The sequence below is a fragment of the Sorex fumeus genome, unplaced genomic scaffold, assembly GCF_029834395.1.
Source record: "Sorex fumeus unplaced genomic scaffold, SorFum_2.1 ptg000014l, whole genome shotgun sequence".
NCBI classification, from domain to species: domain Eukaryota; kingdom Metazoa; phylum Chordata; class Mammalia; order Eulipotyphla; family Soricidae; genus Sorex; species Sorex fumeus.
Window position 1 is genome coordinate 18545292 of NW_026606071.1, and position 108383 is coordinate 18653674.

The following is a 108383-nucleotide window of genomic DNA, read 5'->3' on the forward strand; positions in this document are numbered from 1 at the left end:
CAAGAAGAGAGGGCTTATGGTGTTTATGGTGTTCAGGCTAAATCCCTCCATTTCAGGAAAAAGCAGGAAGAGGTAGGAGCTGGGTGGAAAAGGAGCCTGAAAGCCAGGATTGGTGGGAAGCAGAGGGAGGCAGAAGGAAGAGGCTGGATGCACAGGTGCCCTGGACTTAAAAGGCCAGCAAGTGAGGCAGTCTCCACCCCCAGCCCTGCTCACTATCCCTTCAAGCTGCTGCTCTGCACAGGGAGGGATTGCAGTGGCTTGGATCTAAAGCCCTTCTACTCATTTCTGTGCCTGTTGCCAAAGAGCAGTCCCACCTGGAGTCTTGAGGTGAAAGCAATTTCCAGAGACAATGCCTTGTTCATGGAGATCCGATGAGTTGGTTTTCTTTGTGAATGGGAAGAAGGTGAGTGCTGGGGGGTGTGTCATGATTTGTGGAGACAGTTACTTGAGGGGAACTTTTGTGTATCTTTTGGACTAAATTCCTCTAGTCAGGAACTAGAAAACTATACCTTTCCTCCCGCAGACAGAGCTCAGCCACTGGGAATGTGGGTATGCAGTAAAGTGGGAGTCTGGGGAGCTCGTCATCCATTCTTTGGTACCAGACAGTCATGGCTGCCATTCAGCCTGCCACTTGCTATATAACCTTCTGTGAGTTATTTTGCCTCCCAGAGCATCAGAGTACCCATCTTTAGATTCTTACTTCCTATGCTATTATAAAGATCGAAGGAGAAATGCTTCTTCATTAAGCTGTCCCAGCCCCTGATGCTTATAAAGCCTTAGCTCTGCACCTGACCCAGACCCATGAGAAGCACTTTATCTATAATGCATCTCTTGACCCTCAGACTCCAAAGAATAAAAATTTGAGCGTTCTTTATTTTTCCATTTATCAACTTAACTTTTCTGTTGGCTCTCGGGCCTATAGTCATGGTTGAAATGTGATTGCTCTTTTATTTTCAATCCGCCCTCATTTGCAGCTAAGTTCTAAGGGAAAAATATATAAGATGGAAAGAGGGTTCTCCAGTGGCTACTTTTGCAAGGCAAGTCCCCCTTCAGTCCTCAATCATTTTCACTTTAACTCCCCAGACAAGCCTTCTCTGACTTGCCTCCGACAGGGCCCCTTAGTCCTCTGCTCCCACAAACCAAAATGGGATTCGCCATATCCACCCTCCAGCATCCACACTGAAGTCTGGTCCAGGACAAGAGTCAACACAAAGCCTCTAAGTTTTCCTCATTTACCCGTCACCTGTATCCACTCTCCAACAACCATCATCTTCTCTTCCAAAACCATCATTCGTGAGCTGTGTTCTTCTTTTCTTGCTTCCTTGACATTGCCTTTTCAGATTTTTCAACACTTCTGAATATCTACATGATATTTTCCATGTAGTACCACTTGTGTGTAGAATAAAGTCACCGTTGTAAGCATAAAGATAAATCAAGGGCTAGACAAAATTCACATATGTGGAGTAGGAGAGTGAAGTAGATAATAGAACTCTTAGTTTTTATTTATTATTTATTAGTTATTTATTAGTTATTTATTAGTTATTATTTATTATTAATAGAATTCTTAGTTTTTATTTTTATTTATTTTATTTTTATTTTTTCTTTCATTTTATTTTATTTTTTTCTTTCATTTTATTATTTGTTAGTGAAACACCATGAGGTACAGTTGTAGACTTACAAGTTGTTGTGTTTGGGTTTCAGTTATACAATGATCGAGTACCCATCCCACCACCAGTGCCCATTCTCCACCCCCACCAAACCCAGTATCCCTCCCACCCACCCCCCATCCCCCATCCCACCCTGCCTCTGTGGCAGGGCACTCCCTTTTGTTCTCTCTCTCCTTTTGGGTGCTGTGGTTTACAGAAGAGGCATTGGGTGGCAATCATGTTCGGTCTATAGTCTACTTTCAGCATGCATCTCCCATCATGGGCGGATCTTCCAGCACCCTTTATTTGGTGCTACCTTCTCTATCTGAGCTGCCTTTACCCCTAAAGTGTGCGGCTGGCCTCAAAGACATGGAGTGAACAACCTAGTATTTATCACAGCTGTTCTTGGGTGTTAGTCTCTTATTTTGTTACTTTATGTTACCCAGATTAATGCAATCGTTCTATGTCTGACCCTCTCTTTCTGACTCATTTCACTTAGCATGATACTTTCCATGTAGTACCACTTGTATGTAAATTTCATGACTTCATTTTTTCTAACAGCTACCTAGTACTCCATTGTGTAGATGTACCAAATTTTCTTTAACCAGTCATCTGTCCTCGGGCACTCAGATTTTTTCCATATTCTAGCTATTGTAAACAGTGCTGTAATGAACAAACAAGTGCAGATGTCACTTCGACTATACTTTTTTGTCTCTCTGGGGTATATTCCCAGGAGTGGCATATTCTTAGTTTTTAAAGAGGCCAGAGGAAGCTACTATTCTTATTGACCAGGAGCCTATTGAGGCCCTGAAAGCAACTAAATTTTATTGATTTACCTTTTTCTGGTTTTAGTTTTGGTGCATATGGCTTACTCCTGATTCTGCCCAGGGTTCACTTCTGGCAGGGCCTGGGGAACTATATGAGATTCTGGGAATAGAACCTGGATTGGCTAGGTACATGGTAAGCCCTACCCGCTGTACTATCTCTCCGGGCCCATGCATTTTAGTATATTAACTTGGAGGTATCCTCTCTGCATTTTTTACTGTTTATAGTCTATACAAGTTTGTTTCTTCTCTGAGCACCAAAGGAAGAACCCAGCATGACTAATCCACCTTCCTCTGAATCTGAGTGAGAGAATGGGTAGAGGTGTTTGCTGAATATCCCAAGACAAAGTCAAAGAAAATATCAGCAAATCAAATAGAAAAAAAAAGCACCTGAAAAGGTCCCCTATAAGTGCCAAACCCCCTATTTTTCACAGAGAGAGAGAGAGTGTGTGTTTAATGTTTTGAGCAGCTCTAGGTCTGTTGGTACATCAGGACTCTGCATAAGGGGACTGGTATACCCAGGGTCCCCTCCAAGGTAGCAGCCTCTCCTTCTTCCTACCTCCACTCTGCCCTGCCATCAATATCTAATCCCTCCCCTCTAGTATCCTTCTCTAAAGAACCCATCATACACACACACACACACACACACACACACACAGTCCTTCTCCAATTCAAAATAATAATTCAACATTACAAAAGAGTGAAGACTCATTTGGAAAAATAGCCTGCCTCCATAAGAACAGTGGAGTAAGAGCCGAAGAGATAGTTCAACACTCTAGTAAAATCCCCAGCAGTGCATATCCCAGGAGCACCCAGGGATTCCACCCCCACCCCACCCCCCACACCTGCACACACATATCCACCCCTTGCTAACACAGTCTGGAGTCTCCCCAGAGCACCACTGGTGTGGCCCCAAAACAAATAAAATAAAGCGAAACAAAACAAAGTAGACTAAAAACATGACAAGTACTGCTTCCAGTGGTGGAGGTGGTGGGTGGGTTGGGGAGTCTAGGAACCATCCCTTATACAGCAGGGATTCCCTCCTCTGGTCACATAATTGTTGCTGTACTTGCTTGTGGAGTCATCTGCTCCCTAAATATGTGTGAACTTGCTTGGCCTTAGAGAACAACAAACAGGCAGATTGAGTTGGGTGAATATTGAGCCCCAGCCTATAGTCAACAGACCTTGAACCCCAGTCCTTAAGTCAGGCTGGCTGTGAGTCACCAATTTCACACCCCCAAATCATCTCTTTCCTGTTTCTCATGCAGGTAATAGAAAGGAATGTGGACCCAGAAGTCACGCTGCTGACCTTCCTACGAATGAACTGGACCCTTTTGTTTAAATACTGGCTGGGGTTATGTTTGTTTTAAAACTTAGCAGTGTGTGCTAATGAGTGCTAATCCAGCAGCCATTCTTAACCTAGGATCTCTATTTGCTATTAGCAATTATTTTAAGGGAATTAAGTGAATCGGGTTATTTGGAAAGGATGAAGTTTCCAAGAGCTGCTCTATCTTGATTAAATAGCAGTGAAATAGAAACTAAGCTCTTTATTTCAGCATGAATTACTCCTTTAAGGACTTTCCACATCCCCAAGAGGGTGATTATATAATGGAGACCCAGGTTACAAATTCCCTGTGCTTGAGAATGAAACCAAATTCTCTAGAATCAGAGCATGCATGTGTCACAGGAAAGACTGCTTTCCTTACATCAATTTTCTGATGACAGATTCCCCCGCATTCCCACAACACCACCATTTTATATTTTGAAATAGATTTTCAGAGCAGGAAACATTTTTTTAAGTTGTTTTTTGGTAAGCAGATTTTTATTGGTAAGTCTAGATAGCCTCTCAAAGTAAGTAAATAAGTTTAATTAATAAATGACAAATAACGAATGGATGGATAGAGAGCCCTTGGACCCATTTTAGCTAAGAGTCCACACATTTTTAATTAGTTGTCAGTGTTTAAAATTTTAGAAATTTCAGATAGACACATGACTCAGCATTTGAATAATCTTGGGCACCACACACACACACACACACACACACACACACACACACACACACACACGTTATGAAATATTATTTCGTTTATGTTTTAGAAAATTGAACCAAGGGGTTTTCCCCCCACCCACTTCCCATAAAAATGAGGGGCCAGTCACTCCTATATGGCCTGTCTCACCAAGAGCTGAGTAAGGACCAGTCTTTAGTCCTCTACCTAAATGAGGTTCCCTCTCTTCTTACACAGGCCCGATACAGGCACACTCACATATAACCACTCTGAGAAGCATTTGAAGTCATGACTTAATTTAGATGAACAAGCAGTGTTAAGTAAAAGGGGTAGAACAACAACAACAACAGATAGGCAGATTCTAAAATCTTCTTAGCCTGGCCAGTGAGTTACATCCAGTCCTAGAAACCAGAAATGGACCGCAAAAGGGAGAAGTTTGACTACAGAGCAGGGCCAGAGGCTGATCTTGACTTGGGACGGGATCAGAATAGAGACAGAGTCAGGAGGGATCTGCCAGTGAGATCTGAAAAGCACGGGAATTTTCTGCAAAGCCCCACCCCTGCCACCACACTCACTTTCAAACACAAAACAAATCAGAGGACAAAATCAGTAAGCCATCAGACGCTAAAAAGTAAGTTCTCTTCTAATTATGTTCTGGAAACCCAAAAGAACGCCTATCCAAATACTCTATAATGAAAGAGAAGTTTTATGTCCATTATGTTTTAAGATGCTTATAACCTATCTGTGAAGAAATAGCAGATAGTGCTTTTTCCTTTTTGCAAATAAAAAGCCAGGAAGGCAGAAGTTAATCTGGGCAAGGTTATGAACATAGCTCACTGGGCAGGGAATGAACTTTACTAAGATTTGGTAAAGACTAGACGAATTGCTTCTGAGCCCTGCACCTCAGGTCCCAGAGGGAAGCTTCCTGCTGGCACCCCTGTTGAGGTGGGGTCATGGGGCAGCTCTAATGAAGGTGCAATGCCCTCTTTTCCTTTTCCTTGACTGCCACCTCCAGTACGCCTCACAGGGACTAAGTATGCCTGCGGAGGAGGAGGCTGCGGTGCCTGCACTGTGATGGTGTCTGAGCATGACCCAGAATCCAAGAAAATCAGGTGAGTGCCCAGGACCTAGAATAGAACTTGGCATCTTTGCCAGGCTTGTATTCTCCCCTCATAGCTAAGAATTTCTAAGAATCTCTCACCTGGTGATTTTCACCATGTCTGGCTCTTACACTCCCTCTGAAGATGTGATAAAATCTTAAATTTATAACCTCAAGAATGTATCAGGGCTGGAGTGATAGCACAGTGGGTAGGGCATTTGCCTTGCACACGGCCGACCTGGGTTCAATTCCTAGCATCCCATATGGTCCACTGAACACCTCCAGGAGTAAATCCTGAGTGCAGAGCCAGGAGTAACCCCTGTGCACCGCTGTGTGTGACCCAAGAAGAAAAAAAAAAAGAATGTATCAACAGGGGCCAGGAGATAGTGAAGCAATTAGGGTGCATGCCCAGCATGCATCTGATCTGGGTTTGATTCCCTGAACTGCACCTGAGCAACTCTAGGTGAAGCCCTCAGGCCCCCAGCAATGCTGGGATGGCCCAAATATTCCCCAACACTGTAGAGTCTAAGTAGCTTCACATTTCAGGCCATTTAGTTTGATGAAAATTATGGTTGGTAAAGAATCACTGTGGGGGACCATCATCCTGAGCATTGCCTGGGAACTTCCCAAAAAGACAATAAATAAATAAATAAAATGCATCAACTAACTATAGTTTGCAGTGGGTTCAGGGGGACATTGGACCTTTGAAGTCTCTTTATATATTCCAGGATAAAAAGCCCCAATTTTTAGCTCAAAAAGGCAGAGTACATTGCATGTGGGACTCCTGGGTTTGATCCCTGGCACTTGGCCCCCTATGCAACACTGGTAGTGTCCCTTAGAAATAGTAGAGTGTCTGCCTCACACGCATGAAACCTTGGATTCAATTCCTCCCCCCCAACCTGCCCCCCCCACACACTTCCCTCTACTCTTTCCTCAGATCCTCTTAATCAATTTTTTAATTAAAAAATGAAATAAAGATGGTCAGACTGATAGTACAGTTGGGTAGGTATTTGCCTTGCATGCGACCAACCTGGGTTCGATCCTCCCATATGGTCACCCCCAGCACCACCAGGAATAATTCCTGAGTGCAGAGCCAGGAGTAACCCCTGAGCATGGCTGGGTGTAGCCGAAAAACAAAAACAAAAAAATAAATTTTTAAAAAGGAAGGAAATGAAATAAAATTAAAAAGGGAAATTGAATTTAGGACAGTGATTTATTTTACATGGAAGGATGTTGAAGTACAAGTTGATGAAGTGATTTGTTCAGTCATACAAGTAAATTGTAGAATGGGACTTGAGCCCACATTCCCTGGCTCTAAAGCGGATGTTCTTTCTACCCTGCAGAGCAGGCCCTGTGCCATGAATCTATCATCTCATTAAGGACCATATTTCAGGACCTGGCTTTCCCCAAATTCACTGACGTACAATATCAAAATGTCCTTCAAACATATGCCATCGACACTATTGACCTCATTCAGAGTGCTTAAAATTAATAAGCAAAAAGCAAACAAACAAAACCTCCAAATATGTAGATGTGGGTAAAAGACACAGGTGTGCCCTTTGTCAGTCATAGGGTCAATCGCCCCACAAACCCTGCCTGAAATCCAACCACACTCCAGATAACCCAGGAATGATGCAGGAGCAGTGACGGCAGGTCTCTGTGTTGGTCCACGGTTCCCAGTTTCTTCAATATTTTCCAGAATGAAAATATTGAGCTGTAAAAATGCTCAAACTCAGAGTTGGAAAGGAGAAATGTTTACTGGAAAGTAGAAGAAGATGGAAAAGAAACTTCCTTTTCCAGGGGAGGAACTTAGTATTAAACTAAGGTAACTATGGCTCTTTTTGTGGGCTCTTTATAAGAAAACTGGATGCCATGTTACAGAGAATGCAGGAAAGTTCAAGATAGGGATTTTTGTGTAGGCTGTTTTAAATGAAAAATGGGCTTTTTGCATTTCTTATCTATTGACAAGAATGTTACAGAGAATGAAGGACCAAACAAATCCTTGTCTGACCATTTGCCTTAGGTATTCTCCATTATTTTAACCTAAACTCTGAGGCAGAATTTTATGTTGGACAATTGTTAACTTTCTGTTTATCAGAAAGAGCCCAGGAATTCACAGGAAGTCAGAAATTGTAGGATGGGGACAGTCAAAAATGGGATTGCTCATAGCATCTGGTGAGGGAAAACCCAGGTCCATGACAATGCCCAGGTGTGGGCCTGTTCCGGGCTTAGAAGTTCCTCCCAAATAATGCTCAGGAGACCAGGGGTCACTCGCAGCCATTCCCAGTCCAGAGGTTCTCAGACTCTGCACTGCTGGGGGCCACCAAAGCCATTCCAGTGTGCAGTTCCAGTAATGAAACCCAGGATCTCTTCATGCCAGGCAGCCCAAAGCTATCCCATTATTACAGATACACTAAGTCTGAATCAAAGACTCAAAATCCTTCCCTCTTCTCACCTTCCAATTCCCCATCTCTCATTGTGAAGTCAGTGGGCTTCCACAGATGGCTTATGTGAGGCAGAGAAGAGAGAGAGAGATGGCCACTTCTCCTCATCCACCTCTGCCACCCTGGGACCAGCTGGGAAGGCTAGGACTGATAAAGTCTATGGATGAGCCCCTGCATGGCATGGGCCAGAGCCCCACCAGTTCTGCTAGGTGATCATCAAGCCTGATATCCACTTGGTGGTTTTGGCACGGGAGTTGATTCCTGTCACCAGATTTCTTAGGTAGTCGCAAGCTCGAGCAAGGAATTGCTCTTTGTAGGAAAGGAAAGCCAGTCCTAAGCCTTATCCAGGTTTCCAGGTCTTGGTCCTATATCACAGAAAAGAATTTTAGGAGGAGACAAGCAGTAATGTAAAAACATATGTTATTGGGAGGCTTTTAAGAAGGGGAAGATGGTAAAGCAAGAGGGGAGAGGGTAACGTGCCCAAGAAAGGACAAGGGCTTCTCCAAAGGTGGAGCGAACCCCAAGAGGGGAGATGTGGAAGACACATGTGCTCAGACACCATACGTGCTCAGCCACATGGACACAAGCAGCATATGGGCTCCAGTAGCATATACTGCACTTTCTTTGTTCAAGGTGGCTTTTATAGGATTTCTCCCAAGCTGTCCCCAAACGGGGCTTCTAGCTATTTAAGAGTCAGTAGCTAGGGTCATTGCCAATGGGGTATAATTGGGAGTAGTTAATGGTCCCCTTTGAAAGTCCTTTCCTTGGCCTTTGTTCCTGCTAGAGCTTCTCTGGGGGGGGGGGGGGGGGGGGGAGAGGAGGGTCCAGCCTCCTTGAGTCTTTAGGCTCCAGGTAAAGTAATCAGGCTCCTGAACTCACAAGGTGGGCTTTTTGTAGCCTTGGGGCTATTGGTTTTATTAATTCCTAGGAATTCCATTGCCATGGGGGCCCTTTCCTATCTCCCTGCCTACATCAATGATGGACTTTGGTGAGGAGATATTTTGCTGCTCTTCTTGGTTTCCAAGTTGCCCACTAGGAAGGATTCAATTACTCTCCTTCTTTCCCTTGTGCTTCTCATAAAAGACACTTCTCTGTCACTGCATGCTTGGTACCCATCTGCTCTCTGTATGGAGTGGCCGTCACCACTGTGGAAGGTGTAGGAAGTATCAAAACCAGGCTTCACCCTGTGCAGGTAAGCACACATTCTAGTTTTCTCATTCTTCACTTCATCTTTTCAACCAGTGTAGTGCTCTCTGTGCTACCTGCAGCTTCTAAATTGTAGTCATGTAAATAGAACCTTTTGGTATATATTGACTAGGGCAATAGCTTTAGTTACATGATTTTATGAGGAGCTGGAAATCCATCCATATTTGATTAGATGATAATTGCTTTTCCTACTTGAATGTCAAACAAAATTAACAAAATACTGATGAATGTCTATTGGACTACAGTCTAGAATAAATATTGTTAAGAGGATATTATTCAAAAAATTTCTCTGGCTAGTAAAATTTGGATTTATTCCCTGTAGTATGGAGGTCTTGAAAGTAAAATGAGAATTGAGGGGAACTGGATAATTGCACAAGGACAATCACTTCCCCCCATGGTTGACTCAATGCTGGAAGACAGGAACTGATTCTAAGAGAACTGTGACTCACATTAGCAGGAAACATATCATCCATTTGTTATTATCATAAGAGCTTGGAGACTCATAGGCCAGATCCACCAAGCCCATAAGCCCTTCCATGCAAGAGGAGCTCAATTAACCATATGATAACTGATTACAGAAAATTCATCAAAGGCAACGTATCCAGCAGAATTTGCTAGAGTCTTTGAGGAAGTCAGAGAGACTGTTCACAGCTATGTTACCAAAAATGAACCCTGGAATTGCATTATGTTCTAAAACCAAGGCTTCATAAACTTCAATGTGCCTGAGATTCAGCTGAGAGCTTGAAAATAATAACAATAACAACAACAATAATAATAATAGAGCAAATTCTAAGTCAAGAGGTTTGAAGCAGAGACCACAGGTCTCTTGCAAGTCCGGCAAGCTCTCAACTAAAACCAACCCAGTTGTCCTAGTGGACTACACGTCAATAGCAAGGATCTGGAAAACAGAGCAAAATCTTGAACCTTTGAAAGCAGAGTTCCTTTGGGAGCAGCAGAAAGAAAAAAGTTAATATTATGTCAACCATAGATAGTTTCTGCATTTATGCAAAGAGGTGACATCGTAGTCATGGTTCTTACTGCCCAAGTGATGGAGGTGTTGGAGAAAACTATGAAATTTTCACACACTTTCTTTCATTGCTGACTTTTGGAGATGTCTCACTCTGAAAAGGAATTCCCAGTTGGGAGGAGTTGGGCATTTGCATTGGGAAAAGTGATGTTAGTGATGGAATATGGCTCTGAGTCTCCTCAGAAATGCCAGGAAGCTCTGATGGAGAAGGCAGGGTCCTACCTCAGGGAGATACAGCACAGGATTCCTGGCAGCAGGAATACCATACCAGTGACCATGCCTTTGTTCTTCCAGGAAAGGATTGCCAAGAGCCATGGCACCCAGTGTGGGTTCTGTACCCCTGGGATGGTGATGTCCATGTACACACTGCTCAGGAACTATCCTCAACCCTCGGAGGAGCAGCTCATGGAAGCCCTGGGGGGTAGGTCTGACCTGTCACCCACTGAAGCTGCAGCCTTGCTACTTTCCCAACCTCCACCAGGGTTGCTTTTTAAATAACTACACCCTCTTCTGCAGGAGCAGAGAAGATCAAACATCACCTTGATTTTCAGATCTCTGGCTGGAACATGTGAACAAACACAGGGATCATACCTTCATTTTGACACCCTATTTCCCTATGCAGTGACTAAGTGACTTAGGACTGTCTCCATAGAGTAGCTTAAAGTGGGCAATTTCAAGCCAAAGAAGTATCTCTCTTAGAGCTCTAAGGGCTAGAAGGCTAAGTCAAGCTGTCCACAAAGCATCTGATAGTCCCAGAAGGAAATTGCCCTGGCCTCTTCCTGCTGCTGCTACTTTCAGCTGGACAGTAGCTGCTCATTCCTGACCTATAGTGTTAGCACACTTTTCTCTTCCTCCAGCATCTTCTATCCTTCCCTGAGTATCTGTGTGCTCACTTTATTGCCTTATTTGAATATCAATCACTGAATAGGGATCTCCCCAATGCAGTATGGCCTAATTTCGACTTGATTGCATCTGTAGAGATCCTGTTTACAAATCTGGTCATGTTAGTAGGTTCTGGGACTAGATTTTGTTGTTGTTGTTGCTGTTGTTTTGTTTGTTTGTTTGTTTGTTTTTGAGACACAGTACAGCCCCAAACAGAGTACTTTACATGTCAAAAATTCTATTGTTTTTCGGGGACAACATAGAGCAGTGCTCCAGAGCTACTTCCAGCTCCATGCTCAGAAATAACTTCTGCAGTCCTTGGGGGACAAGGTTGTGCTGAGAATAAACCCAGAGCCTCACACATACAAGGCAAGTGTTTTCCACTGAACTGTATCCCAGGTCCCTCCAGGAGGACTTTTTAAAAAATTTAACTTACTAATGTGAACTTCATAAACTTATCCTTTGGGTCCTGGGATATGACTCAAATGACTGGAGCACATGCTTTGCATGTAGAAGCTCTGTGTTTGATTCTCACCGATTTAAGATTTCCATGCACCACCAGGAGTTCCCCTCAAGTACAGAGCCACGAATAAGACCTAAGCATCACTAGGTGTGGCCCAAAAAACAAAGGAAAACAAAAATAAATTTCTAAAAGCAAAAAGATAATTTTTTTACGGGATCAATTCACATCATTTCAGGTGTCAATCATCCTTAGACAGGTTTAGATGGGACCTTCTGAAGGATAAGCACAGAGACACTCGGCTAATCAACCAGCATGGGTGGGCATCCTTTACACTGCTCCATTCCAGAAACACAGACCAAGACATCTAAAACCCTCCCTTCCTTAGTCCTCCCACGGAGAGGCTATTCAGCAGCTCCTCACTTCCAAAGGCGACCCAAGCTACCATCTTCCAGCAGCACTAACTCAAATTTCCTCCTCCCCTACCTCACCCGAGCAGCCTTTCTCTTCTCATTGCCTAAATGCTCTTTACATTTCAATCTCTGAGTTGGTTACGCCAGGAGCTGTGAACACCTCTCTCTCTTCTGCTCTCCACAAACACACAGCTTTTCTTCCTTCCTTCCTTCCTTCCTTCCTTCCTTCCTTCCTTCCTTCCTTCCTTCCTTCCTTCCTTCCTTTTTGGGAGGGACCACACCCTGTGATGCTCAGGCATCTGCACTCAGGAATCACTCCTGTCAGTACTCAGGGGACCATATGGAATGTCAGGGGTTGAACCCAGGTGAGCGGCTTGCAAGGCAAGCACCATCCCTGTTGTACTATTGCTCCATCCCCACAGCTTCTCATTCAAGCTTGCTCTTTGCATAGCCGTCTTGGATGAACACTATACCACACTGAACCTCCACTCCCATTCCCATCCCCACTTCTTTACAAATCTGACGTTCTTGATCTCTGACAGTGCAGACTCACACACAAACCACTTGTTTACAGCTTTATAGGGCTTTCCCGGTGCCCACTCTGATGCTCTGGTTCTGCATTATGAACAAATTTCGCTAGGAAATTCTGATCCAGCCAGTAATCAGCTCTTCAAGGCATGATGCTTTGTTTATAAAGTGTCATAGAAAGAACATACATTATCCATGTTTTATGGGACCCCATGTCTTACTTTAAGTGCCTAAAATGTAGTTGCTATAAATGGACACATGTTGAATAAAAGTGACCTTACCAAATAGACTATATTGAGGTGGTAAGAAGGATAATGTTCTAAGAAGAGTTTGAGAGAAGTGTATTGTGATCTAGAAAATGTCTCCAATCTCACCCCTTTTTAAAATTTTAGATGTTTTTGTTTGGGGGAAATGAGTAAAGACAAAACAATACAAGTATCTCCACATTATCTCTCACAATTGCATGTGAACTAAGAATTATTCCATGATAAAAAATTTAATTAGTAGCCTAATAGTTCAGTAGACAAAACCAATAAAAAAAATCAATGACTTATTATTTTAGAAATAACTATTCAACCTCACCTTTACCCCCAAAAGTCTGATTTGTTTTAACCTAAGATTAAAACAGTGAAACTAAGACCTACTGACAAGCATCTTCTTCTCTGCTTAGGAAACTTATGTCGCTGCACTGGCTATCGACCAATTCTCGACAGTGGGAAGACCTTCTGTGCGGTGAGTAGGAAGCTGTGGGGGACACTTATAATGCAAAAATGACAGTGATGATAGTGACAACTGGTCAATTACAATGATTGGAGTTTTTAGCCAACCTATTGGGTCTACAAGGGAGACCAAGCACCAGTTGATTTGTAGTTCTAGATTTTTGTTAAGGAGTAGGTGAATATCTTTCCACTTGGTATTCCACATTGAACCTGTTATTCGTCGATTGCCTCGAGCAGGCCCCAGTAATGTCTCCTACATCCTAGCCCTGATATTATATACAAGGTTCTTTAGGAGAATGAGACCCATCATTGAACCACAGAGGAAAATTCAGTGACCAAAGTCATCAGGACATCTTTCATGCCCAGTCATGCTAGCCAGCGCGACTGGCAAGAGAGCCCTGACAAACACAAAGAAACAAGATGTGGGGGTTGCTTTAGGGAAGCAAAGTTAGTTATCAGAGTCCAGAGCAGCGGTGAAGTGTGATAAAACTTGTAAATGCCAGTGGAATCCAAAATTCATCCCAACTACAAGAGTACAGGAAGTTTCCCTTGGTGCTACTGAACCAGAGATAGTATAGTAGGTAGGGCACTTGCCCTGTACATGGGTGACCTGTCACCCCATATGGTGCCCTGAACCTCACCAAAAGTGATCCCTGACCCAGTAGAAAGCTCTGAACACTACCAGGCATGGTCCCGAAACAAACAAAAAAGCTGGGAATACCTCACTAGGCTATTGCAGAGATCAAATGAGATGTCATAGGTAAAGCCTGTAGAAGTTTTGCCTGACACTTACTAAGAGATCAACAAGAGTTACTACTGTCACCCAGTATATTGCTAAAACTATGACTAGCCCTTAATGTGAGAGCAGTCCACCACCAATAGCAGGTTGGACAGGGGCAATACTACCCTAGAGGGCCTTTAACTTTTCCTCCTCCAGCCAGTCTCAAGAGGCCTCTTCTTTTTTTTTTTTTTAATAATTTATTTCTTTATTGAATCACTGTGGGAAAAGTTACAGAGCTTTCGGGTTTAGGTCTCAGTCATGTAAGTATCAAACACATTTCCCTTTACCAATACTTATTTTTAACCGTGAACCCCAATAGAACCCCACCTCCCACCCCTCCCAATTCCTGTGTGGCAGATGAGTTCTAGTTAATACTCTATCTACTTTGACTAGATACATTGTTTCGATAGAAGATGCACAATTATTGTTTAGAGTTTATGACCCCCCCCCCCCCCGCCCCAATCAGATATGCTGAAACAGCGTTGTGAAATGATTTGCTTTCTACAGCTTGGTTTAAGAATAAAATGATGTCACGCGGCCGCTATTGCGGCCTCGCGGTTTTAGATTTCTGCTGTTTTACTTATTAACCCTGGAAGTATTTCTATTAAAAGTTAGATAGTTAAGAGATTGGTTTCTGTGCTCTGGAGTCGTGGCCGTGCCGGAGAGCCGCTCGTGGGGGGCAGCTGGTGACCTCGGTCGGGCGTGAAGGATGGCCCAGAACGCCCCCCTTCCCATGAGGCCCCTGAAGAGGCCTCTTCTTGAGAAATGCCAGGCAAACACCTTTCTTTCCCTTTCTTTCTTTCTTTCTTTCTTTCTTTCTTTCTTTCTTTCTTCCTTCCTTCCTTCCTTCCTTCCTTCCTTCCTTCCTTCCTTCCTTCTTTCTTTCTTTCTTTCTTTCTTTCTTTCTTTCTTTCTTTCTTTCTTTCTTTCTTTCTTAAATTGTCTTTGGGCCACAACTGGAAATGCTCAGGGGATACTCCTGACTCTGCACTCAGGACTCCTGGCAGTGCTCAGGGGACCATATCAGATGTCAAGGATCAAATCTGGGTCAGCAGTGTGCAAGACAGGCACCCCACCAACTGTATTATCTCTCAGTCCCAGGGCAAACACCTTAACTCTTGTACTATATCTCTAGCTGATAAGGATTTTGTAATGATATAGAAAAATTATTTTATATATGTAATTTTACTATGCATATTCTTTTCACTTAATCATAAAAAAGAAGAAAAAGCTTGTGATTATTTCTGTTCTATTAAAACCACCAAAAATGACGAAAAAAATGTCTGAAATCTTTTTCAAATTGTCAAACCTGGGTCATATCAAGCAGGTTCTTATCTTCTATGTGGTCGACCCTGATTTGACCCCAGGTATCCCATATGGACCCCAAACCAGCCAGAAGTGATGCCTGTGTACAGACCCAAGAGTAAGCCCAACGTAGTAAGCTCTGAGCAGTGCCAGGTGTGGCGCAAAAACCAAAAATAAAGCTAAAAAAATTAATTGCCAAACTTTCCAAGGCACACACCCACTTTGTTTATCTTTTACAAAGGTTTGGGTTTTTTTTTTTAATCTCATGACATTTTTCCTTCTTAGGAGTCCAGTGGCTGTCCACAGAAAGGAACAGGAAAATGCTGCTTGGACCGGGGAGAACATGATTCTTCCTCACTCAACAAGGAAAGTGACGTGAGTGCCTTGGTTTGTTTTGTTTTCTTCCTGAGAGCATTGTTTCATACTGGTCCAGAAACTGCCTGCTTTGATGGTTATCCTGTCTTTACTTACAAATACCGAAAGGGCATGCTTGACTAAAGCACTTTCATTTGGGAGCTGGGCAAAGTGTAATTCAACACCCATGGTTTGATTTTCCTCTGTACTCTCCGGATGTCTAAAGCAAAAAAAAACAAGACTCATTCAGACCAGGAAATGACACACCCCTGCTATGATGAGACTCATGGTGGGGTGGGAATGGGTTTCTGAGCTGGTCTTAGGGGGCGCTGCAACCTCAGGAAGACTAAGGAGCCTGTTCAAAGTCACTTGGGAAGTTCATGGTCACTTTGCTTGGAAGTTCAGCCAGAAACATTCCAGTCCCTGGCTTTACTCTCTCAGGGATACTTTTTAAAAATAGACCCTCTGCCAAACACTTAAAGGAATTACTTAGACAAGCTGAAATACTGGATAAATGGACTTGCTTCCTGTACACAAGGAAATCTGAGAGAAAAGAATTGACCTTAGAAGATGTTCATCCCATCCCTGCACCTCTGCATATCTATCTGTGTATTTTTGTCCCTGGGACCCATTTTGCTCCCTTTTGTCCGAAGGTCTCCACAGAATGGAAGAGGGTTGTGGGTGGACAGGAGGTGTCAGCGACCACTACACAGAAGATCAGTACATTTTAAAGTTTGTTCTGTGATTTTATTATCTCTTTGGGAATTCAATCAGGGCTATGCTTTGGGACCACCAGACTCTACTCAAACCAACAGAACTTTGTTTTAACTGGAAGGTGTCCTGGATGCATATTTCCAGAGAGAAACACAGTTGTAAAGTGGGTCTCATGAATCTCCAATGTCTCCACGTTAAAATGAGAAATAAATAAGTCTTGGTCTGGTTTTTGTTAGGAGGACTTTTAATTCCTCACCCATGATTTATTGTTTATTTTACATTTTAGTTTTTAGGCATAACCTTATTTCTGGTTTTTTAAGTAGATCACTTTATTGCTCCCAGATACTGCCCACACTTCTTATGCCAACTAATGCGAAAACTGTTAAGTCTAACATTGACCTTGGCCCAACTAAGAGTCTTACAAGGAAGAGTTGCAAATTTTTTCTTCAAAGAACTGAAAGATTTTAGACAAATAGAAAAAGAGGTGGAATGTTGGTAAAATATCAGGTGATTTCACTAATTATCCCAAAGACCCTTCAAAATATGCACTATTCCCATTTAATGTTTAGAGAGGTTGAGTTCTTTTCTACTTAATGCGTCAAAGGGTAGAATCCTGGCACCTTAGAATAAGCCCAGACCCACCTTCTCATTCCATAGGACTTCAAACTCTGCTTCTCACGCATTTCTCCCAGTTCCCTTAACCCCTCAGAAATGTTGTCTGGGAGTAACTTTCTCCAGATGAAAAAAATCTGATTCAGGCAATACCATACTTTGGGTAACTCTTCACTGTATTTTTGTTTCCTGATTAGTAAAAATTAGTAAAAATTGTAGATAAAAATTTTACTATGTAATTGATATGAGGATTATATAAATTATTATTTACATAATTATTATTTTAATAATAAAATTATTATTTATATTGTAGCACTGTCCTCCTGTTGTTCATTAATTTACTCGAGCAGGCACCAGTAACATCTCCATTGTGAGACTTGTTGTTACTGTTTTTGGCATACCCTCCCCATCCCTCTCGGAGAGCCCAGCAAGCTACAGGAGTATCTCGCCCCCACAGCAGAGCCTGGCAAGCTCCCCATGGCATATTATTTATATAACTATATAAATTATTGATACAAATAAAAATGCTTAGAAAGAAAGCACTCAATGTTTTCTTATTATTATAAAAGTTAAAGTGTGCATATATATGTGTGTGTTAATACATTCAAATGTATGTTTAGAACCATTTTTACTAAAACTAAGAGATTTCTCAGAGAACTGAGTATTTTAGATCCCAGTGTGATAGGATAGATTTAGGAGAATGGGGCATGGTTGAGAGAGTTTCCCAAATTTATTTAATCTCTGACAGTTTTTCACAGACTAAGTGTATCCCAAGATACTTTTTTTCATTTCAGAAAATGCTTTTTCTTTAGTTTTCTATTAGTGATAAATAAGCATTTCTCTTACTCTTTTTTTCTTTCTTTCTTTCTTTTTTCTTTCTTTCTTTCTTTGGTTTTGGCGCCATACCCAGTGATGCTCAGGGGTTACTTTTGGTTCTGTATTCAGGGATCACTCCTGGCTGTGCTCAGGGAACCATATGGGATGCCAGGGATCAAACCCAAATAGGTTGCATGTGTGAGAAAAGCCCTGCCCATTGTACTATCACTCCAGTCCCAAATATTCTTATATGAAATTATTTGCTTAATTTTTTTCTTACACAAGAAGAACAAGCAAATTATTACCATGTTCATTTTGCCTAATGATTATAAAGAATTGCAATGCCGTTTTCAATTGATTTGGGCTGTCTTCTTTGCCCTTTCTAAGATTTGCACAGAATTATATGTGAAAGAAGAGTTCCAGCCCTTGGATCCTACTCAGGAGCTCATATTTCCTCCAGAACTCTTGGTAAGATGTATTAGCTATTTTCTGTGCTTGTTTAAATATCACTGGTTATAAACTCCATTTTATAAGACCACCCTTTCCTTCCTGTGAAATAGTCAGATTATGAAAATGATTCATCAGATCAAGATAACTGTCCCCACCCTAGTTAGGCTGATACTCTAGACACATTGCCTAAAGCCACTACTCAGGCCACTTTTTGGGGGGGGAGAAATTGGGGATTTTTGATTTGGGGGGGTAACACCTGGAAATGCTCATGGGTTACTCCTGGCTCTGACTCAGGAATTTTATTACTGGCAGTGCCCAGGAGATCATATGGAATGCCGATATAGAACCCCAGGTCAGCCTGGGGTGGCTGCATGAAAAACAAACACCCTAACCATTGGACTATCACTCTGCTTAGTCCACTTTTTAAATGACTTTACTCTTACCACTGCCATTGGACACATGTCCTTGTTGGCTACGCCAAGTGATCCAGCCTTGCTGGGCTTCTAATTTGGTCTTTCTAGCCTATCTAAGTATAGTGACCCAAGAAGTATATTAGGAGGGATACACCTGGTGGTGCTCAGGGGTTACTCCTCACTTTGAATTTGTGAATCACTCCTGGCAGGCTTGAGGGACCATTTGGGATCAAACCCAGGTTGGCCGCAGAGAAGGCAATGCCCTACCCACTGTATTATCTCTCTGGCCAACACTGAAGAAGCATTTTTAGGGGACTCTCTGTTCTTCTGCCTTCCCTCTGTCAATGTCTCTATCATCTGAGGCATTGAGTTGTCCCATGTGATAAAATATACAATTATGAGGGAGTGCTGTGTGCTAATACATCATTCAACTAAGGTATTCATTCTGCAAAGTGCCAGTTACCACTTAGCTCTTTCAGACACTGAATATACAACAGGGCAAGAAACTAGCCCAGAAACTTCACTCTAGGAGCTTGTAATCTACTGGAAAAGACAATCAGAAAGAAAATTAGATAAGAAATATAGTGTGTTAGGGAGTGAGAAGAACAAAATTAAGTAAGAGAGTGGGATGCAAGGGGTGATGATTTATATATCCTGGCTGAGGATGATCCTCTGAGAAGATGACATTTGAATAAAGTCCTGATGAGATGAGAAAGTCGGCCTCAGAGAGATATTCAGGGAAGAGCAGTCTGGGGCATGGGGCAGCATGTGGGGAGGTGTAAAGGGGGGAGACCATGGGCCTGATTTAGAGAACAAACTGGGAATGTCAGTCTACTCGAGCACAGTGAAGCAGGGGAGATCAGAGAGTGGGCAGGTCACCTTGGTCTTAAGTCACTTGGCTTTCCTCTTCCTGAGAAGCTCTCTGGGAGGCTGGGCAGAGGAAGGGACATGCATCTATGAAAAGAAGAGATATGGAATTGGGGTGCAGCTGCCCCCTATGAAGGGACTAGCTTGTGGAGAGGTGAGGGAGCGAATAGGGAATCTACCATGAGCACAGCCAGATCGATGGTGGCACAAGATCTGGCAGACAGCAGGTCACTGCTGCAGAGCTGGTGGAGCCTAGAATTCTTTTCAAAGAACCAAGGGGCCTGACTGATAGTTCAGCATGTAGTGTCTATAATTTGCATGCTATAAACCCGGATTCAATATGGTCCCTCAAACCTGCCAAGAGTGACCTCTGAGTGCAGGGCCAGGAGTAAGCTCTGAGCATCACTATGTGTGGCCCTGACAAAAATAAAATAAAATAAAATGTTTTTAAGTTTAAATTATGTTCAGTGAATCAATACTGTTGGGTGAGTGTCAGGTTGTAGTTTAAATGGTCATTTCTCTTCAAAGAGCCGCATGCTTGCATCTTACTCTGAAGGATTAAACTGTGGAAATTCAGATATATTTAAAGGCTGTCTTTGAATCAAATGGGCCCCAGGACTTCAGAAATCTCTCCAGAAGAATATGCCTCTGCCACGTATGTTGTATAATCCTCACAGTTGTCATTTGTCCTTAGAGAATGGCTGAGAGGCCAGAAAAAGAAACCCTGACCTTTCATGGAGAAAGGGTTACTTGGATCTCCCCTGGGACCCTCAAGGATCTCTTGGCACTGAAAGTGAAGTACCCTAATGCTCCTCTTATCTTGGGGAACACCTCCCTGGGTGAGTAAGAACAACAATTGTCAGACTGCCATGAAGACCAAGCTGGAATTCCAGTCACCTGCTCTGTGTTCAGCCTAGAAAACCATTTCATCACCATGAAAGCCTCATTGTTTATAATTATAATATAATAATATATGTGTTAACACTATATATAATATAATAATTATCTATTTATATTATTTGTATAATATTAGATCTAATATAATTTATACAAAATAGAACTAGTAATAATTTGTATAATATTAGATCTAATATAAATTATACAAAATAGAACTAGTAATAAGGTATAACACAAATATAATATTTTATGTCATGTTATATGAAAATGTTCTCTAAAGTTGTATGTCCATTGTCCAGGTATTGCAGAACTTGACCTCTTTTTTTTTTTTATTAGTGAAACACCATGAGGTACAGTTGTAGACTTACAAGTTGTTTTGCTTGGGTTTCAGTTATGCAACGATCGAGTACCCATCCCACCACCAGTGCCCATTCTCCACTCCCACCAATCCCAGTATTCCTCCCACCCCCCCACACCCATCCCAACCTGCCTCTGTGTCAGGGCATTCCCTTTTGAGAACTTGACCTCTTGAGGAGTGAGGAAAAGCATTAATAAATTTTCTATTTAATCAGAATAAAGAATGTTATAAAATACAGATTGACTTACTGCTGACAATTCATGACAACTTATCACCCACATCCAATTTAAGATTGAGCATATTATCAAAAACTTTGGAGATTAGACGTGAGAGATGCCTCAAAGGCCTAAAGCACAGAGTCTCAGCACTTCATGACCCCAGCCTGGTGTGGAAAATAGAAAAGAAAAACTTTGGAGGCCTGTGGCCCCTCTTCTCTTCCTTCCCTTCCTTTGTCTCAGAAATTTCATTAGCCAATTTAAATCTTTTTATTTTTACAACTTAACCACATATATTTGATTCCCTAAGCAAATAAGTTATTTCACTTTGCCTATTTTTGATCATTATATAAATAGACTGTTCTGATGTTATTCTTCTAAAATGTTCCATGCTCACTCACCATTTTTTGTCTATTTTTGGGTCACACCCAGCAATGCTCAGGGGTTACTCCTGGCTCTGCACTCAGGAATTACTCCTGGCCATGCTTGAGGGACCATATGGGATGCTGGAGATTGAACCCCGGTAGGCCGTGTACAAGGCAAATGCCCTACCCACTGTACTATCACTCAGGCCCTCACTCAACATTTTTGACCTTGTGTTCACCCTTACTCCTGCACAGAACTGTGCTAAGAGTTCACTCTATGAGCCTGGCATGTTTTGCTGGTCCCATCTTCTCTTGCAGGACATGGAACTCAAATATTTTTTAGTATCTCCTGTTGTCTACATGCAAACATTGTTTTTAAGAACCTCTCATCCATTTTCTTTTCCACCTTTTGTCCATGGTATGGGTATATAAATAAATACACTGGAAGGCATGCTCTATCACTTTATCTGGTAGGGTAGGTGGTTGTTTGGTAAGGGAATTTCATGAAACACAAATGAGCACCAGAGGGGCCAAATTGGGAATCTTTATTAAAGCCAGCAACCATAAGTGAACTAGCATCCCAAAGAACTCAAGTGCCAAGAACAGTCAGGGATGAGTTTATAAAGGCAAACATCACATCCGAGTCAGACAATGCATACAACGGGTTAGGGCTATAGGAGCTGTGATCAGCAAAGTCAGTTACAGAAGCAATATAAGGTAGTTAATAGTTACACTGGATTATGGTCATGAAGAACAATTGACTTGCAGTTACGGGAGATAATCAGGATTGTGATAATCAGAATTGTGATAAATATATTGCTTATGGGTTGTATTTGTTAAAGGGTTTCACCTGACCCTAAAAACAATAGAGAGAAATTCCCTCCCTGTTGACAGGCTAGAATAAGAATAAAGATGAAGTTTCTTATGTCGGGAGCTCCGAGCTCACTCACTGAGTTTATTTATCACAATGGGGGTGCTTCCAAACAGTGCTCAGGGGGCTCCGGGGACACTTAAAGCAATGCTCAGGCAACCAGGCCAGTGGTTCAATGCTGGGGCCTGAGAATACAATGCTGCTCAGATTCCACAGTGCCAGGGACCATCCACTGTGCTCCGGGTCTACAGGATAAACCCAGCAATGTACAGGAGTTCATGTGGTCCTGGGGATCAAACCCATGTGGGGCACATACTAGGCATATACCCTAATCACTAAAGTATCTGCAGCCCTAATTATAAATTTTTAATTAGCATCTGAATATTTTATTAAAATATTTTAATGTCAATGAAAGCCATTTCCTTACTCTAAACTTTTTTTTTCCTTTAAGGACCTGCGATGAAATCTCGAGGACATTTTCACCCAATTCTCCTTTCCCCTTCAAGGATTTCTGAGCTACGCATGGTGTCTGAAACAAGTGATGGTAAGTTCCTGGTATCTTTATAAAATATCAAAGAACTTATCCTACATTTACAATAAACTTATGCTGGCCCAGTTATGTGGAACCTCCTCCCACATTGGCCTATATGCAATTCACTGTCACTTCTGATGTACCATTTATCTCCACCATGAAACTATACAATCAAAAGCTTTGCACAGACTTTGAGATATTCAGATGATGTCAATCCTCACAGCCACCTGCAGGATTGTTGCCTATCAACAGACAATTCATTTGCAGTGGAATCTTGAGGTAAAGAGAGTGAGAGAGTTGAGATGCTATTCATCAGATGAATGATCAAGTCCATGGAGGTGGGTGTTTGAGGGGGAAGGTAGGAGAGATGTGATCTTGTACTCAAATGCTAGTTGTCTCTTGGGGCAATGGCAAGGGACCAAGAGGGATAAGTATTCAGCCATTAAAGCCCATCCAGCCTCTGAAAAGATCCTTAAGAGTAGATAATGTAAAAACACTATATTATAGACAATTGACACTAACAAGATAGGAAGGATTCACAAAAGACTTTGACTATAAGGGTTTGAAAGGTGCACACTTAACAAAAAGAACCTTACTTTACTCCTCTCATCCCACAGAGCTCTCAGCACTGTGAATGTATTCAGGCTCAGTTGGTGGCTGACACATGAATTAAAACCATAAATGAATAAATGAGTGGGTCAGAAATGTAAGAGGGTCAGGAACTTGGGTTTGGGATGCAGTGATAATAATGACTTCTCAGGGAATGGAAAACTTGGCTGAGCTTTAGACAGTTTTAGTCAAGACTTGGTTGGACTTGTGGCTGGAGTGCTAGTACAGCAGCTAAGGCATTTGCCTTGCATGTGGCAGATGTGAGTTCAATTCCCATCATCCTATACGGTCCCCCAAGTACCACCAAGAGTGATTCCTATGTGAAGAGCCAGGGGTGACCCTGAGCATTGCATGCTGTGGCCCCAAAACAACAATAACAACAAAAACAACAACAAAATTTCAGAGACCACTGTGTGTCTGTGGGGGTGTGGTGAGAGGCACATGAAGGGACCTGCTATGGAGCTTTCACTGCCATAGGGGAGCCCAAACTTCCAGTCTCGATCCAGCAGCAGCAGACCAGAAAGCCATCCTTTCCCTGACCATATGACACTGATGTGGAAAGATTGGGACCCTTGCATTGGGACCCTCAGCCAGTTCAGCGCTTCACAGCTTCAGCTCATGTAGCATACCTAAAAGCCTCTCATAAAAAGTAGGTGGCAGTGTGGGGTGAGGGTAGTGAGATATGTACAGGATTAAGGTACTTGCCTTCCATGCAGACGACTCTGGTACAATCCCTAACCCAACTAGGTACAATCCCTAGTACTGCCAGCACCACTGCTAGTAACTCATGGGCACCTCCATGGATGGTCCCAAAACCCAAAATACCCCCCAGGATAAAAGGATATAAGTGGAAGGTGCCTAGATATAGCTTAAATCTTGTTGTTGGCAGAAGGAAGAGGATAAGAGAGGAGGCAGATGGATAGATCAGGAGTGTAGCCAGCTGGTTTATGCAGAAGGTAAAGACAGAGAAACCTTGTCCTAGTAGCGGTAGGGCGTTCGCCTTACAAGCGGCCAACATGGCCGACCCGAGTTCGATTCCTCCGCCCCTCTCGGAGAGCCCGGCAAGCTAACGAGAGTATTCGATATGCCAGACACAGTAACAACAAAGTCTCCAATGGAGACGTTACTGGGCCCGCTCGAGCAAATCGACGATCAACGGGAGGGCCTTCACTTCACTTCACTTCCTTAGCACCACAATCCATTCTCAGACAGCTCTAAAATAAAATAAAAATTAGCAGCTCTATTTGAAAGAAAGGAATTGCTTTCAGCCAAAATCCCATCTATGAGACCCCTAAAAGGGTCCTTCAGGCACAACTCTAATTTTACCTTTCACAGTCAACAAAGTCAAGATATAAAGATATAAGAACAAAGTGGGCTCTCCCAAGGTCCCTGCATGGCCCCAAATCTTGAGACTTCCAGTTCAGAACTCCTTGGGTCAGTGTTCTCCCTGCGGCTGGTCCCACAGGTACTGAAATGGACACTCAGTTTGGAATCTGCAGGCAAAGCAGAGTCAAATTCAGATCCAAGAAAAGAACACGCCTTCCTCTGGTCTCTTACAATTAAAGTGTGAGTACCCTCTAGTGGCCTCCAGAAAGGTTTTCCGTAATTCTCAAACCTTCTCTGAGACCTTGAAGAGTGAAAGGTTCTAGTGAGAAAGGACACCCCCAAGTTATATGTGCCCACCACCTCCAGGACTCCCCAAGGAACTGATTTCTACTGCAGCTTTGTTTAATTTTTGTATGCTGATCCATATCAGATCCATATTTGAGCTTAATATTCCTTTTTTCCCTCATGATCTTTAGTACAGTTAGTGTTCCAGAATGTCCACTGCATCTTTATCTCGTAGTCATGAGCCCTGAGAAGTTTGGAGCAAAAACAAAACCCATATTCTGAACATCTGTTTTTCCACTCTATTGGAATTCTGCTCAGGAATAATTCCTGGCAATACTCAGGAGACCATATGCCAATACCATGATCAAGCCAGGGTCAGTTGTGTGCAAAGCAAGCACCTTACCTCTGTCTAAATTATCTCCTCCACCTCTCTATTGGAATTCTTAGCTACTGGAACTCTTCTGAACTCTACTGGGATACAAGCTAAGTTTTCATTGCCAAAAATGGAATAACATAGAAATAGAAGTGCATAATTAGAATTCTCTCAGTTCAGCAACAATAGGCCATCTCAGGCCAACTATGAGTTTGAAATCTGTATCTGTGAAGACTCAGGGATCTGGCATTTCACTCTGCCTGTGGCTAGACAGCCCTTAATAATCAATATCAAATAAGATATAATTCAGCATGCTGACCAATGGGATGCTTCTAACCTTTAATAGGCAATAATAACAAGAATAAAAATTATCTTTTTTTAAAAAAAGTTATTATTGCTTCTTAAAAAATTTTCTTTATGTAAAAAACAACCCTACACTTTAGACTCACTCACTATTAACGTTCTGGGCACATAATTGCTTTCTCTACATAAGCATCGTCATCATCATCATTGCTTTGTGGAACCAATTGTGAAGATCTAACACTTAACCTTAGATATTTAGCACATCTCATCTAAAAGGAGAGATGTTTTATTTTATTTTTTGTAAATTTAAGAATTTTATTTTGCCTAAAGGTCTATGTAATTTTTTTTAATTTTATTGAATCACCATGAGATAGTTACAAGCTTTCATCTTTGGGTTACAATCACACAATGATCAAACACCTATCCCAAGGGGGTGGAGCAATAGTACAGTGGGTAGGGCATTTGCCTCGCATGCAGCCGACCTAGGTTCGATTCCCAGCATTCCATATGGTCCCCCAAGCACCGCCAGGAGTAATTCCTGAGTGCATGAACCAGGAGTAACTCCTGTGCATCGCCAGGTGTGACCCAAAAAGCAAAAAAAAAAAAAAAAGAAAAACCATCCCTCCACCAGTACACATTACCCACCACCAATATCCCCGGTATACCCCCCACTTTCCCACCCTCCCCCTGCCTCCATGGCAGACAAAGAAGAGACATTTTAGATAGTACAAGTGTTATGGTATATAACCTTATCCTTTCTCTCTCTCTCTCTCTCTCTTTCTCTCTCTCTCTTTCTCTCTCTCTCTTTCTCTCTCTCTCTCTCCCCTTTTGTTCATTATGATTTGCAATACAGGTATTGAAAGGCTGTCTTCATGTATATTCTTTTACATGAATATTCAGCACTCAATTTTTTTTTCTTTTTGGGTCACACCTGTCAATACTCAGGGCTCTGCACTCAGGAATTACTTCTGGAGGTATTCAGGGGACTATATGGGATGCTGGGAATTGAACCCGGGTTGGCTGTGTGCAAGGTAAATACCTACCCACTATACTATCCCCCTCAGCATTCAATTCTTGACCAGAGTGATCATTTCCAACTATCATTACTATAGTGATCCTTTCTCTGTCCTAACTTCCCTTCCTCTGGCCCCACCTATAGCAAGTTTCCAACCATGGACCAGTTCTCCTGGCCCTGGTTTCATTAGTCTCATGTTATGTTTTGTTTTTTTATATCATGCAAATGAGTGCATCATTCTAAATCTGTCCCTCTCCCTCTGACTCATTTCACTCAGCATGATACTTTTCATGTCATCCATTTATAAGCAAATTTCATTACTTTATTTTTTTCTTGAAGGCTGAGTAGTATTCTCTTTTCATTTTTTTCTTTTTTTTCTTTTTTTTTTTTTTTTTTTGCTTTTTTGGGGAGGTGGACCATATGCTCAGGAGTTACTCCTGGCTCTGCTCTCAGGAATCATTTTTGGTGATGCCAGGAAGGCCATGTGAGTTTCCAAGGATCGAATCCAGGTCAGCTGCATGAAAGGCAAGCACCCTACCTGCTGTGCTATCATTTCAGCCCCCAAGAGAGTGGAATTTTCTAATATGTTCGCCTTACACACGGCCAACATGGCCGACCCGAGTTCGATTCCTCCGCCCCTCTCGGAGAGCCCGGCAAGCTACCGAGAGTATTGATATGCCAGACACAGTAACAACAAAGTCTCCAATGGAGACGTTACTGGGCCTGCTCGAGCAAATCGACGATCAACGGGAGGGCCTTTACCTTTACCTTTTAGAAATTCGATTTTAATATAGTCTAGTAGTAGATTTATTTTTGGTGTGTTTGTTTTCTAGTTTCTTTCCATTAAGAAGGCTCGGAGTAAGTAGGAAAAAATAAGAGTCTGATAGGAAACAGATTGGTCTGCCCTGCTCTCCCACAGAATATTAAAGACAAACAGAAATTAAAGACAAGCTTCAAAGTAACCAAAGCAATAGACCATGCTGATGGGTCTGGGATGGAATCCCAGTATCTTCTCTAAGACCCTGAAAGAGTCAGGACTCCATGTCTGAACCATTTCTGTAAGAAGAAGCAGTTGATTGCTTTCAAGTGAGAGTTGCTTGGTATCAGGATAATAAGGAGCAACTGGTATTTTTTTTTCTTTTTTTAAAAAAAATTTTATTGAATCACCATGAGATAGTAACAAGCTTTCATGTTTGGATTACAAACACACAATGATCAAACACCCATTCCTCCAGCAGTGCACATTCCCCACCACCAATATCCCTGGTATAACCCCCGCTTCCCACCCTCCCTGCCTCCATGGCAGACAATATTCCCCATACTCTCTCTCTACTTTGGGGCCTTATGGTTTGCAATACGGACACTGAGCGGTTATCATGTTTGGTCCTTCATCTACTTTTTGCACACATCATCTCGAATGGTTCCTCAAGTCACCATTTTCTTAGTTATCCCTTCTCTATTCCAGCTGCCTTCTTCCCTTTGCTCATGAGGCAGGCTTCCAGCTATGGAATAATCTGCAACTGGTATTTTTTTCTCCTCAATTAGGAGAGCGAAGACTATTCAGGATATTATGTGGGTCTTTTGGCAGCAGAGGGAGAGTTATTGTACAGAACCCAAAATGTAGATAAATCACCCTATACTTGAAGATTAATCCACAAAAGTCGCATCAATGCCCACCTGCAAGCTAGTAAAAACAAACGAACTGCAGTTGACCTCAGTTGACCTCTCATTCAATCTAAGTATTAGTGATTTATCTACAAACCCTGGAGAAATGAAGCATTAATTCTAAACGACCAAGTCATCCCTTAATTGTCTGAGTGAACTCTTCACTTCCAGAGATTGATCTGAATTCTTTATATCCTTATGAGAGATAAAGTCCAAAGCCTGCACTAACAGTACACAGGCAAGGCTGCAATACTTGTGAACATTGTGAGTTACTTCTTGCCAGCTAACAGAGAGCCTTGCCAGGGTTAGAGTGATAGTACAATTGACTGGCACTTGCCTTGCACACAGCTGGCCTGAATTCAGTTTCTGGCACCCCGTAGGGTTCCCTGAGTTCCACCAGGAGTGATCCCTGAGTGCAGAGCCAGGACTAAGCACTGAGAACTGCTGAGTGTGACCCAAAACAAAAACAGAGAGAGAGAGAGAGAGAGAGAGAGAATTCAGTTATCCTGAATTTTCTCCCATTGTTCCTGTTTCTCTGGTCCCTCCCTGAAGATCCAACCCCTGGCAAATCCCCATGTAGGGACTAGAGCAGCTACCAGCATGGGCTGTGTAGATTCTAATTTCCCTCTTGGCACTGACTGCTAAGGATTTTCAGTATCAAGACAATCAGTAGAGGTGCAAGATCTATAGTCAAAGTATTATTAACATAATTATTTTATTTCCTCTCATTTAATCTGTTTAATAAACTTTTTGCAGTTACATTAACATGCCAAACACTGCAATAGATTTTATGCTTTTAAAACAGTTTTCTTTCTCAGTCACACCCAGTGTTGCTGGTGGGTGAAGGGGAATACTCCCAGCGAGGGCTTCAGGAGACCAGATAGTGCCAGGAGTGAAACCATGCATGGAAAGTATGGCTCAGCCCTTTGATTTATCTCTCTGGCCTGTTCTGGTCAGGTAGGGGTCATGAAAAGTTCTAATAGGGTCTGCCACCTGTTTGTTACTATCACTTTTTCTATCTAATCTCTATGAATTGTCTAAATAAGAGGGGATATCTAACCCTGGCTGGAGAGTGGCTTGTAAAATAACTTTATGCCCAGATATTCTGCTTTAGTGTTCTGGGAATGGTTGTGCTGTTTTAGAGTTCATGGTGGTCCTCTGTGAAGACAAGAAAAGCCACTGCACCAACCAAGCACTAACACCCTGGGCACCATGACCACAATTTTTGTCACCTATTAGAGCAATTGCTTTCCAGGTCTCACAATAGGTGCTGGCTGCAGTCTGGCCCAAGTGAAGGACATCTTGACTGAGAAGATTTCCAAGCTCCCAGAGGAGAAGACTCAGACATACCGAGCCCTACTGAAACATCTGAAGACTCTGGCAGGCCAACAGATCCGGAATATGGCAGTATGTTCTCCAGACCAATAACCAGGCATCCCCCATCCTCATAACTTCATCAAAATTTGAACTAGGCATTGGAAAAATCATTAGGCAGAGAGGTCTCAGTAGCCAGGAGATAGTACATTCTTCACCTCCTTTACCTTTTCCCCTGAATGATGTTACACATCATGTTACACATCACATGTAACACATCAGTTATACATCATGTTAACACATGTTACTCATCAGTTACACATCATGTTAGGGCAAGGATAGTTGGAAGGGAGTCTTCCAACCTCTCATTTTCCTCCTCCCAGCTCCTTGCCAAGCTCCAGGATACCATAGTTCTCAAGAGGAAAGAGAACATACTGGAATCATCTGAAGAACTTTTCCAAAGGCAACATGTGCTTCATCAACCCTCCATATCCCGAACATCTTTAGTAAACCTTTTGGGGTTTGTAGGGAAGGGATCACATATATTTTGAGAACCTCATTATGCTCTAAAATTTTTTTAAATTGAATAACTGTGAAATACACAGTTACACAATCATGACTGGGTTTCAGTCATACAGTGTTCCGACACCCATCCCACCACCAATGTCCCCAATTTCCCTCCTGCCACCTCCTCTCCTCCCCCCCCCACCAGACTGTCTCTATGACAGTCAATTTCCTTCTTTCTCTCTCTCTCTATCTCTCTCCCCTTTAGGGCATTATGATTTGCAATATTGATACTGAAAGGTTATTATGTTTGTTCCTTTACCTAATTTCAGCACACAGGTCTTATCCAGAGTGATCATTTCCAACTATCTTTGTCATAGTGGACCCTTCTTTATTCCACTATCTTCTCCCCCAGCACCCCTTCCACTTTCTTCTGAGATAAAAACAACCAGATCTGAAAGTGTGCCTACTACATCTGAGTATCATTCTCTAGCTGTGGCCCAAAGAGGTTGTGTTAGAGAACACTACTAATATCTCCTTGTTTCAGATATTAGTTCCTCTGTTAATGAAGTCTAGTCTAAATTAGTTTCTTTGAGGTGGCTCAGAGTTAGATGCAGAATTCTTGTCTGGTTCCTTCCTAGTTGGGAGACAAAGGTCAAGTTTCAACCAAACTTGAATGCAGACATCATTCTCCCTGGGTGGTGGCAGGCATTAAAAGGGGATTGAGGTTCGGGGCAGTGTAGGGTTAAATAAAGGAGAGGCTTGTGGAACAGACCAATGCCTCAGAGTCACCAGCACGCCCTCTCCCACCAGACAAGCAGCCACGAGTCTCCTCTGCAAATGTGCCCCCAGACTCTTTTGCTGACAGATGGGATCATAAGCAGATGTCTGTCTGGGGGCACAGGATTTGAGGGACAGGATGACCGAGACTTTTAACTCTCTCCTTAGTCCTTAGGGGGACATATTATAAGTCGGCATGGCTACTCGGATCTGAATCCAATTCTGACTGTGGGCAATGCTACCCTGAACCTGATATCAGAAGGTAAGCCCCTCAAACACTTGGAACAGCAGCGAGAGGGTTGTTTATGGTTTGGTTTTGTGTTTTGAAGAAGCTCTTCAAGCCTGAGTCATTTTATAATGTGGGGATTCCAGTGGAGGAAGCAGGATGAGACAGGGAGGTGGGAAGCTTGGTACCATCAGGGGTGACCTCCCACTCCACTTGGATCAAGATTCTGGAACTCATGTGGTACCGGAGTGGTGAGCAGAGGCCCTGGGAGGGTGCAGTGGTTGGTGTGAGCACCCACCCTCAGGTAAGGCCAGCCTGAGGCCTGACTCCTTCCCCTCATGCCTCACCTTGGCTGTGGGAGAAGACACAGGAGGGAGCACCAGTGCAGAGGACGCGCCTCCTGGGCCAGGAGGAAGGCACTGACTGAATTGAATTTTTGCCTTAGAGGGTCGTACCCCATGACTGCAGCTGCTCCAAGGATGTCAATATTTTCTTCCCTGGACACTAACTGTGTGCCAGGCAATTCCCTCCATTGACACACAGTATATAGTCTACCATCCCTTCCTCTACCTCCCGCCCCCCCCCACACACATACACATGCACATGCACACACACTCTGCCACTGAACCCATTAACAGAGGAGGCATGTGATGGGGGATCTCCTGTCTGTCTTATTCTCTTTCCACCAGCACCTACAGCCCCCATCCTCCCCCACAACCCATGAGCCTCCCTCCTTCTATACTTCCTCTCAGTGACACCCACCTCCTCTGTGGGTTGGCACCCTCCTGGTCACCTGGAGCATGGGGAGCAGTCACACTGCCCACTGAACTGCCCAGAGTGTTTGACCAGAACCACACCACCAGCATTAGGGTGACCCAGCCCCTTCCTGATTGGTGGCAGGCCAGAGGGTTGAGGAGAAACTAGCAGAAGGAGAAAAGCTTTCAGACCCCTAGTGACCTTTGCATAGGGCCCATCCACAAAGGAGCAAAGGGACATCCTCCCCTAGCCTAGCTCGTCAGCCCGTCTGCATCGGCCAGTCTGCTGAGTCTTCCAGGCCTGTGATCCAAGACGGCCCCAGCCCAACCTCAAAAGACCAAGAGAGAAGAAGCCAAACCTCTTGGCACAGGGCAGCAAGGACAGAGTGACCTCTATGCAAGGTCCTTTTGGCACTAGCAGTAGAGGGAGAAGCAGCAGTAACATAGTGCAGTTGTAGTAGCAGCAGTAGCAACAGTAGTCGTTGTAGTAGCAGCAATAATAGAGCAGTAGAGGAAGCAGCAACAGCAGTAGTAGTAATAGAAGTAGTAGCAGCAGTAGCTATAGCAATAGTCATAGTAAGTAGCAGAGGTAGTACCAGGAGCAGCTATAGCAGTAACCAATAGTAATAGTAGCAGCAGGAGTATTAGCAGCAACAATAGTACGGTAACAGTAGTAACATCAGCAGTGGTAGCAGCAGCAGTAGGAGTAGTAGCAGTAACAGTAGTAGTGTACTGGGGTGTTGGTTTCTACCTTGGCTTAAGATCTCTCTTTCCCCAATTTTGCCAAAGGCAAATCTGATCAGACTCCCGGTCATCTTGAATCCAAGTCAAACGTGCCTGACTATGGTTTAACCTCCTCACACCACCTTTTGCAAATGCCACATACCATTCTTTACAGTCAGAGCTACTATTCTGGATGCTAAGTGATAGTGACAGGGCTGAGAGGAAATTGTGTGAATTGTTCACTTTGCTTAAACAGTGCAAACATCCAGCTTGAGAGGAAATATGGCTGCAAAAACAAAAAAGCAAAGCCAATGATTTGAGTTGTTAGGAGTAGCCACAGTCCTGTATTTGCTTCAGTCACACCTTGACCCTGGTCATTGGCTGAGCTAGTTAGTGAGATTTAGTCCATGAACCTGCACTGTACCATAAGAAACACTGCCACCCCAACCATGGGGCTGGCAGACCTTGGAGGTGACAAGACCAGCCTTCCTTAGCAGATGTGCTGCAGAGAGAAAAGTAAGTGCCCTCAGCTGTCCCCACCTCACTCTGGGGACATCCAGGAGCCAAACTGACACACTCAGACCTCCACATTGCTCTGCGCCAAGGAGAGTGCCCTTTTCTTCCTGACGGTTGACATTTAAAGGATATAATATCTCGCATTACTTATGTCCACTGTACAGAAATGTCCTTTCCTTCCACAGAGGGCACACGGCAGATTCCTCTGAATGAACATTTCCTTGAGGGTTTAGCAAGTGCAGACCTTAAGCCAGAAGAAATTCTGGAATCCGTGTTCATCCCTCATTCTCAAAAGGTAAGCAGCTGCTGGGCACTTTCAAAAATTGTTTTTCCCTTTTCATAACTGAGTCCTATCAACTTTAGAAACCTGAAAACAGATGGAAGGAAAACAACTGCTTTGGAAACCTGTTTCCTGGCCTTTGTGGCTGGCCCAGCACTGAAGCCCTCAGTCCCCTCGGAGCAGGCCGCCTCAGGGCGTGGACTTAGCTTTGTTGTTTCAGCTGATGGGTGGGATCAGATGAGGGCCTGTAGTCCTGATTCCAAGGCTGACTATGCCCTGAAATGGCAGACATGAACGCTTAAACTGGGAATAGAGCTTCCCTGCCAAACCCACAGGAGCCACAGCTGAGCCCAGACTCCCCAGTCTCACTTGAGTTTAGCCTGTTCGTCCTCCAGAGGGTTGCTAGGAGGATCTCAGGGTGCTTGGGGCCCCCACCTGGCTACAGAGATGCACTCTTCCCTCATTTGCTCCCTATGTCTATGTCCCCAAATGACACCTGAAAGAGAGAGAGAAGATTAAAAGCCAGGAGCCACCTCAGTTATTCGGGAGACTTCTGTTTAGTCATACTTCGAGCACCTGTAATCCACTTATTCCCTTGGCAATGGAAACTCTGAAGCAAGTTCTCCATCAAGTCAATGTGTATCTGTGTCAAAACTCCAAGCCAAATAACAGGCAGACACAGACCCAAACACCCTCAGCCGCCACATATATGGCAGCAGGCAGGAACACAGGCCCTCTTCATTGGCAGCCCCTGCAATGATCAGCACGGCAGCCATCTCTCTTCTGACTGGCTATCAGTAGGTGAATCCTTCGTTCCTTCTCACCAGCAGAGCAAAATGGAAAAGTGGTGGTTTCTACAAGCCCAGAAGAAGTGTGGAGCATCTCTTTTGCCCTTTCAGCACCTGGCATTTGAAAACACCTGTGTTCGGAGGGCTCTGTCACGCTCCTGGGGGAGAAAGAAGGTGTAACTCTTGGAAATTAGAGTGCCTGGGATGGCTCCAGTCCAGGTGGCCACAGGGAGGTTTGCATGCAGGCATCTTGGCTTCAAATGTAAAATGCAGGGAGCTAGAGAGGTTGTACAGGAGGGAATGCACTCACCTCTCAGCCAGTCCAGCTTCCATCCCCGCCCTGTATGTGGTTCCCTGAGCGTCACCGGGGGGAGGGGGGACACTCGTGAGCACAGAGCCAGGAATAGCCCCCATGCACCACTGACTGTGTCCTCCCCCCAAAAAAAATAGGAAAACTGCATGCTGATCCATGATCTTTGATAGCATCAAGGCATTGAGGATGGGCGTGGAAGAGAATTCCATCTCTGTGAACAAGAAGGCAGCCAATACCAAAAAAAAAGGGGGGGGAGACCAAACGTGATAGCCTCTCAGTATCTATATTGCAAACCATAATGTTCCAAAGTAGAGAGAGAATATAGGGAAATTGTCTGCCATAAAGGCAGGGGAAGGTTTGGGAAGGGGTGGGATACTGAGGACATTAGTGGTGGAAAATATGCACTGGTGGAGGGATGGGTGTTCGAACATTGTACGACTAAAACTCATACATGAAAGCTTTGTAATTGTTTCTAACAATGATTCAATAAAAAAGAATTTAAAAAAAAGAAGGCAGCCAAGTTCTCTAAGTCTGCAGTTAAAAGGATGCAAAGTGTCCTTTGTGTCCTTCTGGAGTGAGTCTACGTGATTTATTAGTGGCACCGAGAAGCAGAAAGCACACCCTCAGTTCGGGTGCTATCTGATAACCCCAAACGGTTTTTGTTTCCACAGTGGGAATTTGTGTCAGCCTTCCGACAGGCTCCGTGTCAACAAAATGCTGTGGCCGATGTGAATGCTGGCATGCGAGTCCTGTTCAAAGAAGGCACAGATGCCATTGAGGACCTGAGCATAGCCTACGGAGGGTTGGGGACAGCCACAGCCAGTGCACCGAAGACCTGCGAGCAGCTCCTAGGAAGGTGAGCCACACCGCGGTGGAGGCGTGACCACAGGATAACTCATGAACCTTTACTCAGGCAAACGTAGGTGAGGCCCTAGGAAGTTGGAGACGCCTCTAAGTATTGTAGAGTCTCTGCTCTTTCTGAGCGGTTGCCACGTGAATCAAGTCTGGTTCGGTAGTGATTGAGTAGATGCCTCTGTGAAAGAGATGACACTTATGGCCCAGGTGTGGCTTCATCCCAGTCCTCTTGCACACATCAGCACCCCAGCAAGCTCACATTTGGTGCTGTTTCTGCCTCTGGAAAAGACTTTGTACATGGCGCCATGGAACAGGGGAACCCCACCCTCACTTGCCATGACCCCAGGGCTACTCTCCCAGGATTTAGTTTCTTGGGGCTTGAATAGGTGATTTCTAAGTTCCTTTCCAGATCATATGGGAAACTCCAGGGTCTCTAAGTCACCGTCATCCAATATCTGGAAAGGGCCGTAGGATTGAGACCACCCTTTAGCTGGTTCCTACCTGCCTCTAACCATGCCCACCCTCTAGGCGATGGAACAAACTGATGCTGGATGAGGCTTGCAGGCTGCTTCTGGACGAAGTCTCCCTCCCTGGCTGGGCTCCCGGGGGAAAGGTGGAGTTCAAGAGGACCCTGCTGGTCAGCTTCTTCTTCAAGTTCTACCTAGAGGTTCTACAAGAGCTGAAGAGGCTAGAGAAGCTGCCCTTCGCGATTGTGAGTGCTCTGGCTGTTGGGTGCTCCTTCCACCCTTGGCTCCCAGATGTCCTGCAACCTTTGTGAACTGTCCTGTCACCTTAGCTGTCACCTTACCTTACTGTCACTGTTCTGGGGCAAGACTTTCCAGTGCCCAGTTATCCCCACCTGAAGGGACCACCTGAGACTCAGGATGTGAACTCACCTGAAATCACAGCTCAGCGCTGAGCACTGTATTGGGAAATCTATATGGGGACTCAGTTCCCATAGGCAATTTTTTCCCTTTAAAATCTAACTTTATAGTGCCAGGGAGATAGTACAGGGGTTAAGGCATTTGTTTTGTGCATAGACAAACCTGATTTAATCCCCAGCACCTAATATGGTCCCCCATGCACCAATCAGGAATCATTCCTGAGCACAGAGTAAGGAATAAGCCCTGAGCACAGCCAGCAGTGGCCCAAAAACAAACAAACAAACAACTTTATTCACATACAGTCTTATAAACCAATGGTACCTCTGTAAGTGAAAATAAAGGGCCAGAAAAATTGTACAGCATGTATGCCTGGCACTGATCAAGACTGACAATCCCCTGTACATAGGTTCCTCTGAGCACTGTCAGAATTAACCCCTGAGCACAGAGCCAGGAGTAAGATCTGAGCACCGTCAGGTATAGCCCCCAAAACTAAGTGACTAAATAAATAATATTAAAATCCACGTTGCTGAAGAGAAACAACATATTAAAAGCACCTGTTTCCATTCAGCATGTTCTGATAAATATGCAGACCTCTGAAACTTTCCCTCAACCAGTGAGTATTTCCATCCTGTTAAAAATTCCTCCTTCAGCAGACCTCTCTCTCCTGCTCCAGACAAACACAGATGTGCCTCCTGGAGCAATCCATTTGCTGGAGCCAGTCTAGAATTTTATATTCAATTTGAAATGTAAGATAAAAATTTTATTTTTCAAAACCACAGAAATGTACGTACTTAAGTAGCTTCTAGATTTTCTGAGTAAGAATTTCTGGAATAAGTTTAACCAAACCAAATCTCTCACCTTTCTGCTTCCCTTTTCATCCTCCTCCTCCTTCTTCTCTCCTTCTCTCCCCCTTCCCTCTCTTCTCCCTGACAGTGCCTGCAATTCACCCAGCGATGTGCTCCTTGGCCCTCCGTCACAACACTTCCTCAACAGATGTTCTTAAAGTGCCACATTTTCATTTGCTCAGAAGAAGCAACCACTGGGACAATCCTCACTGACATTTAATTTCTGAATCAAGACCCTTGATGTGTTTTGTTTCAGTGACTCCCTAGTGAACTGTCCCTGTTTCACTGCCCTCCCAAAAAACACTAAGTCACTGAGAAAATCCCTCAGGTTCTTTCCTGTCCCAGGAACTACAGGTTCTTCTGCGAGGGCTTATTTAACCATCATTTTCTTGCTTCTCCTCCAGCTTCTGCCTGCCACTCGGAACAACCCTTTCCTCCTCAGGGTGATTAAAGATCAGACTCAAACCAGTCAGTCCAGTTCCTGTATGAAAGGGAAAGCCAGAAATACTAGGAAAGTGGGCCAGAGAGGTAGTAACAGGGGTTAAGGCATTATTTTTGCAGTGCTACAATGGCAGTTTGATCACACCTGGGAATAGGCAGGAAAAGCCCCTGAGCACTGCTGGGTGTAAAACAACTCCTCACACTCCTCCCGGGGCACCCCTCCACTCCCCCCAACCCCTCTTTTTCAGAGACTGAACCCCCTGGGAGAAAATGTGAAAGATCCCCTGACATTTTAGCTTTATAGATACATTAGCCAAATCATTTTCACAGAAATCAAAGGCTTAATCAAAGGCTAACAAACTTCTCTTTTGTTGTTTTGACTCATCTCTCAGGACAGCTGCCGTTATTCTGATATATCAGAGAAGTTTCTGAGTGCTCTAGAAGATTTCCCCATAACAGTGCCCGAGGGAGTCCAAAGGTACCAGGTCAGTGAGCTTAATTAAACAGCGACCTCAAAACTCTCAAATAAGCTTGTGAATAGCAAGAGCTTTGGATTTTGGTTTTTCCTTCTGAATTTCTAGTTATTACTCTCAGATTAGTTCTTTGTTTAGGTTTAGTTATGGAGATGCTGAGATCTCATATCTGCCCTGAGCTGGTTGATCAATCTACAAACCAATCATGGATTGTTTTTTTGACCTTTGTTTGGAAAGTAGCTAGGCAGGAGCGGGCAAGAGGAGCAGAGAGTAGCAAGGTTCAACCTGCTGGCTTCAGATTCAAGGTTCAGATTGCTGATGTTTGATCTCCAGTGACAAAACCAGAGTCCTGTAAGTCACTAAATTCACCCTTTTTGCAGGACAACTTAGAAAATATTAGAGATAATACAGGGGTTATGGCTCTTGGTATCCATGCCTCCAACCCTGGTTCAAATCACTGGGACCACATATGCTTCCCGAAGTACCGCCAGAAGTCATTTTAAGCACAGTCAGGAATAGTCCCTGAGTACTGTAACTCTAAACAAACAAATAAACAAAAATTATCATTATTAGAGCACAACCCCTTCCCCACACTACATACCTCTATGCTGAAAAGTCCCCGCATCAACACATTCTCCATCTCCTGATACTCCCAGTGATGTTCCTGAGCCCGTTTAAAAGGCAGAGCTAGATGGACTCCCCCACCCCCACCTCATGTATGTGTCAATATTCAAGTTCATTTTCAGGCTTTTGGCTTAGTTTTTGGTCTCCCAACATTAGTAATTGGTTCATGTCATACTTCATCATTCACAAACTCATATATGAATAGATTAATCATTGCAAAGGTGGAAAAGCAGGACCAGGAGAACCTTGAAATCTAAAAGAAAGAGGTACAGGGGTCTCTTTCTTTTAGATTTCTTTTAGAGCGATAATACAGCAATTAGACTGCTTGCCTTGCACAAAACTCACCCGGGTTTTATCCCTAGCCCCTCCTATGTTCACCTAAGTGCAGAGCCAGGAGTAACTCCTGAGCATCACCAGATGTGCCCCTCCCCCAACATGCACACATAAATACACACACAAAAGAAAGAGGTATAAGAAAGAAGATGCCAAAAAGATAAGCTTGGAAGCCCTCACTCACTAGCTACTTTTGCCAAAAGTTTGGCCATAAGTCATTGCCACGTGACTGAAATGACAAGTCCCTGTTCTGGTTACATCAGTGAGTTTCATGCTCTTCATGTGCCCAGCTCCAAGATTTGTTACTCCAGAGTGAAGATTTGATTTCTCAGTCTTGAATCAGGAGTGCTAGTCATCAGCCAGGCCACTTCCGAAGAGTAAAGGGCAAGTCTTCCAACTAGCAACAAACAGCTCAGGAAATTCTCAGATAATGGCTTTAATAATTTTATTGTAAGATAGAGCAATTTGCACAAATTTTCTCTTACTAACGTACTTTTTGATGATTGCATTTTCCATTTTGTGGTAACAAACAATATAAAATAAATTGTTTTGTGCCTGCTAAAGGGGCAAGCATGGTTGGGGGGAGGATAGGGAACAATGGTGATGGGAAAGTCACTCTGTTGGTGGGATTGGTGTTGGAACAGTGAAGGCTCGAAACAACCGTGTTATGAACAACTTTTTAAATCATGGTGTTTAAATAAAGTTAAGGGAGTAGAGAATAGCGATTCTTGCTTTCCTCTGCAGAGTGTGGATTCTCAGCAACCTCTCCAAGATCCAGTTGGACGCCCTGTCATGCACCTCTCAGGTCTTAAACATGCCACTGGTGAAGCTGTATTTTGTGATGACCTCCCCAAGGTGGATAAAGAACTTTTCATGGTTTTGGTGACCAGTACCAGAGCCCATGCCAAAATCATGTAAGTAAATACAAAGTTTTTTAAAAGCCCTTTAAATGCACTCTGGGAATTCCCTCAGAAGAATGCACCCCCATTTTCCTACAATGTTCTGGTCTTCAAAAATCTAAAATGAAGAATTAGAAGAAGAGTCACGAGATAGAAGAGCACTAAGGATGGGCATCTGGAACTGGCCATCGTGAGAGCAAAAGAAAACAAGAGCTGTAGTTATAAGGTCCCTTGCTTCCATACAAATCATGCAAAATCTGCTGCTACAGCCTTAGGGGTGGCTTTCAGAGTAATCCTGAGTAGAACTGAGGATCAGCTGGCGATAAAACACTAGGATATCCTAACTTGATAAGTGGTCAGCATTTTAAGCTTCCTAAAGATACCCCTTGCCACACTGCCCCCAACCCAAGCATCCTTCTGAGCAGCGGGAGACTCCTTAGCCCTCTCCATGGCAGGGCAGCTCTGAGAAGTCAGGGCATAATCTGGACCATTGTTACATATTTTAATTTTCAACCATTCTCTATCCTTGCCTCAGATTTGGTGCTCTCAAGACCAGCTGGTCGGGGGCTGGAGCAATAGTACAGTGGGAAGGGCGTTTGCCTTGCATGTGGCTGACCCTGGTTCGATTCCCAGCATCCCATATGCCCCCCCCCCAAGCACGACCAGGAGTAATTCCTGAGTACATGAGTCAGGAGTAACCCCTGTGCTTTGCCAGGTGTGACCCAAAAAGCAAATAAATAAATAAATAAATAAATAAGACCGGCTGGTCTCTACTTCTTAAATATTTCTTTTTTATTCTTTTTTTTTTTTTTCAGATCAATTGATTTTTCTGAGGCCCTTGAACTACCAGGGGTGGCTGATGTAGTAACAGCTGAGGACATTCCAGGCACTAACGGCGTTGAAGGTGACAAATTATTGGCTGTAAATGAGGTACAGAACAACATGCTTTCCAGATGATTATCTGTGCAGAATACACCAGAGCACCACCTTCAATCAATTTTCATTGCACTCAGCATCCTGCCATCAGCTGATAGAAGCACCAATTTTTCCAGCTTCTCTTTAGCTCTAACACCTTGAATGAGGTGGTCTCCTTTTTTGGATCAAAAATAATAGAGTGAAATGAAAAATTTGTCCTCCAAAAATAAGTCCCAGTTTTACCAGTAGGCTCTCTAGAGTTGTTTATCCTCACCTGCAGAACAAATACAGGGGGGCTGGAGTGATAGCACAGTGGATAGAGCTTTTGCCTTGTACTCGGCTGACCCGGGTTCAATTCCCAGCATCCCATATGCTCCCCCTGAACATCATCAGGAGTAATTCCTGAGTGCTGAAGCCAGGAGTAACCCCTGAACATTGCTGGGTGTGACCCAAAAAAGTGATTGCTGAGTGCTGAGCCAGAAGTAATTACTGAGAATTGCCAAGTGTGGACAAACAAAATAAAACAAAACAAAACAAAAAAACAATCTAAAAATGAAAGTACAAAAACAATCACTATTATTTACATTAAACCTTCTACCTTCCTGGAGCACTACCACCACCCTATAAATCCCAATTTATCTTCAGATTTTTAATAAAGTTTCTCCTGCTCTCTTTGACCTTTAATTTATCCCTTAGTCATTCATTAACTATTTGTTACAGGAGCCAGACAACCAGGTTCGTGTTCCAGCTCTGCAGCTCACCAGCTGTGTGCTGTGGTCTATCTGTAAAACGGAAATAATCACAGCTCCCTACCTCATGTGATTCTATAGAGACTTATATTAAGAGATATATGAAAGGCGCATATGACAGTGTCTAATGTGCAAAGGGCTGTGTTCACTTTAATTGCCTCATCTCCATGAGTCCAGCACAGGCTCTTTTACCACTGGCCATGGAACTATCAGTCACTGTTTTGCTGTTGTTGTTTAGTTTGTTTTTTTTTTTTTTTTTTTGGCTCTACTCCAGATCTGGAGGTTGGCTTTCATTTAGGAGCTGTGTTATCTGCTTGAACTCGCATCTCAAAATTCCACAAACTGGGCAGCTTCAAAAATAAAGATATGAGCTGGGAAGATATCATGCATTGCTTTGCTTGTGTGAGACCCCATTTTGATCCACAACACAACATACCTCCCCCAAAGCCATGGCCAGAAGCAGACTTGGAGACCCTTAAGCATCACTGAGTGTGACCTTAGTGACCCTAACCACTGCTGAGGTAACCCAGGTGATCCCCAGCATAGAAGTTCTGCATCCTCAGGCCCTAGCATTCAACCATTGGGCCTAATTGGCTAAGTGTCACCAGGAGTCACCTCGAAGCCCCATGACTATTACATCCCCAAAATTAGAAATTTATTTTCTTACTTCTCTAGAGGCAGGAAAGTACAAGATTGTGATATTGGCAGGTTTGCTTTCTCTCAAAGCTTTTCTTTCTGACAATTGTCCTCCTATTCTCAGGTGACCTTTCCTCTGTGCATGAACCTCCCTACCTCTCTGTTCCCTTCTTTTTGTAATGACAACAGTGACATTAAATTAGAATCCAATCTCTTTTTTTTGCAGGGGTGGGGAATTGGTGGGGTGCATATCAATGCTCCTGGCTCTGCACTCAGGGGTCTGCCCTCCTGGTGTGCTTTGTCTGTCAGGAGACAGCTGCATGCAAGGCATATCGGATGTACTCTGTACTACCTGCTATACTATGTCTCCAGTTCAATCTTTAACTCCTCCTTTATCTCCAAATAATAGTCATATTATGGATCAGGACCTTAGCCTGGGAATTAAGGTGAGGAGATGGGATGGTGGAGGTAAAGAAAACATAATTCAGTCCATTATAACTCCTGTTATATCCTTTAAATGATACCATGTGATCCAAGTATGCAAAAGGATACAGCAGTTTCAGATCACAGTCAGTGCCCACATCCATGCTTGGACTTATATTTGTTGAGTAAATATCCAGTGGAACCTCTATGCTCTTTAAATTCTTTTTAATTAAAATTCAAAAATAAGTTTTAGCCACGCATATGTAAAAGTATACCATTATTATCATTCAATGATGCAAGTTTCTATCTAAAAATAGAAGGCTGCATTTGTTATGGTTTTGTAAGCAGTTGGGCCTGGAAATTCTCACAATATTTTCCATTAAATTAGTTGTAATAGCATTCCCTAAAAGATAGCCTACTAAAGCAAACAAAACCTGAACTCTCAAATATCAAAGAGAGGATGAATAGGATGGTACCTATAAGATACCATCATTGGGGACCAGAGTGATAGCACAGGGGGGTAAGGTATTTGCCTTGAACACAGCTAACCCAGGTTCGGTCTCCAGTATCCCATACGATCCATTCATGCACCACCAGGAGTAATTCCTGAGTACAGAATCAGGAGTACCAGGAGTAACCCCTGAGCATCGCTGGTTATGACCGCTCCCCCCAACACACACACACACACACACACACATACACACACACACACACACACAAGTTTAAAAGTTAAAAAAAAAAAAGATACATTCTGCTGGTAAGGTTGATGTAAACCAAGAATTTTCTCTCTGCTCCATGAATGTTCTTCCTATAGGTGTTTTGTGTGGGCCAGATCATCTGTGCTGTTATTGCAGAGACAGAGATGCAGGCAAAGAGAGCAATTGAGAAGATAAAAGTTACGTATGAAGATCTGGAACCAGTTATCTTCAGCATTGAGGTGAGAAGGATTGGTTTCTCCTGAAAGGCTGAAGTATCATAAGCATCCTCCCAATGCAAGACTAAACTGATTCTCTAATTTTCTTGTGTGGAAATATCAAACTTGTCTAGAAAAAATAAGTTTTCTCTGGATGCTATTGCTTATATGAATTGCAACTAATTTTAGCTCCAAGAAACAATAGGAGAAAATAATTGACATTTCTTTCTTTATAAATTAGAAAGTCAAGAAAAGGTCGGTCTAAGGTTTATGTGTGAAGTATCTAAGCACCCTCTATGCAGTTGTTCCATGAGTTTTTATTTTCCAGGTCACTTTGGTTCACAGTAACCACTGAAACTCTGCCTCTAAGTTCACTTCCAGATAGCAGAGAGGATTAGGTGACTAATGAAGGGTACATCACTTCCCTTTAAGGTCACATCCCAGAAGTTACACTTGCCTTTCCACATCTCATTGTTATAAACTGGTCATTTGCTATAGCTAACAACAGCAAGGGGACCCAGGAAATACAGATTCTAGTTTCCCACTAACATTTAGATGATCTGTTGCTTGTGGAAGATAATGAAAATGGCGAGTGAGAGCAATAACCTTTTTAAGAATGGTGCCCTGCAGCAAAGGGATTTCCATGAGAGAATTCTACAGACATTTTGCATCTAAATGTTGGAATGTCAATGATATTTCTCATTAAAAATTATGAAGTTAGAGTAGAAAATTCAAGCGTGAATGGATCTTCAGGTTCTAACTCAATGTTAAAAGTTTATTTAAATAATTTGTGATAAAAATACAAAAATTTAAAAGATATTAGAAGGGCTGGAGCAATAAATAGTACAGCAGATAGGGCTCTTGCCTTGCACATGGCCCAGGTGGTTGTAATTCCTTGTACCTCAGATGGTCCTTGAGTCCTGCCAGGAGGAAATCCTGAGCACAAAGCCTGAGGTAAGCCCCCGACTAAGCCCTAAGCACCATCAATTGTGGCTCCCAAAAACAAAAACAAAAAATTAAATTAAAATAAAAGATACTAGAAATTCATGTGAATATTTGGCTTGTTTTATTTGGGCCTTCCAAGCAATATTCTGACTGCCTGGGAAACACTCCCACTTGGTGGGCTACTCTGGGTGATGCTACACTGGGAGCCATGTGATGCTGATCAAACTTGAATTTAAAATATACCTAAAATGTATAACTTGCTCAATTTTCAAAGAATTTAGACAGTTATATTCCTTAATACTTCTAAGTCCAATCAACTCTGTTCCAAATCCCCATTTTCCCAAGATTGCAAACCTTGGCATTTGTCTTGTCTCACTTCCTGTCCTTGAATTGTGCTATGATCCTCATGTGGATGTTTAAACCCATTATTTCAAACCTCTCCTATTTCCTCAAAGGGGAAATGGAATATAAAGGACACCCCCATTAAATATCCTGGGACTTAGAATATTTAGAGACATAGCACTCCCTCAAAGTACAACTGTCCAGAATCGACAAAAATTAGATAACAACGTAGTCATGCATACTGACTTATTCATCCATTCATTAATTCATTTATGTGACTCTCTCTCTCTTCCTCTCTCTGTATGTGTGTGTTTGTGTGTGTGTGAGGTTATAAATAAAGGCACAGTTAAGTTACCTAACGTCTGTTATGAGGAAGAAATACTACTTTTTCTTCATATGTAAAATGCGGGTAATAATAATGCCTATCTTACTGGGTTGTTGTAAGACCAAGAATTAATACATGTAAAGAACTTGGAGAAGTGCCTGGCACATAGTTAGTACTCACTAAATAGCACATATTATAATATTATTATACTATTGTGACACATTTATAAATGGTAATAAACATACTGCTACATGTACTAGGGTAGATTATTAGGATCTTACAGTAGCATAAAATTTAAAATTCAACTGTATTAATGACTTTTTGCTAATCTCTAAGTAAGATGTTTCTGAAAACCAACTTTAAACCTCAAAGCTACCTCCATCACTTAATTACCGGATGACTTTGAGAGAGTTATTTTCATCTCTCTTAACCCAGTGTCTTCAGCTAGAAAATGGAGATTATAGTAGAATGTAGAAAATGTGTAAATATAGTGTATTTTGGTCAGTGCAAGACACAAATCAAGCACTCATTAAATATTAGCTGCTCTCATTATTATCATTATCATCAATTGCAGGGTGATAAACCTTAACACTATCAGGGTGTGGGGCCAGAGAGATACAGTACAATAGGTAGGGCATTTACCTTGCACATGGTTGAGCTGGTTTGATCCCATGCACCCATATGGTCCCTAGGCACTGCCAGGAGTGATCCCTGAGAAGTCAGCCCTGAATACTACTGGGTGTGATCCCATTCCCCACTCCTCTCCCCAAAAAAGTGGAGGGGGGAGTGTATTGTATTGGAATGTACGAATGCAGAGACAAATGCTTTTTTTCTTTCTTTTTTTTTCTTTTTTCTTTTTTTTTAAGAGAGGAGAAACCAGGCCTGATGGTGCTTGGATCTCTAGACAAGTGCAGTTGTGTGGGTTTGTTTTGTTTTGGCTTGGTTTTGGGACCACACGTGGCAATGCTCTGAACCGAGCTGAGGTTCTGATCTCAGGGATCACTACCAGAGACCATAAGGCATACCAGGGATTGAACCCGGGACAGGTGTATTGCTCCAGCCAGAACAAGTGCAATTTTGAAGTATAGAAACACCTTGAGTCTAGAAACTCTGCAAGAATTAGATGTCATGGGGCTGGAGCGATAGCACAACAGGTAGGGCGTTTGCCTTGCAAGTGGCCAACCCGGGTTCAATTCCCAGCATCCCGTATGGTCCCCCAAGCACCGCCAGGAGTAATTCCTGAGTGCAGAGCCAGGAGTAACCCCTGTGCATTGCCGGGTGTGACCCAAAAAGCAAAAAAAAAAAAAAAAAAAAAAAAAGAATTAGATGGTATAGGTCAAGCCACAGAACTTCAAGATAGAGTGGTTTCCAATGTTCACATATAAGTTTATTAAATTGTCAGAAAAATAAAGATCAGAACTAAAAGCTAGAAATCCCTCATAGGTAGTTCAAAAACTCAAATAGAACAGTCTTCCTGTGATGTGTTTCAGGCCCTATTCTCCTGGAGATGACTATGGATTTGAGCCTTCTCTCTTAACACCACCTCAAGGCTTTCAGACCACTGAACACGATTTTTGCAGTCCCTTTCTTCTCCATCACCTACTCCCACCTCTAAGTGGCATGCTTCCTATTGAAGACCAGTAGGAATTATTGTTTCTCTAATTCTGTTGTTTTCCTCTGTGACTTGTAAGATATTCCCCCTCTATCTCTTTGTTATAAGCTAGCCATTCTACTGCTGCCCTATCTGCATTATTTCTTCTGTGGGCTGAAAGAGATTGTTTACAGTGTTTATAGTGCTTTCAATAGTTTACTGGCTTTTGATGGGGAAAAAATTGGCTGTGGGAGAAAAAAATGAAGAAATTGGCTTTTGTGGTTTTCCTCTGTCATTCAGGATGCCATCAAACACAACTCATTCCTATGCCCTGAGAAAAAGCTTGAACAAGGAAACATTGAGGAGGCATTTAAAAATGTTGATCAAATTGTTGACGGTAAGAAACTCAAGACATTTAAGAGAATCTTTATGTCCTTTTTTTCTGAATCAGACGTCAAGAACATTGGATTTCCTCTCAGTAAAACCAGGCTTTAGAGTCTTGACACTTTGCCAAATTTTCCTTACCTTTTTTTCCTCTCAAAGTATGTGTGTGTCTTGTGTTATTTCTGTGGTGAGGGTGGGGGTTAGTAGTAATAAAATAAATGCAATAAACATTCCCAAGAGCCTGATTAGTAAAGGAAGATCAAAGAATGGACTCTGGCATTTTTAACTTATCCAGAACTGTGGTCTCTGAGACAAATTGTCCTCAAGTGCCCCCAAACAAATGCCTGACACATCAGTTCTTTGGTCAGGACATAACCAAACTGGCCAATCCATCAATTATTCTTGCTTTTGAATTCCCAAGATGGCAGTTTTTAACCCAAGCATGCCTTTTGGGATTTCTCTGTGTTTGATCTGAACAGGAGAAGTTCATGTGGGAGGACAAGAACACTTCTACATGGAAACACAAAGGGTGCTTGTGGTTCCAAAGACAGAGGACAAAGAACTGGACGTTTATGTGTCGACACAGGATGCAGCCCATGTGCAGGTAAATTTATTCCCTGGTTCCATCATGGCATTCCATCCTCAGAATTGTGAACTCAGCTGCCATTGTACCACAAGAAGCTTAGCATCAAGTAGAGCAAATAAAACTCTGAAACTTTTCTCAAATTTTTAAAGCTTTTTAAATTTTTTTCTGGTCTTGACAAGAAGAAACCACCCTCTCAGTTTATAGGGTACATTCACTTGCATCATGCTAAAAATCACAAGCATCAAGCTAAAATAAGCTCTATGATTGAATGACAACTCTAATTATTTCTGTATTTAATTTTTTAAATATGACAACCATTAGAATAGCACATTTTAATATGCTTTTTATTTCCTGGCACAAATTTATCTTAGTTCAACTAAAAGCCTATCATTTTCTTTAGTAGATTGTCAGGAGTTTGGCATATTTTCACCTCCTTGAGACTTCGTGGACTTTATTTACTTTTTCACTGACTATAGATGTGGATTGATTTTGTTGTTGTTGTGATGTGTTTCTGAACATAAGGGTTTCTTTGCAATTTCTCGTTTCTAAAACCCTCTTGTGATCTCACATTTACAGAAAATAGTGTCCTCCACTTTAAACATCCCCCTCAACAGGGTCACATGCCATGTGAAGCGCGTAGGTGGTGGCTTTGGTGGGAAGGTGGTAAGACCAGCCGTTTTTGGAGCTATTGCAGCTGTTGGTGCTTTCAAGTAAGTGTCCTGGAAGAATAGCAGCTGGGGTGGGATGCAAAAGACACAAAACTCAGGGTCCTTCATTGGACTGAGGAGGTCTTGAGTGGCTGTCACAAACATCCAGGTGTCCTTGGGCCACTCAGGCTCAGTCCCTTCCTTATAAAATATCTGTAATGATGCCCATACTTCTGGAAAAATTCAGTGTACACAGAATTTTGAATCAACTAATGTATTATAAAAAGGGAACATCCCTGAGCCACAGGGAAGGTGACGGGACAAGGGTGGGGTCAGTCACCCGCCCAAGTGCAGTGCCAGAGAGGAAGCTGCTCCCCCACTTTTCCTTCCTGTTCTCAGCCACAGACAGGGAGGGGTGAGGAAAGAAAGGCTCCCATTCTCTGCCTCCCTGCACTCGGAAGAGCTGGCTCTTGAGTGTGTGCTCAGTGGGTGGATGACGTTGGAAGGCTTGCTCCTTTGCTATTTATGCCGGGCACTGGCTTCTCTGATCCTTGTTTATTTCCTATGGCTCAAAGGTCCTGCTTCCTTTGACAGCTTCTGTGGCATTCAGAGCTCGGGCCTAAAGCATTCACATATGTACCTCTTCTATAATAAGAGGTGGAAAAACACAGAACTTGAATCCAATCTCCACTCTTTCCAGAATGAAGCTTTCTATGTATACTCATCAGGGACTCTGCAAGGAGTCATCAGTTCATTACACTCCTGCCTGCCTTAGTGCCTCTCAGATGTGATTGCACCTTAAATTCATCTTCAGGGTGCTTAAATCCCAGAGCCAAGGCTACCCCCTACTGACCCAGTTATCAATTGATTAAAGCTTCCCCTCTGGCTCCAAAACACAGCCAGGTGTGGCGCCAGTGCCTTAAGCTGTGTATGACTGTACTACACACTTGTCATCCAGAGTAGTGTTCACAGACCTTCTGATTTTTAAGGATCTCCTGAGCTCATGGAGACTCCTGCCCTCATTGCATACCTCCCCCATCAGAATCACCCAGGGAGGGCCTCAAACTGCAATTTTACTGAGGCTGCAGATGATCCCCATCATTAAAGACCAATGTTAGAATTATGATTTTCATTGTGTACCTGATAGGGAGCATCAGAATCACTGAGAAAAATGCAGATTCTACTGCCCACCCCATACCTATGGAATTTAAATCATAATGCTAAGGCCAAGGAATATGTATTTTCACCAGCTTTCCAGGTGATACTTGTACATTCCTAAATCTGGAAACCTCTGCCCTATAGATAAAGAAGTACAGAGCTCCTAGGGCCCAAATCAAAGATACAAGTATGGGTGAAATTGAAGATGTTAATACAGACATCCTAGCACAGGAGCTTCACTTTTATTTTCAACTGTTATGAAGTTTGCATCTATCTTTTCAAATCCTTTGTCCTTTGTAGCTACTAGTGAGGAATGCAAATGGCTCAGTCTGGGTGAGCGTCAAATTTGAATTATATGAACCCAACTGATGAGTGATAGTCTCTTTAACTAGATATCCAACCAGGAATCTTTAGGCCACAGAGACATACACAAATTCAGATCAGTGCCTATAACACTATAAAAGTAAAGTAAAGTAAAGGCCCTCCCGTTGATCGTCGATTTGCTCGAGCGGGCCCAGTAACGTCTCCATTGGAGACTTTGTTGTTACTGTGTCTGGCATATCTAATACTCTCGGTAGCTTGCCGGGCTCTCCGAGAGGGGCGGAGGAATCGAACTCGGGTCGGCCATGTTGGCCGCTTGTAAGGCGAACGCCCTACCCGCTGTGCTATCGCTCCAGCCCATATACACTATGAACTCAGTAAATATATGTAGGATGAATGAATGATTAAAAAAAAATGAATGCTTGGATAAATGAGCAGAAGGGTGGAGGGTAGAGAACTGAGTAGAAAGGTGAGTAGAAATGGGTGGGTAAGCAGTTAAATTAACAGATGGATAAATCAGTGAGTGGTAGGTGGGTGGATGGATGGATATGTGGTTGAATGGATGGGTGATGAGAAAGACAAGAATCTGACTAAAATTTGTCTTCTTGAGAACTGGTCATCCCATTCGGCTTGTTCTTGATCGTGAAGATGATATGCTAATAACTGGGGGAAGACACCCATTGTTTGCAAAATATAAAGTGAGTATTAAAGGAAAGTTATTTACATATGTCATTTGTTTGAATTTTTTTAATTTATTTTTTATTTTTAGTGAAACACCATGAGGTACAGTTGTAGATTTACAATTTTTTGTGCTTGGGTTTCGATTATACAATGATCAAATACCCATCCCTCCACCAGTGCCCATTTTCCACCACCACGGATCCCAGTATCCCTCCCACCCCCATCCCTCCCATCTCACCCTGCCTCTGTGGCAGGGCAATCCCTTGTGTTCTCTCTCTCTTTTTGAGTGTTGTGGTCTGCAAAAGAGGCTTTGAGTGGCAAACATGTTCAGTCCATAGTCTACTTTCAACATGCATCTCCCCTCCTGGGAGGATTCTCCAAACACCCTTTATTTGGTGCTCCCTTCTCTAACCGAGCTGCCCTTTCCCCTAGAATGCCTGGCTGGCCTCTAAGCTATGGAGTAATCCTCCTGGTGTTGATCTCAGCTATTCTTGGGTATTAATCTCATATTTGAATTTTTATTATTTTGTATTATTTTGATTTTGCTGAATTCTGAAAACAAATAACCTTAACATATACATTAAATGAGACATATTCTTTTTTTTTTCTTCCTATGGTGGAGATTAAACCCATCAATTTCTTTTTTTTTTCCCCCTTTATTTTATTTTATTTTTTTTAAAGTTGTAGATTTACAATTTTTTGTGCTTTGGTTTCAATTATACAATGATCAGATACCCATCCCTCCACCAGTGCCCATTTTCCACCACCATGGATAATATCCCTCCCACCCCCATCCCCCCATCCCCCCTGTCTCTGTGGCAGGGCAATCCCCTGTGTTCTCTCTTTCCTTTTGTAAACCCATCAATTTCTATTGAACTTAAAATTGAACACATAAATTTTAAGTTATTCAAGGAAAATATTTACCTAGTGCTTTCTCAAAGCCATTGACTATTAATTCTGCATTTTGGGGTTTTCCTGCATATCTGGTTTATTATGAAATAGTTCCCTTGGAATAGGTGATCTCATCAAATAATTGTACAATTCATACATGTTTTCAGAAAAACAAGGACTAATCCTTTTCAGTTGAACTACAATAGAGTGTGAAGTTTTCGTCTCAATCTGAGATATGTAGAATACTTCCTTCTAAGTGGGTAGAAAGGGAGTTGTAAGCAGAAAATTCAAGTTGCCTTCCATGAGTCCTATTAGTAATATTTCCATCTGTTATATTTTTAATCCTTTACAGAGCTGTCCCAGCTCAGGAAAAATGAGGACAGTCACTCCCATGTCTACACCCCAACCCAACAACATGGACTCCCCACCCCCTACATTCATTTCAACACACTCTGGACTTTCAGAAGTTTTTCCATAAGGGAGAAACCACAGACTAAAAAGAAAACCCAGTAATAAGTCACAGAAGAATCTTCCAAAGGAAGAATAGTCACAGTTCTAGACCAGCAGACAAGCAAAGGTGTTACAATTCCCTGTTGAATGTGAAGCCAGAAAGTTATACACTGGAAGGAAAGGAAGCCACAAAATTCTGGTCAGAGTAGATTTTTGAAACAAGCTCTGAACAACAAAGTTGCAGACAAGCATGTACCAACCTAACCAACCCAAGCAGGATCTGTCCTCAGTCCCACCCAGCAGAGGAGCTGGGCTGTGACTTTCATGTAGTGTGTCTGTGTTAAGCATATCAAAAACTGTCTGTTGTTTGTGACAGGTGGGATTCATGAACAGTGGGAGAATCAAAGCCCTAGACATTGAGTGCTTCGTTAATGGAGGGTGCTCTCTCGATGAGTCGGAGCTGGTATGTACTTCAACAACCCAACCATCCTTGATCATGGATGCAATGCAGGATTTCTAGATGAGTCTTTGTGGATGGAGTTGGTTTCCCAAATACTTCCCAAGAACCACAGGATGTTCTATTTGTTCTTGACTTATAGAGGGAAAAAATGTCCAGGAGTCAGAAATAGTGCAGAAAGTTTGATCCCTAGAACCATGTGGTCCCGCAAGGACCTCTGGGTGCATCCCTGGAGGCTCCCACAACCACCAGGATAGCCCTGTAATCCCTGGCAGAACAGAGGCCCATGCAGCATCACAGTTTTAGGCCCTTTCATTGAACCACAGGACAGAGATTTGCCTGTAGCTCCTGAGCACTCACTATTGGTAGGCCACCCCCTCCCCACCCCCCAAAGTTGTCCAATATATGTGAATCTCTTTTGTTTTAGTTAATAGAATTTCTTGTACTGAAGCTTGAAAATGCATATAAAATCCGCAACATCCGTTTGAGGGGCCGTGCCTGTTTGACAAACTTACCATCCAATACAGCCTTTCGAGGATTTGGATTCCCTCAAGGAACCCTGGTAACAGAATCCTGCATCACAGCTGTGGCAGCCAAATGTGGCCTTCTCCCTGAAAAGGTGAGATTGGAATTAAACTTGTAACCAAAGTTCTATTTGGACCCGAAGAGGTGAGAAACCAGGCCAGGGAGGGAACTCAGTGGCAGAGCATGTACATAGGAAGTAAGAGGTCCTGATCCCCAGAACTGTAGCATGATTGTCCTTTCAGGAGAATCCCCTGGTGGCTTCCAAGTCCCATCAGACCCATATCAGGGTCCCCATCACTGCTGGATGTGGCTGCTATAATTATTTTTTTATGGTGGAAAACCAGCTACCCAATAAAACAATCTTAGAAGAACTGGGCAAAAAAAGCCTTGTCTTAGGGCTGGAGCAACAGCACAGCAGGTAGGGCGTTTGCCTTGCACGTAGCCAACCCAGGTTCAATTCCCAGTATCCCATATGGTCCCCTGAGCACCTCCATGAGTAATTCCTGAGTGCAAAGCCAGGAGTAACCCCTGTGCATTGCCAGGTGAGATCCAAAAAGAAAAAAAAAGCCTTGTCTCATGGGGCCAGAGAGATAGTACAATGGATAGTACTGTACAAAGTATAGTTTCCTTTGTACAGAGCCAACCTTGGTTTGATTCCCAGCATGACCAATGACCAGATAGGGGCCCAAGCAAACAACAACAACAAAAAAAGGAGGCTCGTCTTTGAAGTAAAAATAAATTAAGTAATAAAGTAATAAAAGTAATAATAAAACTCACTGCCCTCCCCTTCTATTGCAAATACCTTCTATTGCAAATATTCTTCTTGCTTTCTATTTCTAATTTGTACAATAATTTGTACAATTTATATAAAAATGAACAACTCCTTTCCATTTCTTTCACAGAAGTCAGTGCTGTTAATAGGTAGGTGTTTATTGCTATAGATCTCTATATATGTTTATTTACCCACCTGATCTCACACATATACCTGAATGTTGGTATGTATTGTATATATTCACCTACATAGTTAAACAAGACCATAAAAAGACATTATTCTGCACCTTACTTTTTATACTTAACAGTTTACCATGACCATCTTCCCATATCAAAAAAAAATCTACTTCATTTATTTTGGGGGAGAAAGCCTGGTTCTGCCCAGGCTTACCCTGACTCTGAGCACAGAGATCACTCCTTGTAGGGCTCGGGGACCCTGATTGAAGAAGAGATGACAAACCCCCACCCCCACCTCATAAATTTTGAAAAAAAAAGCACATGGTGTTCAAAGAAGAGAGACCTTGTCTTCTCCTGACCAATTTGTGCTTTAAAGGAGGTTTTTTCCGTATCTATGTGCAATCTATATTATCTTACCATAAATTTTCACTAAATTTCCAACCCTTTACAGATTAGAGAGAAAAATATGTACAAAACTGTTGATAAAACCATCTACAAGCAAGCATTCAACCCTGAGAACCTGATAAGATGTTGGAATGATTGTCTGGACAAGTCTTCCTTTCAAAGCAGAAGAAAGGAAGTGGAAGAGTTCAACAAGAAGAACTATTGGAAGAAGAAAGGCATTGCTATTGTCCCCATGAAATTTTCAGTTGGTTTTGCCGCAACAAGTTATCATCAGGTAAGTCTCATCTTGTGGAGAGGACCCTCATGTCAGACACATTCCCAAACCATCCATTTGTCATGACTTTGGTGAGTCCCATTTCCCTTAGCACTCCCTCTCAGCACATGGCAGAAATGTATAGAACTCTCCTGAGCAGCCCCCTGACACCTGCAAGCACATATATCACAGTCCACCTGCAATCACATATATCACATGTATCAGTGGAGTAAAACGCCATCAGCAAGTATAAGCTGCACAGCAGCTCAACTCCAAGATAGAGCATTGTACCTCATACCCCACTGATTCCCTAGTTCTCATGCTTAAAAAAATGGGGGCCAGAATGCACCTCACTGGTAAAACACAGGCCTCTCAGAGGCTGTGGGTGGGTTCAATCCCTAGTCCCAAAACAATAAAATAAAAGGGGAAAGGGACTAGAGAAATAGAACAGCAAAGGTGTTTGCCTTGCAAGCAGTCGATCTGGGTTCATTCCCTGGTGTCCCATAGATCCAGGTTCTGGATCTGCACTCAGAAATCACCAGGGATGATTTCTGAGTGCAGATACAGGACTAATCCCTGAACATTGCCAGGTGTGGTCCAAAAACAGAACAAAACAAAAACCACGTTAGAGGCTCACCAGCCCAAGCTGCTATGCTATCTCACAGTTTGGGCAGTAGTGGAGCCTTCCATCTGTCCGAGTACTACTATGCAAAGAAGTCACTCCACTGTGCCCTGATCAGCAGGTTGAGCTGAGCCACCACCTCAGGAATATGTGTCATTTCTAATGGGAAAAGGGAAGAATTGAAGCTCCACAAATCTTCCCAGGGAGATTTTCAAAAAGAAGAGGCAAGTCTTTCAGATGTTCTAACCATAGGAGAGGAGAGAAACCTGCATAGAGATGAGTTCAGTAATGAGCACAAGAACAGATATTTCTGGCACTCCCCAGGGGCCCTGGACAGGAAAGCTGTTTAGAATGCAAGAAGGTTTATTGCCTCCCCATTCCTATCCATTCAAAGCAGAAAATTCAGTGACTACAGAAAGCTTACGTATTCGATCTAAAACAGCATTAGATTTCCCTGTGTGCACACAAATAACAGCATTCTTCCTTTTATACCCAGCTACTAGTTACTAGTGGGTCACACACACACACACACACACACACACACACACACACACACACACACAATCCTTTTCAGGAGTAAAGCAGTTGACCCAAATCCCTTTTGAACTGAAGTCAGATGAACCTGAAGAATGCTCGGCCCTGCCACTTTAGTAGCTATGTGACCTTAACTTCCTTAATTATAAAATGAAAATATTAATCCTCCCTCTTAGGAGTTATATGAATTGGATGAGATCATGAATTAGAAGCCCCTAGCAGAGTTCCTACTGTGTGGTTATCCAGACTGCCCAAGCTCCTTCGGTGTGGTCTCAAGCCCACCTCTCAGGGCATGCTTATTCAGGTGGGAGGTCTCCTACCTACTGGGTCACACTCCTCATCAGATCCGGTATGCTCGTTCCATAAAGAGGTTCAGGATTACATCTATAATCCTGACTGAGGCTTCTGGCTAAACAGTAGAGCACTTGCCTTGCATATGGGAAGTCCTGGCATCCAAAAAATAATGATATAGATACAAGCCTGACTGAATCAACTATAGGATCAAAGGAGCTCCTGGAGAACTACCTATTTGATATTTTTCCCTGCCTCTGACAGTTAATGCTGTCTTTTCTATACTGATTCTGTAGCACCAATTGGGTATCTAACAACTCAATTTAGTTGCTAGCCATTCAGAATTAGTGGATATCTTACAAAAACTGTGACCTGCAAGGCGATCCTCATTTCAGATACCTGTCCTAATTGGGCATCCAAGTGATCTACTCTTCTGTCTAGTTTACTAAAAAATTGGAGGTTGGGGCTGGAGCGATAGCACAGGGGGTAGGGCATTTGCCTTGCACACGGCCAACCAGGGTTCTATTTCCACCATCCCATATGATCCCCTGAGCATCACCAGGAGTAATTCCTGAGTGCAAAGCCAGGAGTAACCCCTGAGCATCGCAGGGTGTGACCCAAAAAGCAAAAAAAAAAAATGGAGGTTTTGGTTTTTATGCTCCTCAAGGCTAACAGTTTGCTAAAATAACTCACATAATTCAGGAAAGCACTGTTTCTATAAATTATTATAATACAAAGAATCTATGCAAGAAAAATCCAATGGAACAGATGCATATAAGGTATTAGAAAGGGGACACAGGCTCTCACAGCTCTCCTCTAATCAAGCATTCCACTCACCAGCTAGTGAATTTGTTCACCATCCTGGAAATTTCCTAAAGGTTTCCCATAGTTTGGGGGAACATGTATGGAGGTTTTTCCCCATACGCATGTTTGATAAACCATTAATCATTGATTCAACTTCCAACCTCTCTCCCTTCCCTAGAGGCTGAGGAGTAGGACTAAAATGTGTAACCCATTAACTACATGATTGGTTTTTCTGACCATAATTCCCCTTCTCTGGAGCTCTCAGGTCACCCTTGAGTTATCTAGAGTATAAAGAGAGCAAATCATAAAAATTTCAAAAAACTGTGTGCCAAGAACAGAAACAAAGATAACATTTTTTGTATGTTTTACTATCCCACACCTGTCTTCACCTTTATGGCTTCTCCTCATTCTTATGGCTATTTCTCAACCAAATCAGAGAAAATTTCCAAGATCTGTGGTAGCCAACTTCCTGTCTCCATTAAAGACCTCTAACTTCCGAGTATATTTCCAAGTGGTTACACCCAAGAACCATCTGGCTGGTAGTTGGAAAGTGTTATTCCAGGTCAGCATATGACTCACAAAGCCAGAACAGCTACTTTTTAAACTAGGTGTGACACAAATTGTCCTCAGAGGGAGTCAAAGACCCATAGTAAATAAATACTATTATTAGAACTCACACACCTTAATGCACCCAAGACATCTTGGGACACACAGTGGCTCTAGACATGAATAACTGAGGCCCAATGCCTCCCTCTCTTTCCCCTCTTCCTGAAAGAAAAATGACTCACTTCCATTCATCCAGCATAATAAATATTTATTTAGTGTTTCTTTGAGTCAAACCGGCTCAAAGTTTTCTACAGGACACAAAGATGAGCAGGACCTGGTGCCCTTCCTCCGAGAGGCTCCCACAGAATATCTATCTATCTAAGATTTATCTATCTTCTTTTCCTGTGGCTGTCAGAGCAAAGTGCCACAAAAGGCTTAAAATGACAAATCTATGGTCTTGTACCCTCGAGCCTGTAAGTTCAAAATCAAGGCGTTAATAGGATCATGTGCCTGGTGCAGACTCCAAGAACGGTTCCTTCTTGCTTCTGTTGCCTCCTTGTCTTTGGCTTGTGCCACATGCCTTGACCATGACCTCCATTGTCATCTGTCCTTCCTGTAAGGCTACTGCTTTGTTGGACCTAGAACCTACTGTAATCCTCTGTTAAATGACAAAAACCCAAATGAGATCATTTAAAATATCTAGCTGATAAATGATCATTTAAAAGATCTAGTTAACAAGCACAAAAAATTGTAAGTCTACAACTGTACTCATGGTGTTTCACTAATAAAATTTTTTTAAAAAAAGATCTAGTTAAAAGAGCTATTAACCAACTCAGAAATTGAGAAATTGAGCAGTATCCACTCAAACAAGTAGAAGAGTGTTCCAAAAATCTATATGAAATGAGAGGTGCTTAGAGGCAGGAAAACAGAAAGATTAGGGAAGATGGAATAACTTTCAGTTCAGGTAACCTACCTAAGGCAATGGGAATTTTTGAGGCCTCTATCTTTGGGGGACAAATACCTCATGGGTGCTGACCAGAAAAATCCCTTACCTGACCTGTTAAGACTATATTCCTGGGGCTTGAGAGATAGCACAGAGGGTAGGGCATTTTCCTTGCACGCGGCCGACCCGGGTTCGATTCTCAGCATACCATATGGTCCCCTGAGCACTGCCAGGAGTAATTCCTGAGCGAAAAGCCAGGAGTCACCCCTGTGCAACGCTGGGTGTGACCCAAAAAGCAAAAAAAAAAGAAGAAGAAGACTATATTCCTGGGGCTGGAGAAATGGCACAGAGGCTAGGGTTTTTTCCTTGCATGCAGTCAACCCTGGTTTGATTCCCAGCAACCCATGTGGTTCCCCAAGCACCACCAGGAGTGATCCCTGAATGCAGAGTCCAGAGCAACACCAGGTGTGGCACAAAAACAAACAAAAGACTATATTCCTGAGAAGGTTGGAAATGCAGTTTGGTGAGATATCAATCAAATCTTGGTGGGTTTAGCACAGCAGCCTCTTTTGGGAAACTATTTTTTTCTTTTTTACACCAGTGTGGCTGTATCATACCAATACAATTCTATTTCTCATTAAAGTCACATTATGAGTTGATACGTTGACATGAACTAAAGGAGAACACTCCTCTACCTAGAATTTCTTGGGAAGAGGAAGTGCAGAGAATGGGGCAATTGCTCTTTCCCAGATAGTAATGTTTTAACTGAATGGAGTCTGTGAGGAGTGGCTCTGCTATTGCAAAACAGGTGGAAAGAGAGAACAGTGTAAGCCAGAATGCAGTTCAGGAAGGAACAGCAGTTAGGCCAGATTTGGAAGAGAGGTGGAAACAAACAAGGATGAAACTGGAAAAGGGGGTCTGGAGCGATAGTCCAGTGGGTAGGGCGCTTGCCCTGCATGCAATCGACCCATGTTCTATTCCTGGCATCCCATGTGGTCCCCTGAGAACCAACAGGAGTAATTCCTGAGTGCAGAGTCAGGAATAATGCCTGAGCCTTTCTAGGTATGACTCTAAAAATAAAAAAAATAATTTGTATATAGGGGGTTGGGGTGATGGGAGGGAACCTGGGGACAGTGGTGCTAGGAAATGTACCCTGGTGGAGGGATGGTGTTTGAATACTGTATGACTCAAATCCAATCATGAACAGCTTTGTAAGGGTCTATCTCACAGTGGTTCAATTAAAAAAATTTTAATTAAAAGAGAAAAAACTGGAAAAGGAAGAGACCAAATCCCACAAGGTGTCATTTTATATAAAAAGGAACCAGACTTTTCCTTCCAGGCTATGAAGAATTTTGGCCCAGCTACTTGACCAAGAGGCAAGCTCTTCACCATTTATGATTCTATCCAGTTGTCACTTTGGGGAGTCCTTCTCCCAGCCAGGCCTACCTTTATGCAGCCCCCATTTCTCAGGAATCTCTCAGCACTAAAATGACTTGCTTTCCATTCCTTCCCCTCACCCCGCTGCACTGGCAGCTACTTACAGAGAACCACGTTATATTCATCTTTATGTATCTAGAGCGGCGCCTAGGCTGCACGCCACATGTATATATACATGTACAAATACTTAGAATTGTTTAATGAGCTAGAGTAGGTCAGCCAGAGATTTTAAGCAGGAGGTTGACTTTCTCATTGGAAACAATTCCTGAGTACTCAAGGAGGCTCCTAGTAAAGTTGTCTACAAGCAACTTTTGCACAAAAGATAACAAGGCTTCAGAATCCTGCTAGGAAATTTTGCCTCTTTGACCATCCCCACCCATCACACTTAGGTCTATCTCATTTTTTCATAGTGAGCCTCACTAAACATCAATTTCGGTTGCATCACTAGGCAGCTGCCCTCGTTCACATCTACACGGATGGGTCCGTCCTGGTCACACATGGAGGCAATGAATTGGGACAAGGAATTCACACCAAAATGCTACAGGTAAAAAATAATTTTTAAAGGTGGGGAGGGTGAGCAGAGCAATAGTACAGTGGGAAGGATATTTGCCTTGCATGCAGCCGAATAGGGTTCCATTCCTGGCATTCCATATGGTCCCCTAGCACTGACAGGAATAATTCCTGAGTGCAGAGCCAGGAGTAACCCCTGAGCATCACTGGATGTGACCTAAGGAAAAGAAAAGAAAAGAAAAGAAAAGAAAAGAAAAGAAAAGAAAAGAAAAGAAAAGAAAAGAAAAGAAAAAAGAAAAGAAAAAAAAAGAAAAGAAAAGAAAAAGCATTTATTATCATCTTCCTGTACACTTTCATGTGACTGACATTTGGAACTCATTTTAAGGTAAATAACCACTTCAGGAATGTCAGCCCAAAGAACTTGACTGTGTAGATAAAAATCTCATCAACCAGAGTGGCTAAGGTGGAAGAAATCCTACATATTTACAAATGCTCCTGGAACCTGGCCAGGGTTATTCATCATTAATAAACTCCTGGAGTACGGTAGTGGGTACACAAAGCACCTAGAGGAGAGTCTCAGCTTTCTACCTGGAGACCAGCATGTATCACTTAAAATTTCAACAGCAAAATCAATTTGCTTGCAATTTTATTTTGACAAGAAAGACTACTAGTTTGCTATTATCATCTTACCACTTTTAAAGGGCACTTTAACATGCACTTACAAACAAAGATCCCATCTCAGGAGAAAAATGAATAATCCTTCAACATTTAACTAGGTAGCTAAAGGTAGCATCTTTAGGGATGACTGTTTCATATCTGCTGCTTTTGACTAGGCAGTCTTTCAGCTTTTTTGGGAATACATCTCCTTTATTCAGTATAGCTTTAAGGAACACCTCAGTGCTGGCACGTTTTTTTCCTCATCCCTTTCTTTGGCCCAGTGTTTGCCACAGAACCCCTTAATGGTCATTCATGGTCCATGAACCCCAGTGGCTGCAGGAATTGGCTCAGGAAGAAGGTGCATTACCAAGCAGATAATCTGAGTAATCAAAAAAGACCAATCAGAATGTTTTCCAGAAAGATGGGGATTATTTTTCCCTTGTATGCTTTAGGTCAAGAATTGTCAACAACCAGTCTCCTGTATAATGAACCAAGTCTACTCACTGTCAGAAATAATACAACTATCATTGGGGGAAAAAAGCAAATGTGGTGGGTAGGGGATGATGGAAGGGAACCTGGAGACACTGGTGCTGGGAAATACCGTATGACTGAAATCCAATCATGAACAGCTTTGTAAGAGTCTATCTCTCAGTGACTCAATTTAAAAAAAAAAAAGTTTAAAAAAAAAGAAAGAAAAAATCAAATGTGAGGGGACCCCATTAAGACTGTAAAGCCCTTCCTTACTGACATCCACAACATGAGCTCCAGTTTATTACTCCTGAGATCTTAGGCAGGAGAACTAACAAATTCCCTTTTGACTTTTATCACCAAGAAACATTGTTGCTCTCTATATGTGTATGTGTATCTGTGTCTGTGTGTCTTTGTGTCTGTGTGTGTACGTATAGTTTTGCTTCTTGCTAGGGAAATATCTGCCATTGCTGAAATAGCATTACTGTATCCTGGCATTGGGATTATATACACCCCTGTGGACTTCTGGAGAAAGTGTTTTAGCAAAAAATCAAAGAGACAAGGGCTGGAGTGATGGTGTACAGCGGGTAGGGTGTTTGCCTTGCATGCAGCCGACTCGGGTTCAATCCCTGGCATCATATAGTCCCCCCAAGCACTGCCAGCAGTAATTCCTGCGTACATATCCAGGAGTGTTACCCAAAAAGAAATAACATAGAAAGAGATAGAAGAAGGGAATGGTGAGGGAGAGGGAGGGTACAAAGAGACAGTAGCAGCCTGAATAATGCTTTGCTTTCTTCCTTTTCTTGCTTTTTCATTTCTTCTTGGTTACTTATCTTAATTTCTGCAGATGTTTGCTAGACAAACTAAAAGGAAATGAACAGAAAAGAAAAAAGTGAATAGCAAATTCTAGAGAGATACAAGCAACTGAAATAGAGAGAAGGGGTAAGGGTGGTTAATGTTAAAATGGGGTGAAGGTTCCCTTTCTAAGGGAACAAACTGTTAGGGCCACATTCCTCATGATACTGGTGCCAACAGATTTAAGATCAAACTCAGTCAGCCTAATTTCTGTCTGTCTCTCTGTCTCTCTGTCTCCATCTCTCTCTTTCTCATCACTAAATAAACTTGAAAATCCCATTTAGGCCTACTCACTTACTAGGTAAAATTTAGAGGAACAGAAACTCTTAACATCCTAAATGCACTAAATTGAAATAGAAAAATCACAGTGTAATATTACAAAGAAAACACTTTCAAAATCAGCAAGAAACCCTACAAGATACATTATTTTAGACTTTATAGGCAATCAAGGATATAATAAAAGTTACGAATTTTAATTAGAAAAAAAATGACTCACACTTTCATAGAAGCCTTTGCAAGACTTGAAAATATGTTTGTTTTTCTTCTAGGTGGCCAGCCGTGAGTTAAAAATCCCCATGTCTCATATGCACATCTGTGAGACCAGCACTTCCACGGTGCCCAACACAATTGCCACTGCAGCATCTGTCGGCGCAGACGTCAATGGCAGGGCCGTCCAGGTGCTTCCTCCTGGGGATCTGTTCCATGGGAAAGCCCTTTCCATAAGTTGGGTTTTCTTAGCCCAAAACAAGCACAAGTGGTTGGTTTCAGAGATGTCATCTATATCACTAAGCATAGGCCTGGGATGACTAAATGTTGGGAAAATGTTTTAAGCCGAGGTGATAAATAGATACAGAGTATTCTGGCTCAAATACAGCCAGTATTTGCACCTGGAATGTTCCAGAGTGTTCAGAGTGTTCAGTCATTCGAGCATCCAGATCCAGGTTCCTTTATCTTCAAAAGGCAGCTTTGACAGTTGCCCTTCAAATCATCATCACAGTCAACTAGAGAAGGTGAAGAGCAAGGAGACCAAACATAGAAATAAAGCATTTCCACTCCTCATTCATTAGCAGAACCACATATAATTACCAGAGCCAAGCTTCAGTGCAGGGGATGGTCGGGAAATGCCAAGTAACAGGAAACCTTAGCACTAGCTACTCTGGAACAAAAGGAGAATGAATCTCGATGAGCAGACAGTCTCTGTCCCCAAAAGAAACTGAAGAATGTGGGTGTCCAGTAATGAAAAGCTGTGCAAGATTCCTCTGTCACAAACAAGTTCCTACAGGCAAGTCAGCAAGCAAAAGTCCAATCAGGTAGATAGGGTACAATTAAAGCATCTGTACCTGTGAAATCATATCAACCTAGTAGTGCCTTGTACTTATGTTTTGAGTGAGAAAAAAATTGTTAAATCTTCACATTTTTTAGAATAAAACCATAATGTTATAGTCCTTCATTGAAATAATTGGTTGACTATACTTTTGAAGTAATATTGTTTGTCATGTTCCTGTTATGACCATTCCACTTTTTGAATGAGAGGAATTGTAGAGAGGAACACTCCTCATGCCCAAGACACTGAATTTGTGTTACCACTTTCAAATCATCTTACCTTTATGGGTATACCTCTTTGAGGCTAAGATACTAAGGGTTATTTTTGCTCAGGACAAATAAATGGGAAACCACAAATTCTTTATACCCAATTTGAAGTAGGATCAAATACAAGATAGGAATAATTCAGTATTATGGAAGTTGTCAGCCTAAACTGGTTATTCATGTTTTAGGGTATTGAGATTTAGGTTTCTGTTTCAAGTGTCAGAAATTCTGTATGTCTATGTTATTATAACATATTTAAATATTTTCTCACTTTATACCCCAAGCTAAAACTCTTATTGCAGCAGTGTATGAATGAACAGTTGATTAAACAGTAGAAAACTTAATAATGTTTCAGACATAGAGGCAGATTGGCATATCACTGTTGCAGATTAGAAAGCACATTTTTAAGAATGAAAACAAGAGATGGGTTGGGGACAATGAAGTAGTTCAATGGGCCAAATTCAGGCTTTGCATGAGGAGACCTATCCCCAGCACCATATGATCCCCAAGCACTGCTAGGAGTGAGCCCCACCCCCCAGCACAGAGGTGGAAATAAACCCCAGCACTTGTTGGTGTGTACCCCCCAAAAAGAAGATGTTCTATTTTGTTTATTTTCATGACTAGGGAATGAAAAATATAATAAAAGATATAAAAAGAAAAGTAATTAACAGTATAAATATTCCTAAGAAGGGAACATGAAATCAGAAATTCAACCTAGGGGCTAGAGAGATAGCACAGTGGGTAGGGCGTTTGCCTTGCACGTGGCCGACCCGGGTTCGATTCCCAGCATCTCATATGGTCCCCTGAGCACTGCCAGGAGTAACTCCCTGTGCATCGCCAGGTGTGACCCAAAAAGCAAAAAAAAAAAAAGAAAGAAAGAAAGAAATTCAGTCTAACACATATTTTAACTGGAAGTGAATCAAAAAGGGACACTCTTCCTCAACTGATTCTCTACTCCTGTGTATTTACTGTTTCCAAGTTCTCATCATATCAGTATTCGTCATTCCCTAAGAATTTACTGACCCAATCAATTATCCATTGGCATTCCTTCAATATACCCTAAGAAACCAACCATCTCTAATGGGGATGTCATTTCTTTGCTCCTTCAAGAATGCTTGTCAAATCCTTCTGAAACGCCTTGAACCCATCATTAAGAAAAATCCAGAGGGCACATGGGAAGATTGGGTAAGTTCCACTGTCTGTATTATAGATGAGAAAAAAATCAAACCAATGCAGAGAGAGTCCTGGCAGACCCATACCACATAGGGACACTTCTAAGAAGGCAAAAGAGAACAGTCTCACCAGAGCTGAGAACGTTGATTCCTAAGATATGTAACAACAAAAAAAAGATATGTATGGAAAAAGCACACAAACAGTATGCCTGAGGAAAGGAATAGGCATATCTGGAGGGTTCCAAAAGGCCTCACCCACCTTGTTGAAATAAGAAAAAAGAAAAAACTGAGCCTTCTGGTTACAGAAAAATATTGATGTTTTACATTTAGAGCAATAGCACAGAGGGTAGGGCGTTTGCCTTGCATGTGGCCGAGCCAGGTTCGATTCCTCTGCCCCTCTTGGAAAGCCCAGCAAGCTACCAAGAGTATCTCGCTCTGACAGTAAAGCCTGGCAAGCTACCCGTGGCATATTCAATATGCCAAAAACAGTAATAAGTCTCACATCAATGGAGATGTTACTGGGCCTGCTCGAACAAATAGATGAATAACGGGAGGACAGTGACAGTGACAGTGGCAGTGACATTTAAAGAGGACAATTAAAAGACTGATTCTAATGACTATGTCCCAAGGAAGAAAACTGATTTTAATTCAAGTTCACACATCCCATAATCCAACAATAGTATAGGCTTATCCTTTTTAACAGTTAACTGACAGTTACAAACACACTTCCTAGAATTTAACATTCAGAAGGGAACTTCCAAACACCGTGTAAGCTAAGCCTCCAGCTTCGTGGGTATGCAGCAAAGATTCTGTTGGGTTTGCTTCATCCAGACTTCTGAAACTTGTTCAGTAAAGAATATTATGATTTTTATTACTTCTAACTTGGGACCAATGATTAATTTCAGGTTTGGGATATAGAATCATTTTTACTTTCACCTAACAGATTACTTTATTTTGACTAAATATACCCAATCTGCAGATAGAAGCTGCCTTTGAACAAAGAATTAGTCTTTCAGCCACTGGATACTACAGGTAAAAATTACAATAAGGTCTTGACTTTTCTTGTGATAAAATATGGGTGTTTTAATTGCTCTGGACTCCACTTTCCTTGTTTGTAAAATAAACTTTGATTATGTTATTGCAAAAGTCCTTCCTAGGGTCCAAATTCTACATTTCACATAAAATCTTTGAGCTCTGTCCAAAAAAAAAACTAATAAAAATATTGTGTTGGGTAAAAAATAGTAATAAACAGGACTTGCAGGAACTGATCATTATTTACTATTCTTTATAATGAATAATAAAAGAGATCATTAGGCCCAGAGAGATAGTACAGCACATAGGGCACTTGAATTTCATGCAGCTGGCTCAGGTTCAACCCTAGGCACCCCATATGGTCCCCGAGCCTGCCAGGAGTGATTCATGAGTGCAGAGCTAGGAGTAAGTCCTGAACACTGCCAAGTGTGTCCCCAAAACCAAAATAAATAAGCAAAAATTATTAGAAATTAATTTCAGCTCAGTTTTACAAATCTCTTTATCATGAAATTGTTCTGGTTTGAAACCCTGTGTTATGTGGGTAGATGATCATCACCATCATCAATCATGGTTATGCAGCACTCAGCAGTGGGGTTGCTCAGTAAGGCCTGTTGAGTAAAATACAGCAAGGAGAGCTGGTTGTTAAATATTAGAAAATCTATGACATCAGTGTTACAATCTAATGAAACAAACCACCGAACGAGGGCCTTGAGATGGAGAGAGAATAAGTAATGTAGGTACTCATAAAGGAAGAATAAAATTGTAAAAGAATGAAAGCAACCAGTGCTGGCATGGATGTGGGGGAAAAGGGACACTCTTTCACTGTTGATGGGAATGCCCACTAGTCCAGTCTTTCTGGAAAACAATATGGACAGTCCTTCAAAAACTAGAAATTGAGCTTCCATATGACCCTGCAATACCACTTCTCGGAATATATTCTGAGGATGCAAAAAATCACAGTAGAAATGACATCTGTACCTCTATGATCATTGCAGCACTGTTCACAATAGCCAAAATCTGGAAAGTGCCCTAGAACAGATGACTGGTTAAAGAAACTTTGGTATATCTATACAACGGAATACTGTATAGCTATCTGGAGAGATGAAGTCATGAACTTTGCTTATAAATGGATAGACATGGAGAGTATCATGCTAAGTGAAATGAGTCAGAAAGACAGGGACAAACATAGAAGGACTGCACTCTTTTGTGGAGTATAAAACAACATAACATGAGACTGACACCTAAGGACAGTAAATACATAGGACAGATAGATTGCTCCATAGCTGGAAATCTGCCTCATAGGCATAGGAGAGAAGGCAGCTGGAATAGAGAAGGGATCACTAAGAAAAAGATGGCTGGAGGAATCGGTCAGGATGGGAGATGTGTGCAGAAAGTAGATAAAGGAACAAATATGATAACCTCTCAGGGTCTGTATTGCAAACCATAATTCCCAAAAGTAGAGAGAGATTATGGGGAATTATGTCTGCCATGGAGACAGAGGGAAGGTGGGAAAGGGGATATTGGTGGTGGGGAATGTATGTGCACTGGTGGAGAGACAGGTATTTGATCATTGTGTGATTGTAACCCAAACATGAAAGCTTATAACTATCTCATGGTGATTCAATAAATTTTTTTAATTTAAAACAAAAAGGAAGAAGAAAATGAGGTAACAGTCTAACCCAGTGCCCTACATATAATGAGTTCTAAATTCCTAAGTTCAGTTACCCAAAAGCAAATAAACCCTCTAGATTGGTATATCTTCCACTATGAAGTAAAGCATTGAACTATTAACCCCTCCCCTTTTTTCCTTTTTTTTGGGGGGGTCACACCCAATATTCTACAGGTCACACTCCTGGCTCATGCACTCAGGAATTATTCCTGGCAGTGCTAGGGGCACCATATCAGATACTGGGAATTGAACCCAGGTCAGCCACATGCAAGGCAAAATCCCTACCCGCTGTGCTATTGCTCCAGTGCCCCCCCTTTTTTTAACCAATCTTCACTCTATGTATAGTTAACCAAGTGTAAGGGGTCTCTCTGGGAATATTTTTAAAAAGCAGCTGAAGTCTTCCATGTGCAGAAGTAAAGCTCCAACCTAAACCATCACCACATCAAGGTACACTGTGAAGCCTGGAACCAAATGGTCTCTTACTATCTCTCCTGTTAACATGCTGACTGCAGTATAAAAGTATCCTCTTTAAAGCACCAGCAAATCATAGTGTTGCTTTAACTAGCTATATTATAAGTACAGGGAGCAGTTTAAATTAGTATAAAGAGCAGTTCGAGTAAGCATCAATCTAAGGAAATGCTATTATAAATCTTTAGTAAATTTTTTTTTGATGTATCAACTTTGCACACAGAACCCCCACTACCTCACACTGAGTGACTTTGTTTCTTCCATCAGGGGTTACAAGGCCTTCATGGACTGGGAGAAGGGTGAAGGAGACCCTTTTCCGTACTATGTCTACGGAGCTGCCTGTTCTGAGGTTGAAATTGACTGCCTCACAGGAGCTCACAAGGTAAGTCAAATGCAGTTTTTCTCTTGGCTAAAACAATAATCAAATTTCCTGGTTCATTAAGTAGTCCAATATCCATGTATCATACTTGTATAACAAAAACAATATTCTTTCCATTCCATGGAAAATTCTAGACATCTAGCCTTATCCTGAAATTCTACTTGAAAATAAGTACTCAAGAAAGGATCGAGACTGACAACAATGCATTGCATTTTATATTCTATTTCAGAACAGCAATAACAATAACAACAACAACAAAAACCTTTATAAAGTTCTTTTTCAAAGGGGTAGGGGTTTTCCTAATGAAAGGTCATCATCATATTTGTTGGTCGAATCGTTCTTCATATAAATACTGCATGAATTAGATTTTTATTTTTATGGGATAGGGGGTTGTTGAGGCCATGCCAAGCAGTGTTTAGGGCCTACTCCTAGTTCTATGTTTGGGATCACTCTAGGCAGTGCTCAGAGTCCATATGCTGTGCCTGAATTTAAACCAAGATAAGCAGGAGCAAGATAGATGCCCTAACTCATACACTATCTCTCCAGTCCATTATGATAGCACAGCGGGTAGGGCGTTCGCCTTACAAGTGGCCAACATGGCCGACCCGAGTTCGATTCCTCTGCCCCTCTCGGAGAACCCGGCAAGCTACTGAGAGTATTTGATATGCCAGACACAGTAACAACAAAGTCTCCAATGGAGACGTTACTGGGCCCGCTCGAGCAAATCGACGATCAACGGGAGGGCCTTTACCTTATAGTAAATGAAAAATATTTGAGAGCTTCTACCCTCACATTCCCCTAAAATTTATCCTTGGTATACCTTAATATTATGTTTCCATTTTTATTCTCTAGTACTATTAAGAAATAAATTCATGAAATTAGGATCCTTGATTGCTTATAATAGAAAACATACTCTTTTTTAAAGTGTTTCCTAAGGCTGGATAGTACAGAGTGTAGGGTGCTTGCCTTATACACATTCAACCTGGGACTGAGCTTCGCACCACATGTGGTCCCCTGAGCCCTACCAGGAGTGATCTCTGAGCTCAGTGTCATGTGTAAGCCCTGAGTACAGTCAAGTATGACCCCAAAACAAACACCCCCCCAAAAAAGTGCTTTCTAATGCTTTCCACATTACAGCACGTACAATATTTGTCAGCCTCACAAATATTGCAGACAGGAATCCAATGTTGCCAATGACCAATCTAGGTGTCCTATCCAAGATTGTCCTACCCAAAATTGTCATATTTGTGACATACTTATTTCCCATTTGAGACTCCACATTGGTAGAGAAATGTTTTTAGATATCTCCTTATTGTCTGAATCTTCCCCACAAAGATAATATTGCCAGATTTAGCTAGTCAAAATAAAGAATGCTGTATAAATTTGAATTTCAGGGAAAAACTAATGTTTTTCTGATACAAATATGTTCTGTCAAATTTTGTTTGTCTGCTTGGGGGCCATACCTGGAAAAGCTCAGTGCTGACTCCTGGTTTAGTACTCAGGGGTTACTCCTGGTGGGTTCTGGGGACCATATGGGATGCCAAGGATCCAATCTAAGACAAACTCCCTACCTCTTGTACGATCATTCTAGTTCCTCTGGAACATAGTATTTTTAGCTGACAATTCCAGTTGAGGGCCTCAGTATTGACCTCTGAAGAAACAAACCTCATGGGGTTCTTCCAGAAGTTATGGTGCCAAAAAAATTAAAATTTGATCTACCAGACTGTAGAGATAGTACAGGGGCTAGGGGTATTTGCTTTGCACAGGATAGCCCAGGTTGGAACCTCAGTATCACATAGAGTCCTTAAGCCCCACCAGTAGTGATCCCTGTGCACAGAATCAGGAGTAAGCCCTGTGCACAGGAGGTGTTCACACCCATATCTTCAAAGATGCCACGCCACTGGCCGAGCAAGTGAAAACAGAGATAGATAAATGGGACTATCTTAAACTAAGAAGCTTCTGCACCTCCAAAGAAACAGTGACCAAAATACAAAGACAGTCTACAGAATGGGAAAGGATATTCGCCGAATACACATCTGACAAGGGGTTGATATCCAGGATATACAAAATACTGGCTAAACTCCACAAGAAGAAAACATCCAACCCCATCAAAAAATGGGGCAATGAAATGAACAGAAACTTTCTCAAAGAAGAAATCCGAATGGCAAAAAAGCACATGAGAAAATGCTCTACATCATTAATCATCAGGGAGATGCAGATCAAAACCACAATGAGATACCATCTCACACCACAGAGACTGGCCCACATTCAAAAGAACTAAAGCAACCGATGTTGGTGCAGATGTGGTGAGAAAGGGACACTCCTTCACTGTTGGTGGGAATGTCGACTGGTTCAGCCCTTCTGGAAAACAGTATGGACAATTCTCAAAAAATTAGAAATTGAGCTCCCATTTGACCCAGCAATACCAATCCTGGGAATATATCCCAGAGAGGCAAAAATGTATAGTCGAAGTGACATCTGCACTTGTTTGTTCATTGCAGCACTCTTTACAATAGCCAGAAACTGGAAGAAACCTGAATGCCCAAGAACAGATGACTGGTTAAAGAAACTTTGGTACATTACACAATGGAGTACTATGTAGCTCTTAGAAAAGATGAAGTCATGAAATTTACATACAAGTGGTACAATATGGAAAGTATCATGCTAAGCGAAATGAGTCAGAAAGAGAGGGATAGACATAGAAAGATTGCATTCATCTGGGGGATATAAAGTAACAAAATATGAGATTAATACCCAAGAATAGCTGAGATCAGCACCAGGAGGATTACTCCATAACTTAGAGGTCAGCTGGGTATTCTAGGGGAAAGGGCAGTTCAGATAGAGAAGGTAGCACCAAATAAAGGGTGTTTGGAGGATCCTCCCAGGAGGGGAGATGCATGTTGAAAGTAGACTATGAACTGAACATGTTTGCCACTCAATGCCTCTTTTGCAGACCACAACACCCAAAAGGAGAGAGAGAACACAGGGGATTGCCCTGCCACAGAGGCAGGGGGGGATGGGGGTGGGGTGGATATTATCCATGGTGGTGGAAAATGGGCACTGGTGGAGGGATGGGTATCTGATCATTGTATAATCAAACCCAAGCACAAAAAATTGTAAATCTACAACTGTACCTCACGGTGTTTCACTAATAAAAAAAAAATTTTTTTTTCTTTTTAAACTATTTAAATTTTTTAAAAATCTTCCCTGTGCTTTCCTGTTACAGCTAAAAGGTCTGTCTTTTCAGTATCCTTGACATAGTGTTTTTCTTGAAGTGGCAAACTTTAATAAAATTAATTAGAGAGTGATTTTAAGGACAGGTCTTGTTGTTTACTATGGTTGGTGATCTAAAATATTTGGTTATTCACTTACAGCCAGCCCTTTCCTCCTGTTGTTCAGCACCCATATTGCAAAGTATATCAAGGAAGTGAATTTAAGGCCCACTTGGAGTTATGTCCAGTCTCCTATGTGTGCAGCTTGAGAATAGGTGAAAGCTGGGCCCAGTACCCATAGTAGATCGTCTAGAAGTACGAGTCCAGGTATTGAGTCTAGGTGCTTAGAAGAACCATATGGAAAGCTCAGGATTGAAGATAAGCAAGCAGCACCTTACCTACTGTACTCTTTACAGCCCTTGAGAGGTTTTCTGTGACTCCTAGCAGCCTATACCAGAAAAAAAAAAGGGCTAAGGACTGAAGCAATAGCACAACAGGTAAGGTGCTTGCCTTGCACACAGCTGACCTTGGTTCAACCCCTGGCATCCCATATGGTTCTCTGAGCACTGGCAGAAATAATTCCTAAGAACACAGCCAGAAGTAAGCATCACTGGTTATGGCCCAAAACAAACAAACAAACAAACAAACAACCCAAAGAAAGGGCCAGATAAATGTGATGTTTCTCCGGGAAAGAAGATTAATAAAGTGGAAAATGGAATAAATACTTCCATCTCATATGTTTCAATGTCTTATAAATACCTAAAATTCATATAAGTCACTCTGGTTTTAAGATTTCCTCAGTGAAATAGCAAACAACATGACTTACATCAAACTACCATGAGACCGGATAAACCCATGAACTATGCTAATGCAGACAATCCCAAGCTAAATTAAAACAGTTGGGAAAGAGCCAAAATAAACAGGCTCAATTATTTACTAAGTGACATTTAAATCCACCAACAAGACATGGACTTTGGAGGTACTTCACAGGAGTCAAAATCAGGAACATAAAAGACTTCCTGGGCCTGTCAGCAGTCCTAGCATTGAATTTGAAGTTTGGCAGATGGTTTACCACCTCTCATGTTGATAAGGCGCAATAAAATATTCATTAACCAGCAGGAATTCCGGAATAACTGAACACCGTTTTAATTTCTTTTTTTTTAAAAAATGACATCTGAGAAAACTTGAAGATTAAACTGGCTTATTAAACAATTTGTGAATCAAGCTGCATCCTACCTTGCAAGCAAAAAGGTGCTCCAAGAACTTGCTTAAATAAAAGGCTATTACAGGCAGAGGAGGATGGTGCCAAAGGTCATTAACGGAATAAAAGGATTGTTTTCGTCAGGATACCCTTACATTTCATGAAGTAGCAGTGAGTAGGCAGAAACAGTGTCTTGACAGGTAATTTCACTAGTGCTGACCAACAAATTCCAGATTGATTTGTTTTAAATCAAGGACCAAGTAGCTAACACACATGACAGAGCACATCCCTAGCATGTACAAGGCCCTGAGTTGGACCCCTGGCATTGGTAAGCCCTTTCACAACGCTGTGTGAAATTCTTGTGCCCCACCAGCACTTTCTGACCCAGGTACTGCACTTTCAGACCCACACCACTAGGCAAAACTGTCCCAGGCAACCTTGATCACCACTGGGTGTGACCCATATGGAAAAAAATTACAAGGCTAGAGAGATAGTAACAGGGGTTAAGGCCTTGATTTAATGGCTGCATAGTGAGATACAACAATCTTCATTAACTTTCTTCTAAAGAAAAATTTTTTATCATTCTGTTAGCAAATTATTGATAATAAGCAATATAAAATAAATTATTGAGGGTCTGTAATGGGGGCAAGGTTTAAGGGATGGTTGGGAAAATTGGAGACAATGGTAGAGGGAAGGTGTAATGGTATGGGATTGGTGTTGGAATATTGAATGCCTGTTACAAATCATAATGAACAATTTTGTAAATCACAGTGTTTATATAAAGTGTAAGAGGAAAATAAAAGTTTTTAAAATAAATAAAAGTACACTTGTCTTGAATGCGACTGTCCTCAATTCATTCCATGCATCACATAATTGCCTCCTGAACACCACCAGGAGTTATCCCTGAACATAGACCCAGGAGTAAGCCTGAGCACCTCTGAATATGGCTCAACCACCCTGACCTCCCCCCAAAAAATTAGGACTTAAAAATTTAACAAAATAAAATTCTACTCCTGGGCAAGATTAAAGTGATCAATAAATTGGGTTACTGAATTTTGGTTTGATGATATAGGATTAGTGTAACTAACATCATTTGGGCCTACCATGTTTTTAATAAAGTATTTTTACATTAATCAAAATAAACATTAAGAATTACTTTATTCAAAATTTTATGGTGGATTGATTTTCTTTGTTTGGCAGAAAATCAGAACAGACATTGTCATGGATGCAAGTTTCAGCCTCAATCCAGCCATTGATATTGGGCAGGTAGGTGCTTGACCACTTCAATGGTTGCATCTTTCTGAAAGGCTATATTGATATATATTTATATATACTATATTAAAAGGGTAGCTGAAAATTATACAATACCACAGAGTTTGATGTTTTCCCTCTTTAGGTGGAAGGTGCATTTATTCAAGGAATGGGCCTTTATACTACTGAAGAACTCCACTATTCCCCAGAAGGTGTCCTGTACTCTCGAGGCCCGGATGAGTACAAGATCCCCACCATCACTGACATACCAGAAGAATTCAATGTCTCCCTATTGCCACCATCCACCACTCCAATAACCATCTATTCTTCCAAGGTAAGCCCCAATCCTATACTGTGTAATAGGAGAGATTTGGTGACATTGTCAGTGGAAGCTGGTGGGCACAGTAAAAGACATCAACCGTGACCAGACCTCAGACATTAGAGATTTAGAATCTGGACGTGAATCTACCTAGAAAAACATGAAATTCAGAGAAGAAACATGCTCTGCCCCATGATAATCAGGAACTAAGAGCTTTATTTAATATCTTCTATACTGGAAACTCAAATTCAGGCAAAAGTGTGGCTTTAGTACAAATATTGTTACCTAACATGTTAAGACTGAAATACTAAGTTGGTTGAAAACACCACTTATCAGGAATGTGTCCCAGACTGATCATTCACCTCCTAGGGACCTGGGGTCTTCAGACATACCCAGAATACATCTAGAATATTTCTTAGCAGTGGTGGGAATGGATTTTTCCCCCAGGGAACAACTTATAATGTCTGGAAATATTTCCAGTTGTCACAACTGAGAGAGAAAAATGATCCTATTAGTAGAGGCCAGGACACTGCTAAAGAGCCTTCAGACACAAGACAGCTCTACACAGACACAGAAAGAATTATCTGAGGCAAAATGTCAATGGCATCAGGAAGCAAAGACCCTTAATAATTGCTAAAATAGTGAAATTGTACATTAAAATAAAAGTCAGTTTTTGCATTATTATGTGCCAACTATGTGGAAACCAACCTCTAAGTAAAATCTTTACTTAGTTTTGAGATGTATTGTTAATGTTTTCTATAAAAATCATATGGGTGGGCTGGAGAGATAGTATAGCAGAAAGGGTGCTTGCCTTGCACGCAATGAACCTGGGTTCTATCCCCAATATCCCATATGCTTGGTCCCCCAAACACCACCAAGAGTTACTCTTGAGTGTAGAGCCAGGAATAACCCCTGAACATTACTAAAACCAAAACATTATAAAACCAAAAATTTAATTAATTAACTTAAAAAACTTTAGAGACTTCTTACTAGAGATAGCAAATTAATATCACCAAAATTACTACCCTAAAATGGATCCCTATATATTTGCTGGAATTTGATCATTTTCTGACCAGATCCTACCTTAACCCAGGAGCTCCTGTGTGCATGAGAATGGAGATAGGCAGGGGTGAGGACAGAGGATTGAAAGAAAGGATAATCCAGAGACCTTTGGGCTAGAAGTCATCCCCTGGGGAAAAGGCAAAGGCAGCTCAGACCCACAGAGAACACTAAGATAATGGAGCAGGAAGGATTCAGTCTTGGAGACCCACTGACCAAATCTAACTGCAAAGACATTTTCTTTGATTTTTTGACAGTGTTTCTTAAAGTTGGGGACTTTTTATTTAGGGACAGGAAAAGTCCACACCCAGTGATGCTCAGGGGGATACACCTGATTCTGGGGTCAGGAATGATCGCTGGCAGTGTTTGGGATACCATACTGGTGGTGGGGATCAAACTAGATCACCATGTACAAGGCGAGCACCTTATCTCCTGTACTATCTTGTGGGGTTAGTTAATTTTCTATTAAAATACAAATATCTGGTTTGTCTTTTAAAAAAATAGATGAGTTGTTGATTTTGGCCACACTTCTGAAAGGCAGCAAAACACTAGAAGGAAATTCAACTGCCTACATTAGGCAAGATACATGAGTATTTGTATGTCAAGATCAATCCAAATGTTCTTTAGTGTCTCCATCTACCCATATCAATCATTTGTCAAGGATAAGTTAGCAGCCATCATCTATTACCCACATACATGCATTCTTCTAGAATCCCCTGCCTCCCCTGCCTCCCCTGCCACCGGAGTCCTGTGAGGCATATTTCTCTGTGCTTATGAAGTTGGTGAGCTCAATCCTCTGGCTAATCTCCTCCCTCCCTCCCTTCCTCCCTCCCTCCTTCCCTCCCTGCCTCTCTCTCTCTCTCTCTCTCTCTCTCTCTCTCTCTCTCTCTCTCTTTCTCACACACACACACACACACATTTCCCCTAGAATAAATATTTAACCCAAACAAGTTTCAAGATGTGGGACGTTGGGAAGAAGAAACAGAAAGTAATGGGTGAACAGGCATCAGGCTTCAGTTACATCAGTGGCGTGGGAGAGTGGTGTAGCCATATATTCAAAGCACAGACTCAGCAACACTGAAAACATGAAATCTAAGTGCAACCACTGAAATTTTGTAATATTCCTGTCCGGTGACAAGCAGGGATGGAATGAGGATTGGGGTCATGAGATATACAGAAACACTGGTAGAGGGAAGTCAACATGGGTTTTGAAATATTACATACCTAAAATTCAATTATCTATAACTTTGATAAATCATATTCTTTAATTAAAAATAATATTGAGACAAATTAATAAATGTATAAAAACTCTAAAGAACAGATGTGGAAAGTTCAGATGCTCACAGATTTTTTTTTAAAGCTTCATACAATCAGCCAACATTTACTGAGAACCTGGGGTACATAAGGTCCTGTGCTAAGTGTTAGAAAGACAATGGTGAACATGACCTGACCCCTGACCTCCAGTGATTTTCCATGTAGTTTAAAAGCTTCTAAGACAATTGTGCTTACCCACAGGGCCTGGGTGAATCTGGGATGTTCCTGGGCTCCTCTGTGTTCTTTGCCATCATGGATGCAGTGGCAGCAGCACGCAAAGAGAGGGATGGAGGTGAAGACTTCACAGTCAGGAGCCCTGCTACCCCAGAGCAGGTACGAATGGCCTGCATGGACCGGTTCACAGAAATGGTAAGAAATTGCTGATTTGTTTTCCTAAAATAGATTTTTCATAGCCAAGTAGAATACTGCAAATAAGTTGCATGTCGGCTTACACACAGCCAACCCAGATTTGATTCCCAGCACTACATATTGTCCCCCAGAGCCCTGTGGTCAGACCACAGAGCCAAGAGTAAGCCCTGAGCACTGCCAGGTATGTCTCTTTCCAAAAAATCATAAAATAAAATACACTTTACTATGTTAAATTGTTTTCTAAAGATCTTTTCCTTGGCATTTTCACATATAAACCAAAGTCTGAATGAAGTGAGGGAGCAAAACTAAAGCAGGTCACTTCTTTTAGGCAAAGAAGAGCCAGTGCAAAGGCCCTATGGCAGTTTCAGTGAATTCAAAGTAGCCTGGAACTAACTAGCTCTCAAAATGGCTTTCTGCATTAGTTTCTGACCCAGCCTCTGTGGTAAGATAGAAGCATTTGAAAGGCTGAAATCATTTTCCTTGACAAAGAGAAAAGAAATAAATACGTATCTGCTTATCAAAAGGGTAAAATCTGGATAGTTCTTGAGCAAGATTTCTGCCAACCAGCCTCCATTACAGGTGTCTCTTTTATTCATTTGTTTACTTATTTTAGTTTTTGAGTCACACCCAGCAATTCTCAGGGGTTACTCCTGGCCCTCCACTCAGGAAATATGCCTGGCAGTGCTCAGGGGAGTATATGGGATGCCAGGGATCAAACCCAGTTTAGGCACATGCAAAGTAAATCTCTCCAGTCCCCAACGTGTCTATTTCTTTAGTTTGTTAGAAATTGGTGATACATTCAGACAGAGGCCTCCTGAAGTTCTCATACTCTGGCCTTCACACAGATCAGTCTCCTGAAAACATCTTGAAACAAATTCAAGCCTTCATCAGAATTTGTTCACTATCACTATCACTATAACCCCGTTGTTCATCAATTTGCTGGAGCGGGCACCAGTAATGTCTCCATTCATCCCTGTCACGTGCTAGTGTAGCCCGATGGCATACTGGGGGCTTTTTCAGGGTCAGGGGAATAAGGACCATCATTGTTACTGTTTTTGGCATATCGAGTACTGCCACGGGTAGCTTGCCAGGCAAGATACTCTCGAGTATCCCGTGCAGGCGGGATACTCTCAGTAGCTTGCCAGGCTCTCCGAGAGAGATAGAGGCCTCTGAGGCAGCCTCTAATCACCTTTACAGATGTTCCCAGTCAGACATGTATGTGGGCTGGATACTCTTGGTAGCCTACTGGGTTCTCTGAGAGTGAGAACTAGACAATAAGAGATCGGCCCCGCACGCTTGCCAGAGCTTGGTTTTATAGTCTCTGGATCTTGGCCGTTGATGGGGTTACACGGCAATTGGTGGGTGAAACTGTCTAGCTACTGGAAGATGGGAGGATCTGGGTGGAGGAGGCCCAATTCCGAACCGAGCAGGCTTGGAGATCTCAGCCCCGGATCCCACACACCTGGGTTCCTCTGCTGGTTCCTTCATGCGTGAGGCTCATCCTAGCGTGTGGAGAGTGGTCTCAGCATGGCTGTGGCTGAGTCCCGGAGGTCTTCAGCTGCTGGGACTCTGCTCAGGGCAGAGAGGAAAACTCAACTCGCCCCCCTCCAAGGGGCCCCGGTGAGGATAACCGAGCGTGAGTGCAGGAGACTCTGTGTTGTTCCCTTCCGGGAGCTTGTTTTTTTTTTAAGAATTTGATAGAACTATATATTTCTTCATTGAAACATGTAATGACTCATACTAACATATAATATTGTACAATACGAAAAAATTTAAACATGTATACTACTGTATTTGACCTTTGAATGTTGTCAAAACACAGTTGTTTTGATGAGTAAGAAAGTCAGAGGGTCAAACAGTCTGTATACTAGAAAACAAGCATCAGAGAGTTCACAGTCTCTTCTGAGTAGAAAGGGTTGGTTTTAACAACTCCCTTAAAACCATGAGGAAAAGCACAGCCTGCATATATCTGTTTCTTAATTTTTTTTAAGTAATCAAGCTCTCTGTACTTTCACCCTGAAATTAAATAACTATGCATATAAAATACAAATCATTCTGTAAATATTGGAGTTAAGATCTCCACCAAAAAGAAGTTTATGTGAATACACATAAACTTCTCCAAAACATGCCACTCCCAAGGTGACACTCCAAAGGGCTCAAAAATAATTTCCATGTTAAATCAAGTTGACCTGCCAAAGGCAGAAAAACACAGCTCTTAAGAATAGCAACCTCAGGGCCAGAGCAATAACACAGCGGGTAGGGCGTTTGCCTTGCACGGGCCCACCAGGGTTCGATCCCCAGCAACCCATATGGTCCCCCGAGCACAGCCAGGAGTAATTTCTGAGTGCAGAGCCGGAAGTATCCCCTGTGCATCACCGCTTGTGACCCAAAAAGAAAAAAATAGAAACCTCACTTGCACCGCTACTAGCTTCAGACTTCAACAAGACACATGTTTTTTCACCCTGTTGTTACTTTCCCCTGATCTGAGTGGCGACTGATACTTTTATACACTGGTTCATCTCAGTTTTGCTTACCTACTAGTCAGTACTGTTCTGGGGTGGTAATTTCTGCTCTCGAGCCCAGCAAATCAGTCTGATTTAGCTAAATTCAACTAGAAACATCACCTATAGATATCATTTCCTTTTCAGTGATAGGTGGGAAAAGAATGTATTTCTTGGAAAGTGTGCTAAGTTCATACAGTAATTTAAAATTCCGCAAGGGAAGAAATTTCCCTCCAGATGTGTGTTGGAATGCTGTATGACTGAAATCTAATCATAAACAGCTTTGTAAGGGTCTATCTCACAGTGATTCAATGAAAAAGTTTAAAATTATTAAAAATTAAAAAAACTAAAAGCAAAAATTTCCCTCCAAGCCAGAAAATGCCAGGGTCAGAGCAATAGTACAGTAGATAGGGCTCTTGCCTTGCATGTGGCTGGCATAGGCTCAATCCCTGGCATCCCATGTGATCCCCTGAGCCCACCCAGAGTGATCCCTGAGCATAGAGCCAAGAGCAAGCCCTGAGCACAGCTGGGTGTGGTGGGGGAAAAAGCCATAAAATGCCTAATTAACACTTTCAAATTAGAGCTTTCCTTGCAAACAGTGATTATCTTTTAAAAAATCTTTCAGATTGAGGGACATTTAATGCTCCACACTTGAAAGTTTTTAAAATACTACCTTAGAGAATTTGGCCATAGGCAGGTGCAGAAACTACTTTGTACCTTGTACTCACTAGCAGTAAAAGTATCTATTAAAGTGACTGAAAAAATATGGCATGTGTGGGCTGCTCTGAAGAAACCACATAAAGTCAATTGGAAAATTCAGTTTCCATCTCACAGAAGCTAAACTCAGACAGCTTAGCTCTGAAGAAAGTTTGTAAACAGGTTTCAGCTTAGCCCATATTTTCAAGGGGAAGTTTCCTGACTCATAGAAATTCTTGTAACCACAGTGAATAGCTGTGTCATGTGTTGTGCTGAGACCTGATTTTACAATAACTTAATGGGTAGGGGGAATCCTTCCATTCTAGACCAGTCCCCAAGTCCAAATAGCGATGTCTGTCCTCCCTATTCTTCTGTAATGGGGAGTGTCTACTCAGTGGTAAGGGCCTTTACCTTTCCTTTCACCTCTGCAAAAATCCCCTTCCTAGAACAAAACCTCTTTCAGTTTACTCCCCCATCTCTTTTTTATAACTGCAGCTCTCAAAATCCCCAAGACTGAATTTTTCTCCCTGCTCCAAAAGCCCAAGCTATTAAAGGTTGGCAGTATAAAATGTAACTCATGTTTGGGTCAGAGAGCCAGTACAGGGGGTAAGGTGCTTGCCTTGCATCCCACCAACCCCTGCTCAAATTCCCTGCACCACATATGTACCCTGAACACCATAAGGTCTGATCTCTGAACAAAAAGCCAGGAGTAGTCCCTAAGTATCACTGAACACTCCCCCCGCTATGCCTCTCTTCCTCACCCCACAGAAAAAGTGTCACCTGATTCAGGAAAGGGAGCCCCTTTCTGACATATGAAAGAACAGAGGATGTAAACATTTCACTGCCCCCCAGCTGACCTGCACTAGCTCAGCTACACTGAAATTCCAGCCTCAACCCCTTCCCCTTTCTGAGCAGGAGAGATGGACCACTAGTCGAATGACACTGTACTCTATTGCCAGTGCTACTTCCAGCTTAGACAAACATGCAGTCTCCAGTTTGTTCTGTGAAAGTTAATCCACAGATCACTGGCAGGGCCTTAAAGTTGCACCATTGTTCCTCAGTCACAGGGGTTTTGTGACAGAGCAAAGGCTGACAGCACGGCCCTGAGTGGAAAGGCCCAGAGTGCCTTCCTCAAAATGTGAGACCTATTACTATGGCAGGAGCACACACATGCACACTCAGACAGAGGCTCATTTTTCACCTCTTTCTTCTCCTCCCTGCCTCTTGCACTTTCTCTTTGTAGAAGAGATTGTACTGGACTCTAATAGGTTGTGAAACCAGGTCTGCTTTGAACCTACTTTTCCCAGGATGCAGAAACTGAATTTTATTCCCTATAAAACTCGATTTAAAAAGAAGGCGCATATGCTGCCTGAGCACATGTGTCGCCCGCATCTCCCCTCTTGATATGAAACTTTCATGTTTTCATGTCTAGTGCTGGGATGTGTGTAGGGCTCTCTCCGCCCTTGGAGAAGCCTGGGCTCTCTTTTGAGTAGGTTACTCTCTACTATCTCTCACTTTCTCCCTCCTTCCCTTCAAAACCTCCAAATAAAAACTGTGTAATTTAAAAAAAAAAGCGGTGATACTTTGCACATGACTTTCTTTTTTTAAATTTTTATTAGTGAAACACCATGAGGTACAATTGTAGATTTACAAATTTTTGTGCTTGGGCTTCAATTATACAATGATCAAGTACCCATCCCTCCACCAGTGCCCATTTTCTACCACCATGGATCCCAGTATCCCTCCCACACCCATCCGCCCATCCCACCCTGCCTCTGTGGCAGGGCATTCCCTTTTGTTCTCCCTCTCCTTTTGGGTGTTGTGGTCTGCAAAAGAGGCATTGAGTGGCAATCATGTTCAGTCCATAGTCTACTTTCAACATGTATCTCCCCTCCTGGGAGGATCCTCCAAACACCCTTTATTTGGTGCTCCCTTCTCTATCTGAGCTGCCCTTTCCCCTAGAGTGCCCGGCTGGCCTCTAAGCCATGCACATGACTTTCTTACCAGTGAATGGATATCTGATGCCCTCGCTGCTGAATGTGTATTCCCCTAGTCTCTGGAAAGTGACCCCTTTATTTTCAGAGAAGCAGTCGAAGAAAGAGATAGGGGAAACACCCAAAAAGGAGAGCAGGCATCCCTCAGATTAAAGGAAGAGAAAACCTGAAATCTTGCAGTTTGCTGCAACATAGGTGGAACTAGAGGGCATTTGAAGTAAAATAAGTTGGAGGCAAAAGGATAAATAGTGGATGATCTCACTCATCTGTGCTATCTCTGGAGGCAGAACAGGGAACAGACAATGTCAAACCATAGCTAGCAGGCTTTTGGCCTTGGATCACAATACTACGATAACTAGAGTGGGAGCTTTTTGGGAGACATTAGTGGAGAGTCTTGGGCATTTTGGTGGCTTGGTATGTATACCAAGACCATAAGTGTCAACTATGATAATTTTTTAAAGTAATGATAATAAAATAATTAAATTTATTTTTTTGAAAGAGGGAGAAAATAATGGAAGGGACAGTTGGGTTTCATGTTCAGGTAAAGGATGGTAATGAACTGTTTTTTTTGTTTGTTTAGTATAAATACATGATCCCTGGAGTTAGAGAGACTGGGATTAGAGCTCCTACTCTCTGATTTGCTCATCTTCACAGGTCATGAGTTCTTGTAAGGGGACAGATGTGTAGAGAGAATAATTCTAATTATTTTTCAGGTTGTTATAATAATTGAATAAAATAATATAGAAAAAGCATTCAGCAGTTTTTATACATAGTAAATGGTCATCACTCTGTAGAGATGATCATAAATCCCAAAACCAACTACATGTTCAGTGACTCATTTGATGGACTCACAGAATCAGAAAAGACAGTTATATTTGTTGCAGATCACTTTTAAAGTGGAAATAAGAGATGTTTGAGCCTCAAAAGGGAGTGTCTATTGCTCTCCTTTCTATCTATTTCTGTGACCCAGGCAAATTCCTGGGTGGTTTCAGACTGAAAGTCGGCCATGAACACTTCACAGTGCAGACTTACCTCTCACCAGCTCCATATGGCAGTTATCAATCTGTATCTGAGTCTTACTTGATCTACACAACATATGCATTGATCCCTGCTACCCAGGTTCTCAGGGAATTGGGGGACTGAGTCTCAAGTGAAGAACTGTTCTTTGTAAGGAAAGTCACTCCTAACTTCTATCCATCACTTTCCATCACAGAATATAATTTCAGGAAGAGGTAAGTAGGGAATAGAGATTATGAGAAAGAAAAGAGAGAGAAAAATAAAGATTAATGCATTCAAAAAGAACATGAGCTTCTGCAGAGGGGAGAGAGCTGAGAGTATACTTCTCAGGTTGGGGTGCAGGCAAATCTCCAAGATGGAGAATATACATCATTTGCCTTTGCAATGTTGATTTCATAGCTTTTTCTACCAAACTTCCCCACATGAAGAATTTTCTATCTAGATAACAGTCTGTTACTAGAAAGTTGTGAATGGGAAGAGCTTTGAATTTTTGGTGGTCCACCTTCATGTTCTTATTATAGCCTTTGTTCGTCTGGAGCTTGATCTCTCCAGAGGGGTATCCAGCCTTTTCTGGGCCAGTGCAGGGACCAGTTAGAGTCTTATTAGACCTCAGTTCCTGTTCCTGTGTATGCAGTGGATCTTGCCTTAACACATTTTTGCTACTTCATTTATTTATTATTTATTTCGGGTTTGGGGCCACACCCAGCAATGTGCAGGAATTACTTTTGGCAGTGCTTGGGGGACCATGTGGGATGCTGGGGATTAAACTCAGGTCATCCACATGCAAGGAAAGTGTCCTACCTGTTGTACTATCTCTCTGTCCCTTTTTGGAGCTATTTTAGGGCTGATGACAGAGTAACATTTTTGAATCATGCCTTGGTTTTGTTGCTTCCTGAGAACTCATTGCCAGGGTTCTACGTGCATACTTCATATGGATGCTGATGGTTTATTACAGTGAAGGTGTACAGATTAACATCCACAGAAAGAAAAGATATTGAGTTGAGTCCAGGAGAAAGCAGGCAAAGGCTTCCAATTGTCTTCTAGAAGAAACACACTGACAGCTTTTTATTTCCCAAGAAGCATGTGTGGGAAGACTCATGAAAGTATTGACAGCCCTGGAAGAACACCTGAGTCTTGTATCTAGGATTCTTATTCGATAGGTCATGAAGGCATAGAGTGCCTGCATAGCTGACTCTAGTTAGTGCACAGTCTTTCCAGAGAGTATCAAATGTTACCACGTGGTTCAAAACCCAGGTAAACAGAGACACTCTTATCAGGCAAGATATTTCAAGGACTTTGATGTTATAGCCCAGAAGCTAGTCAAAGGTTAAACATTTCTTTGGAATGTGCAGCCAGCATTAGAACAACAAAGGCTTTTTGAGTTAATCCTTTACTGCACAGTGGTGGCAATGAATAATACTGGGTTGATGGTAATTACCACTGACAGGTCTTGGGACCAATAAGAATGGGCCCAGAGAGAGAGCTCAGAAACTAGAAGTTAACTAAAAGCAGAATCAGTTTTGACAACCATAGTGAATATGTAGCCTTGTAAAGCTATCAAGAACCATACAGGGAGAAAGCAAAGGGGATAAGAAGGGAGAAGATGGCACCAAGCAAGAGAAGTTAAAGGGAAGGAGACCACCAAAGTGAATGAAGAGCAGCTTAAGTCTCAATACTGGGTGGGATCTTTGAGTTATTTCATTAAGTAAAAGTAAAGTAAAGGCCCTCCCGTTGATCATCGATTTGCTCGAGCGGGCCCAGTAACGTCTCCATTGGAGACTTTGTTGTTACTGTGTCTGGCATATCGAATACTCTCGGTAGCTTGCCGGTCTCTCAGAGAGGGGCGAAGGAATCGAACTCAGGTCAGCCATGTTGGCTGCGTGCAAGGCAGACGCCCTACCCGCTGTGCTATCGCTCCAGGAGATAGGGAATCAGTGAGTCTCAAGAAGGCCTGAGTAGCTAGAGAATGTGTGTAGATCTAAATCCCAAAGCAGATGGGTGCCCCAGGAATCCAGGTCTGGTGAAAATAAGACTCAGGTCTTCGAAGACTAAAACTTCCCATCACCTTTAACAAAAATGTTGACCTGAATTTACTTCAGACTACACTGAGGAGCATTGTTCAGTGTCCAGAACAGTCCAGGGTGAAACAAGATAATTCTAAATAAGATAGCCCAGCAAGGGGCTCGAGAGATAATATAGCAAGTAGGGCACTTGCCTTGAACATTGCCAACCCTGGTTTGATCCCCAGTATCACGTATGATGCTCCAAGCACCACCAATATTAATTCCTGAGTGCAGAGCCAGGTATAATCCCTGAGCATCTCCAGGTGTAGCCCCAAACAAACAAAGACAGCTGAGCAACAGAAGCCAATATAAAGAGAATAAGGAAAATCCCTTGGAGAAGAGCAAATCAACCCTCCATTTACATTTCAAAATAAATAGCCAACAGTAAGACTAGAAATAAGCCAGCCTGGGCTTCAATAGTTTTGTTTGCTTCTCTTTTTGTGGGTTTACTTAATCTTCTTTTTGTAAATAAGTATTGGGAGAAAAGCCTTTTGTACACTTTAATGCTTTCCATTATTTAATAGGGCCTTCTGTTTTGGTTTTCATTTTTAATGCTGTGTAACGACAAGTAGCACATCCAAGAAGACGTAACAACAGTGAAGGGAAAACTCTGGCTCCTCTTTTGCAAGGGACAGGGAAGAGAATATGTTCTGCTCTCTGGGCCAAAACTAAGAGTGACAACTCCTAGCAGAGAAGTCGATGTGAATCATGAGGCAAAAGGATGAAGCAAGTGAATTCTGGGAAAGTTTAGTCCAGGATTTGAGGAGCAGAGATACTGGTCTACATGAATTATTTGGCTCAAGTTGTACACAGGATTATTGCCAGATCAGTCTTACTACCTACTTTCCACATTCTATCCTTTTCTCAAATTGTCAGAGGATACATAATTCTTTGGGACTCACATCTGGAAAGCCAAGTGCCCTCATAGCAACATTACATGTAGCAGAGGACACAATACCAATCCATCGTCTTTTCAGGACTGTCATTTGAAAGGAACACAACCCAATTTCTCAAGAAAATCTTCCTCTTCAATTTTCAATCAGAACAAAATGTCCAAATATACATTCAGTATAATTTTCCTGGTGATATACTATGATAGTATTATAATATTATGTATTCAATTTTCTTTCTTTCTTAGATTCCAAGAGATGATCCTAAAACATTTAAGCCTTGGTCTATCCCTATAGCATAACACCGCTATATCTCAAAAAAGGTAAGATAAATAAACTGAAAATTACTCAAAAAGAAAAATAAATTTGCAGTATAGTGACTTTTAGAATGTATTCTATGATACCTTAGAATTATATAAGTTTGTGAATCAAGATTCATTTTTAAATTTTATCCAACATTTTAATGCTTTGACATAAACATGAATGGCTTTAGAAGTTGACAGAGGTCAGAGTTTGATACAACAGTTTTTTTCTTTAACTTTAAAATAAAGATGAAATATTTTAGAAATTAAGTCAAAATATATTTGATTAAATACTTACATCAAATATTAACCTCAGATTCATTAAATGGTTTAAGAAATATTCATAGATTGTCACTGTCACTGTCCTCCCGTTGTTCATCGATTTGCTTGAGCGGGCCCAGTAACGTCTCCATTGGAGACTTTTTGTTGTTACTGTGTTTGGCATATCGAACGCATCATGAGTAGCTTGCCAGGCTCTGCCGTGCGGGCGAGATACTCTCGGTAGCTTGCCGGGCTCTCCGAGAGGGGCAGAGGAATCGAACTCGGGTTGGCCATGTTGGCTACATGCAAGGCAAACGCCCTACCGCTGTGCTATTGCTCCAGCCCTATTCAGAGATTAAACGGTTTAAATATTGGGGGGACTGGAGAGACAGTACAGGAAGGTAGGGCATTTGCTTTGCAAGAGACCTACCTGGGTTCCATCCCCAGAATCCCATATGGTCCCTTGAGCCAAGACTTTACATTATTGTAAAGTAATTCATGTCTAAACTACATTGAGTCTAACTGATATATGTTGCCTGATATTTAAATTTTTTACATCCTATAAAATAACACAATTGTTCTTATAAATTTTCTTTTTAAACAAGCATTAAGTTTGGAACTTATTAAATTATACCACATTTAAAAATCATATGTTTTCTTCATAATGTAAATTTCTGCTAAGATGTGTGAAAATTACCAATTATTCAGTGTATTTTGTTGTTATTTGGGGAAGTCACACCTGGCAGCGCTCAGTATATCTGACTCCGTGCTTGTGGGTCACTCCCAGTAATGCTCAGGTAGCCATGCAATGCTGAGGATCCACCCCATGCCTCTGCTTGCATAGCATGCACTCAGCCCATTGAGCCAGCTCTCTGCCCCAAAATCTTTTTAAAACATGGCAAGATTTTATTTTGTAAATGTAGCATGGAGTCCATGGGAAAATAATGAACTCCCTAAATGACTTATTCATATCCCTAAAGCTTACCAAGTCAGGGGAGAAAAAAAATCATCAATCCAATTTTTTAGTTATCTATTCTTATTCACAAAAATTGAGCAATCAGAAGTCCTGGGATGTAACTCTCTCTGAGTTTGATCTCAGGTACACACACATGAAATTCATTTGGATGTTATTCTGTAATTTCTCTTTTTCTTTTTTCCAGGGTGTTCCAGTTTTTCACTTGTGAAAAGGTAGCTCATTAACCTGTAACTGGACCCCAAACTTATATCCCTATACTGTTGTGAAAAAAAAATGACTAAATCTGGAAACATTTAAATTTGATTACATGAAAACATGAATTTACAAATTATATAGGTAGACTTTCCAGCCTAGAAACTGCCAGATCAATACTCAGTATCCACAATAAGCGAATTTAATGCTAACTTGTTAAGATAACAGACAAATGTTGCTACAAAAATAACTTTTTCATTTCTCTGATCACCTACCTAATGGGATTGATAAAATGGATTACAGTCCTAGAATGAGAGACAGTTGTCAGTAGGTAAATAATGTTATTCCTTTTCCCAGTGATGGTGATATTGATCTTGTATTTGAATCTCAGAAATATTCAGTTGCCCATCTGTTGAAGTAAGTAAAGTAAGTAAAGGCCCTCCCGTTGATCATTGATTTGCTCGAGCGGGCCCAGTAACGTCTCCATTGGAGACTTTGTTGTTACTGTGTCTGGCATATCGAATACTCTCGGTAGCTTGCCGGGCTCTCCGAGAGGGGCGGAGGAATCGAACTCGGGTCGGCCATGTTGGCTGCGTGCAAGGCAAACGCCCTACCCGCTGTGCTGAAGTGAACAATAGAATTCTACATGATAATTAACCCTGTTGTACTTTGAAACGTGCAACATTTGTGGGGCAAGAGTGGTAGTACAGGGGTTATAGCACTTGCCTTGTATTCAGCTGACCCCAGTTTAATCCTCAGCACTGTATATGGTCCCTTGAGTACTACCAGTAGTGATAACTAAGCACAGAATCAGGAATAAGTCCAGACACACACACGCACACAATACAGAACACACTAAATGTCAGTAATTTGAGTTTTACAGGTCTTCAGAAAAGTCAGCAGATAAATGAGGCCTATTTTTGCCCAAAAAATCAAAAACTGACCCACCCTATCCGAATTCACAGAAAGGGACTTACTGAGCTGCCAACTACAGTGGCCCCTGAAATAAAGGAAAAAGGGGAGGCCAAGCAAGGGTGTTTGGTGACTGAGAGAGGAAAAGCTGAGGCATGTAGTTGGCATGGATTAAGGCTAAAAGCACTGCAGCAGAGCCATAAGATCAGTGGGCCTGGGATGATGACAGCAGTTTGGACCATTGGCTAATTTGTTTGATTCTGGTAGGCCCAGGAGTCCAAGAAAGAAAGAGGGGTAGGAGTGCAGAGAAAGGAGACAGGTGCAGAAGGAAGATGGGTAAGGCAAAAGCTATGCAAGACATGGAAGCTGAGAAGCTGGAGTGCCTAGTAAAATAATAGAAAATAGGTTTTGGTTTTTTTGTTGTTTTAATTTTGGCTCTTGGAAATAAAGCCCTGAATTGTGTCATCTAACTAATGTAGATGTGAAAATTTGTTTTCATCTTTTGTATTTCAGTGATGGCAAATATAACCTGCACTGCATAATCTAGTCTATTGGGACTAAAGCTATGTTATAATCATTTGGTTTCCATGTATCACAGTTGAGAACTATAAAGCAGTTAAAATAAAAGGGCCTGAAGATATTATTTGCCTGAATTTAAGCAATGAAATCTGAATGACAATGGATATCAATAAAATGCTTTCTTTGCAAAACACACGTTTGATCTGTGGTATATAGAAAAACAAGACAAGAGAATGCAAGGCACCAACGAGGGGTACCCACATTACCCTGTTCCTATAATATAGAACTGAGAAGAATAAGGAAGAAAAAAATTAGTGGGAGGTAAGAAGATGCAAACAGAATATAACAGGGGCGGGGACCAGGGTCCCCAGATATATTGGCAGCATAGGGCTATGGTATGTCTATATATCTAAACTATAGAACCAACAAAACTGAAAGCATGAGATCCAAACTACAACCGCCAAACTTTAAAATGTGCCTGTTAAGAAGGCAGACTAGAGAATGGGAGGAAAAATCAGAGACTTTGGTGGAGTGAAGTTGACACTGGTGATGAGACTGGTGTAGGAACACTATATGACTGAAACTCAACTATAAATAACTTTGTAAATCATTATGCCTTAATAAAATTTTTAAAAGATAGAAAAAACATGCATTGCAAGTTATATGCATTTCAAGTCAGTTCTTTGAGCTCAGTAAGCATTTTTAAACAGTGAAACTTACTGAATGTTTTGAACAAGCAGTATATTCACATGGTTAAAAGATGAGGCAGAGAGACAATACAACAGGTAAGGCTCTTGCTTTGCATTTGACCAATTCATATTCTATCTCCAGTACCACATATGGTCCACTGGACATTTTTTTAATTAATTTTATTGAATCACCGTGAGAAAGTTATAAGCATTCATGTTTGGGTTACAATCACACAATGACCAAACAACCATCCCTCCACCAGTGCACATTCCCCACCACAAATATCCCTTTCCCACCCTCCCTCTGCCTCCATGGCAGATATGATTCCCCATAATCTCTCTCTACTTTTGGGAATTATGGTTTGCAATACAGACCCTGAGAGGTTATCATGTTTGGTCCTTTATCTACTTTCTTCACACATCTCCCATCCCAACCAACTCCTCCAGACATCTTTTTCTTAGTGATCCCTTCTCTATTCCAGCTGCCTTCTCCCTTTTGCTCATGAGGCAGGCTTCCAGGAATAGAGCAATCTATCTGTCCCATGTATCTACTGTTCTTAGGTGTCAGCCTCATGTTATGTTGTTTTATACTCCACAAAAGAGTGCAGTCCTTCTATGTCTGTCCCTCTCTTTCTGACTCATTTCACTTAGCATGATACTCTATATGTCTATTCATTTATAAGCAAAGTTCATGACTTCACCTCTCCTGACAGCTGCACGATATTCCGTTGTGTAAATGTATCAAAGTTTCTTTAACCAGTCATCTGTTCTAGGACACTTGAGTTGTTTCCAGATTTTGGCTATTGTGAACAGTGCTGCAATGAACATATAGGTACAGATATCATTTTTACTGTGCTTTTTTTATCCTCGGGATATATTCCAAGAACTGGTATTGTGGGGTCATATGGAAGTTAATTTCTACTTTTTGAAGGATTGTCCATATTATTTTCCAGAGAGGCTGGACTAGTGGGCATTCCCACCAACAGGTCCAAAGAACATTTCAAGAAGTGATTGTTAAGCACAAAGAGTAAGCTTTGAGCACAGCAGATGGGCCCCCAAACCAAAAAATAAATGAATATTCAAAGATATGTAATGAAAAAATAATCTTCTTACCCTCATCATCCATTCAATTTTCACACAAGTACAGATCAAAACATTTTTATTACTGGGTTATACTTGTTTTGTACTTTTGGAATAGCTGCTCCCTGAGTGATCAAGATTAGAGCTATTCTCAGCTGGTCCCACATTTGGAAGGAACACAGAGGTCAAAGTTTGGGGCATTAAGAGGCAGTCTTAAGAAACTGAACAAACTCCTGCCCCTCCATCTGGTCAGCCTGCTGAATGAAGTTCTATTCCCCTTCTGTCTAGATAACCTCACCCCTCTCCCACTGTCAGTGGCACCCTATAATAATGAGGAGCTCATCTTGGCTCTATGCATCCCTCCATTTCTTCTCCCTGAGTCTTGGGTGCATATGACACATTAGATGTTCTGCCTTCAATCCCTGGGTCCTCTGAGTGGGATTTCTCTTATGTCAAGAGAAAACCTGCCCTCAGTTCCATCCCTGAATCAGTGGCAATTACTGAACTGTCTTGCAGAGAAAAATCACTGTATTCCTGTCCTCCCGTTGTTCATTGATTTGCTGAGCCAGCCCAGTAACATTGTGAGACTTGTTACTGTGTATCGCATATCGAATAAGTCACAGATAGCTTGCCAGGTTTTGCCCTGCGGGCGAGATACTCACTGTAGCTTGCCGGGCTCTCCAAGAGGGGCGGAGGAATCGAACTCAGGTGGGCCATGTTGGCTGCGTGCAAGGCAAACACCCTACCTGCTGTGCTATTGCTACAGCCCACAGAGGAAAAATAGAAAAATGATATGCTTTCCAGGGCTCAGTAGCAGAATATGTGCTTCATGTGGGAGGCCCTGTGTCCAGTTCCTGGCACCAACACAAGATAAGCTTTTCAATTCAAAAGGTGATCCTAAAAAAATAGGCAGAAGGGGTTGGGCCAGTGGAGCCAGTTCCAGAAGGTTCTAAGACTTTGCCACCCACACTGGTTTTCTCTGGCTCCCAGGCTACTGGCTTTGGGTAGACTCTTCATTGGTGAAAGCATCCCTGCCCTCCATGTGTAGTAACCATGTTGTTCTACTGTGTTCTACTCCCTTCTCTGAAAGATGCAATCTGACGTGTCCCCACAATGGCATACTGAAGAATGAAATGTCTGATTCATGTGGTCAAAGAATGTCAGAAAAATTCCAGCATTCTGAAATGTTTTGGTCATCGCAATGATCTTGATCACAAAATTCTTGAGGAGTCATAGAGAAGAGGACCAAGAACAGAGAGCATAGCAACACAATGACAAAGACATCAAGATTCTCCAGAGGAATCTGAAAAATACATTTTCCCTGGATGCCTTGTCAGAGGCACCTAAAAACTTATGTTTCATAGCCAAAATAATCCTATTTTAGGTCAGGAAGATAGGTCAAAGGGCTGACCATAGGCTTTACATCTAGGGGTTCCAATTATGTTCCCAGCCCCACAAGCTCTGCTGAACACCACTGGGAGCTACCCCAAAACACTGTCCAGTAGTTGCCCTTAAGCAAATCCAGTTGTGGCCTACAATAAATAATAATAATAATAATAATAATAATAATAATAATCCTATCTCCAGTAGTTTCAGAATCATTTGAATGGAAAATAACTCATAAAAACAAATCAAGCCAGGGAAAAACATATTAAGTCTGGCATTTGAATATTTACTGAGCAGAGTCTTTAGAATTTTATTTCTACTACATGCATGATTTATAATCATTTCTTCTTTATTCCTCAACAAATTAACATTTGAATAACTTATCTCTCTTAAAAGAATAATTGACTTTCAGTAGGGGAGGGAGAGGGATAAAGCTCTATGGCCTTAAGGCCTTGCCTAGTCTGCATGAGGTCTCAAGCTTGAGCCCAGAACTTTCCACATGCATCAAGCAATGTTCCCAGTGGCATTATCATATATGACCTCAGTGCCTCATCAGAGTGTGTGCAAGACCCACAACAGAAGTGTGGATAGATACCACAATCAGCACACTTGGTGGTGGTGCTAGTCTTAACAGCAACAACAGCAACAACAACAACAACAATAACAATAACAACACAACAAAAAGGGGGTGAAAGGAATTAAAAAATGATTCACTTTTTGGAAAAGTCGCAGTATTTGGAGACAAAAAATAAAGGCATTTCCCTGTTTCACTACACAACTGGAGAGGTTGATATTAGGATTTCTACGTTCAAAATAAGATTGTTTCTCCCAGCACGCACCATGCTCCCTGAATTTCACATTTAGGTAATATCACCACCAATCTGACTGGTCTAGCCCCAAACTCATCTGCATGTAGCTGCCAGGATAATCTTTCTTAACAGCTATGACCACCCGCCGTACTGAGTAAGAGAGAACCTTTCAGCAGTTCAGCTTCTTCCACAGAGAACTTTAGCTTCATTTGTGTAGGAGTCACCTATCTGTGATCTTTCTTTGAGGAATCTGCCTATCCTTCACCCGACGTGTTCCAGGAAGGCCACTGGGAAAGGCACTGGATAAGCAGGGTCAAAGTCTCTCTCTAAAGAATTAGACTCTTGAGTTAGTGACCCAAGTTCAAGAGACAATGAGGCACAGGCAGAGAGCATTGCTAGAGAGAATAGTCGCTATTAAGAACAAAGAAGCAGATTGCCTAGAAGGTGGAGATGTGGAGTAAGTTCAGAAGCTCTGCTCTGGGATTCCCCCAAGAAGCACATTTCTACATATTCATGTCTGCCTCTTCAGCTCTTCTCCCTACTCCATGAGCCGCTTAGTGTCATAACAGTTATATTAGTTTTCTAGAGTAGACATAACTAAATGACCACAGACTGGGTGAATTGAATATTTATTCTTGGTGTTCTAGAAATTCAACTTCAAATGTACTGGAGGATCATGGGTTCTAGGAAAGAAGCCTCCTTTGCCTCTTTGCGTGGCTTCTGATAGTCCTTGTCATTTTTTCACTGGTAGCTATAATGTAGGAAAAGTCCAACCAGAACTAAAGCCATTAACCCTGCCCTGCAGGTTAGGTTCTTGCCTTGGTCAAAGGAACGAATTCAAGGGTAAGTGAGAAAAATAAAGTATAGAACATCATAAAATCAAACATATACACTCAAGAATCCAAGAGTTGGCATAACCTAAAGTGAGTATTATATTTCACTACATAATTATCTCAGATTTGGAGGGAGGGTAAAGCCACACCCAGCTGTGCTCATAAACTACTCCTGGATGCTTCTGGGTCACTCTCGGTGGTGCTTGGAGGAATATACGGAATATACATGGTGCTGGGAATTATATCAGGAGTGGTCATCTTACCTTCTATACTATCTCTCTGATTCTGCCCTAGATTTTTATCTCAAAATTTTTGTTAAAAAGCAGGGTACTGGGGGGCTGGAGTGATAGTACAGCAAGTAGGGTGTTTGCCTTGCATTCAGCCGACCCGGGTTCAATTCCCAGCATCCCATATGGTCCCCCAAGCACCGCCAGGAGTAATTCCTGAGTGCATGAGCAAGGAGTAACCCCTATGTATTGCCGAGTGTGACCCAAAAAGAAAAAAAAGCAGGTACTACCAATGTGAAGCTATTTTCCCCCTATTTTTTCATGTACATTAGAAAATAGTGGAGCCTGGTAGTCACACCCACCAACTGCCTCTAGCTCAATATAAGCTCATAAATTGGTCATAATCCAGAGACTCACAAATAAATCTCAGAAGATGATACAGAAATGCCTCAGACCTCAAAGTCACAATCTAGTTAAAAATTTAACTTCAAATATATCTCCTTATTTAAAATTTTAGAATTCCTGAAGCAACATCTCATACTCTATACCACTGATGTGCCTGTAGTAGCTACATTGGATAGGATGCAAGATAGAAAGCAACCAAACTCAATTAAAAAAAATTAGCATATAAGTCTCAACCTGCAACAACATGTGAGCAATCTCTTATACAAGAGCTTAATGGCTCCAAGTGAGATAGACAATCTTCACATGCTTTATTCTAAGGACATTTTTTTTGTTCATTTTTAGAGAATTATTCATAACAAGGGATACAAAATAAATTATTTAGGGCCCACTATTGGGGCAGGTTTGGGTGGTGGTTGAGAAAATTAGAAATAATGGTGGTGGGAAGGTATAATGGTGTGGGATTGGTATTGAAATATTAAATGTACAGAAGAACGAAAGCAATCAGTGCTTGCATGGATGTGGGGGAAAAAGGGATGCTCTTTCACTGTCGGTGGGAATGCCGACTGGTCCAGCCTTTCTGGTAAACAATATGGACATTCCTTAAAAAAAAAAAAAGTAGAAATTGAGCTTTCATATGAACCCACAATACCACTTCTGGGAATATATCCTGAAGGTGCAAAAAAGCATAGTAGAAATGACATCTGTACCTATATGTTCATTGCAGCACTGTTCACAATAGCCAAAATCTGGAAACACCCTGAGTGTCTGAGAACAGACGACTGGTTAAAGAAACTTTGGTACATCTACACAATGGAATACTATGCAGCTGTTAGGAAAGATGAAGTCATGAGATTTGCTTATAAGTGGATGGTCATGGAGAGTTATCAGGCTAAGTGAAATGAGTCAGAAAGAGAGGGACAGACATTGAAGGACTACACTTATTTGTGGAATATAAAATAACATGAGACTGACACCCAAGAACAGTAGACACAGGGCCAGGAAGATTGCTCCACAGTTGAAATCCTGCTTCATGAGCTGGGGGAGAAGGCAGCTAGAATAGAGAAGGGATCACTAAGAAAATAATAGTTCGAGGAATTGTTCAGGATGGTAGATGTGTGTTGAAAGTAAATAAGTATTGCAAACCATAATGCCCAAAAGTAAAGAGAGAGTATGGGGGAAATTGTCTGCCATAGAGGCAGGGGGAGGGTTGTGATGGGGGGTGTATACTTGGGAGATTGGTGGTGGGTTATGAGCACTGGTGGAGCGATGGCTGTTTGATCATTGTATGACTGTAACTCAAACACGAAAGCTTATAAGTGTATCTCATGGTGATTCAATAAAATTAATATATATATATTGAATATGGTAAATTATTGTGAACAACTTTATAAAAATAAAATCTAAAAAGAAAAAAATTGTTTTACCTTGTTCCTGTGTTGGGTTTGATAAATTGGGGGCTCAAAGGTCAGAGAAAGGGTTCAAAGTTGAGACTGCTTGGATGTCCCTGAGCCTTATAAGCACTTAGGGATGTGGGGATTTACTGTTTTCAACCCAAGTGTCCTGGTTTGGGCTATTGCTTAAGCTGGTTTTCTTTCTTTCTTTCTTTCTTTCTTTCTTTCTTTCTTTCTTTCTTTTCTGTCTGTCTGTCTTTCTTTCTTTCTTTCTTTCTTTCTTTCTTTCTGTCTTTCTTTCTTTCCTTCCTTTAATTTATTTTTTTAATTGAATCACAGCAAGATACACCATTACAAAGCTGTCTGTAATTAGTTTTCAGTCACATAATGTTCCGACATCTACCCCTTCACCAGTGTATATTTCTCAACACCAACGTTCCCACTTTTCTTCCTACCCTCTACCCCCACCCCACCTATGGCAGGCACCTTTCTTCTCTCTCTCTCTCTCTCTCTCTCTCTCTCTCTCTCTCTCTCTCTCTCTCTGTCTCTCTCTCTCTCCCTCTCCTTCTTATGGGCATTATGGTTTGCAATACAGATACTGAAAAGTTATCAGGTATATCACTTTACCTACTTTCAACACTTAGTTCTTACAACTTTTTTTAAGTGTTTACTTTAAAAACAGTTTACTTAAAAATAACTTAATACCAGATGGTCTTTGGTATAAGATTGGGATGCATGGACTATTTTCCTGACAGTCTAGCATTTTTCCAGTCTGGAAAAATTAAAAAGTTGGTACATTAAGTTGCTATTGCTTTGTACATTATAGTCCTAGGAAAAAATAACTAAATGTGGCAAGTATGGACTTAAAATTTTTGATCTTCTGTGTCTAAAGAGTCTGCATTTTTCACTGATGTGCTGTCCTCACTACCTTTCATATGTGTTTCTTTTATCACTCTGCTACTATGTATCTTCTTTACATCCATCTAGTGCATTCAAAACTCCCCCCTCCTTCTTTTTTGAAGTTTTTTGCAACTGTTTAGTGTAGCATAGGTCCCAACTCTTAATAGTTCCAAGTATGGCACTTTATATTTCTAACAGGTATCAGTTGATAATTGCTTCCTATTCACTTGAAGATAGAATGCAAGTGTCCTTGAAGGGTTTATTTATTTTGTTTTGTTTTGTTTTGTTTTGTTTTGTTTTGTTTTGTTTGGAGGCCACACCCAGCAGTGCTCAGGCTTATACCAGGTTCTACACCCTGGGATCACTCCTGGCAGAGCTCATTAGGGACCACATGGGATGCCAGGGGTCGAACCATGCCGCAAGCAAGGCAAGTGTCCTACCCAATGTACTATTGCTTTGGCCCTAATAAAATATTTTTTAAACAGGTAGGAATATAGAGGGCAGTGAGGTTCTCAGAAGGTGTAAAGCTGGGCCAGAGGCATAGTAGAGAAGGTAGGGCGGTTGCCTTGCACTCAGCCGACCCAGGTTTGATCCCCAACATGCCATATGAACCCACAAGCAACACAAGAGTAACTCATGACTATAGAGTCAGGAGTAAGCCCTGTGCACTTCCAGGTGAGGGCCCAAAACAAATAAATAAATAAATAAATAAATAAATAAGAAAACTAAAAAGGAAGGAAGGAAGGAAAGAAGGGAGGGAGGGAAGAAGGAAGGAAGGAAGGAAGGAAGGAAGGAAGGAAGGAAGGAAGGAAGGAAGGAAGGAAGAAAGGGTGAAACAAAATGTGAGCAAGAGGTTGCTCTGATATCAATCTTCACTGTCACTGTATCACTGTCATTCCATTGTTCATTGATTTACTAGATGATATCAATCTTAAAGTAGCTCAAAGGCATAAAGGCCTGACCCCCTTGTGGATGCAGGACCTAGTGGATGCAGAATGCAGAAACTAGTCCTGCCCAGAGAAGGCTGGAGCCTGGAGTAAAGAAGCTTCAATAGGAACCAAAGGCTGTAGCACCAAAAGTTTACAGCTCCTCCCTCCCTGGTGACAACAGGATTAACTCTTATATTAACTCTTAAATTTACTGAGATTGACCCCTTCTCCAAAGCTATCTAGACTCTCTTTCTCTCTGGAGAATCTCACGTTCTTCTTAGTCTTGCTTGGAGGTCGCTGTCTCTCTCTTCCCATCCCTCCAGAGCAGAGGTCAGGACTGACTTTCCTTCTCGAAGAAAGAAAGAAAGAAAGAAAGAAAGAAAGAAAGAAAGAAAGAAAGAAAGAAAGAAAAGAAACTCACTCTAGCTTGAGGCCACAGGTCCCCATGAACTTTGGTGGAGGGGTCATGTTCTGACTCTGTGAAGATCCAGTGGATCTCAGGTACAGCTCTGTTGGAGGCTAGTGGAACTTGCCATCTACACCATGCTGATGCTTGTGGTGGACTTTGCCAGTCCTCACTCCCAAGTCATTAAGGCACTCCCCCAGGCAGACTGAAGTGGACCAGGAAGGAGAACAGTAACAATCCTTTGAAGCTACTACCACCCTCACACCCCACTTGTCCCATCAACATTATTTTCATTCATAAATTTTTTTTTCCTTTTTGGGTCACATCTGGCGATGCTCAGGAGTTACTCCTTGCTCCACACTCAGGAATTACTCTTGGCAGTGCTTGAGGAACCATATGGGATGCTGGGGATCCTACCTAACCCAGGTAGGCCAAGTACACGGCAAAACACCCTACCATCAGTACAATTGCTGACTCCCTTCAATAAGATAAATCTTAATGCAAAGTAATAGAATCACTGGAAGCCAATCTGGACTTATCAATGATGAAGTAAAGTTCCAAATAACTTTTATCACAAGACAATGATAATTTGCATTTTAAATTTTATTATTAAGCTGGAGCAATGATATATCAGGCAGGGTACTTATCTTGCATGTAGTTGACTTGGGGTCAATTCCCTGGCATCTCATATAGTCTCCCAAGCACTGCCAGGAGTGATCTCTGAGTACAGAGCCAGGAGTAAGCTCTGAGCACCATGGGCACGATGCACCTCCCCCCACCAAAAAAAAAATTATTTACATGCCAGGATTGGCAATGTCATTGAAATTTGGAGCTGTTTTGGTTTTTTAGGTTCATTTGGTGTCTCTGCTGACCCATGAGGGGACCATGCTGTGTGCTGGATACTCAGCCATTGAGCTCCTTCCAGTCCTTTGCTGTTATTTTTGCCTTTTGGTTTTGATTTTTATGCCATAATCAGCAATACTGCAGGGTTGTACTAGGCAATTCTGGGGAACCATTCAGTGCTATCCCCCAGGGGCTCCCATATGCAAAACCTGCCTTCCAATCCTCAAAGAATTCTTAAGTATGCACGTGCAAATAATCAAGTCTTACAAAGCACCAGCAGAAAATAAAAAAACACTTTGGGCATTCTGAAACCTGGCTCTACATTTTTGCAAAGACCTGATTTATCCTCTTCTTAAGCTACTTTACACTACAATAGTACAGCATTTATCAAGTAGGCACAGAAAATATCAATAGAAACTCCAGTCCATTCAAAGGTTTAAGGACATCAAAACTAAAAATATAGAAAGAGTGGGGAGAAGTGAAGATGAAAAATATTGATCGAAGCTATCCCTGAGTATTTCTGGCACAAACTGAGGCATTCAGAATGAAGAGAGAAGATGGCCCAATAGGGGGAACTTGTGTTTACTTCTTCCCATCACTGGATGATGGGAGGATGCAAATCTACACCAAAACTTAAATTAATCTATATGAAATTGATATGATATGTGTCAATTTGAAAGCCAAGTTTTCATATGGAGGGTAAAAGGAGAGCACCTAGATGGGCTGGAGACAGAGATGCCCTCACCAAGACAGAAATCTCACCATAGAATAATAAGCTTCAAAGAGAAGAGATCCCTACGGTGTGAAAATTTTCTCTAGGAAAGACAGAGAAGGGAACTACAAACACATGGCACCAAATTCTGCAACCGTATCCTTACAGCATCCAAACAAGAGTCAAGAAACTATAGTCCTATAAACTATGGGTCAAAATCACTGGCAGGCATCATGTTGTGGATCTCTCATGACTTTGCTGATTGAAGTGCTGATGGGTGCCATATTGGATCTCTGTCCACAGCAATGACCTGAGGGCAAGTCCTCAGGAGAACTCCACACAACTCTAGCAAACAAGTGAACTGGTTCAGGACAGAGAGACAGTTTATCAAGAGTATTTACTCTATGACAATAATAGCTGGGAATAATCACACTAGACAAGATTTGAGGGTTAAAAGTAGATAAGACCAATATTCATCTGAAAAGGGGTTAATAATCAGAATATGCAAGACACTTGTAGAATTGTACAAGAAAAAAATCCTCCAACCCCATCAAAAAATGGAAAGAAGAAATGAACAGAAGCTTCCCCCAAAAAGAAATACAAATGGCCAAAAGGCACATGAAAAAATGCCCGAATCTCTAATCATCAGGGAAATGCAAATTAAAACAACAATGAGATATTATCTCACACCACAGAGACTGGCACAAATCAAAAATAACAACCAGTGCTGGCACAGATGTGGGGAGAAAGGGATTCTCTTTTATTGTAGGTGGGAATGCCGACTGGTCCAGCCTTTTTGGAAAACAATATGGGTCTTCCTTTAAAAACTATAAGCTGAGTTTCTATATGACCCAGCAATACCACTTCTGGGAATATATCCTGAGGGTGCAAAAAAAGCACAGTAGAATTGGCATCTGCACCTGTGTGTTCATTGCAGCAATGTTCACAATAGCCATAATCTGGAAGCACCCTGAGTGCCTGAGAACAGATGACTGGTTAAAAAAAACTATGGTACATCTACACAATGGAATACTATGGAGCTGTTAGGAAAGATGAAGTCATGAAATTTGCTTATAAGTGGATGGTCATGGAGAGATCTCAGGCTAAGTGAAATGAGTCAGAAAGAGAGGGACAGACATGTCTCCATCGCCCCTACATTTAAAAATTTATATTCTTAGTCGTTCTTTATGATCCTTTTAACATTGGAAGGGGGTCTATAGTGACATCTTAAATTTCATTTCTGAGATAAAAATCTTGCTGTTTGGTGGACTGGAGTGATAGAAAAAAACATCCAAACCTATCAAAAATTGGGGAGAAGAAATGAACAGAAACTTCCTCAAAGAAAAATACAAATGTTCAAATGATAGTAGGGTGTTTGTTTTGCTCAAAGCTGACCTGAGTTCGATCCCCAGCATCCCATATGGTTCCCAAGCACCACCAAGAATGATTAACTGCTTCTATGTTCCCAAGCATCACCCAGCAATGCTCCGCACTCAGGAATTATTCCTGTTAGTGCTCAGAGACCATATGGGATGCTGGAGATTGAACTTGGGTCAGCGGTTTGCAAGGCAAATGCCCTACCCCTGCACTATTGCTCCACCCCCCCCAAATTATTTATTTCTGATAGGTAACTTATCTCATTTCTGTTTTCCCTTTGCAGTCCTGTTTGAGATTTATTAATTTTATGACCTTTCCAAAAATTTTTTTTCTTTTTTTCAGTTTTGTTGCTTGCTACTCTTAAATTTTCTGTTGCTTTTTTAAATATTTGGTTTGTTTGTTTGTGACACCCAGCAGTACTCTGAGGCTACTCCTAGGACTGTGCTCAGCGGTTACTCCCAGTGCTTGGCGGAATGTGTGGTCACTGAGGGTCAAACTCACCTTCCACATGCAATGCATATTGTTCCTGACCTTTGCACTGCCTCCCCAGCCTAAAAGTTTCTGTATTACTTCTAGTTTTGGCTTAAATCTGGCTTACTTTATTCAGCCTTATCTCTAAAACCTTTGTCAAAATCTTTCAAAATATTTTAAAATTTTTCTTAGGAATTATTTTTCCTCTTCTACTCATGGAATGAAATTATGTTGCTAAGGTACGTGAAGGAAAATGTAGGCATAGTCCTCCATGACACTGAAGCTAAAGACATCTTCAAAACTTAAACACCACTAACTAATCAGATGAAAGCAAAAATACACAAATGGGATTACATTAACTGAGAAGCTTCTGCACCTCAAAAGAAATGGATTTAATCCATGATACAAAGGCAGCTTGTAGAATGGAAAAAATTATTTACCCAATACCCATCTGATAAGCAGTTAATATTAAAGACATAAAAGACACTGGTAAAACTTTACAAGAAAAAAAACATCCAAACCTATCAAAAATTGGGGAGAAGAAATGAACAGAAACTTCCTCAAAGAAAAATACAAATGTTCAAAAGGCACATGAAAAAATATTCTATGTCACTAATCATCAGGGAGATGCAAATCAAAGCAATAAGACATTATCTCACACCACTCAGACTGGCACATATCAAAAAGAACAGGAACAACCAGTGCTGGTGTGGATGTGGGGAGGCAATCATCCCCAAGGGACTCTCATTCACTGTTGGTGGAAGTACCAACTGGTTCAGTCTTTCTGAAAAACAATATAAGCAATCCTCAAAAAACTAGAAATTGAGCTTTCATTAGACCCAGCAGGTATCACTTCTGGAAAAATAACCTGGAGACCCAAAAACCTACCGCAGAAACGCCATCTGCACTTCTATGTTCATTTCAGTACTATTTACAATAGCCAGAATGTTGAAACAACCCAAGTGCCTAGGAACAAATGACTGGATAAAGAAACTATGGGGGAGGAGGGGCTGGAGTGATAACAAAGCAGGTAGAGCGTTCGCCTTGCACACGGCCGACCTGGGTTTGATTCCCAGCATCCCATATGGTCCCCTGAGCACTGCCAGCAGTAATTCCTGAGTGCAGGGCCAGGAGGAACCCCTGTGCACGCTGAAGTACCTAAAACAGTGTGTGACCCAAAAATAAAAAAATAAGAAAAAAGTAACTATGGCATATCTATACAATGGAATACTAGGCAGTCACCAGGAAAAATGAAGTCACAAAATTTGCTTATAAGTAGATGGACATGGAGAGTGTCATGCTGAGTGAAATGAGTCAGAAGGAGAGAGAAAGACATAGTATGATTGCACTAAGTTGTGGGATGGTAAAAAAAAAAACAACAACATAGTATGAGAGTGACGCAGAATCTCCTGCCCCTGTGCCAGGCTGTCTTCACAGGGGCCCCTCGGAGGGGGCGGGTTGAGTTTCCCTCCCCACCCCAAGCAGAACCCCGGCAGCCGAAAACCTCCAGAACCCAAGCACTGCCATGCCCAAAGACACTCTCACACGCTCAGATGAGCCTCATGCATGAAAGAACCAGCAGAGGAACTCAGGTGTGCAGGAACAGGGGGCTGAGATCTCCAAGCCTGCGTGGATCGGGACTGGGCCTCCTCCATCCAGATCCCCCATTTTCCAGTAGCTTGGCAGTCGTACCCACAAACTGCCCCCGGTGCCATGAAATCCCATCAACAGTCAAAATCCAGAGACTATACAACAAAGCTGACCTATTCTAGTCTAGCCCACTGATGTACCTAAAACAGCACACATATGTTTGATTTCAACATACTTGCATGTATTCTATTATATACATTCTCCGTCCCTCTCGGAGAGCCCAACAGGCTACCAAGAGTATGCTGCCCGCACAGCAGAACCTGGCAAGCTCCCTATGGCTTATTCAATATACCAAAAATAGTAACAATAACAGGTCTCATTCCCCTGACCCTGAAAGAGCCTCCAATATAGCACTATTGGGAAGGATGAGGAGACTAAAAGGAGAGGCTGCTAAAATCTCGGGCTGGAACGAATGGAGATGTTACTGGCGCCTGCTTGAGCAAATCGATGAACAACAGGATGACAGTGATACAGTGATATAGTATAAGACTAATACCCAAAGGCAGTAGAAATAAGGACCAGGACTGGCCAACTCATGGTTGCAAGCTTTCCACAAGTAGTGGGGGCAGGGGGCAGAGGAGGGGGAGAATTAGGATAGAAGGTACCACTGACAATAATAGTTAGAAATGATCACTCTGGACAAGAATTGAGTGATGAAAATAGTTAAAGGGATACCCATGGTACCCTTTCAGTACCTGAATAACAAACCATATGCCCATTAGGAAAGAAAAAAGCAAAAGAGAGAAAGAAGAAAAGTGTTTGCCATAGAGGTTGTATAGAGGCAGGCTGGGTTGGGGTTGAAGGTTGGCAGGAAGGAAACTGGGGACATTGGTGGTGAGAAATGTACTCTGAAGGGACTGGTGTTGGAACACATTACTGAAATCAAATCATGAGCAACTGTGTAACTATGTACCTCATGATGATTTCATTTTTTTTAAAACTGTGCTGCTTGTTTTCTAAAACATTTAGAAAATTTTGTGGGATTTTTAATATTGGTTTGCTTAAACAGCAAACTATACTATAGAGAATATATTTCGTGAGAATTTTAAAAATGTATATCCAAAATTTCAAATGAAAGCAACTAGTTCAGGGAATATTTGGAAAGATAACTGGAGTTTGGAGAAAGAAAAACCATAGTAGGGAATTTCTTGCAAAAATCCTGGTTCAGAATAATGGAGACCTAAATCAGAATGGTGCTAGGAAAAATATAGAAGATAAGCTTTGTCACAACACAGGCCTGGATTTTAGCTCTTTTATCTTTAGTAACCTCTAGTTGAATAAACATTTGTCCAGTGAAGTAAGTCTTGGTGGCAAGGTAGTATATTACTGTGTTAAAGTCACATTATGTGGGTTCAAATTGAGCTTTTCCATTCATTAGCTCTGTGACCCTGGGCAAATCACTTGACCTCTCCATGCCTTGGTTTTTCCCCATCTATAAAATGGAGCTAATAAAAATTTCTAGATTATAGGATAGTTTTGAGGATTAACTGTAGTACATAAAGTGCTTAGAATACATAACATATATGCCTGATAAAAACAAATCGCTATTATCTTTATTAGAGAAACATTTTATTTTTAACAGAACTTCAGTAGTGAGAAAACTGTTTTGGGAGAAGAGTAATCACCAGTACTAAGAGTGTTCCGCGTTCAGTGGAGTTACCAGAGTTTGAACTGGGACCTGGAGAAAGACTATGGCTAGACACAGAAATTTGACTTTTGTCCTCTGCTCCCCCAAACTTGATCAACTCTCATCAAGCTCCAGCCACATCAGCTTCTTCCAGTTCTGCAAAGAGGTCAGGTGTAAACTACCCCAGGACCTTCTCTCAGTACTGAAGCACATAAAACCTGGCCTCCACAAGTTTTATTTTTTTAAATTCAATTAATTAGCTTGAAATCCTTTTAAGTGGAAATAAAACTTAAATTCAAAGAAAAGCATGAGGCTGTCATGTTAGCAAGAAGAAAGACAAGAAATTGTAGTATAGAAGAGAAACCATCAGGTCTGAGGGTATGGAAGGGTTAAGCACTTGGCTTGCACATATCCTGGGCAAACCAGATGGTCCCAAGTACTGAAAGTAGTAATTTCTGAATGCAAAGCCAGTAGTAACCCCTGAGCACTGCCAGGTGTGGTTCCCACCTGCACCCCACACACAAAAAAGAGTTTGCAATCATAGATACATAGTCTCCAAATACAATCTGAGGCCAGAGCAATAGTACCGAGGGTAGGATGTGTTTACCTTGCATGCTATGAACCTGGGTTCAATCCCAGAAATTGCTTATGGTCCCCCAAGCACTAGTGGCCAGGAGTGATTCCTGAGTGCAAAGCTAGGAGTAACCCTGAGCATCACAGAGTGTGGTCCCAAAAAGACAAAAACAAAACAAACAAAATGTTAGGGGGAGAGGAGGTAAAGTTGGTTGGGTCATTCCTCAGTGCTGGGGGACATGGAAAGGAATGTGAGACCATTCAACAGCTGTAACTTCCAAGTTACACTGCAATGCTTTTTTTTTTTTAATTTTTATTAGTGAAACACTATGAGGTACAGTTGTGGACTTACAACTTTTTGTGCTTGGGTTTCAGTTATACGATAGAGTACCCATCCCTCCACCAGTGCCCATTCTCCACCACCAATGGTCCCAGTATCCCTCCCACCCCCATCCCCCCCATCCCACTCTGCTTCTGTGGCAGGGCATTCCCTTTTGTTCTTTCTCTCCTTTTGGGTGCTATGGTTTGCAAAAGAGGCATTGAGTAGCAATCATGTTTGGTCTATAGTCTACTTTCAGCACGCAATGCTAATTTTTAAAAAAAATTCTAAGTAATTTGTCATGAAGTAGGAGAGACAAGGGGCAATGATCTGATAAAGAAAATGATAAATCAACTCCTGTAGGCCGATTTACTGAAATGTTTAAGAAAGAGAAGTGATATCTAGGGAAGGTAGTTTAGAGGCAGTTTTTGGAGTGACTGAACTGAAAACTAGTGCAACTCTATCCGTATAATTTTGCAGCGTCCACCGTGCATTTCACATATACTTTCACCTCGTCTCTTATGCTACGCCCTCTTAATTCAGTGGTTCTTAGTCCAGCAACAGCACAGAGAACTTGTTAGAAACGCATGTTCTCGAGTCCCACAGGAGACCTGCAGAATTTCTGTGCAAGAGGCCCAGCAGTTGTAGCAAACCCTGGGGATGGGCGGGGATCCCTGTCGGCACAACCCTCCAGTCACCTTAAGGGGTGGAGTCCAAGGCCAAAATTCCCCCCTTGGATCTTCTATCTGGAGGGTTCCTACCGAGTCTTCCTCGCTTTTTAAGAGGCAGTGCATGAGCCCCTTCCCTCCACCTCCCCGCAGGTAGCACTACAAAGCAAGGGCAGTTAGCCAAGCCTTCCCAGAGGTGAGTCTAGGTCAAACCCCCTTTCCCAAGCCCAACCTCCTATCCGAAAGGGTCGCGAACGACCCAGCCTCTCCGGCTTCGACTTCCGGCGGCAGAATAGGGGGTCGCTGGGGAAAGGGATCGGGGCCGATGTGTTCAACCTCTGCAAGACTGGCAGGGGTCGTGGGGGAACACCGGTCCTCCCAAGCCCTCCGTGTGCGGAATCCGAGCGGGATCGAAGAAAGAAGGGCTAATCTAGGCTAGCCAAGAACCCGCAAAGAGGACGCCAAAAAAAAAAAAAAATCTCTCCCAGCAAGCGCGCTGCCCTTCCCCGCATCTTCACGCCAACCCCCCCCCCCCCCCCAGGAAAAAAAGGGAGAAGCGCAAAGCGCGGCCCGGGCGGGGCTGGGAAGAAGTCTCGCGATAGGAGAGCCGGGCCACGGCGGGGGTGGCGCCTCCTTCCTCCTCCTCCACCTCCTCCTGCTCCCCGCGGTAGTTCCGGTCGCAGAGGAGACACCGCCGCAGTTGCCGCCACCTCGGGGATTTCTGGCTCTTTTCTCTTCGCCTTAAATTCGGTGAGGCGCGGCGCCCCTCCGCCACACACATACACACACACACGCGCGCGTGCGCGCGCGCACACACACACATATACACACACCAACACACACGCACACCACACCGGGCCAGAATTGCGGCCTTTCGTTGCCGGGCGCAAAAGCGAGCGAGGACGGGCGGCAAGGCCCCATGCGGGCCCGGGCGAGGACGGCGGGCCGGGCCGGAAGCCGCCCCTGGAGCCGGGCCCTGGATTCCAGGGCCGTGGCCGCCGCCCAGCGGGGCAGCCCCGGGGCGGCGGCGGCCGAGAGCAGGCCCGGCCCGGCCCGGCCCGGCCTGGGTAACAAAGCCGCCGCGGCCTCTGTTGGGTGATGTACGCGTGGGGGGTTCCGGCGGGCGGGGCGGAGGAGCCGCCACCACCACTGCGGCCGCCTCCACCGCCGCAGCTTTCGCTGGACGGCGGGCGGATGTACGGGGCGGCGGGGCCCCCGGCGCGGAGCGCCTCGGCGCCTGTGGTCCGCTCCTTGCGGCGGCCACCACCACCGGCAACGGGGTCAGTGGCGAAGAAGGGGCTGCGGACGGAGGGAGACCCCTGCGGCGGCGGCCGCGGGGTCGTCGATGCAGGGAGGCCCCGGGAAGCGTGCGGGCCCGCGAGCCATGTGCCGGGGGAAGGAGCTCGGGGATGGGGGTTGATGGCGCTCATCCCGTGCCTTTGGCAGGCTGGCGCGGTGCAAGCGGCCCTGCGGTGCGGGGACGGGGCGGGGTGGGTGGGGAGGGGGGTGCTCTTAGCTTGACCCCCATCCCGCGACCCCAGAGAAGGAGGGATTTGCCATGTGACACAGTGTCTTTAAATTGACGTAA

The 108383-nt window shown here is 42.3% G+C and overlaps 2 protein-coding genes across 2 annotated transcripts in view; both read left to right on the top strand.

Annotated features, from left to right (window-relative positions):
* The first annotated feature begins 349 nt into the window (after positions 1-349).
* LOC130021016 (aldehyde oxidase 2-like) lies at positions 350-88103 on the top strand. Its single transcript, XM_056111763.1, has 36 exons — positions 350-403; positions 3739-3796; positions 5492-5588; positions 9103-9211; positions 10547-10673; positions 13206-13267; positions 15626-15715; positions 18224-18304; positions 20261-20405; positions 22724-22816; positions 29636-29787; positions 31147-31240; positions 33384-33493; positions 35251-35435; positions 35963-36146; positions 37997-38089; positions 39779-39948; positions 40749-40863; positions 43471-43593; positions 47073-47169; positions 47636-47760; positions 48319-48452; positions 50479-50566; positions 52267-52353; positions 52775-52966; positions 54272-54499; positions 60104-60199; positions 62694-62822; positions 64843-64917; positions 65884-65936; positions 68341-68455; positions 74066-74131; positions 74262-74450; positions 77010-77177; positions 86587-86661; positions 88062-88103. Exons 1-35 carry the CDS (start codon positions 350-352, stop codon positions 86638-86640), a joined length of 4038 nt encoding a protein of 1345 aa, XP_055967738.1. The 3' UTR covers positions 86641-86661; positions 88062-88103.
* Positions 88104-107433: 19330 nt separating this feature from the next.
* The window catches only part of BZW1 (basic leucine zipper and W2 domains 1), a 14550-nt gene continuing 13600 nt past the window's right edge, over positions 107434-108383 (top strand). The window contains exon 1 of the mRNA XM_056111784.1: positions 107434-107545. The gene's annotated coding sequence lies outside the window, so the exon portion shown is untranslated. The remainder of the gene's footprint in view (positions 107546-108383) is intronic.

Excerpts from the sequence above, each read along its gene's own strand:
- LOC130021016 (XM_056111763.1), top strand. The coding sequence starts at position 350 with ATGCCTTGTTCATGGAGATCCGATGAGTTGGTTTTCTTTGTGAATGGG. Across the intron at positions 9,212-10,546 it reads CCAGGCTTCACCCTGTGCAG|GAAAGGATTGCCAAGAGCCA; the intron begins GTAAGCACACAT and ends TTGTTCTTCCAG. Across the intron at positions 47,170-47,635 it reads TGTTGATCAAATTGTTGACG|GAGAAGTTCATGTGGGAGGA; the intron begins GTAAGAAACTCA and ends TGATCTGAACAG.